At 37.6% G+C, this 136904-nt stretch overlaps 3 protein-coding genes and 1 long non-coding RNA gene across 5 annotated transcripts in view; 3 read left to right on the top strand and 1 right to left on the bottom strand.

Moving 5' to 3' along the window:
- Positions 1–18706: 18706 nt before the first annotated feature.
- On the bottom strand, positions 18707–21908 carry mrps16 (mitochondrial ribosomal protein S16). The gene is made up of 4 exons (XM_082155369.1): positions 21745–21908; positions 21616–21642; positions 19402–19662; positions 18707–19270 (listed from the first exon to the last, which is right to left on the bottom strand). Exons 2-4 carry the CDS (start codon positions 21626–21628, stop codon positions 19155–19157), a joined length of 390 nt encoding a protein of 129 aa, XP_082011495.1. The 5' UTR covers positions 21629–21642; positions 21745–21908; the 3' UTR covers positions 18707–19154.
- Positions 21909–31845: 9937 nt separating this feature from the next.
- Positions 31846–95042, top strand: pax7a (paired box 7a). Of its 2 annotated transcripts, none has more exons than XM_082155896.1 (9): positions 31846–32404; positions 33492–33727; positions 33907–34036; positions 34282–34410; positions 57001–57200; positions 66712–66877; positions 67809–68005; positions 87308–87557; positions 92421–95042. In XM_082155896.1, exons 1-9 carry the CDS (start codon positions 32320–32322, stop codon positions 92534–92536), a joined length of 1509 nt encoding a protein of 502 aa, XP_082012022.1. In that variant the 5' UTR covers positions 31846–32319; the 3' UTR covers positions 92537–95042. The 2 variants fall into 2 exon arrangements, with proteins under 2 accessions (XP_082012022.1, XP_082012021.1); XM_082155895.1 differs by having other exon boundaries at positions 33907–34051.
- Positions 95043–107538: 12496 nt separating this feature from the next.
- Positions 107539–128022, top strand: LOC309488052. Its single transcript, XR_014202000.1, has 3 exons — positions 107539–107561; positions 108453–108564; positions 127063–128022. It is a non-coding gene; the product is annotated as an uncharacterized lncRNA (long non-coding RNA).
- Positions 128023–135234: 7212 nt separating this feature from the next.
- Positions 135235–136904, top strand: part of park7 (parkinson protein 7) — a 6083-nt gene continuing 4413 nt past the window's right edge. Inside the window, exons 1-2 of the mRNA XM_082156010.1 lie at positions 135235–135419; positions 136506–136607. Coding sequence (XP_082012136.1) covers positions 135330–135419; positions 136506–136607 — 192 coding nt within the window. The 5' untranslated portion in view covers positions 135235–135329. The remainder of the gene's footprint in view (positions 135420–136505; positions 136608–136904) is intronic.

Raw genomic sequence — 136904 nt, 5'->3', positions numbered from 1 at the left:
TGTGGATATTGTAGTTTCCATTGTTGAACCACTTTCACTTGTAGATGATTCTAATGTTGTTGTGCTCATAGGGGACATAGCTGTTGTAAATGTTGAATAAGCTGTCGTTGTAGGTTCTGTTTCTGTGCTAGAAGTACCCGGAGTGGTTTGTGTCTGCTTGCTTGTTGTTTGTTCTACACTAGCTGAAGATATTTCTGTAGTAGATGAAGTCAATTCTGATGTACTTTCTGTTGTAGAGGATGGAGAGGTACCTGTTGTGGATATTGTAGTTTCCATTGTTGAACCACTTTCACTTGTAGATGATTCTAATGTGGTTGTGCTCATAGGGGACATAGCTGTTGTAAATGTTGAGTAAGCTGTCGTTGTAGGTTCTGTTTCTGTGCTAGAAGTATCTGGAGTGGTTTGTGTCTGCTTGCTTGTTGTTTGTTCTACACTAGCTGAAGATATTTCTGTAGTAGATGAAGTCAATTCTGATGTACTTTCTGTAGTAGAGGATGCAGAGGTACCTGTTGTGGATATTGTAGTTTCCATTGTTGAACCACTTTCACTTGTAGATGATTCTAATGTTGTTGTGCTCATAGAGGCTGTTGTAAATGTTGAGTAAGCTGTCGTTGTAGGTTTTGTTTCCGTGCTAGAAGTATCTGGAGTGGTTTGTGTCTGCTTGCTTGTTGTTTGTTCTACACTAGCTGAAGATATTTCTGTAGTCGATGAAGTCAATTCTGATGTACTTTCTGTTGTAGAGGATGGAGAGGTACCTGTTGTGGATATTGTAGTTTCCATTGTTGAACCACTTTCACTTGTAGATGTTTCGAATGTGGTTGTGCTCATAGGGGACATAGCTGTTGTAAATGTTGAGTAAGCTGTCGTAGGTTCTGTTTCCGTGCTAGAAGTATCTGGAGTGGTTTGTGTCTGCTTGCTTGTTGTTTGTTCTACACTAGCTGAAGATATTTCTGTAGTAGATGAAGTCAATTCTGATGTACTTTCTGTTGTAGAGGATGGAGAGGTACCTGTTGTGGATATTGTAGTTTCCATTGTTGAACCACTTTCACTTGTAGATGATTCTAATGTGGTTGTGCTCATAGGGGACATAGCTGTTGTAAATGTTGAGTAAGCTGTCGTTGTAGGTTCTGTTTCTGTGCTAGAAGTATCTGGAGTGGTTTGTGTCTGCTTGCTTGTTGTTTGTTCTACACTAGCTGAAGATATTTCTGTAGTAGATGAAGTCAATTCTGATGTACTTTCTGTTGTAGAGGATGGAGAGGTACCTGTTGTGGATATTGTAGTTTCCATTGTTGAACCACTTTCACTTGTTGATGATTCTTCTAATGTGGTTGTGCTCATAGGGGACATAGCTGTTGTAAATGTTGAGTAAGCTGTTGTTGTAGGTTCTGTTTCCGTGCTAGAAGTATCTGGAGTGGTTTGTGTCTGCTTGCTTGTGGTTTGTTCTACACTAGCTGAAGATATTACTGTAGTAGATGAAGTCAATTCTGATGTACTTTCTGTTGTAGAGGATGGAGAGGTACCTGTTGTGGATATTGTAGTTTCCATTGTTGAACCACTTTCACTTGTTGATGATTCTTCTAATGTGGTTGTGCTCATAGGGGACATAGCTGTTGTAAATGTTGAGTAAGCTGTCGTTGTAGGTTCTGTTTCTGTGCTAGAAGTATCTGGAGTGGTTTGTGTCTGCTTGCTTGTTGTTTGTTCTACACTAGCTGAAGATATTTCTGTTGTAAATGAAGTCAATTCTGATGTACTTTCTGTTGTAGAAGATGGAGAGGTACCTGTTGTGGATATTGTAGTTTCCATTGTTGAACCACTTTCACTTGTAGATGATTCTAATGTTGTTGTGCTCATAGGGGACATAGCTGTTGTAAATGTTGAGTAAGCTGTCGTTGTAGGTTCTGTTTCTGTGCTAGAAGTACCCGGAGTGGTTTGTGTCTGCTTGCTTGTTGTTTGTTCTACACTAGCTGAAGATATTTCTGTAGTAGATGAAGTCAATTCTGATGTACTTTCTGTTGTAGAGGATGGAGAGGTACCTGTTGTGGATATTGTAGTTTCCATTGTTGAACCACTTTCACTTGTAGATGATTCTAATGTGGTTGTGCTCATAGGGGACATAGCTGTTGTAAATGTTGAGTAAGCTGTCGTTGTAGGTTCTGTTTCTGTGCTAGAAGTATCTGGAGTGGTTTGTGTCTGCTTGCTTGTTGTTTGTTCTACACTAGCTGAAGATATTTCTGTAGTAGATGAAGTCAATTCTGATGTACTTTCTGTAGTAGAGGATGCAGAGGTACCTGTTGTGGATATTGTAGATTCCATTGTTGAACCACTTTCACTTGTAGATGATTCTAATGTTGTTGTGCTCATAGAGGCTGTTGTAAATGTTGAGTAAGCTGTCGTTGTAGGTTCTGTTTCTGTGCTAGAAGTATCTGGAGTGGTTTGTGTCTGCTTGCTTGTTGTTTGTTCTACACTAGCTGAAGATATTTCTGTAATCGATGAAGTCAATTCTGATGTACTTTCTGTTGTAGAGGATGGAGAGGTACCTGTTGTGGATATTGTAGTTTCCATTGTTGAACCACTTTCACTTGTAGATGTTTCGAATGTGGTTGTGCTCATAGGGGACATAGCTGTTGTAAATGTTGAGTAAGCTGTCGTAGGTTCTGTTTCCGTGCTAGAAGTATCTGGAGTGGTTTGTGTCTGCTTGCTTGTTGTTTGTTCTACACTAGCTGAAGATATTTCTGTAGTAGATGAAGTCAATTGTGATGTACTCTCTGTTGTAGAGGATGGAGAGGTACCTGTTGTGGATATTGTAGTTTCCATTGTTGAACCACTTTCACTTGTAGATGATTCTAATGTGGTTGTGCTCATAGGGGACATAGCTGTTGTAAATGTTGAGTAAGCTGTCGTTGTAGGTTCTGTTTCTGTGCTAGAAGTATCTGGAGTGGTTTGTGTCTGCTTGCTTGTTGTTTGTTCTACACTAGCTGAAGATATTTCTGTAGTAGATGAAGTCAATTCTGATGTACTTTCTGTTGTAGAGGATGGAGAGGTACCTATTGTGGATATTGTAGTTTCCATTGTTGAACCACTTTCACTTGTAGATGATTCTAGTGTGGTTGTGCTCATAGGGGACATAGCTGTTGTAAATGTTGAGTAAGCTGTCGTTGTAGGTTCTGTTTCTGTGCTAGAAGTATCTGGAGTGGTTTGTGTCTGCTTGCTTGTTGTTTGTTCTACACTAGCTGAAGATATTTCTGTAGTAGATGAAGTCAATTCTGATGTACTTTCTGTTGTAGAGGATGGAGAGGTACCTGTTGTGGATATTGTAGTTTCCATTGTTGAACCACTTTCACTTGTAGATGATTCTAGTGTGGTTGTGCTCATAGGGGACATAGCTGTTGTAAATGTTGAGTAAGCTGTCGTTGTAGGTTCTGTTTCTGTGCTAGAAGTATCTGGAGTGGTTTGTGTCTGCTTGCTTGTTGTTTGTTCTACACTAGCTGAAGATATTTCTGTAGTAGATGAAGTCAATTCTGATGTACTTTCGGTTGTAGAGGATAGAGAGTTACCTGTTGTGGATATTGTAGTTTCCATTGTTGAACCACTTTCACTTGTAGATGATTCGAATGTGGTTGTGCTCATAGGGGACATAGCTGTTGTAAATGTTGAGTAAGCTGTCGTTGTAGGTTCTGTTTCTGTGCTAGAAGTATCTGGAGTGGTTTGTGTCTGCTTGCTTGTTGTTTGTTCTACACTAGCTGAAGATATTTCTGTAGTAGATGAAGTCAATTCTGATGTACTTTCTGTTGTAGAGGATGCAGAGGTACCTGTTGTGGATATTGTAGTTTCCATTGTTGAACCACTTTCACTTGTAGATGATTCGAATGTGGTTGTGCTCATAGGGGACATAGCTGTTGTAAATGTTGAGTAAGCTGTCGTTGTAGGTTCTGTTTCCGTGCTAGAAGTATCTGGAGTGGTTTGTGTCTGCTTGCTTGTTGTTTGTTCTACACTAGCTGAAGATATTTCTGTAGTAGATGAAGTCAATTCTGATGTACTTTCTGTTGTAGAGGATGGAGAGGTACCTGTTGTGGATATTGTAGTTTCCATTGTTGAACCACTTTCACTTGTAGATGATTCGAATGTGGTTGTGCTCATAGGGGACATAGCTGTTGTAAATGTTGAGTAAGCTGTCGTTGTAGGTTCTGTTTCTGTGCTAGAAGTATCTGGAGTGGTTTGTGTCTGCTTGCTTGTTGTTTGTTCTACACTAGCTGAAGATATTTCTGTAGTAGATGAAGTCAATTCTGATGTACTTTCGGTTGTAGAGGATAGAGAGTTACCTGTTGTGGATATTGTAGTTTCCATTGTTGAACCACTTTCACTTGTAGATGATTCGAATGTGGTTGTGCTCATAGGGGACATAGCTGTTGTAAATGTTGAGTAAGCTGTCGTTGTAGGTTCTGTTTCTGTGCTAGAAGTATCTGGAGTGGTTTGTGTCTGCTTGCTTGTTGTTTGTTCTACACTAGCTGAAGATATTTCTGTAGTAGATGAAGTCAATTCTGATGTACTTTCTGTTGTAGAGGATGCAGAGGTACCTGTTGTGGATATTGTAGTTTCCATTGTTGAACCACTTTCACTTGTAGATGATTCGAATGTGGTTGTGCTCATAGGGGACATAGCTGTTGTAAATGTTGAGTAAGCTGTCGTTGTAGGTTCTGTTTCCGTGCTAGAAGTATCTGGAGTGGTTTGTGTCTGCTTGCTTGTTGTTTGTTCTACACTAGCTGAAGATATTTCTGTAGTAGATGAAGTCAATTCTGATGTACTTTCTGTTGTAGAGGATGGAGAGGTACCTGTTGTGGATATTGTAGTTTCCATTGTTGAACCACTTTCACTTGTTGATGATTCTTCTAATGTGGTTGTGCTCATAGGGGACATAGCTGTTGTAAATGTTGAGTAAGCTGTCGTTGTAGGTTCTGTTTCTGTGCTAGATGTATCTGGAGTGGTTTGTGTCTGCTTACTTGTTGTTTGTTCTACACTAGCTGAAGATATTTCTGTAGTAGATGAAGTCAATTCTGATGTACTTTCTGTTGTAGAGGATGGAGAGGTACCTGTTGTGGATATTGTAGTTTCCATTGTTGAACCACTTTCACTTGTAGATGATTCTAGTGTGGTTGTGCTCATAGGGGACATAGCTGTTGTAAATGTTGAGTAAGCTGTCGTTGTAGGTTCTGTTTCTGTGCTAGAAGTATCTGGAGTGGTTTGTGTCTGCTTGCTTGTTGTTTGTTCTACACTAGCTGAAGATATTTCTGTAGTAGATGAAGTCAATTCTGATGTACTTTCTGTTGTAGAGGATGGAGAGGTACCTGTTGTGGATATTGTAGTTTCCATTGTTGAACCACTTTCACTTGTTGATGATTCTTCTAATGTGGTTGTGCTCATAGGGGACATAGCTGTTGTAAATGTTGAGTAAGCTGTCGTTGTAGGTTCTGTTTCTGTGCTAGAAGTATCTGGAGTGGTTTGTGTCTGCTTGCTTGTTGTTTGTTCTACACTAGCTGAAGATATTTCTGTAGTAGATGAAGTCAATTCTGATGTACTTTCTGTTGTAGAGGATGGAGAGGTACCTGTTGTGGATATTGTAGTTTCCATTGTTGAACCACTTTCACTTGTAGATGATTCGAATGTGGTTGTGCTCATAGTGGACATAGCTGTTGTAAATGTTGAGTAAGCTGTCGTTGTAGGTTCTGTTTCCGTGCTAGAAGTATCTGGAGTGGTTTGTGTCTGCTTGCTTGTTGTTTGTTCTACACTAGCTGAAGATATTTCTGTAGTAGATGAAGTCAATTCTGATGTACTTTCTGTTGTAGAGGATGGAGAGGTACCTGTTGTGGATATTGTAGTTTCCATTGTTGAACCACTTTCACTTGTAGATGATTCTAGTGTGGTTGTGCTCATAGGGGACATAGCTGTTGTAAATGTTGAGTAAGCTGTCGTTGTAGGTTCTGTTTCTGTGCTAGAAGTATCTGGAGTGGTTTGTGTCTGCTTGCTTGTTGTTTGTTCTACACTAGCTGAAGATATTTCTGTAGTAGATGAAGTCAATTCTGATGTACTTTCTGTTGTAGAGGATGGAGAGGTACCTGTTGTGGATATTGTAGTTTCCATTGTTGAACCACTTTCACTTGTTGATGATTCTTCTAATGTGGTTGTGCTCATAGGGGACATAGCTGTTGTAAATGTTGAGTAAGCTGTCGTTGTAGGTTCTGTTTCCGTGCTAGAAGTATCTGGAGTGGTTTGTGTCTGCTTGCTTGTTGTTTGTTCTACACTAGCTGAAGATATTTCTGTAGTAGATGAAGTCAATTCTGATGTACTTTCTGTTGTAGAGGATGGAGAGGTACCTGTTGTGGATATTGTAGTTTCCATTGTTGAACCACTTTCACTTGTAGATGATTCTAGTGTGGTTGTGCTCATAGGGGACATAGCTGTTTTAAATGTTGAGTAAGCTGTCGTTGTAGGTTCTGTTTCTGTGCTAGAAGTATCTGGAGTGGTTTGTGTCTGCTTGCTTGTTGTTTGTTCTACACTAGCTGAAGATATTTCTGTAGTAGATGAAGTCAATTCTGATGTACTTTCTGTTGTAGAGGATGGAGAGGTACCTGTTGTGGATATTGTAGTTTCCATTGTTGAACCACTTTCACTTGTTGATGATTCTTCTAATGTGGTTGTGCTCATAGGGGACATAGCTGTTGTAAATGTTGAGTAAGCTGTCGTTGTAGGTTCTGTTTCTGTGCTAGAAGTATCTGGAGTGGTTTGTGTCTGCTTGCTTGTTGTTTGTTCTACACTAGCTGAAGATATTTCTGTAGTAGATGAAGTCAATTCTGATGTACTTTTGGTTGTAGAGGATAGAGAGGTACCTGTTGTGGATATTGTAGTTTCCATTGTTGAACCACTTTCACTTGTAGATGATTCGAATGTGGTTGTGCTCATAGGGGACAAAGCTGTTGTAAATGTTGAGTAAGCTGTCGTAGGTTCTGTTTCCGTGCTAGAAGTATCTGGAGTGGTTTGTGTCTGCTTGCTTGTTGTTTGTTCTACACTAGCTGAAGATATTTCTGTAGTAGATGAAGTCAATTCTGATGTACTTTCTGTTGTAGAGGATGGAGAGGTACCTGTTGTGGATATTGTAGTTTCCATTGTTGAACCACTTTCACTTGTTGATGATTCTTCTAATGTGGTTGTGCTCATAGGGGACATCGCTGTTGTAATTGTTGAGTAAGCTGTCGTTGTAGGTTCTGTTTCTGTGCTAGAAGTATCTGGAGTGGTTTGTGTCTGCTTGCTTGTTGTTTGTTCTACACTAGCTGAAGATATTTCTGTAGTAGATGAAGTCAATTCTGATGTACTTTCTGTTGTAGAGGATGGAGAGGTACCTGTTGTGGATATTGTAGTTTCCATTGTTGAACCACTTTCACTTGTAGATGATTCGAATGTGGTTGTGCTCATAGGGGACATAGCTGTTGTAAATGTTGAGTAAGCTGTCGTTGTAGGTTCTGTTTCCGTGCTAGAAGTATCTGGAGTGGTTTGTGTCTGCTTGCTTGTTGTTTGTTCTACACTAGCTGAAGATATTTCTGTAGTAGATGAAGTCAATTCTGATGTACTTTCTGTTGTAGAGGATGGAGAGGTACCTGTTGTGGAAATTGTAGTTTCCATTGTTGAACCACTTTCACTTGTAGATGATTCGAATGTGGTTGTGCTCATAGGGGACATAGCTGTTGTAAATGTTGAGTAAGCTGTCGTTGTAGGTTCTGTTTCCGTGCTAGAAGTATCTGGAGTGGTTTGTGTCTGCTTGCTTGTTGTTTGTTCTACACTAGCTGAAGATATTTCTGTAGTAGATGAAGTCAATTCTGATGTACTTTCTGTTGTAGAGGATGGAGAGGTACCTGTTGTGGATATTGTAGTTTCCATTGTTGAACCACTTTCACTTGTAGATGATTCTTCTAATGTGGTTGTGCTCATAGGGGACATAGCTGTTGTAAATGTTGAGTAAGCTGTCGTTGTAGGTTCTGTTTCTGTGCTAGAAGTATCTGGAGTGGTTTGTGTCTGCTTGCTTGTTGTTTGTTCTACACTAGCTGAAGATATTTCTGTTGTAGATGAAGTCAATTCTGATGTACTTTCTGTTGTAGAGGATGGAGACGTACCTGTTGTGGATATTGTAGTTTCCATTGTTGAACCACTTTCACTTGTAGATGATTCTAGTGTGGTTGTGCTCATAGGGGACATAGCTGTTGTAAATGTTGAGTAAGCTGTCGTTGTAGGTTCTGTTTCTGTGCTAGAAGTATCTGGAGTGGTTTGTGTCTGCTTGCTTGTGGTTTGTTCTACACTAGCTGAAGATATTTCTGTTGTAGATGAAGTCAATTCTGATGTACTTTCTGTTGTAGAGGATGGAGACGTACCTGTTGTGGATATTGTAGTTTCCATTGTTGAACCACTTTCACTTGTAGATGATTCTAGTGTGGTTGTGCTCATAGGGGACATAGCTGTTGTAAATGTTGAGTAAGCTGTCGTTGTAGGTTCTGTTTCTGTGCTAGAAGTATCTGGAGTGGTTTGTGTCTGCTTGCTTGTGGTTTGTTCTACACTAGCTGAAGATATTTCTGTAGTAGATGAAGTCAATTCTGATGTACTTTCTGTTGTAGAGGATGGAGAGGTACCTGTTGTGGATATTGTAGTTTCCATTGTTGAACCACTTTCACTTGTAGATGATTCTTCTAATGTGGTTGTGCTCATAGGGGACATAGCTGTTGTAAATGTTGAGTAAGCTGTCGTTGTAGGTTCTGTTTCTGTGCTAGAAGTATCTGGAGTGGTTTGTGTCTGCTTGCTTGTTGTTTGTTCTACACTAGCTGAAGATATTTCTGTTGTAGATGAAGTCAATTCTGATGTACTTTCTGTTGTAGAGGATGGAGACGTACCTGTTGTGGATATTGTAGTTTCCATTGTTGAACCACTTTCACTTGTAGATGATTCTAGTGTGGTTGTGCTCATAGGGGACATAGCTGTTGTAAATGTTGAGTAAGCTGTCGTTGTAGGTTCTGTTTCTGTGCTAGAAGTATCTGGAGTGGTTTGTGTCTGCTTGCTTGTTGTTTGTTCTACACTAGCTGAAGATATTTCTGTAGTAGATGAAGTCAATTCTGATGTACTTTCTGTTGTAGAAGATGGAGAGGTACCTGTTGTGGATATTGTAGTTTCCATTGTTGAACCACTTTCACTTGTAGATGATTCTAGTGTGGTTGTGCTCATAGGGGACATAGCTGTTGTAAATGTTGAGTAAGCTGTCGTAGGTTCTGTTTCTGTGCTAGAAGTATCTGGAGTGGTTTGTGTCTGCTTGCTTGTGGTTTGTTCTACACTAGCTGAAGATATTTCTGTAGTAGATGAAGTCAATTCTGATGTACTTTCTGTTGTAGAGGATGGAGAGGTACCTGTTGTGGATATTGTAGTTTCCATTGTTGAACCACTTTCACTTGTTGATGATTCTTCTAATGTTGTTGTGCTCATAGGGGACATGGCTGTTGTAAATGTTGAGTAAGCTGTCGTTGTAGGTTCATTTTCTGTGCTAGAAGTATCTGGAGTGGTTTGTGTCTGCTTGCTTGTTGTTTGTTCTACACTAGCTGAAGATATTTCTGTAGTAGATGAAGTCAATTCTGATGTACTTTCTGTTGTAGAGGATGGAGAGGTACCTGTTGTGGATATTGTAGTTTCCATTGTTGAACCACTTTCACTTGTAGATGATTCTAGTGTGGTTGTGCTCATAGGGGACATGGCTGTTGTAAATGTTGAGTAAGCTGTCGTTGTAGGTTCTGTTTCCGTGCTAGAAGTATCTGGAGTGGTTTGTGTCTGCTTGCTTGTTGTTTGTTCTACACTAGCTGAAGATATTTCTGTAGTAGATGAAGTCAATTCTGATGTACTTTCTGTTGTAGAAGATGGTGAAGATGGAGAGGTACCTGTTGGATAAAGAAGTTGTAAATGTTGATTGTGTTGTTTGTGTATGTTTGCCTGTGAAAAGAGTAGTTTGAATTTTCTCTAGTTATTTATTTATTTATTTTTAATTTTTCAAGATAATTATTTGGCACATGAACGGATTCTGATTCTGAAATTTTTTTTCTAGATGTTGTTTAAGATTAGGATGTTTCTTTTTTCATTGAATGTATTAAACTTTAAACGACTTTTAGTTGTGGTTGTATCAAGGCCGTGTTCATGAAAAGTTTATAGATTCTTTCATTTGCTATTTGTATTATTAATACTAAAGTGGGAATCAGACAAAAAGTGCATTTCAACGTCAATATTTAAACAGGGCCTTTAATGTTTAAATTCAATATTTAAATATTATTTTCATAAAATTGACTAACATTACTATATTACTATATGTATACTAAATTTGCATTATAGAGCTTTGTCAATAAGTATATTCATTACATACCACTGTTAGAATAGCATGGAAGCTAATATGAACATAAGCATTTGTGTACTGGTTTAAATGCATCCAACTTGATTTACTTATAAATTTAACAAATTACTGGTAATATGTAATATATAATAATATTTAAATATTCAGATCAGGGGTGACCAAACCTCCTCCTGGAGGGCCACTTTCCTTGTTTAGCTCCAACCCCAATTAAACACATCTGAACTAGCTAATCAAGATCTTCAGACTCACTAGAAACTTCCAGGCCAATGTGTTGGAGTGAAACTGGCCCTTCAAGAGCAGGATTGGACACCCATTTTAAAAAGTTGAAAATTGCTTAACTTATTTTGATGAGTTAAAGTGAAGTAAAAACATGTTGTCATGACTTATTTTTTACATTGTTAATTGAGACATTGGAGAATTTGTTGTGAGCTACTACTCTCATACTACGGAGCCACAAAATATTTTTTTCAAATCTTTTGCTTCCCTCACAAAACTTTTGCTTTCCCCCGAGAAACTTTGCGTTCCCAATTCCCATGCAAAACTTTTGCGTTCCCTCGCAAATATATGTTGTGAGCTCGGAAAGACACTTCCTGTTTAATGTCACGCTGGCAGTGCTTCAGAGCGCCGTACGTTAATTTAGCTTGTCATAGTGTTTGAACTTGGACTCAAATATAAAGCAATGCGGTCAGTGCTTAACTCAAGGTGGAGTGTTCACAGATTCGAATTTCTCGGATCAATTACTCGTGAGCTAAACGTTGTTAAAACACAAATTATACTTATTTACAATCACAGTAACGTAGAGCTACAACCAAATTTCCCTCAAAACGAGCTTTATAATATAGCGTTAGCCTCATAGCATAATTGCCTAAGTCATTTTGTGTTTTTTCTTGTTTTCCAAAGACATTGAAATATGACTTAGGCAATTATGCTATGAGGCTAACGATAGGCTAAATGGATCTCTATGATCAGGCGGCTGAGAGACAGAAGGGACCGTCTGCAAAGTGCAATATAACCCAAAAAATGTGACTACAAAAATAGTCATTAACTTCAATTTTACAAACTGTAGTGCCACCCAATTCAGTTTACACATTAATGGTGTCGCACTGGCCATACTACACTGCTTTTGCACATTTTATATCATGAAAAATATTCAATAACGTCACTGTAACACACCAAATTTAGTTCACACATCACTGCTCTAATGTTGGTTATACAACACTTAGTTTGGGAAGTAATTGCACATAAAAAATAAGTAGGCCTATTCTTTACACAAATTATATTGATACCGTACGCAGCTGACATAATAGTTACAACCATAGCTTTTGCATTATATTTGCTTACTGAATTTGATGGCATTACACTGTATAACAGTGTGAAGTTATTGAATATTTTTTTCTAAAAAGGGTGAAGTTATTGATTTTGTTTCATAATAAATAATCATAAAAATTATGCATTTTTATCAAACTAAGTATTGTAGTATAACCAGCAGGAGAGCAGTGATGTGTGAACTGAATTTGGTGACAGTACAGTGTGTCACAGTGAAGCTGAATATGTTTAATAAAATGGATTTGCACTTTGCAGACAGTCCCTTATTCAGACTTGTCTCTCAATCGGCTGGTTAGAGACACATTTATATTAGTCAGCTGCAAATATGGCTTGACCCCAGAAAAATTCTAACAAAAGGTTTCTCAGTGGTTTACAGTAGTATCAGATGTACTTAAAAACATACTAAAAGTTGACCAAAGTTTGACTCCAAGAAAGGCCCCATTTTCAAAATGGCGGCCGTCAGGTCCTTAAAATGACCATTTCTCCTTTGTATTCCTCCTAGACCAGGAATACTGGTGCCTGATACATGTTTGGGCCATGTCATATTCTAATTAGCATATGTGCATGATGGATAAGTGATTACAAGTACAATTATATATTAAAGCAATTGGTTACAAGCATATTTATGTGAAAAATAAGTACAATTTCCCTTAAGTAATTGCATATTTCTCCTTTCTCATATCGTTTTGCCTAGTGTTGCTGGTTTCTGTGGTTCATAACCATTCTTTTGAATCGCCAGGATAGTTTTCAGTGTCAGCATCTTGAACTTCTCTTTGTAAAGGGAAAAATTCAGGCGACGCAGGTCCAAAATGGGGCGCAGACCCCATCCTACTTTGGGACGAGGAAGTAGCGGCTGAAGAAACCGTGGTTCAAGTCTGAAGGTTTACTTGAATTTTACTTAACCTGAGGTTTAGTGTAATGCCACCTTTATACTCAAAAACATCTATAGAGGATGCATTACATATGTATTACCTTATTCAAATTGAAATAAGTGACCATTTTAGAGGGTTCACACACAGGCCTCTGTTCGGGCTAATTCAGAGTTGTTTATGATCAAAGTTATACAACTCCAATTTAAGTTACTTTTGGGTGCAATAACTTTTACATTGAATGTCAAGTCTGTGTTTTAGCAAAAAAAAGGGTATGTGTCCAAAAACACATGACATACATGACATATAGGCTAAATCGTTTACATCTCTGGTTCAGCCCAAACAAAGATAAAACCTTACAGTAATCTCACAAAATCATGTATTCCATAAGTATGTAATCATGTCAGTGCAATTTAGACAAGTCCAATGGATTCATAGACCCAGAAAACATGGAGTTAGGCACCAAGATTACTTGGCTAGGTCAAATAATGAAGGAGTTAGGACATTTTAAGGGCTTCTGCCCATCTTGGACGCCATCTTGAAAATTACACCTTTCTAGAGGTCAAACTTTGGTAAACTATTAGTGTGTTATTAAGGACACCTAATACTACAAAAAACAGCTGAGAAACCTTTTTTTAGAATTTTTTTAGGGTTATGTGTTTTTTTTTCCATATATGCAGCCGCCAGTTGCTTCCGCCACTGAATAAAAAATAAAACTTAAAAATAATAAAATAAAGAAACAAAAATAAAAAAACTGACTTTTTTTCTCACAATTGCGAGTTTACATCTCGAAATTCTGAATTGTGTGATATAAACTCGCAATTGCAAGTTATAAAGTCAGAACTGTGAGATATAAACTCGCAATTGCAAGTCATAAAGTCAGAATTGCAAGATATAAAGTCTGAATTGCAAGATATAAACTCACAATTCTGACTTTTATATGTCACGATTCAGACTTAATAACTCGTCTTTTTTTTCAGAATTGGATTTAATAACTCGCAATTGCGAGTTTATATCTCAATACTGTGAAAAGAAGTCAGAATTGTGAGATATAAATTCGTAATGGCAAGAAAAAAATTCAGAATTGCAAGAAAAAAAGTCAGAATTGCGAGAAAAAAAATCCGAATTGCAAAACTTTTCCCCCCACAATTGTGAGGAAAAAAGTCCGAAATGTGAGATAAAAAGTCACAATTATCTTTTAAATTGTTTTATCCCATGGTGGAAACAAGCTTCCATAGTTTTTTTCTAGCTTCTTCCCCCCCCCCCCCCCCACCCCCCCCCACCCCACTAAAATTACAACATTTTGGTTTTAATTAATCAATTTAGTTAAATAAATAAAAACAATTATGAGAGGCTTTTGAAACTTACCTGATGTTGCTCCAAGGCTGAAATATACCAGCAGGATTGAGGCAGCAAAGAAAGTTTTTTTCCAGAAAGTCATGTTGAGATAGTTTCTGTGAGATGGTTGTTTGTTTAAAATCAATAAATATGAATCAAATATCTCTGCTTTGAGGTTTGCTGTATCCAGCAAAATTCATGTGAAAATTGTCAGCCAAATGCACTTGCCATCAGTCTCAGTTAAACGTTCAACATCAGCCTGATGAAGATGATGTGTGCGTGTTCCCTGCAAGCAATAAATGTCATCAGGTATGGGCACTTTTGTGTAAAAAAAAAAGGTAAGTTCACGCCTTGTGTAAACCGCACTGATTGGGAGCGCGTGTGCTTTTGAAATGCTCGAACAGCCATATGACCTTCACCTGCTAAACCCTTTCCAAGAAATTCTCAGTAGGAGAAAAACGAAACTTTCTCCTTTACATTTGTGTATCTTTTTAAATATTGTATTTTGTTCTCAATTTTACTTGTTTCCTTTTATATACACTTAAAGACAAGAGAAACTGTTAAAACACATGGTAATATTAATAATAATAATACGTTTTATTTATATAGTGCCTTTGCATTGCTCAAGTACGCTTTATAAAGTAGATGCAATAAGAAAGAGATAACAGACATATAGATAATAATGACAGAGAAGAATATTACAAATAGAAGATTAAAGGAGAGATAATAAAAGAGATGATAGATAATAGAGATAAAGTAAAAGGGCATTACATAGACAGGGTATAGCACACAGCAGCATATAATCAGAAATACAGAACACAAATTAAGAATAAGAAAATAAATGGGTTTTGAGTAAGAATTTGAATTCAGAAATATTATTAATGCAAAGAGCGACTGGGGAAAGGAATTTCATAAGATGGTAAGATGAAGTGTAGTTCATTGTCTATTCCAGTTCACACATTGCATTTACATTTAAAACAACCTTAGTTATTTAACATTTTGTCGGTCATTATACATCCTTTAAGGTGAATAATAAATAATAAAGTGAATATAATCACTCTAAACAGAGCCAAATATTACCTGAAAATTTGGCATTCAAAGATCCAAATGAATTGTTTCCCAAAACTAATCAGACAGGAGATATAGTGGACTGGAAGCTGTCTTTTGAGTTGATGCTTTGTTTTACATTCAACAATTTTTGTTATCGCCTTATAGGCAACCGAGGGTTAAATGACCGTTTCACATTATCATGTTACACTCTTCAGAAGCTAATCAGTTTAACAGTTAACTTGAGAAGTTGATATGAGGTTGCTAGGCTGTGCATAGGCTTACGTCAGTCCTTCAGTGATTTTTCCACCCGTTTTATCATCTGCCAAAAAAAACAAAAAAAAAGTCATAAATTTGCAACACCTCTCCTCAACCAGCCACGTGATTCGAAATATCATTTATGTCTATCGCACAAAAAATGCAGGATCATTTATGCGTGAAATGTAATACTTGATTTTGTAATGTTAGTAACATTGGTTTCTTCCTCCTTGGGACATTCTATAAATAGCAACATTCACTTTGTGATTATCAATTTTCTCATGGCAACCACAGGAAAACAACGAATGACTACAGTATGTGAAGGTCCTTGACCTATGCTCATGTCTTCCACACCTATTTGCTATCTAAAAACGTTTTTGAATATCATTAGTCATATATATTGCATAAAACCAAAGGCCATTTCCACGGAAATGACAAACAGATACCATGGAGGAAACACCTTTAAATCTGCACTGCAATAGAGTGCTATAATTGATGGTTTAGAGACATTACATTGTCTATCCATCACACACGGGAGGTGAGCTCGAACAATGGATTAAAGCGTTCTGGATTCTCAGTCAATTTGAACTGTAATCATTTTCAAGAAATACAAAAACATTTCTGACACACACACACACACACACACGCACGCACGCACGCACACACCCTGCTTTAACCAGTCTCAGCTGGATTGCTAGTCTTAGCTGGTTTAAGATGTTCTCCTAGCCTGGCCAAACTGGTGTTTAGCTGAGCAGTCACAACTGGTTCCCAGTCTGACCTGCCAACAGACCAGTCTGAGTCTGATTTTGGGGAATGCAACCAAGATTGTTTCAAAGCAAGCTTTACAGTGATAAACAGAAAAACAATGATGCAAACAGGATTCAATTCTGCTGTAAAGCAGCTCTGAGAAAGACAATGGTAAACCGTCATTATTCAGTTTGGTTCAATAACTGCGTAAAGTTCATCAATTATGGAATAAGTTCAAATTCATCTATAAAGCAGCTCTGAATAAAACAGTGATGTCATATATTAGGATTATACCATATCCAAATATTAGGATTAGACCTTAATTCAATTAGGACATTTTAAGTACCTTTTTTGTAAATGTGCCTTAGAAAAAAATAACATTACAGGTGTGTAAGAGAAAACAATGGCACTGACATGTTTTAAGATATATCTGTGCAAGTTACTTTCAGTTGAAACAGCTCAAACATAGGACTAGACTCAAGCCTTGTCTGTGAAACCGTGGGACAAAAGCGACAGTGGCAAGAACGGTTTGGTCTGTGTGGAAGAGCTAGACTGGCCTGAGCAAAGCCCTGAACCACACGGATGGCTGGAACAGTGAAACTGACTGATGTTCTTGTGTAAGTTTCAGTACTGTGCTTATTTTTGTTTCTGAAATTGTAGATTTCAATTTATAAGAGTTTGTAGAAAGTGTATTGTTTCCCACAAAGCATCCCTTTTTTTTGTCAGGCTTTCTTTTTTTTTCTTCTTCTTTTTTTTTAACTCCAGTTTATGATTATACATACAAATATTTTGATACATTTTTTGCTTTTAATTTTACTTTTCATTTGAAGTCAAGCCTTGCTTTAAATCTTCCAGACATTAAAAAAAATAAATTTAAATAATCTTTTTTGAATAAATAATAATTCGTCACATTTATATGAATGTATTTTTGAAGTAGTGCGATTCATTTAATTTGTAGTTTGCATCGTGTGGCTGATGAATTGAGAACTGTTATGACTTTCAATTGTGGTATTTACGAGATATTTATTTTTAAGACTGCAGCAATAAGTAACAAAACTGTGTATAAATATTGAGTAAGACAAGCTGACATCAATGGCTGTAAAAATGGGCACATTGACATAGGTAAACCTGATTCACGTTTCCTCGTTCCATGTGGACACGTTGTGTGGTCTCTTTCAGGGTGTGGACTCACCTTTATGTTTCTTGCTTTTTAAAGAGTATTTTGTATTGACTGACAGGGATTCTTATCACTTTGCCCGCTTGGCCAACAACACCAGTGTCATTTTACAATGATTTATACACTATTATAGTATTTGTTACGACCCGTGAGGTCTGTGTGCTGTGCTGCTTGTTGTGTGTGTTTTCTCACACGTGGGTTTCATCACTATGGTGGGAACCGTGGAGATGGTGTAAAGTGTGGTATATTTTCTGCCGAATATCTGGTGTTTAATGTACTTCACATAAATACAACATTTATTATGTCTGGAAATAAATGCATGAACTTGATACATGTTTTGGGTCATCCTTGGTTTTCCACCCAGGGTATTTTTATTTAATTTTTCCTTGTTTGTTAATCCCACACCCCTCGACTAGCCGGGGACGTAACAGTATTTATGAATTGTTTATATACTATTATAGTATTTATGAATAAAATAGCTTTTATTTTTATATATTTCATTTTAGTTTGATTTAGTGATGTGCTTTTGTCATTTCATTTTTAAATTAATTTAGTTTTTTATATATATTTCTATTTAGCTGTTTTTATCCCAGTTGTAGTTAATTTTACTACTTTAACTTATCTTATTTTTTAATAAAAGTTTTTTTTGTTTTTGATTTTCATCTAATATTTATATTTTATTTTACTTCCAACTTTATTTCAATAAAGAAATCTTTTTTTGTTTTGGGTAACAACAACTTGAGTGTCCAAGAGTGAAGTTTGAGAAATCTTTTTCTTGATAGATTTCATATTTTAACCTTCTGTCTAATGCTCTATATAGGCAACACTAAATAAAAAAATTAAAATAACAATTGTGCATTTCTAAAGAGAACAATCTAATTCATTTGTGTAACGTATTATGTATGTATTCTGGCTTGCCAGCAGAGTAGAGCTGTGGCTTCAATAGACTCTTAGATAATACTATTACATTCAGATTCTTTAAAAATAAAACACTAGTCTATCTCAGCTGCTTTACTCATGCTGGCAAGCCAGAATACACAGCCATTCATAAAATCTTTTGATTTTTTTAATTTACCACACCATTGATAAACTGAATTACACAATACACGCGTTTTACAACCATCATAAAAGATAAGAAAATAGTAATCAGACAGTATTGCATCTTATCTTTCCAACAGAAATCAGATTCATTTACACTGAAACCCAAATTACTCACAGGTCTCAACAGAATGTTCTTCTAAACCATTTACATATTTAAAGTCACTGGAATGCAAAAATATAGCCAAGCAAAATCAAAAATGTTCACTAACATAATATACGACAAAAGAATGAGCAGACTACTTCAGATGACTAACACGAACAGTGTGTAAGAGCCGGGCGTGTGTGTCCGTTAACAAGCACCGTCCAGCATCCCTCAGCTCATTTAAGTAATAAACTTACACAATGCATTTGCTGGGCTTATAGCTTACATTTATTACTCTTGTGTTTAATAAGCTGACCTCAGAAAGAATTTGTTCCCTCTGACAAATTATAAAAATGATTTAATAGCAGTACATGGGTGTATACAGTTACATACATCAGCACACGGCTGTCTATAAAGGAGTTACACAATTGTGGCGTTTATAGGTTCAGATCAGTTGACCTGAAATGAAACAAAGAACAGTGTTCGTTTCAACTTTCAGTTTAGTTTCCCCGGGCCAGATCATTTATTAATTTCTTTTGTTAGCTGATCATCGGTTCTCAGTGACGAGAGTAAGTGTTTACAACTGTTTAATGATTGCAGAATTCACTTTCAATCTCTTATCTTCCCAAACTTTTATATTTTATTGGGTTACACGGAAATTTGAATCATGCGTGGAGTTTAAACCTGTGCTGAAGCTTGTTGCCCAAATCTTTAAAATATTAACAAAAAGCACCACTACTGTACATCACTGCTGTGGTGCAAAGCAATCATTAACACTTTATTCTGGTTTTACAGCTCCACTTGGTCTTGACTGTCTGTTTTAACTTCTTCTGTCGAAGCGGCTTTCTGTCTCCGCTCTGCTTCCGTTATTGTCATTGGATGCAGTGGGAAAAATCCAGCCAATCCTACTCGGAGGAAAAAGAGGATGAGTGTCGCAGAATGTGTGGTCAGGTATGCGTTTATCAGGTGACTTGACTTTTGCTGTAATCACTAAGCATTGTTTTTAAATGAAATAATAAGTAAGAATTCTCCTTACCTAGAAGTTTGGCCACTGGTGTTGTCGTATGGGCGCCGCATCCAATCCAGTACTTGATCCTTTCGTAATTGAAGGCGACAAGTTTTTCATTATGAGTGTTCGGGAGAGGGTCATATGAGCCCAGCTGCTCGATATATTTACCGTCTCTCGCCCGTTTATTATAAGCGGCCACAATGCGGTAGAAAGGTCTGTTGGTGACGCCTCCTAATGCCAGCCTGATGACCACATGCCCACCGTGATATTTCTTGAGCAGGAACGATGCTAAGACAAAAGACAATGCATAAACACTCTAGTGAAATACATACTTAGTATACTACAAATTCATTAACATATCTAACATATTGCTTGAGACTAACTGGTATAAATATAATTAAACTTTATTTGGAATACTACTTTATTGCACAATGCACATTTGTTAATATTAAGCCTACTTAAAATGTTTTATTAGTAGTAATGTACACTATTAGTATAAGAGTAGTATGATCACTGTATAATATCAGTCTTTAAATGCACGATATTTAAAGTGTGCCTAAACTATACTTGTAATAGTTACACTTTGGCACAATCAAATATACTTAAGTATATCTTTAGTTGGACCTCAGTACTATTTTTGCATTAAAGGGATAGTTACATGGGGATAGATGTAAAAAAAATTGGAACAACTAATTTTGTACTTAAAGGAATAGTTCACCCAAAAATTAAAATTATCCCATAATTGACTCACCCTCAAGCCATCCCAGGTGTATATGTCTTTCTTCTGTCAGCCGAACACAATCAGAGTTATATTAAAAAAATATCCTGGCTCTTCCAAGCTTTATAATGGGAGTGAATGGTATTTAAATTCCAAAAAGCGCATCCATCCATCATAAAAGTAATCCATACGGCTCCAGGGGTTAATAAAAGGCCTTCTGAAGAGAAGCCATGCGTTTTTTGTAAGAAAAATGTCAAAAATTTATAACTTTATAAACTGTAATCACTGGCTTCCGATAACGGCCAAACGCGAGTCTAGTTCCAGCGGAAGAGTGACCTCTGACCCGACGCATGACGAGTGACCTCTGACCCGACGCATGACGAGTGACCTCTGATCCGATGCATTACGTTTTGACGAACGCAGAAGTGCAGAGGATAGAGCAAAAAAAGAAATCGTCATGAATTAGAAAACTAAAACGAGAATTTTATAAGAGAAATGTTGGAGAAGCTTGAGTTTGTTGCCCAGCTCTGTTTGTTTGAAGCGGTGAGAGGCGTCTATTCTCACCTAAGCTTACGCTACTCCAACATCTTACATCATACGTCATGCGTCGGGTCAGAGGTCAACTCTTCCGCCAGAAGACTCAACTAGACTCGCATACGGCTGTTACCGGAAGCCAGTTACTATAGTTCATGAAGTTGTAATAAATATGGATATTTTTCTTACAAAAGTACTTTAGCTTCAGAAGGCCTTTATTAACCCCTGCAGCCGTATGGATTTCTTTTATGATCGATGGATGCGTTTTTTTGGGGCTTCAAATTTATTTGACCATTCACTCCCATTACAAAGCTTGGAAGAGCCAGGATATTTTTTTAATATAACTCAGATTGTGTTTGGCTGAAAGAAGAAAGTCATATACACCTAGGATGGCTTGAGGGTCAGTAAATCATGGGATAATTTTAATTTTTGCTACAATATCCCTTTAAGTACTAAATGAGTTGTTCCAATTTAGCAGACTTTAAGTATATCAATTCAGTACGATTGCAGGGTATTTATATTAAGTACATAAATATGAAAATGTATTTGTGGAATACTTACACCAAAATTAATTTGAAATACATTTATTTTATGCTATTTTTTTTTTTTTACTAGGGCAGCAGCGGCAGTGTTTTGTATCAGAAACATGAGGCTTTAATTCTGAAGTAAAGCAGTAAGACTCCTGGTCCTGGATGCTACACTTTAGGTGCCTTTTTTTATTTGACAACTTCAGATGTTAAGTCGAATCTTGTGTTATGCTGCCTTCACTCACATGTTATCGGAATTATCGTAAATACTAGTTTCCTAGTTAATAAATAGGACACGAACGCCCTCTCAAGTCAAAATTTGAGTGCGATAAGATCACGACTTCAGAAGTGGGAAGTAGGATATTTCCGACCGCTCGTGAAGGCAGCATTAGATTAGGGAAACATCCCAAATGTGAGTCTCCATGACCAAAAATAGAGAGCCATAGCATTAACAGTACTTACACAAATGGACCATGATTGACAGATTTCCTGTTGACAACAAAAGATAGTAAGTATAGAACATGTAAAATACCATTTGACCAACTAAAATAATTGAGAGCATGCGTAAAAAGAACCGGCTTTCCCACATACCTTATAAATCCGGTAACTGCATGTAGAAACGTCTGTAATATTATGAAATAAAAGCTTAACGTGTTTGTGGTAGCGCTTGAACACATACAATATAAAGACAGTCAACAACATGACATTCGCAAGGGCGCCGACATGTTTTTCTTGTGTACCGGAAGTGTTTCTCGATCCGACTATGGCAAAGGCTTTGCTTATGAATATTAAGTACGTTACGTGACGTCAGTACGTTCTAGTAATATAATACAACCGCAGCGTAACGTCATTAATATTCATGTTTCTACGCTGCGTCGGTGTAATGTGATAAGTATAGACACTAGGTGGCGGTATTGTTCTACGAAGACCGGTTTTGCTTTTTAAAAACACGAATTTGTAAATAGTTTATTTATTCAGACCTATGATTCAGACGCACAGTACCGGTCAAAGGTTTGGAAACATTACTATTTTTAATGTTTTAAAATAAATATTTTATGCTCATAAGTTTATTTGATCAAAATACAGGGAAAAAAATATTATTATAAATATTAAATTGAATATTATTATAAATGGGCTATAATTTTCTATTTTAATACAGGCTACTCTGTGATAAAAGCTGAATTTTCAGCATCATTACTCCAGTCTTCAGTGTCACATGATCCTCCGGAAATCATTCGAATATGATGATTTATTATCAATGTTGGAAACATTAAGTGCTGCTTTTTTGTTTTATTTATTTGGAACCTGTGATACTTTTTTTCAGGATTAATTGATGAATAAAAACAGCATTTATTCAAAATAGAAATATTTTCTAACATAAATCTTTTTCAATCTTTTTTCAAATCTTTTTACAAAATCAGTTTAACACATCCTTGCTCAATAAAAATATTAATTTCTTTCAAAAAAGAAAGAAAAAATTGACTGACCCCAAACTTTTGAACGGTAGTGCATATTGTTACAAAAGATTTCTATTTTGAATAAATGCTGTTCTTTTTAACTTTTTATTCATCAATGAATCCTGAAAAAAGTATCACAGGTTATAAAAAAAATATTAGGCAGCACAACTGTTTCCAACATTGATAATAATTCATCATATTAGAAAGATTTCTGAAGGATCATGTGACACTGAAGACTGGAATAATGATGCAAAAAATTCAGCTTTGATCACAGAAATAAATTATATTTTAAAGTATATTAAAACAGAAAACCATTATATTAAATTGTAATAATATTTCACAATGCTATCTGTATTTTTGACCAAAAAATGCATTCTGAATGAGCATAAGAGACTTCTTTCAAAAACATTAAAATTTTGACCGTTACTGTATATTATTTTCACCCTTTCCTGGCTGTCAGAGAACTAAAGTAGCATCACACCAGCATGGAAAAGCCCAGCTCTAAGTTGGTGTTCTGCCACATCACTGTTTTATAAAGTTCATCGTCATTAAACTTGCCCTGGAAAGTTGAAGTATTTAGATGAATAAATAGTGAATGGACAGATACAGATGCAGGGCAAACCAAATGCATCTTTTATGGTGGATCAGCAGAGAAAGTTGAGCTGAAAACTCCCATTCTTTTCACGTGTGGCTGATGCTCTTGTGAAGATCTCATGCTCCTGTGGACCATAAGACAAGCTTTTAAGGCCGTAATCATCCGTGACTGTCCTTTCGAGCTTGTTCGGGTGACCAGATAACGCACCAGAGAAAAGAGAATTCCTCACTTAAGGACAAGGTCTGTTTAAAACAACAAGCAGGAAACAAGATTTTGATTTTCCCTCTACTACTATGTTTATATGATAAGTGTATAAGTGGTTGAGCCAGTGTCAAATCATTTAGAAGTTTTGTAATTAGGGGTAAATGATTTAAGTTGATAATCTTCGCTATGAGACCACAGCAGAGATGGAAACATGCATGCATCATAAATCGACTGATAATGGATAAATAAATGCCTTTTAGACCTTCAGTTTTAGTTTTCAAGCCAACTTTAATCCACTGTTCCTGTACTAAATATCAATTTAATATTTACGTAAGTGAAAAATAAACCCCAGAATGAATAGAAAAGAACCAAATCCACCTAATTTATTATGCCCATCATCACGAATACAATCCAAACTGAAGATGATTGACTTATTATATGCCACCATTTCATCGTAATGGTTTTAATCTGCTTTTTTAACATTATGTTGTGGAGGAGACAGAAGCTGGTTATGGACTATATTTTGTTAACTATAAGATTTTGACTCAAGCGTCTAAATGCACAAATGTTTTTGTTGTTTGATTCAAACACCATCATGTTTGTGCTAATATGTTAGTTATTAACCACATTGACATACATTAAAGCAATGTACTGTAACAGTATATACATATAGAGTATAATGAAGATAGATATTAAACAAATTACTGAACTGACAAGGTCTGGTTGGGGCAAGTTGTCGTGTGTTTTCTTGCAATTTTATACAATTTATTACTTACAATCATCCAAAACAATGGATTTTAATTTTATTTTAATGCAACCTTTCTTATTTTTGCTGTTTCATGAATTGCTGTGTTTCATAATTGTGTTCCTACACAAGATCCTATTGTGACAAGATACCAGCTACAGGGGGCAAGTTGTCACAAATGGACCAACATGTTCAGTAGCTTGATACTTATTTTGAAGGCCTTCTTTGGACATTTGCTTTGATTGAAACCTGGAGTAAGGATATCCAGATAGGGAACTGTTGTGGCGCTCCTCATTAATATAACTGATATTATACCTGCATTCACCGTCTGTTTTCCAGATTTGACTGTTTTACGTGTGAGCATGTGATCTGTTATCTTTTAGGGTGAAGAGAGTTTGGCTTCACGAGTCATGGATCAAATGATCTGTTTTATCTGTCATGGGCTTGTGGACGGATTCACTGAAACTAATTCGGACTGCATGCAAAATGGATCCTGCCACTTTCATCATGGGTAAACAGAGAGTTTCCTTCATTCTGGTGAAAAGAGGGATGACTTAACTGATTAAGACATCTCGGTATGTTTATCACATGTTATTAAGGTTTGGAAGAGTCTCATGACTCTTTTATTTAAGAGCAAAACATAAGCTTATACAACTTTTAATTAATGTTTGATTTACACTTCTATATCAGAGAAACACAGAAACTGTTATACCGCATTTTTCACACTAGCAATGTCAAAACTCTTGATTGGGTAAGTAAATATGAAATATGCATTAATGGCATGTAAAACAAACATCGGCATTGATATTACATTTATGCATAATGCAAGTTTATTTAGCAAACCACTGTCAAACCATTTAAATTTATTGCAATTATAAGTAAAATATTAGGTTCTATTCTATTATTCATACAAATGGCAACAATCCAAGAGTTGTAGCATTGCAACTTCAAACCATTTCTCTTTGTTTCTTGATGTAATCTTACTAAAAACTTTAGTAAATGGCCTTCATCAACTAATTTGCATGTAAATGTGGCTTCTGTAAATGAAAAAAATGAGAGAACGTTTCCAGAGATGCCACGATCAGATCAGTTTGAGTGGCCTTATATACGTAGATTTGTCCTGGAGGATGATGGAAACAAATCATTCCCATTGAAGGGCTTTATGGATGTAAAAGCCTTCTTTTTTTTTGAGTTGGGCAGATTAGATGAGATCTCGTCTCCTCTTCATGGCGTGCCTTTAGCCGAGAGGGCGGTCAGGCCAGACAGTGGCAGCGCAGGATAGTCACACTTCATTAAAGATAAGAGCTCTCACCCCTACGTTTAAGAAAGATACTTAACTCGCTGTGACCTCCCTGCTGGGTCGCGACCTGATCACACTCTGGAGTGTCCAGACCCTGTTTGAGCGCGCAAGTTCAAGAGGTCAGACCTCAGTTTGCAGGACGCAAGAGGATATGTGTCTGTTCGTCTGAAGTTTCCCTGAGATCACAAAGACAGTTTTGTAGAAAACCAAGGTCGTATTCTTCAAAAACATACATAAATCTGGCGAATGGAGTGCAATACATCTGAGACATTCTTCACATTTGAATGACAAATAAACTACCATGATAAAAAAAAGTTGAAAAGAGCATCTACGTTCTTGAAAATAAAGGTTCTTTGTCTGCGTTTATGAACCTTCCATGGAACCTTTTCCATTCCACAAAAGGTTCTTTAGATTGTTCAATTATATTCACACTAATAAAAAAAGGTTCTTTTAAGAACGATTGACTGAAAGGTTCTTTGGGGAACAAACATTGGTTCTTCTATGGCATCGCTGCGAAAACCACCTTTAGGAACCTTTATTTTTTAAGGCTGTATATGAACATGGGTGTGGATGTTTTTATGCATATGGGTTTTTCTTTGTAATGTCAAAAATGTGCTTATTTAGTAGTAGCCTAGAAATACAGCAGGATGTTTTTATTTTATAAAAAAATGTAACTGAATTAAATCTATTAATTTATAACATTTCTTATTTAGAAATCCTAAAACTTGATTTCGATTTTTTTATTTGAATTTTGAATCTTAGATTTTTATATATGTGACACAACAGTGTTCTTATCCGATTTTGTTTTGTTTGTTGTTGTTGTTCAAAAAAAAAAGAAACTGAACAGAATGGGCTCATTTTTAAGAAAATTGCAATTTTATCCCACCTCAAGGATGTCAAAAGGGGTAATCAGGAACACAGCAGGATCTTAATTTGGGTCAATAGATCTTGATATGAGTTTAATGTCCATGGTGTTCTGGGCAGAGCAATGACTCCTTTACAGAGGATTTGCCTGCATGCTGAAATATGTTTTTGTAACCATAAAGACTAACTTTAGATAGATTTAGATTGCTGTATTTAAAGAAAATGTGTCCTTTCTGTGTGGAGTTTGCATGTTCTCCCTGTGTCTGCATGGGTTTTCTCCCGGTGCTCCGGTTTCCCACATAAAAACCAAAAAACATGCAGTATAGGTGAATTGGAGACGCTTAATTGTCCGTAGGTGTGAATACGTGTGTGTGAGTCCCAAGCTATGTAATGGGAAGGGTCAGGGAAAGACCTGGCGACCTACCCCGGAAAAATCATCGCCAAGAAAATTCATGGACAATCTCTCACGTATGGCAAGAGATGGCTTATAGAATCACCAAGAGTCGGATGCGACTGAAATGCTTAATGAATGAATGAAACTGAACCAAATGTTTCATGCTTTTCATATTGTTAGTTTCTCTCTGGCACTGAAAGATGTGTTTGACAGAATTCATAATTGGCACTTCATTTGCAAGATAAAATGTAATTAAAATATTCATGAGCATGTTGTAATTGAAACATGCACTTGGGTTGATCTCAGGTCATTTTAGTCAGTGTAAATATTATTTAAAAAATAACCTGATGAATGATATTACAAAAAAAAAAAAAAAAAGAAGAAAAGAAGCTACCAGACAAAGCTAAATTGTTCTTCTGTTGGGCACTTCTGGTAATGGAAGTTGCTTTTGATAGAGTTTAATGTTGCCATGGGCCAATAGGTCAATATCTGCGCTTCATGTCTTAGCACATTTTGAGGATTATTAGTGCAGGGCATTGGCTTCTTGACTTTTTAAAGCCGTATTGGATTCTGTGGGTGAATTTCTACAATCACTTATAGCAAAATGATGCTACTTTTTCATTGCTCACTCTAATCATGGTCTAAAGAAGCGCCCTGACATTCCATTCATATTTAGACATATTAAAGCAAGATTCGTTTGAAATATCTTTGTATTTAAATGACAAAGACAGGTGACACGTCTGCGTTTAGGTGATAAGGCATTTTGGCAATGCAGAGGACTATCTTTTCAACTGCTGTTTACCAATAAGTGTCTAAGACGTCTGCAGCTCGCCTTGATCGGCCCCCACATTCCTGCGTTCCTTAAGGAGTCCCCTCAAACACGAGGGGTTCTTCTCCTCCACTCCAATCCATCTCCGCAATCCAGCAGGCCTCCTACTGCGCTCCTCTAAAGCCTGTCAGAGGGGGGAGTCTCCAGATGCATGTGCTTCCAGGCATGAGTGTATACTAGTGCCTTCCATATAAAGGAATTGCAACATCTACTTTTCAAAACTGCACTTGGGAAAAGTGAAACTTCAAAACGATGTGAACATGAGATGCAATGCTTAATGCATGTTGCAACACAAAAGGTTTCACAATTTTTGGTTTTGATTTCACCTTTCACCAAGAAGTGAACAAACTTATGGTGGATGAAAACATGCATGGGTAAAAAAAAAAAGTTACACTGAAGGAGAGACTTATCAAGAGACCATGGCTGCATCCGAAATACTTCCCTACTATATAGTTGGCAAAAAATCAGTATGTGACAAGAGTATGTCCGAATTCACAGTGCTCATAAAAGAGTTGGCAAAAAGTACCTTCTACTTCTGGAAAGATTCTGAGTGTGCATACGATGGACACTTTAGTATCCCATGAGGCCACGGGAGAGGATTTGTGAAAGGCAGTGAAGTGACACTGGTAGGTCACATGACAGTGACAACACGGTGAGTGTCCAGATTAAACTCATACTATATAGGACATACTTTTTTTTGTAGCCATGAAGTAATAATAGTACATACTCAAGAGAGAGTGTGATTTCGGAGCCCATATCAGCCATAAATTAGCATGGTTTTGCATGGCCAACCACGTTTTTACAGAAAATTTAAATTGTATTTTGAAAAATCTACTTTTTTATTTATAATTTTTTTTTAGGTTATGCATTATCAACTAAAGCAGTTTAGTGTTTAAAGTGCAGTTTAACACACCCTTTTGGTCCACTCTCTCTCTACTTTGATTTGCTTTTTAGTAAAAGTGGATTTTTTTTTCTTCTCAGCATTGGTAGCGATCAGTAAATTTACAGTAGCCTATATGTTTTTGAAAACATTGGAGTGGGGTGGGTAGCACAAGTTGAGATTGAGTTTAGTTTGTTGATATAGTTATCGCTGTAAGATTTGAATATTTCCACGTGCATGTCACGTGTCATTTCTCAGAGCGAGAGAAACTGTGAAGTTAAACGAGCAGCGACCCTGTTCACACACGCAACTCAACACACTTCCACTCTCTCCGTCTGATAAAATAATTCTGCTTGGTAAGCAATAACACATTGTGATAATTCTCAGCAGATGTGAACATGCCTTAGCAAGTTAACAAGAGTCCGTGGGGAGTGTGGACAGCGTGAAGGAGAGAGGAAGAGGCCTACCAGGCTGTGGTTTGTGTACCGGGTTCCCCAGCGTTTCTCAATCCTGCCAGCAAAGCCTGGAGCTCGTCCAGTGTCTATACACACACTACAGATCCAGCAGGTTACCCAATTTTAACAAAGACCAAATATTCCTGGGATTGAGAAAATGACTACAAAACAGTTTACACTGTTAAGTAAAGTAATAGAGCCATAATAATGAGTCTCTTCTGGTTTATTTTCAGGACTTGAAGATGCAAGTGGAAGAAGAAATTAAATGTCAGATTTATTTTGCCTTTAAAGGGACAGTTCACCCAAAAATGAAAATGTTCAACCCTCAATTTGTTTGATTCACAAACGAAGATATTATAAAGAATGTTGGTAATCACACAGTAGACTGCAGCCATTGACTTCCATAGTATTTTTTATATTTTTTTTGTATATGGAAGTCAATAGTGTCCATCAACTGTCTGATTACCAACAATCTTCAAAATATCTTATTTTGAGGGTGAGTAGGCTACATGATGACAGAATTGTCCCTTTAAGAAAGGGGTTTTACGTTCAAGGAACGTCTAATGCACCAGTAACCAGGTGCACATGCTTCATGTGTTGTTCTTATAAAATGTTTCCATTGCAAGAAGAATGTAAAACCCGATTTGCAACATCTTATGTGGCATAGTTAACCTATATCGCCTGCTAGTGGACACACATTCATTTACACATGGAGTGAATTCCGCTTCAATATTGTCAAGGGCTGTAAGAATATTGTGCAGGTGTTTTTGCTTTATTTCAGGTTTTGAATAATTAAATAATGAATACACAATTAATCCATATGTTCTTTAGGCTTTATTTAGGTAGTTCTAGTGGCAATACTCTCCATGCGATTGCAATGAGATGTGTTGGAAATTATTAAATTTTTCACACATTGTTTTTCTTTAAATTAACATTGTTCTTCTTTGGACTTATTTGCAATGACTCAATCTACTTAAATTGATATTAATTTTTTTATACTGATTTTGAAACCAGTTCGTACACTCATTAGATAACGCTGGTTTTTAAATGTTCAGATGGAGAAAAACCTTTTTTGTACACTTTTAAACGAACAATTTTAGACGATATTGCAGGATGGTAGTTAGACAAATATGTTTAAATAAAAACAGACATTTAAAGCTGAAATATATGCTCTATAAATAATCGACTCAAAGGTAACCTATAAATTATCCACGCTCAAGTCAACCGGATATTAACTTTAAAGTTTCATGTTTTCATAACATTATCCATGACATCACTTTTGAGTGTCTCTGGAAAGAAATCTGAGCATTTTTTTTTTTTATTACTTATTCTAACTTGTTTGCCGAACGATCTTAAGATCTACATAGACTAGAGTGTAAAGTTGCAGAAATAAAAGAGATGATTTTTAACAAATTTGAGTGCACACACAAAAAACTCAATAATCAATTTATGAACACCTTTAATTATATGCACTTTGGAAAGTCAACAGTGTAACGAAATGATGAATGGGGGGAGAAAGGTTAGTGTGCAGTTGTGTAATGGTGAAAATATTTAGTTTTCCTTTTTTCTGACTAAATCCTAAAGTTCTGTTTTGATAGTTACCTATTATCACCGGTGCGTCTCTGACCCGCGCGCTGCTCACCAGAGCCGGACACTGAGGGTTAGAGCTTCGCTGCCGGGCACCAGGTCCTTCCCTACCGGAACATCTGCATGTGAAATCGCCATTTCACCCCGCCACACTCCCTAATTGTTGTAAAAATTATTTGTGAAATTGCTTTCCACCAGGAGTGTTCGCCACGGCAATTTCCACACAATCTCAGCGCGCGGCGGCCCCACGGAGCCGGACACGCGCACAGCCATTCAACCTAAAGATTCTGGAGGATTTTATCATATGTGCTGTTATACGACTCCCAGGTCTCACAGAAAAACAGGTGAAGTGACTCACTCTTAAAATGAAGTTTCAGCTAGAGTCACGAGAGTTTTTCGATCATAATGAACATTTTCTAGTTGTTCAGAAAAAGCATCTGTACGGAAGAACCTTTGAAATATTGGCCTTTTGGTAACACTTTGTTTGACAGTGTCCTTGTTACACAAGTTACATTTAGTTTCTGTAGTAATTACTTTAAACTGTGCATATTTCACGCAACTAACCCTAAACCAAACCCTATTCCCAACCCTATAGTATACATGTAGTTAATATTACTCAGTACTTAAATGTATTATTACACTACAGACACCTTAAATAAAGTGTAACCAACTTTTTCAATCTCTAAAGAACCATATAGTCAACTCAACAACTCTATCCAGGTAAAAGGTATTCTTCTTTTTTATTTTTCTAATATAGAATATGTATTATTATTAACTATTCAGTAGGCTATTCTATCTATATTGAATATGTCAAATGTTTCTACATCTTCATCAGTTCTTGTGCATCATCATGACCCTCTCTGCCCTCAGGTAAGTGTGCTGAAGTTTTCAAAACACAATTGTTCCTTCTGTTCTTTATTCACACAAAACAATAGAATTAGAATCAGATTCTTCATGATACAACACTGCAAACTGATGGATACCTGCCGTGTTTCTCTTTTCCCCCTGTCTACTCAAAATCACTTTCTCTTAATAATGCTGATAAACATAATTCCACGCTATTAATCTATTAATAAAAATAGTAAGTTATGATATATTCACAAAAGTCAAGCTAAAATACACGATTACAATCGTTTTCCTGTACAAGAGTAGTTTTTTGTATATAATAATATTATATTGTATTATATTATATTATATTATATTATATTATATATAGTGTGTGTGTGTGTGTGTGTGTGTGTGTGTGTGTGTGTGTGTGTGTGTCTGTCTCTAGTACAGAGAGAGTCGAACGCATTAAACTGACGTTTCAGTTCAAATGAGAGATGAATGAAAACTCATTGTAACATTTCCTGTGTTGATTTAGAGAGGGAGTGGGAGGGCAGTGTGCTTGTGTGTTTTCTGCTAAGTTCCTCCCGATTGGACGGCAGATCTCGGGCATTACCCTTCCTCTCCATGCTGTAAAAGAGTGCCGAAGAGCCTATGGCAGCGCGCGCTTCCTCCTCCCACTATGTGCGCCAAAGTTGGCCACTTAAACTCCTCTCAGGCAGCAAACAGCAGCTGTAATCAAAACTAGCAGATCCTCTCACTGATATTTACTCACAGTTGCTTCAGAGCACATTGCATGCTTTACTCTGCTCTTGTTTTTGGGTATTCACAGTAAGAACAAATCTGACTTTTTCTTCTGCACCCTGGGCATTGTCCACTGGTGCGTGTGTGTGTGTGTGTGTGTTTGGATTTCTTTTTAAATTATTTGGATCCGTTACAGTTTCCACGGCGCAAACAACACTGGAGCTTTCTGTGTGATTGATTTCTTTCATTTATTAGTGAGAGTTTCAATAGTTTTGGGAGTAGCTGGAATGGCTACTTTACCAGGAACAGTTCCTCGAATGATGCGGCCAGCTCCAGGCCAGAACTACCCCAGAACCGGATTCCCATTAGAAGGTACGAAAACTACTACTACTACTTATTATTATTATTAATAAACTATTTTTTTTTTAAATCACATATTTGTAATTTTAAAATACGGAGTTTTTTTAGAATAATAAAAATATAGATATTAAGGTATGTCAAGCACTCTTTTACGCGATAGTGATACAATTAAATAAACGAAATAAGAAACAGAAACAAGAGGGTTTTTTTGTTTTTATTTTTGTAATTTTTTTTTAATCAGTGATTTAATAATTGACAACAAAGAGATTTTTCTCGCAGCATTATGAGTAAAATGCTCCAGTCTGGACGTATGATTTCCATACGCAGCTCGCGCATTAAATGGGAACGTCTTTCCTAGATCGAGTGAATTCGTGCTTAAGAGCAGTTTGACGAAAGCCTTCTAACCCACGAATCCTGCAATCTGTGGGATTTGCAGAAGTATCTCGCAGCAGTGAAGGGAAATAAAACTGGCTCAAAGCATCACACTAATATTTGTGTTGCATGACTGGGAATAATCGAGGTTTAAAGTGGCACATCTTTAGTGCCTCTTGAATGGCAATTAGTGTCCTCAAGTGTTACATCCTCTCCTAACATCAGATAGGCTGATAGAATAGAAGGATTCTTTCAGGAAAGAAAATGTGTGAGAATGAGATTTTTTTGGATTGATTCTGCAGGCTTTGATTAATCGTTATTCGCATCTTCCAACAAACACAAGGCGATACGCATACGATTACGTGATAAATTATATTAGCTGATATGATATGATTAATCAGAATGACAGCATGTAGATGTTTTTGTGATAAATTCGGTGCAAAGCCTGGATGACTCACATAATTTGTAAGTTTATTTTGAAAACTCTGAGATAAATTGATCCTCAAGTAGCCTACTATTGTGTTTTGACAACATTATGTGTAATTTTACGTTGCACAAAACTAATGCGTAATTGTAAGATGTTCAACAAAATGTAGTTTTAGGTAATTCATATAACAAATTGAATTGCACAGTTAACATGGTAAAGTGTAACTTTCTTTATCTTACAGAGTATGCTATTGTTTCCTTCTTTCAATCGCCCTTTTTGGGCCTGAATGTTTTCCCGCAGTCTCAACGCCTCTGGGTCAAGGTCGAGTGAACCAGCTCGGTGGAGTTTTCATCAACGGAAGGCCACTGCCGAATCATATCCGACACAAAATAGTGGAAATGGCCCATCACGGCATCCGACCCTGCGTGATCTCCAGACAACTGCGTGTCTCACACGGCTGCGTGTCCAAAATCCTCTGTCGGTACCAGGAGACCGGCTCCATTCGTCCGGGAGCAATAGGTGGAAGCAAACCCAGGGTGAGTGAACGATTTCACCAAAACAAATGCTTCCCTCAAACATTTCGCAATGGAGTTTATTAAAAAAGTTCTTAAATCTAAATGGAATCGAAGAATTTATAGTAAACAGAATGCGCATTTCTTTCTTCTCCCTGTGTTTTCTCCGCCTCCACACATTTTTTTTTTGTTCTATACTAAAGCAAGTTGCAACACCCGACGTTGAAAAGAGAATCGAGGAATACAAACGCGAGAATCCAGGAATGTTCAGCTGGGAAATCCGGGATAAGTTGCTGAAGGACGGGGTGTGTGACAGAGGCACGGTTCCTTCAGGTGAGGCCTCTTCCGGTAAGCACCATTTCTTTCTTACGGACATTTAGAGGCACTTTACGCACTTCACTGCATTTGTTTAAATAATGGAACATTCTGTATATTCGGTTCTGATTAAATTTGTAATTTTGGATTTCGGATTTTAGTGTGCTTTGATACATAAATGAAAGAAGAAAAAAAAATTATCACATTATTAGTGTTATGATTGTTACACTGGGCGTTACAGTGATTATTATCTCTCTTTATAGTTAGCTCCATTAGTCGGGTTTTGAGAGCTCGTTTTGGCAAGAAAGATGACGATGACGACTGTGATAAAAAAGATGAAGACGGAGAAAAGAAAACCAAACACAGCATCGATGGGATTCTCGGGGACAAAGGTCAGAGGCCTTTAAATTTATCATTGTGTGTGAACAGATGCGAGGAAACGTGGTGCGTAAAAGTTGTGTATTAAAACTCGAACTCTGCTTTTTGAGGTGTGGATCAGTTGTACTGACAGATCATGATGGACTGGTGCTATAATTGGTGCTGCTGTTGCAATTGATATTTCATTAAGTAGTTATTTGAAAGGGACAGATGCTGCAGTCCTTCATTCTCGCCAGGGGGAATCTGTGCGCCCCCTTGGAAAAAAAAAAAGAGGCACAAATAGCTCTCATTATTCATGCTGCTAGCTGTTCAGTACTTACTCAATTATTTATGTGAGCCCTGACGTCAGGTATTTAGCCTGGTAAATTAATTTGTGTGGCACATTCCATTTCCCTTGCGTTTTAACGACCCCCTAAACGACAACTGACAGTTTGACCCATTTGAGAATCGATGTCAGTTTAAGCAACTACATTACGCGGGACATGTGGACCCGGTGGAGCCGTGGAGGGACTTGTTTTGGCAACATTTTGCATTTATACGAATTATATTATATTATATTATATTATATTATATTATATTATATTATATTATATTATATTATATCATGAACTTCATATTGTGAATTGAAAATATTTATTTGAAAACATTTTAATTTAATAGCACAACTATAGCAAACTGAAAATATATTATAGACTTCATATTTTGTGACATATTAATATATTATTATATTTATATTTAATTTTTAGGCCATATATTTAATATATGTAGCTATAAATAAACATACTATTTTAATTCGAAATAATAATATTATAATTCTAAAAGGTCATATTTGTACTATTACAATAGTGCACTAATGTATTTAATATTATATTTATAACAGGTCACAATACGCTTTTGCCTTTTTTTTCCCCCTAAACGTGGTTATGAACAATCTCGTTTTAAGCCTTTGTAACCTTTAGACTGAAATACAAAAAGAGAAAAAGCACTGGAGCCGGGCAGCAAAAAGAGTAACTGGACCGGTGACCCCCCATTCAAAGATCCCAGAAAAGAGGGGAAAACTTTGTACAAAGGGCATAAGAAAAGAAAGGCAGATAAATTATTCAGTGCTCCCTGCTGCTAGATAGTTTTGTAATATGAAGGAGCGTTTAGAATTGTAAGCTCAACATTTCATGGTGCAAAACGACGGCTTTTGTGCGGGTTTAGTTGCGCGTAACTGCGCAGTTGGTTTAAGACAAAGTAAAGCTTCGTTTGCACATATCTGACGGCTTGAGTTTCTTTAATTGCTATAGAATGATCAATTAATCAATTTGTTAAATAAAATAAAAAATATGGGATTATTTCTGTTTTCTCATGAACTAAATTATGCCAAAGTTATACTTCATTCATAAATATATTTATATGCGTTTATACACAGGGCGAAACTGGTATTCGTTTTGAAACAAATGCATGAACACCAACTCCGATGTTTCTTTTGCTGTCCACTGGTTGTAGTTGTTAATTTGTTGGGAATGCTGTGAGTGCGTCATCTCTGGGTTAATGATTCCATAAATCTGTCATTTCCAGTGTCTCATCTTCGGCACAAACACTGAATTCACTGTTAAATTCTTTGAAGGGATTCTTTAAGTTTACCATCCGGATAACATTTAATAATGTTAAGACTTATTAGAGCTGCGGTGTGTGTTGAATGGGCGTCTGTGTCGCTGAGGAGTGTAAGAGCTCGCAGGCACCGGTGAGAAACACACTGATCCTCCAGCAGCTCTTCGCGCACAAACCCTAATGTAGAAGAGCTTTTAAGCCCTGATTAAACTGAGCCCCTTTATTTCTTTTCACTTTCATCTCTAAACGGCTCACAGTGACTCGCCCAGGGCGTAAATTCATGAGATTTTGTGTTTATTTTATTTGATCTGGTATTTATTTATTTACATGGATTCTTGCATTTAACTTTTTTAAATGCAAAATACATTATTTATTTACTTGTTAATGTTTTTGTTGACATTTGTGGCATACATAATAGATGCAAACATTAATTTATTTGTTTGTTTATTTATTTATTTATGTTTCATGTTTACATTGATAGGTTCTTGTAAACATTTTTGGGTGTACAAAATACATTATTTATTCATTCATTTATAAGGTGTTAAATTGATTACACAGACTAAATAGAAAAAGTCAGACCTCAAATTTTTCATTTTTGCTGACATTTTTGGCATACAAAATGCATGCAAACATTATTACATTGATGGAATCTCGTAAACATGTTGGTGTATACAATATACATTATTTATTTATTTCATGCGTTTATAGGGTCTTACATTAATTATGCATTGGACAATCTAGTTAATCAAAAAAGTCAGAACTCACATTTTTTTACTTTATTTGACTTTTTGGTGCATATAAAATACATTCAACTTTTTATTTACTTATATAGTGGCTTGTGTTTATTAGGCGTTAGTCTGATTACGCAGTAGGCTAGTTAGTTAAAAAAAATATTGTTGGATTTTTTATTAAATTTTTGCCATATGACAAACTTTAAAAAAACATATTTTGTCTAATATATATATTTATTTATTTTTGGTCTAAATTGCCTCCACCCTGAGCAGATCTCCAAGTGCCTAACCTTAATAGCCTTAACCATGACTTCCACATTTGGTTTAGTGGCCATTACAATAATAATAATCTTGTGCACCTGCCATCCTCGTTACGGAAATAAAAAAATATGATGAGCGACAGCAGAGTTAGCACAAACCTGCCAAACTTAATTAGTCTTTAATGGGTTACAGCCCCGCGTCTGACAGCTCACCTGGTGCTCTTTTTGTCTGGAGGAGCATCAGTTAAACGCGAGCGCGCGTCCATTTGTGAGAGTGGCACTGGACACTTCAGCAAATCTGTGGATTACCTGAGGTTTTCAGACTAATCAAACAGACTTCAGTCAGGGGTTTAGGAGTGTTGTTATGGGATAATGGTGATCAAAAACCTGTAGGCGAGATGGCTGTGAGCGTTGCGCAGTCTGATGCCGGGGACTCACTCAGTCTGATGCCTATTGTAGGCTACACATGTGCACGAACTCAGCAATATTTAGAAGAAAACAGAAAATTTTATTTTTAAAATGCAACATTTTCCTATGATAAAGCACGACGAGAATATTCTGGAAAAGAGCGGTTTCACATAGTTTCGGTTTATGCGCCCTAGACGCGCACCAGCAGGGCATTTTCTTTCTTGCTTCACATTTATATGAAAATAAAGCAGATACTTTCGAGCCTAAAGCCGCGCTGAAAGAGAAGCATAGGGAGACATTTTAAACAAATCCATCTGGAATAGAATATGTTACAGGGACACAGAGAGAGAGAGGAAGATTAAGTGAAAGTAAGCGGAAGTTATTTAGCTATTAATATTTTTTCTCCTCAGGCGTCGAGAGTGACTCCATCTGCACTTTCTTGCAGCTATTTTGGCTGGGCTGAAATTGTAGGAGACCCAAATGTTGGGCAGAGATAACATAACCATCAGAGTGTGGACCATCACTGCATTAAACACGGATTAACCTCTTCTCTCCCGTCACCCTGTCTCAACACAGCTCGAGAATTTGACTGGCGAGGGATTTTCTTTAGTGTATAGACTCCAGGGTTTTATAGGCATATATATATATATATATATATATATATATATATATATATATATGAAGAGTTCAGATGCAAAAGCCTCTAAATGCCATTTGAAATTTTCTTATAGAATGATCATTTTTATCAAGCTCGTATATTTAAATTCAATAATTTCACTTAAATGGCAATGAAGATTACCTATTAATTAGCATTTAAGTGAAATTACTGAACTTAAATATACAAGCTTGATAAAAATGATCATTCTATAAGAAAATTTCAAATGGCATTTAGAGGGTTTTGCATCTGAACTCTTCATATATATATATATATATATATATATATATATATATATATATATATATATATATATATATATATATATATATATGATATATCACGAGTGTGTGTGTGTGTGTGTGTGTGTGTGTGTGTGTGTGTGTGTGTGTGTGTGTGTGTGTGTGTGTGTGTGTGTGTGTGTGTGTGTGTGTGTGTGTGTGTGTGTGTGTGTGTGTGTACGCGCGCGTGTGTGTTATACTCTGGTATTAACACTTTTTGTTGACAGGCGTATTAATAAGAACAGATATAAGCTCATAATAATATTACACTGCAGCTGATTTCGCCATTACAGTGCTGCTCATTACTTAAAATTCAGATAAAGGCAGTTCTAATTGCGATAAATGTACCGAACCAGATGCAATTGACTATGATTTGGATTCAAGCATTTGTGATGGTGACATAAAAAAATAAAAAATTAAAAAACAGATCAACATACTATAAGTTTTTTTACCCAGGGCATTAGATGTTTGAATTTTATAATTAATTAGTTATTAATTTGACATTGGCTACTACTACTTCTAATATAACTAATAATAATTACAACAATCATTTATATCCTTTTAAAAAATAACATGATTATCGTATATAGCCTATTGTTTCTCTTATTTTTAACACATTTTATTTTAATGTGTCCTTGTCACACGTTACATTTATTTATAAATTAGCATAATTACATGCACCTAACCCTAAACCAAACCCTAATCCTACCCTAACCCTATAGTAAGTATGTAGTTAATTATTTTTACTCATTACTTACATGTATAATTACACTGTAACAGCGACACATTAAAATAATGTGTAACCGTTTCTTAATATATTATCTGGTAACGCTTTGTTTTACAGTGTCATTGTTACACGTTACATGTACTTACTATAGTAATAACAGAAAATGATGCATAATTGCATGCAACTAACCCTCAACCAAACCCTAATTTTACCCTAACCCGGAAGTACACGTAGTTACTTAATATTACTCAGTACTTAAATACATAATTACTCTGTAACAATGACACCTTAAAATAAAGTGTAACCTATTATCTTTAGTATAATTGTTTCTATTTGTGTGAAATCCTTGTCTTGAGGCTTTGGATTGATTGCAGTATTTGGGAAGGTAACAGTTTACAAACCCCTTTAACAATTCAGAGCACTGACCTTATCACGTCATGGCACGACTATAAATTTAACGAGATGCGAGGAAATGAACAATATACAGTCCTTAATAATTCTTGCTAGTGATCCAGCTACTGTTGAATGAAAAAAATGCAAACATGGCTGGTATTTTAATGTGTCTTTTATTGACTCCGCTGTAATTGGTCTCTATGCAGGGATTATAGACCAGTTAACAATGTCGTTTTAGATTGCGGGTGACCTGTGAACTCCAGACAGGGCGAGAGTTTTGATGTGTTGTAGAGATGTTTAAAAATAACCAAACGTGGGTAAAGATGATGTGAATGAGGGCTCAGGCAGTTCAAGGGAAATTGAGAAGCTTATGATCTTTGATCCGTGGATGTCTTTTGCTTATCAGAAACACTTGAGACTACTGCAGTACAAAGCGACTTCACATTACTGCTTGACAAGTCTGCCTGACTGTTCATTAAATGCGGTTTGCCATCTGGGACAGTGCAAATCTCTGCGCAGATGTTATGGAGAATATCATTCTCTTATATCTGAGAGAAGTCTTGTAATGGTGCGGGTTTCACTCCTCCGTTGTTAACGGGGCGATTCTGGAGCGCGCAGAAGACTTTACGCGCATAAACGCTATTATCTGCTCGTGCTAATAACCAGAGAGGATTTCATTTTTCAACTTTTTAAGTGCTTTGAACTCCAAATGTAATAGGTCTACATGAATCGCACATAATACTGTATATCTGGTTGGATCTTTGTGCGTAATTCCCTCTTCGTTCGAGCAATTCTAATGGATATTGTATTTGGTGCGTTCTTATCTGGTTAATGTTTGTAATGGGGGCTTAAATACACAATTGATTCTGACATGTAAATTGTCATTTCCGTTTTAGCCATTTGATTTGCGAGGGCGGGTCACACTTGACACACACAAGCTGCGATACAGATGAGAGCATGCCTCATTAAAGTGTGTGTGTGTGTGTGTGTGTGTGAGGAGGGGGCCTGAAGATGAATCCAAAACTTATAGTGCGCAATCGTGTTAATTTTGCTGTCGTTTTGAACAAATGAATCATTAAGATTCGTGCGTTGCTAAAATATTTCACAGAGATATTTTATTTCGTTGCAGTTGTATTGTTGTAAATATGGAAATTATATGGATTGTGCTTAAGAACACACAATAGTTTTGTGTTCCAGAATCAGAGCGAAACATTCTTATGCGCAGTGTAAAAATTCTTATTTATGTGATAAAAATAAGGTCTTTATGCCAAATGGTGTGTCAGAAGACATGCCTGCTGAGGATGTAATTGAATGCCCACATCGATGAAAGGCATGTTAGTTTTAGGATTATCATTAAAAAAAATTATTATATTTTTGTTTATGCATTCGAGAATATAAAATAGTGCAATAATAGTTTAATAGTCTGGATCATTAATATATGGCAGAAATGTATTTGGGATCTGTTCCGTTGTATTTTACGCATTTGTCTTAGCAATCATTTACGCACTCTTTTCCAGCGCGCGCGTGTGGATTTAACTAATGGAGCGTTTCAGTCCCGTTGGTCGGTGTTTTAGAGATCCGTTCAAGTGGATTTTACGAACAATGGAGGATCCCGGGATGCGGTAAATGGCAGTGACCGGTGACCTCTCTCACACTCGGGCAGGTCATCGCGCTTCAGTACGCGCAGCGGATAGAGCTCAGGATCACCGCTGAGAAAGTCATTCAGCAACAAGTGATGCGCTGAACTCATAGAGTTCTACATCCGAAAGTCAAATCGCACTGATTGATGAACATAGTTAGGCCTATTTGCAGAACGATTATTGAATAATCGTTCGGTTTAAATGAAGCCGTTGCAACATATATATCCAAATAAGAAATATTAATAAAACGAAAACAAAGTAAGGAAACCAAAAAAACGAAATCATAGTTTTACCATTATGTAGATTTTTTTTTTCATGTTCATTATTCATATATTGTAGGTTACTTTATTGTAATGTGTCCCTATTACAGAGTAATTATTCATTTTAAGTAATAATTATTTATGTAATTATAGAGTTAGGGTACAATTAGGGCTTGGTTTAGGGTTGGTTGCATGTAATTATGCATAATTTATTGGTATTATATAGTAAATACATGTAACACGTGTAACAAGGGCACATTACCATATTGTGAAATACATTGCTTTATAACAACAACAATAATAATAATTATTATTATTATTATTAATATTTGATAACCTGCAGTCGGCACACTGTTAAACTTGACCAGGCTTTCAGAGACCGAAACAAACGCGTTGAACTTGTTAAATCTAATTTAACGCTTCCTTCGCAAACAGACACGAACGATTATGTATTTGAGTATTTAATTTTCTCTCCTGTATTATTATTATTATCAGGCTGTTATTATTCCTATATATGTGAATGTATTTATTGTATACTATACCTTATTAATATTTTTATTATGAATGATTATTATTATTATTAATAAATATAATGATTTATTTTACTAGTGAAGCACGAAAGGCGGAGTAGACAGCAGTTTTCCGCCATATTTTTTTATGGTTGTTCATTTAGCAAGTTTGTGAGTTTTTTGGAGTGGTTCCGGACCCCACAGGCGAAAAGGCGAGACGCAACTTGGACTCTGGCGATCCGTTTTAATTGGGGATGAAATTCATTAGAGAAGACACCCATTTAAGACCTTTAAGTTTTCCACACATTTTAAAGGTATGAGAATGGATTAATGGCTTATAGCCAATGCTGAAATTTATTGCCTCTTTGAAATTTGTCCTGCCTGTCTAACGGGTGTCACAGGAAGCACTTTGAAAAATGAACAAATAAAACAGATTCCTCAAGCTTAGAATGAAATGAAGCAAGTAATGGTTTATGCATCCTTTTTAATATTTTTTTAATAGCCTAATGAAATTTGAAATGATCTCTGTTCAAATATCGCAGGTTGATTTGAAATGATCTCTCTTTTTCAAGTCTGCTATTTGTGCATTGTGAACATATTTACTCTCTGTTTGCATTCTCACACTTTGTGTGCATTTGAATGTGTGTTTTTCTCTTTTGGAATAAGATATGAAGTGATGCTCGGATCATCCTCTCACTTTTGAATGGAGGGAAAAAAAATCAATTGTCTCCTTCCCCTTTATGGAAAGCATTTTGTTCTTTTAATTGAATGCTGCCTTCTTCTTTTTGTGTGTGTTGGGCCTAAGACTCCTCTGAAGTCTAACAGTCTTCTCTCTCCATTGTCAGAGAAACTGCTCCTAAAAAGGAAAGAAAGAAAGAAAAGAGCAGAAGAAAAAAAGATCTCTGTTATTTTCTGTCTTGAGATTCAGTGCACAGGCTATTCAGGCCAGTTGATGAACTCCTTCAAAAAGTTTATTAAGGGTATGAAAACAATGTGGACTAAAGCTTTTGGGTTCGCAGGCAGACAGTTTATAAACTAGCGGCCATTGTGCCTCGAAGGCAGATGCATGAATACTTTTGAATGGGGGCTTCAAACTGACACGATGGGGCTGGACAGCAGCCTGTTTGGTGAAGAGGGCTTGTGGAAGAGACGAGCTCAGTGTGTTGTCTGCATTAATGTACATCTGTAGGGACTGGGGGTGAATCCCCACTCCAACACACTGAGATGGAAGCCACCAAGAGCTGTTTTTCCTTCCAGGCCTTGTCCAGGGAATGTTTTGCTGTGCTGCTACCTTTTATTTCAGTGTGAGTGAAGTCATCTGTCTTAAATGTCATAGATGTTTTCTGATGGTTACATTTGTTATACTGATCAGTTTTGGTTCATGTTCATAAAAAAAAAAAAAAAAAAAAAGTTTAAGTAAGCAGAACTTGCAGATTTTTATTTTGTACTTGTAACTTGAAATATTTGAGTAAGCTAATTCAAACATTTAACTTAAAATGATCATGTAATCTCAACTTAAATATTTTTAGTACTTAAAAAGCTAATTCAATAAATGCTACCTTGCTAATTTGTAACACAATGCTTTGATATCATTAGCATAGCAGAGCACTTGCTAAATTAGTACAGCAATATTAAACATTTAACTTTATCCACTCGTCACCGTTGATGGTAACCCTACAAAGAACCAGCATAACAGAAACTCTTCTAAACTAGCATAACAAAACATTAAACACTACTAAATCTCCCATTTAACATTAATCTTGCACCAAAAACATTATATAACACTTCATTTTTGCATTTACTCTCCCTTTGAGTGTCACGGCAAAGCATGCTGGGAAATAGAAAACCCAGCCCAGTTTCAACTAAATTTAAGTTCATAAAACTCAAAACAAGGAAACAATTCAGATGACTAAAAATGTGTCAGTTTTGTGAACTCAAAAGAAAAAGAAAGTTCTAAATACTCATAAAAATATTTTGTTTAATTTGAGTTGGCGCCACTCAAACCAATTAATTATTTTGAGCGTTACAGTCTTATGATGCATAAATGTTTACGTCATGATGACAAAGAAAGCTATTCATGAGGTGGGCTCCAAAAGTCCGAGACTACTAGTGAAAATGCGCACTATTTGTACAAGTTATACTTATTTTCTGTGGCAGCATTCACAGCATTAGAAAACCTGATGATCTTGTTCTCCAGTATTGAGATTTTCCTATAAGAGCATCTTATGCTTTATTAGAAGCAAGAAAATCTATACACAGAGTCACATGTTACTCATTTGCGCACTTGATTAAAGACATATAAATAGCGCACAATGTTAAATGTTCTCGACTTCATTTCTTCCTGTATCCGCCTGTAGAGTTAAGTGTGTGGTTGGCACTGGTGATCTTCCTGAAGAGATCCCAGTGTAGAGATGATCTGCATCAGACTGCAGTGAAGCACAAACAGCCCTCGCTCTGGCAGGTGTCAACATTAGCAACACAATCACCGCAGCGAGGCGGCTAACTTTAACTGTGTGAAAAGAGGAGCGTGAAGAGGTTACGGAGGGGAGGAGGGAGATTATGCTTTGAGACAGCTATTAGTGGGGATGAGGCTTTTCTAAACAAACAGCGGAGAGAAAGAAACCCAAGAAAAGATCAATAATGTGTTAGTTTTCTAGGCTAAGCCATGATGGATCTCAAGTACCCATTTTTTCTTTTTTATTATTATTATTATATATTTTTTTCATTCTCATTAGAGATGTAGTTCTTGATATTATTGTTATTGACAATCCAATTTGGGCGCAAATCATATTTGATATATTCAGCTGATTATTTGAACGCACATTTATAACACTTGAATAAAACATTTTTTTTCAGAGTTTGCACTTTCATAGCTCAGAAACATTCTCAGTTAACTTTGTTTCTCTATAATATACACAAAGAAGTACATTTTTGACATACAGTAAGAGAGCTATAAAATAAATGTGAATAGAAGCTCATGTAATTTATTCCTGAGAAAAAATGTGATGAGAAATGAGTTCATACTAATTCTCTAGTGAAAAAACGATACCAAAATGTATTTAAAATACATTTATTTCAGGCAAAGTATACCAAACCATTAACATATTTGCTGACATATTGCTTGAGACTTAATACATTTTATAATTAAACGTACTTCTTTATTGCAATATGCACATTTCTTAATATTAAGCCTAAAATGTGTTTTAATTAGTATAAGGATAGTATGATCTCTGTATAATATCAGTCTTTAAATGCACAATATTTAAAGTTTACTTGCAATAGTTTCACTTTAGCACAATCAAATATACTTAAGTATATCTTTAGTTGAACTTCAGCACTATTTCAGGATAACTGAAGTGCATTAAGTACAAAATTACTTTAATTCCAATTTAGCAGACTTAAAGTATACCAATCTAGTATATCAACAGTAGAATTGAAGGGTATTTATAATATAATATGTATAAATATGTAAATGTATTTGTAGTATACTTGAGGTAAAATAAATTAATTTCAAATACATTTTAGTATGTTTATTTTTCACTAGGGTTTCTATTAGCTTTCCATGTAATCTAATTGCTGTCTAAGAAAAACAACCGACATATTAAAGAGATCTCATATTTTTCCTATTCCTATTGTGTATTCACCCTATTGCAATGGCAATTTTTGTAGAGCACAGGACTTTTTGAAAACTTTAAGATTGGACAAATTCTGTAATCATAGGGGCGATCGGTCTCGGTCGGTGTCAAGAAAGTGTTGTTTCATTTTACAAAGGTTTTACTCAAAGGCGGGAGGAGATATTGGTTAAGGAATGAGTTGACATCAGGGTTGCATTCTCATGTAAGTGCTTGTGTTGACAAGAAAAACTATGTTTCCAAAAGTCATTTATCTGTCTTCCTATCTATCTATCTGTGCTAGTCTGGTGGATCTTGACCGTGCCATTGGAAAGGACAAGAGTGCTCAGCGCTCTATAGTAGTTCCCATGGGGCTTTGACTCGATGTTTTTCCTAGAGAGAAGGCAATTTTGCTTTAATTGGTTGTTTTAGACTCCTTTCTTGTCACACACTCAGGATAGCTCTCTGAAAACAAATAGAAAGGAAAAGTGTCTCTTGTTTTCTCCAGGGTTTTATGTGAAGCACATTGTGAGGATTGTGATTGAATTGTCTGGCTCAAAAAAAAATGCTTCTTGTTGGATGTAATGACACTGAACGCAGAGCTTTATATACATCACAGATAATACGGATGATACAATGCATGATGGGTATTGTTTTCACATGATTAGGAAAAGAGACATTTTCTCATTGTTTTGTAATTATGCATCTGAAAGCATAATGAGTAATTTTCAAAACTTGGTCATTTATTGGCATAATGTGTAATTTTCAAAACTTGATCATTTATTGGCATGGCCTGGTGTGATTTGAAAGCATGACTTCATGCACATTCTAGACCTTATAATTGAACTCTCATTGCATCAAGTTTCAATGCACTAAAAGTCTTGAAATTTGCTGTAGGCCTATTATTAAAACAATGAAGCATCTACTCATACCAAACAGCGTAAATAAGTCTGTAAAAAATGATAAATGCATCAGTGTCCTGTATTTTTTAGAAAACTAGACCAAGAACATCTAAGATCTTTTCACCCATCCTCCATCTGTCAACATCAGATCGTTCTTACCCTTATAAACAAAGCAGCAGATTTTAAATAGTTGGCTTTGTTTTGATTGGATCTGGTGTCTCTTAAGATCTGTGTGGTCTATTATATTTGTGGTATATTTATATTCAACCACTGCTTATGAAAACATTCGGCACGTTGTGGTTTCTTGACTGATATATCAGAGGGGATTCGCTTGAAATGCATGCCATGTTCAGTGACAGACATAACATTGGTTATTCTGTGTTAAAGAGTTTCTGTTTTCTTCACTACCCATGTTAGAAGAAAACACAGGATCATAATAGAGCTAAATGCCTAAAAAATGTCTACCCCCCCCCCCCCCCCCCCCCCCCCCCCTGTTTTTCTCCCCGTCTGCCATAGATGTCAAAGTTTTTGACAGTTGGCACGGACACCGGCGGATTATTGTCATCCCCCGTTACAGCAAGGCGTGTTAGAAAGTACAGCAAGCATTCTCTCTAATTTTATTACAATGGAGAAAATGCCCCACATAATGTGCAACACTAATTAAGTTTCGAGCCGTGTGCCCAGTCGCAGAGCTGATGAATTAGAGCCATTCACACCATGCTCGACTGCTTTAAAATCACCATTAGCTCATGCTACTTACGGCCATAACATCGCCCATTTTATGCTTTTGACCTGCTTCGCAAATGGATTCTTCATTATTTTCATGTAACGTGTGGCCGCTCGTTTTTTAAGGCTGTGCAGAAAGACAATAAACACGTTCCTAGAGTGTTGCAAATCAGAAATGTGTTTCTTCTTTCCACCAAGTTAAAAAATACTCCAGCGTGGACCGGTGAGCGTAGACACAGCGAGACGGTGAAGAGCGAGCAATCCCTGTAACTTCAAAGGAAAAAAGCCAAGCCTTCCATTTTTAACTAATGGGTTTATTTAAGGCGTCCCCTGTCGTACCCTTCCTAGGGGAATGTACACTCTCATTTTGAAATGCCCTTACGGTCCAAAGACACAATATAGAGTGCTGATCTCTGACTTTACCATCAGCTTCTGTGACTGTTCGCGGATGTAAACTCAGAAAACAGGAAATATTAAAGACCTCCTTATGTCCTGAAGAATGTATTGGGAATTTCATGTAGGCTATAGTATGCATTGAATCAAAAGCGGAAAAAGGAAAAAGCTAGGGATTGATTTTTGAAAGCAGATTCCCACCCAAAGTTTTTAATCATTAAATTACATTTCTTTACTATCTCAATAGTATTAGACAGGAGTGAGAGAAATGTGAGACCTTTGCTGTAGTCTGCTGCTTCTCAGATATTTTGTATGAGAAAAAGTCTGAAATCAATCTTGATATGAACATTTCTCCTTCATTTTGTAGGTAAAAACACTGTTTTGTTTCATGCATTGCTCAAATTTGAGATTTTGGGCTTCAACAACATGTCTTATTTCAGGCGACTGTAAAGAAAACATCTGAAATAAACACTTATAGTTCACCCAAAAATGAAGACTGGGGTCCATCAACTGTCTGGTTACCCATATTCCTCTTCTTTTGTTCATACAGGTTTGAGTAATTGATGACAGAATTCTCATTTTTGGGTGAACTATCCCTTTAAGTGTTTATTTGATTACACATACATTATCTAGTAGATTTCAATCTTTAAAAGCTGTCAGAAATCTTGGCTTCACTTTACATGCACCAAACCTTAGTTTTATTCTGATCTATAATGCTGAAGGTTTGTACAGAGGAGTTTGTTCACATAACATTCCCCTGATTTAAATAACATTTTATTTCTGGAAAATATGGTTAAAATTGATTTTATATTTTTTATTCGGGAGATTTTTAAGAGAAATTTTAGCATACATAGATAAAACGTAACATTTCCAGTACATCTCTTGAGCTTTGAAAGAGCAACCTATGGGTCATCCATGCAAGTTTCGTACCTTCCAGGAATAGCATCTTTTGATAAGGATAGATTAACAATTGGTATGGAAATTATATTTTTTTTACCCATAATATCTTTTGGGAGAACAATTTTTTGGCGTTATTCTCCTCCAGAGTGAACTCACACTGAGTTTTGACTGTACTATATAACCACTTTATGATGAAAGAATTATATGCCTTGACTCAGAAGCCGTCCTTCAGGCACATATCTCAATCCCTGAGTGCATTCTGTCTCCTACCTAAACTCCATCCTTTTACATTCTGGATAAAATAAACAGGCGCTTCTCAGAGCTCAGAGTTAGTATTTGATTTCCTGCATTGCTTTTTCCCTTCACAGCCCTCTGAAGGGGCTTCTGCACTACTGGCACGGACCCCTTGGGTTCCCTTTTTTGCTTTGTGGTCCTTCTTAATTTCATTACTTTAGCTGTGACCTTAATTAGCAGGGACCTAACCCCAGGAAACAAAATCCCATTTTGGCAAAAAAGGAAGAATGTAGAGAAAACTAAGCCTCGCTCCCTCGGAACAGAGGTATAGGGTGACCCTCAAGAAATCGGCTCGGGGAAGCATCCTCCATTTCTCATTTCTCTCGCTCCCTGTGGTGACAGGAATTCAAAAGGACTCTGTTCGAAATATTCCTGCTCGGACTGTGCGTGTGCACTGTCAAAATTGAATTTTCGAGAAATTCTATGCAACTTCAGATTTTTAGGTTCTCTCAACTATTGTCTTTAAAAAATTGTTCTAAGTAACACTTCTTTGTTTTATCCATTTGAATTTGTCCGTTCACTAAATACAAAGTGCCTCATTCAGCCAATAAATCCATCAAGACAACTACAGATTTCCTGGTCACCAAATTTTAATTTAATATTTTAATAACAGTTTTGAAAAGTCAGCAAACAGCAAAACAATAATCTTATATTATTAATAATTTATATATGTTTATTCATGCTGAAATGCATGCTTGGAACTCGCAAACTTCTTAACATTTGAGCAATTTTGTTCAGTTTCAACTTTTGTTTGCTCAGACAACTGTGTTTGACTAGTTGGGACAACATTTAGGGGAATTCGGTGTTTATATGTAGTAATTCACATTTCTTAGTATTTGTGACTCGAAAGGGCCCATAAACTGAAAAATATGTAGTTGCTTTCCTTAGATTGTGTATATAATGAAAAATGGCTTCTTGAATGGCACAGGTGAAGTGAATCAAAATGTAATTAGGACGTCAACCGCTAAAATGATATGGAAACTTAAGACGATGTTTGCGAGAATAGTTGTTTTAAAGTGGCACTGAAAATATTTTTAGGACAGAGATTTAAATTTTAGGAAAGTTTCTAAAACAAAGAAAAGTTGTTTTAAAGAAGACATTTTGCATTACACTGAAAAAAATTACGGTGTAGGATGAACTTTGAAACTTCAGAAATTGCTAGTAAATTTCACAAATAGTTACAAACGAACTGCAGTTGAATTAAACGTGAAATTTTTAGCTAGAAAGAGCTAGTATTTTAAATACTCTACTAATCGTTGCTTTATTTACAACTTAAAAAAAAAAAAAAAACACTAATAAAATTTGTAAAACAGATGATGTGAATCCTCACTGAAATTTTTATCCTGATAATATGATTTTGCAGTGAAAAAACTAAATGCAAAAGAGAATAGGTTTCTTTATCGGTCTTTTGGACTCCACTGTATATTTGTATCGATGTTGTACAAAATCCTGCCGTTCAAGTCCTTCACGCTCATATTTCGGCACGCCTGTCCCCTGGCACTGGGGCATAGGGAGTCAATATGTCAGCATTTATCGATACCCCACTGAGCTACGCGGGGTTGTCAGGGCCCTATTCAGGCTCTAATGGCCCCCTGAGGTGCAGCGTCTATGCAGGCTGAAAGCGCGAAGGGGCCCGGGGCCCAGCCTGTTGTTGGACGTTAGGCGTGTGTTCCTATGGCCGCCCTGCGCCTTCACCCACATGACAAGAGCTATAAAAGACCAACGCCTTAGCTGCTTCTTCTGCGCCTCTCTTAAACCTCTTTTTTCAACCTCTCTGAAAGAAAAAAAGCTCTAATTGTTTGTTGTGGGAGCCAAAGATTATAGACCCTCCCCTCCTTTTGCTCCTTTTCCCTTTCGTCTATTTTCTTTGGGCTCGTCTTTCTCTCCGCCGCTCTCGTCATTTCTAAAGGATGTGATTTTTATCCCGAATGTTGTGAAAAGGGAAGCAAAAGAGGAACGTTCCTGTGAGACTGCTTTTGACAATGGCAATGAGACACAAGAGACTGTTCAACTAAAGCTCGCATTGGAATCGTTGACTTTCATAGGCTACCTTGTATAAATATTAACTTTTAACTCCGATAGCAGAAGTTTGAAGCAACTTTCGACTGCCTGATAAAGGATAAATTCTCTTTAGCTTTAGGAACAGGCCTGCATATGCAACTGGAAATTGGATTGTTAACAAGAGTTATGTTTGGGCCGGAGGCTTATATTTATTTGACCTAATAATGCATTAGAGCAACTCAGTATGTTTACATGTTTTTGAGTGGTCAAATACTTTCATTTTCTTTCATCTAAGTCTGTCAGTCTAACTTGCACTTTACAGTACATTACATTTTAAAATACTTGTGTAAAAAATAATGCATGTAAACACCTTGATGGCATTGGCATTGTTTCTTTCCAGTGTTGTCTGTAGGAAAGCAAACTCACATATATGTCTTTAGTATCTGAATTGTTGAAAAGATGAGATCGATTGGAGAGCAAATGCAGACATCTCCTGCTTCTCCAGCAGTTCTCCTGAAGAAAGAGCTCTTGTAGTTGTCGTTTCAGAAGAAATCTCAACAATGCTGTTCAAAAGCCTGCAATCATTAAGGCCTGAGATCTCAATATGAGCATTTCTCAGGCCAAATGATCTGAGCTGCTATCCACTATTACTCGATGTATCTCAACAATTCTCTCATATGCATGGATTTTTTAAAGTCGTGCATTTTGGGAGAAACTTGAAGTGAAGTGATTGCTAAGAATGAGCAACCTTCCTTAAGGGATTCTCTTTTCATTGTGAGCATGCAATATGTCATCATAGTGTATATATATGTATATGTATTTGTTAATCCAAGTCTTTTCATGGCCTTTTAAAACAATTTTTTTTTGCTGTTTGAACATTTCGTCAGATTGCCTTAACCCTGTGGGGGCAGGACCGGAAAAGAACGTTCAAGCTCCGTCTTCAACAATGCAAATTTTTCTGTCAGTTATTTGATCTCGCTGCTTCTCCACCTCCCTCTCCCACCGTAGGCACACCAGTATCAAAGGTTCAATCCCTAAACAGACCTGAGGAAACACGCAGAGTTTTATATTCAGGCCGCGAGCCAGAGAGATTGCAAAGAGAGGCAGATGGATGTCAGAGATATCAAATCAGATCGCACGGCGAAAACTCGGCTCATTACGGGCTGTTCGGCATTATGATTCCCCTCTCCTCCTCCTGGAGTGACAAAAAGTATAATTGCTCCAGTGACTCTCACAAAGGCATGTACAAAATAAACATGTAAACAAAAATTAAGCAGGGACGCTGTTATTTTTGTCCTGTGGGAATGTGGGGGGTTTAGGAAGATGCCGAAGGAAGAAAAGGGGGAAGATGTGTTGTCAGTTACACTCAACTGGTGTCATTTGCAGCTCCGAGGCTGGTCCTATTGAATGCCTGTAAAATAGCAAGCGTAAGACTTGATTGTAATTATGCTGGAACTAATATGCTTTTCAAAATGAGCCATTATGAGCTAATGCCGCACTGCAAAAAGCCCTGTCTGTTTTTGTCACTCTGTCTTGGGTAGTTTGCAAGGTACAGCTGATATTGAGGACATTGGTTACGGTATTAAAAAAAAAAGGCTGCATAGAATTTTGCCGTAATGTTGAGCTAATACTGATTCAAAGGCAATCTTAGCAGATGAGGTTGGAGACGCCTCTACCTCCTTCTCACTGTGTCATGGAGGCTTTTTATTATCCGCCATCCCTGACTAATTCCTGGGATTCTGATGATGTCAAAAGCTGCACTTTGAATTCTGGCTCAATCGTGCTTTTCAATTGTCTTTTTTTTTTTTTTTTTTCTATAAGGATCTTTGACATCCTTTTAGGATCTTAGGTTTGGTAATGATATATTGCACTCTATTTTCAGATGAGCTGCGCAAATCACTTTTGATGCTGTTGGGTGATATAATTAAAACGACATAGATAGATCATGAGGACAAAGAGACTGTTTTTAGCTGGGATTTAGTTATCCATGAATGTGTTTTGCTTACAAAAAGGTACTGTGGCATATAACATGGTACAGTGGTGTATCAGACCATGCTACTAAATGAGTAAAGTAATACTTTTTTTTTAATAGGCCAAATAATTTTGTTTGTATTTTGATTTAGCCATTCGGTCAGGCCTCTTTGTGGAGTTGATCAAATGTGTTGTATTAAAAGGATAGTTCACCATTTACTCACCCTAATGTTGTTCCAAACCTGAATGAGTGTCTCTATTCTGTTGATTGAACACAAAAGAAGATATTTTGAAGAATGTTGGTAACCAGACAGTTGACGGTAGCCATTAACTTCCATAGTATTTTCTTCCCTACTATGGAAGTCAATGGCTAATGTCATTTTTTTGGTGAACTATCCCTTTAACTCACTGATGACTTTTTTAAAAGCCCTTAGAGAAGAGAAGGAATGTCTTGTGGCTATTTAAGATTCTTTATTGGCATCAATGGTTCCATGATGGACCTTTAACGTTCATGGAAGCTTTCCATTGGACAAAAGGTTCTTTATAGTGGAAAATGATTCTTTTAGATGATCAAAATGGTTATTTTAAGAACTGTTCATTGAAAGATTCTTTGAGAACCCAAACTGTTTCTTCTATGTGACATTGCTGCAAAAACCTCCATTTAGCACTTTTTTTAAAGTGTATGCAAGCTACATAAAATGGCAAATATAAGCACCAAAAAAAAAAAAATCAATACACAAGATGATTTCATACAGTAGTCTTTTATTCAACAGTTAAATATATAGGACTTTTGTGATATGGTCACATTACTGTTAAAGGGATAGTTCACACAAAATGTGAAAAAACTCTCTGCACACAAAAGACTTCAACATTGTTTAAAACCAAATGTTCTTTAAAATATTGTTTGCTTTCCTCAGAGGAAAGAAATGCATACTGGTTTGGAACATGAGGGTGAGCAAATGATGACAGTATTTTAAGTTTTGGGTGAACTATCCCTTTAAGCCAAAGTAAACGGTTGAGCTAAACGTGTATGTTGGCTTAACATGTTGCAGATAATGGGCCCTAAATGGATAAGATTTGGCTTTAGTAATTCATGCATCCAAGAAGCAGAGATGCTTCTCGTAACGGTTTATCTTCTTCTAGCCCTCTGCTCCAAAAGGGTTTGGTTTTTAAATGAAATACAATCTAAAATTCGTCAGAGCAATCTGTACGCACCTGATTTTGTTGCAAATTAAATACTCGGCACAAAGTCAACATTTCGTTAAAGATCACGTTGGGCCCTGGAGGAAAAACATTCAGGCTGTAGCACAGAATGAATGGAACATAATTAGGCTTTAATTGGCTGATAAATGAGCAGAGGACTTTATCAATATCCCCAGAACCCTCAAATAGAATTACAGCTCGGTTATTGTGTGGAGGATTAGTCAGGATGTACCTTATTGTTTTAAAACAGGGAAGAGTTCTTGTGAATTGACCTCACATCTTCTTGGGCTTAAAGTGCAAATTAACTGCTGCTTTTTTTGGTCCCCTGATTACGGTGGTTATTGTGCATTTTAAACAAGGAATGAAAGCCATATATATTATGAAGTACTGGTGATAATTTAGTTTATAATAATAGAGTTCAAGCTTTCATATACATTCAGCCATCTCATTTTGCACTTGAACAGTCATCCTCCACGCTTACATTAGCAGCTAGCAGAGACCATATGCTTGTAGTACATTACATGACTGCCATAACCTATCTGAACCCATTTGGGGCTTCTGTTCCCTTGATAAAAGCTAGCATCCCAATCAGTGGATCACTTCGGGACAGAGATGAAGCCTGTATCGTGCCCCTCTCACTGCTCTATCTCTGCCAGCATCTGTTTCATTACCATAATCCTTTGCTGTTGTCAGGGGGCCTGTTGACCTTCAGTCTTGGGCTCGCAAGACGGCTGAGCTAGAGCTTGTGAGACGGCAACAACAACCTGAGTTTTGTTTCTGAGTTTTGCCCCTTGATTACATGTGTTGTTGAAAAAAATATTTCAGTACAAAAGACGTGCGGTGGGATTTGATACGGTTACAGTATGTTTGTAAGTTAAAGCAAAAAGTCTTTGATGTGTCCAACGTGTGGACAGAAAGAAAACAAAGAGGCGTGAGGACAGGGTACGCTGACAGAATCTTGCCTCATGAATCATGTGGCGAAACTGTGCAATGGAACAAAAATCACAGCGGCACGTCTCTCCCTCCCCCTCAGGATGCCGAGGTGACTTTGGAAAGTGATCCGTAGACCACTGCGCCAGTCTCAAGTGTTGTCATGGTGTGTTAGCAACAAATCGCTCTGGCGCATCCTCATGAAAACCAACAAAGGGATATCCAGGATATGTACATATTCAACTTTGTATATTCAAGATTTTTTTTTTTCGTGTGCTGGAGTGCCAGGCAGTGTTGTAAAAAAATCAATCTTTATTAAATGGGGGAAGATGGAGGAATTGATTTAATGAATGCGGACTCATGTCCTGCGGTCGCATGTAATCCATTGAGAATCATTGAGCCAGAGCTTGGGGAGACAAAAAGACATTCTGTGAAGACTGCTCGAGTGGTCTGTAATGATAGTCTCCATATAATCCGCTAATTCCTTGTTTAATTAAACTCCAGAGCCGGTCTGGAGAATGGCAGCAGTTTGGTTCGTCTTGAAGCGGTTGCATTGCGGAAGGTTTTTTCCCTTCTGTTGTTGATGTCGTTGCACCATATACTTGCACATGCACCAAGAAGAATGCATTAGTAAATACACAAAACCCTAGATTGTTTTGTCTTTTATATTTATTATTTCCATGTGCATTCACGTTTACCAGAAAGAATGCATTTCTTGATACACAGGTATGCACTAACATACTTGTACGTGCAGAGTTTTGTTGATAATTATAAATTTTGCTTCTTCTATTGTGCAAGTATTTAGTTCACCTAAACTGACATGCACCAAGAAGAATGCATGCATGGATACGCAAGCATGCACCTAATCACTTGTACGCCTGCAGTTTGGTTCTTTTTATTGTTATGGTTGCATTGCGTTAGGTGGTTGTTTTTCCTCTATTGTCCGTTTCAAGTGCACCCAATACTTGCACATGCACCGAGAAGAATGCATTCGCCGATACGCACGGACACACTCGCACGCCCATGCACATACTAATATACACACACTTTCGCACTCCCACAGGCCTTTTTGTAACCTCTTTTCCTGGCAGCCTATCAGCCATAGAAGAGGCCTGGCAGATGGGGGTTTGGGAGAGATGATCAGGCTCTGGTCTGGCAGAAGGAAACAGAGATGCAGGAAAACTCGTGTGAAGTGGTCCAGGGTGCAGGAACCTGCTGATCAGCAGTGGGCAGAGAGCGCGCACGATGGCTCAAAGGAGATTTGTCTCCGTCGTGGCAGCTGTGGCGTTGCGGGGGAAGGAGCTCGAAGCCCTTCTTTTCTGTCTTTCCCCCATGGATGATGCAAGACCAAAGGGCCTGGAGCAAGACTCAAGCTACGCTGCTTGTTAGCACTCATGCGTTTTAAGAAAGCAAATGTAGAAGTGTGATTTTTGTGACAGGACCTTTCACAAGCTTTCTGCTGCCGTGAATAGATATACAGAGGTGGCTCACAAATAAAGTATGATGCAATTTTAGAATCAATTATCATGGTAATGTATTTCAGTAATATATCTTAACACACTCCATATCTCTCCTTACAAACGCTCCTCTTGGCTCGGTCGTAGTAGTGTTCGTCTTTGTGCCGGGGAAATTCTCCTCTGGCTAAAATGCAAACTGCCAACTGCGATCTGCACTTGTCTTTGACTGCATGCCTGAAAAAAAAAGTAATGTAAAATATGTTGTAATATATTTTGAACACTAGCTTGAAACACAAAGGGAGGGATTCAATGGCCCAGAAGTCTCATACATTCTTATTTCAAACACTTGCTCTTAGGAGTTAGCCCCAGGCCGCTGAAGAGAGAATAAGGCGGACGTGCTAGAGCAAGGTGTCTGGTGTAGATTACCCTAACCCTCACAGTTACGTCCCCCAGGCCTCTCCAGGGCTCAGTGGCAGGATTATGTGTCTGAAGACTTCTCCCATATGAATAAGACCCAATAAAACGGTATCTAGCTCTCCATTGACATGTCGAGATAACGGAAGCATTAATATCGTCGTGATAGCCGGTCGTTTTTCCGTTGACAAATGTGCCGGTATACTACCGCTTAAAGATGACAGCTGAGGTTTTTAATTGCTGTATGCATCACATTTTTTTATATAACGTGGTATTTTTTTTTTAAAGCTCGTGCTGATATTTGAAGCCACTCAAAGACTTATTTCCAAACTCTGCACACAGGTAATCGTACGGACGAGGGTTCAGATATAGAGTCGGAGCCAGACCTGCCCCTGAAGCGGAAACAAAGACGCAGCCGTACCACCTTCACGGCGGAGCAGCTGGAGGAGCTCGAGAAGGCCTTCGAGAGGACACACTACCCCGACATCTACACCAGAGAGGAGCTCGCACAGAGGACCAAACTGACCGAGGCTCGTGTACAGGTGAGATACGCCCACTTGCACAGATAGTTGTATTTCCCCTGGACAGTTTTGCAATTGACCTTGAAAGTATTACGTTTGAGTACCATCACATTTGTTGGAGTCGTTTCTTCTCTTGTCATCCACATGGCTCTGTCTATTGGCGGTGTTTGTTATATTTATTTATTCTGCAGAGACTAATTGTTTGACCTCGGGGAGTACATCACTCTTGGTCAGATGTCAGTTGGAGCCCTATTACTTTCACTCCGAGTCTTTGGGACGCTTCTTGACAGTTTGTGAACCCTATAGTTTTATGTAACACCGCAAAGCAAATACAGTAGAATTATAGCAGCAGCTGCACTCCGAACTAGTGGGAGACAAAAAGAGGGATGGGGGGAAAAAGAGAGGGGAAGAAAGAGGAACAGACAAAATGCATTCCTGATGGATTTCTCATCTCTTCCCTTGGCCGGCGATCGCTTCCCAGCACTTGAAAGCTGGCCGCTACTTGTAAATCCCTCTACATATCAGAAAGGATCCCTCTGGTTTACTCTGGGGACTCTGTTCCCTGACAACAACATTAATCAATCAAGCGCTTGTAAAAGACTCTGCAAGGTGGGGGTCGGGGGTCTAGGTTTCTCCCAACTCACCCCGACTCACGTCGTCCTCCGTAGATCTCGACAATCTATCCTTAGGATCCTCACCAGAACCTACACATAGGCAGGGTAACTGATTCAACATATGTCTTTGTCTGTCTCTTAGCATTCAAGAAAGAAGACATATGTGTCTAAATGGTTGCTTCCACACTCTTGGGAGAATGTTGAGAGATTTATGCTATGCCTGTTTTCTTGCAATATTTCACACATGATGTGTTTAGGGGACCGATTTGCATTGATTGTAGGTTTATGTCTGCTAAGCTCTGGTGTATGTAAAAGCGTTCATTATTACTTAAACAGCATTGCAAAAGATAGTGGCGTCTTGGGGATTTCTAAAGGGTGAAATGGGAAAGTCCCGAGTTAAAATACTAGACTTCTTGGTCTTATGTTCGTTATCATCACTGCTAACATGGATGGTAGATCCATATTAGCAGTGATGATAATGAGCGTATGACCAAGAGTGTGAAAAAACACCTCTAATTGGTCAATGAAAAGCCACATGGTTGTCAAAGACAGGCGTCTTCTGTTCCAGCATGTTATGGCAAAGAATGAGCCATATTTGTAGGTCAATTGTGCATTTCTTGGCGCGCAAGAATCCCCGGGGGTGCTTGGTGTATTTATGGTCACTGATGTACATGACAAGAGATAGAACCAGAAGAAAACCTTGAACAAGGCAGAATAACGAAAAGGACATATCTCCCCCTCCCACATAATAGGGTTAAAGGGATATCATGTGAAAAGCTGAGGTATTCGAGTCATGGATATAATTTGTTAATGCAATTTTTCTCATAATCTAATTCTGGAACACTTTGAAAATCTCCAAAGGTCAACTCAAACTGAATCTTCCAAAAAGGTCACCCTAAGAAAGTGACTCTGGTTAAGCACAGTAAATAACAGCCATAGGTCTTCAATGTTGTTCGGCGCTTGGTCCAGTGTTTAGGGGGGGTTGTGCCATTTCTCTGTGGAGTCTATTGTAAATGTTCTTGCCCTCCCCAAATCTGCCCCTCTCCAAATGGGGATTTCATGTGGTTTTGCCACTGACGTTTAACTGTTAAAAGAGTCAGTCTGGTGGAGTACTCGTGTAGATTTACTCATAAAAGTGCAGTTCATCACAGCTCACACTTTGACCTTCCATTGGACTGACAATAAAGGGCGCTTGATGCGTTTAACCCACCCAAAACACTAATTCAGTGAGGTGTGCGAGTTTGGCACGAGACCCAACAAGACATTCCACCACTCGTGCATGCCAAGTTATGCCAGCTGCATTGGCAGAGACTTTTTCAAGTGTTCTAATAAAATATGACATGCTGTTTCATGGCAAGAATGCAGTCTTCTTCATGCAGTTGAAGTTCTCACTGCTTCGGGTATGACGGCAGGTTTCTGTATAGAGATTCCTTCCAGGCCAGAGTGAGATCAGACCTTTGGCCCGGCTGGTGACCTGCTCCGCCACAGCTGTGCAGACCCATCTGGCAGATGTCAGTGTAGTGGAGAAGAGGGCATTGGGGTGAGACAGGGGCCAAAAGAGGGGCCTCTCCACCCCTGGATCATCAACTCCAGAGCGTGTTAGAAAACCCTCCTTCTGCAGTCTTGAGGCAACGATATGCATGGAAAGTAAAATGAAGAGCATGGTTGTGCACCATTCAGAATTAAACTAAGAATGCCTTTAAAATTCCAAGATTTGAATTGAGGTAGCAAACAGGATACAGAATTCCAATTTAAATTTTAATGTATGGAAGTAGGTTTAACTAGTACTAGGGTGGTAGTGGCGCAATGGATAAGACACATGCCTTTGGTGTGAGAGACCCGGGTTCGAATCCACTGTGAGACACCAATGTGTCCCTGAGCAAGACACTTAACCCCTAGTTGCTCCAGAGGCGTGCGACCTCTGACATATATATAGCAATTGTAAGTCGCTTTGTATAAAAGCGTCAGCTAAATGAATAAATGTAAATGTAAATGTAGTACTAGATTTTTTAACTAGACTTTAAACATTGAAAGTTTTGAAAATGGTTCAAATGCCTTGAAGTTTGAATGTTAGATCTATAGATCTAAATTGTATTTAGTTTATATATTTCTTAATATTTAACCAAATTAATTTGACCAGTGTGTCCTGTTTTGAATTTCTTTGAATTGCAATTGAATAAATTTCTCTTCCTGTCATTCCAATATCCCGTGGGATGTGCCCAATTCAATTCAATTGCACACTCATGAATTTAAAGGAAGCCAATTTCTACAATTCTGAATTTTGCTCAACTCTGTTAAAGAGTATATAGAATATAAATTGTTTGTTTTTTTGATCCTCAATTTTTTTTTGATCCTCAGTTTAGTTTTAGCTAACATTTTTGTTGTATTGGTGAATGTTGTGAAGTTATTCCTAAATTGTTCTAAAAAGCTACCAACAGATAATCATGCATCTATCATGTATCACATAATGTCATTCTATTTATCTAATTATGATAAATAACTGCACCAATTGGGATTTTCCTGTTATTTGAAGATCTCCGTTCTGTCCATCTTCATTGAGAGAAGCTTAGCACATCCAGCAACCCCAACCTTCCTCAGATCCTCTGTGGTTTTATCTGACAAATCAGGTAATCCAGACCATATCTCTCCCGGTTTGGTTTCAGTTTGGTTTTATGGAAGCGGGTTGTTAAAGGGTTGTGACAGGGTTATGTAGCCTAGCAGAATCTTTCTCCCTGTGGCTTCACAGTCCTGCTGCTTTACTTCCATGAGGTGAATGAGCACCACATTAATGCCATGTGACATCTGAGGAAGCCAAGCCACTGCTCAGACCATTAGCAGAAGGAGACGATTTTACAGGCCATTCTCAGTGTAAGCTCGGTGAAACAAAGAGAGAATTTTCAACCAGCTATGGAGAGGCAGAAAGGCTGGTGATTGTTATAAATCATCTACAATTAAGTGAATTCTGTTCTAATTCAGTCTGAAGTTAGCAAGTTAGCAGTCATAAGAGAGCCACGCTGCTAGCTCCTGCTTTCTGACATAGATCCCTCTTTCACAAGCAGTGCGCATTTTCCATGCAGCCATTATAGTTAGTAGAATCTAATAAGGTCTAAGCATTTCCTTTTATGAAGCGTAGAAATCAATTTGGCAGGAAGTTGATTCTCTACCTGGGAGTTTAATGCTAGCGTTTTAATGCTAACTGCTAGGAGGCTATGAAGGGGAGGCTGTGTAGTTTGAGGTGTTGGCCAGGATATAGCTAAATATATTTAGCATTTAAAGTGTATAGAATGTATTAATAAAAAATAAAGAGATGGGGAAGATAGGAAAAATTTATTATTAGTGCACTTTGTAAAGGCATTATGTTTTGATGTTGTCTCTTTATGGTTCCTCTATAGTTTTTATAATACATACTGCATGCAAACTTGTGGCAATATTCCATATATTATTCCAGCAATTCCTTGCACCCTAAGACCAGGAAAATGTGAGCAAGAAAATCCCATCCAGCCCAACAGGCAACTCTGTTCCTGAGAGTCTTAGCTTGTGCACCATAAAAGAATAAATAGGATTTATGAAGACTGTAAAGAGTAAAATTGTTGCAATGCATCAGTGAGAATGTTCTAACAGTTTCGCATTATTAGAATTTAAATTACTTTCTTTTAGCCGCTTTGTGTTCGTTGATTCTTATCTAAGTAATCCCAGTCTCCTTTTTGCAATTCGCGTTCCCAGTAATGTTAATTAGCATAGCGCCAGACAGAGAGAAAGAGAGCGAGAGAATTCAAGCAGGCCACAGAAGAAAGAGAAAAATGATTGTTTGATGTAGTCAACACATTGCTTGTTAGACTGAATCGCATTTGTTGGTATAAAAACAGATGTCGCCCATGTTTAATGTTTATTCCTTTGAAACACGAGGTGAACGGCCTGAAACCTTTTAAAAGCTTCCCTTAACAAAATTTTCCTAAAGAAGAAACAGATTTCAGAGGAGACTGTTGTCGTGTCCAAGTCTATCCTGGATTTACGGGCGACTGTGACAGTGACTTATGGAGTGCACAGGTGTTTGTGTGTGTGTTTTGGTGTACACAGTGGTCAAACAAGGGAAACATCCTATAAAAGACAGGAATAAGAAACATTGTGCGTGTGCACAGGTTTATCCCGTTTATCCGTGACAGGTGTGTGCAGTAAACACAAATCTCCACAGACACCCGCATTGGACACAGGGACAGCGTTGAGCCCAGACGCTGTGTCTGTCTTTGGGTTTATAGACCGTAATGATCAAAACAAATGTACACACGACCAGCCAGACACACATCACTTCGGCACACCTCAAATCTCGAAGTGTGTGAGAAGCTGAGTGATTGATTAAAGGAGTAGTGCACTCAAAAATTTAAATTCTGTCATCATTTACCTTGCCCACATTTAATTTCAAACCTCTATTACTTACTTTCTTCTGCACAACCGAAAGAAGATTTTGCTGGCATTGACTTTCATTGATATTGGAGTTTAAAAGACAATTAATATTCAGTAATATTATCAGATGAGAACAACACTGGATTGCTCTGGATAATGACACTAACTTTGCAACATTGACATTCAGTTATTGAACTGAATTGAATCAACATTGAACTGACTTGAGCTGAATGCTGACGCCATTGCCTTCTGTAGAGCTGCTTAACGGCTGAAATTGAATTTGTTTAATAATTTTGGGTAAATTCTACTGAATATACTGAATTTGTTTCATAATCGATGAACTTTGCAACACTGACACTATTGTCGAACTGAACTTAAACAACACTGAACTAAACTGAGCTGAACAATGTGAATTTAACTAAATTAACACTATTATTTCTCTGTTTATTAATGTGAAGCTGCTTTGAAATGATCTATATTGTATAAAGTGCTATATAAATATGAGACATTATTTCAAAATATCTTCTTTTGTGTTCACAGAATGAAAGTCATTAGTCAAATAAGTGTGAATAAAAGACCTAATTAGAATTTTTGGGTGAACTATCCTTTTAAATGAATGCTTGTGCAAATGTATTCATATGCATAACCCAGCTAGCATAAACCAAACCTGTTCATTTATTTATCGTTATTTCAAACTGTTTATCCTGTATCAGTCGCGTTGTTTCAGCATTCTCCCTCTCGCCCGTCATCTCACGCTAAGAACCGCTGTCAGCGGACGCCGCTGAAACTCTTCCTCATGTGGTTTTGGTGTGGGTTGGATGAGAACCGTCTCAGTGGAGGAATTAGGCTGGATTGCAGACAGCGAGAAGGGGAATCTGGGACTGTTCAAGGTGACTTTGTGATGGGTTCCAAATCCAGCTCAGAGGGTACGACTGGAGCGACCCAGAAAACATAATCTCGGGTCAGGCACTATACGGTGACGCATCTCTCCCTGCTGTAAAACAGAACTGTATTTATTTAGGCATATTGGGCTCAACGTTTAACTTGATAAGAGTTAACTTGTGTACCTCTGTGACGCCAGGTTGTTTTCAAAAGCAAATTCACTTAGACAGAAATGCTTCACAGGCTGCTGGTGTGATTAAGGCAGACGGGAGTCTTTGCAGAGCACATGGTAAAGCCACAAGATCTGCTGGCTGTCGTAAACGCTCTGACACAGGGATGCAGGCGGATCACTTACAACGATGGATCCGAAATCTCTTTATGAATTGTCAAAGCATTATGCATCTCACAGATTGTGTGGTCTTGCATGTGCAGAGATTAGTTTATGTGCGAGGATGAATATAGAGCCGAGAAGCCGAGAAGAAACCACTATTTGAGGCGATAAAAGTTTGCTTTGACATATTCCGGCAGAAAACAAAACCTCTTTGACTTTGATGAGATTAAATGACCTTTTGCTTAAAGTCAACATGATTGAATTGACTTTCTCAGCAGATGTTCCTGGGTTTTTACAGAGAAGCTTTTGGATTTCTCTTTTTATCACTCCATAAATCAGAAAATATTGTCAACAGCCAGAAGAAAAATGTTTATAGGAATAAAATGTTATATAAATCAGTCTGTAAAATAGATGAGATTTCTGACTCATTTTGAGAGAACAGCCTTGAAAGACATGTCATTTAATTGAAATCTACCGACGCAAATAGATAGAAAATGTACATTTGGATGTTTTCATTCCACTAGTCTAAAAGAGGACATGTTAAAGTCCCCCTGTTTTGAAAATCAAGCTTTTAATTTAGTTTATGTCTTTGTCTATCTTTTAATATGCTTTAAGACAAACCACGTGCAAATTCTCCTTAGTATTTTCTCCTTAAAACTGCAGTGAACCAAAGACCGTCTCAAAAACACAGTTTGAAATCGCTGGTGTTTCTGACGTCACAAACTACCTTGTAACCAATCAGATCAACGTGTGATCGTCAACCAGTGGATCTCTGAGCTGAGTGAGTGAGTGGAGGCGGGGCTCATTTGCATATTCATAGAACCGCGTATACTAAATGAGGCAAGGGTGTCGAGTTACATTCAAGATATTTAAAGGCATGAAGACTTTTTTTTTCAAGGAAAAAATATGAAATTTGGTAGTTTTAAGGGATAAAATGATTGACTACAGGGTGACTTTAAGGAAGTAAAATAGCACAAAATCTCAAAACGGAGCAGTGCATGAAAAAAACAATGCTATGAACGATTAAATGTTCCTCGCTCATGTCACAGAAGAGAGTGTCTGCACTTTGCGGCAGAAGAAAGAAGGAAGAGGCCATCAAAGGATGAAGGGTTTGAGCGTGGGGTTCAGAGGTCATGGGTCAGGAGGCACAGAAGAACGGGACACTTTTGCATTTGTGGGGGAAGGCCACAGCGTTCTTCCATTCTTCGTAAACCGTTCCTCCGATTCCCACTAGGAGATCCGTTCGAATCCCAGCACATTTCCCGAGTTTCTTCAAGACGCGAGACCATCTTTTATCTGTCTGGAACACCAGGTTTAGGCTCAAGACAGACAGAGGGGGTGAAGCGTCTCCTCCTAAACCCTCCGAAAAGAGGATGACGGTCGGGTGGGGGTTTCACGTAAAAAAAGAAAGATTCGAATCCGACGCATGACAGATGGGTAAGAGTCATCTTTAGTGGCATCAAACGTTGGCGAGCCATTGAAGTCATCTGAATGAGATGCTAGCTGTTAGTGGCCTGACAGTTTTGCACATGGACAATGTAAGCAACGCTTTGTAAGAAAGGGCCAGTGTGTTTTGTAGAGTGTGTCTACGGTGTCGTTGCATCAGAATAGAGTGTGTCCTTGTGTGCGTACCATGAAAGTGGAGCTCTTAAAGGCACGTTTAAAAAGGGACGCCCACTCTTTGTGGACACTTTTCAGCCTGGTGTATTGAGAGGCCTTTGTCCCCACCTTTCATCTGGACGCACAATGGACCGGCCCGTTTTAAACACAACGGTAGATGAACTGCCCTGACAGTGTATTAAACGCGGATGAATTGCCAGTGCATGGCATAGATCAATGTCCTCCAACCTTTCACATACGCAGGGCTGCGGTCTTGTCCCTGTGAAATAGAGCGGGCTGCTTTCAGAGACGCTAATTATATTCATGTTTTGATGGAGGAGAAGCTGTTTAAAATGTGCAAATCGTCCTCGTTTCAAGACAACTGTCTGAAGTCAGTCTGGTTGAATTGGAAGGTTAGTTTGGTCTGACTTAAAGTGTGTAATTTTGTCAATGTTAAAATAATTTATTGTTTAATGTGAACAACTATGAGTAAACCGTTTGAAGACTTACTTCCTGACTAATGTAAACACTCTGACTCTCTGGGGCTTTATAAACATTTGTTTGGATCTTTTGGATCGACTTGGATTGGTAAATAACACCCTAGCAATGCATGGGCAAGCACCACTCAAATTTTCTTCAGAATTTTTTGATAAAATCTAATTTTTTGGGCCATTTAAGTGCGTCTGGTGATTAAAATAGATCCTCCGTTTGGGTTCAAATTGCCTGCAAATTATAAAATATAGATTTCATATTTGACAAACTACAATAACGTCACATCAATCAAGTAAAATATATTAATATAGCACTTTTCACAATACACATTGTTTCAAAGCTTTGCAGAAAATCCTTATGTTAATGTTTATAAAATCTGATTCATAGTCACATTTAGCAAAGCTGGACGATAATATAGTTCACATTTTGCAACGATACAAGCAATCAAGCAGTTGAGATATGCAATATTGTATATATCATGAATATACTGTATATATGCAGATAAAGTTAGACATACATGCATATCCATAAAGAGCTGGATGATAATATAGTTACTAGATATTTACATTAAGAATATTCAATTTAGATTTTTGGCGAATCTCATGGAGACCATTGGGATGTAAATTTGACGGCATTTCTAACCGAAACACACTGATGTGCAAAACTTTGCGTTCACATTCATGACACTAAATGAGAAAAACTTGTAGTTTTGTTCATAGAGTGCTTTTTAGGGAAGGTCAAAACCATGATTGTTCATTTACTTCTGCATTAATTAAAGCGAAACAGTTCATCCACACTATAGCTTGATTATGAATGTGAAATGTGTGTGTACTCGTCCATGTGTGTGTCAGACAACACTGCTGCAGGAAAAGTCTTTAAAGTTGTCCGACAGGTAGATAAACATACTCAAGATGTCTGTGGAGGAGATGTGTGGGCTACCTCTGACCCGTATATGACCTCTGGAGCTCAAAGCGGCCTGTTTATACAGATCACAGCTTTAGCCACTTAACTAGAACAACAGGGACCTCGCCATGAGCTAAGAGACGGTTTCCCATGAGGACGCGCTCTCTGCCACACACATGCACATGAACCTGTCTGGAACACTACAGGTTATGTGGATGAAATCTTGTTTAAAAACGATTAGTATTCGTCTTTGCACAACTGTCTGTCTTGTTTATTTTTTCTAAATTGTACTTCCATCTTCTTTTATTAGGTCTGGTTTAGCAACCGAAGAGCAAGGTGGCGCAAACAAGCAGGAGCAAATCAGCTGGCAGCTTTTAACCATTTGTTGCCCGGAGGGTTTCCGCCCACCGGCATGCCAACCTTATCGACCTATCAGCTTCCAGAGTCAACGTATCCAGGCACCACTCTCTCGCAAGGTAATGCACAGTAGTCCATAACCCCCTGTAGATACACACTACTGTTTAAAAGTTTGTGGTCAGTAAGAGTTTTATTTATAGGCTATTTTTTGCAAGGATGCATTAAATTGATCAAAAGTGACAGCAAAGAAACTGTTACAAAAGATGCTGAAAATTCAGCTTTGATCACAGGAATAAGTTACATATTGATATAATATATTATAATATAATATTTTTGATCAAATAAACGCAGGCTTGGTGAGTATAAGAGGCTTCTTCCAAAATCATTTTGAAAGGTGGTGTATAACCCTGCAAATACAACGTGCTTTCACAAATTTTGTCACTATGGTTTCATATTATACTAAATGTTTACCCTATTAATTGCAATACAATGGAGTACATCCAAATTAATATGTTTTTTACCATAGAGGTCCAAAAATATTCTACTACCATTTTGGTACTTATTAATGTTAGATGATAATACAAATAGCGGTAGCACTTTATTTTACAGTCGCATGTACATACTATGTACTTATTATAGTAATGACAATGACCCTAAAAAAAACCTAACCCTAACCCAACTGGGTAATAACTAGGTAATAACTCTGAACCTACCCCTAAACCTAACCTTGAAGGTCCTTGAACACTCGCATCCGCAATTTTCGCACGTTAAAAAATACATACGACCTCACGTTATGTCAATCACGCCTCCGAAACTTTCGTCCGTCATAAAAAAATTCAGATCAGGTTCGATTTTCTATCGAATCACGAATACGAAAAAACCCATGCGAAAATTTCGGACTCTTCGGACCTTAACCCATGTAGTTACCTTATGCTACCCTGTGTTTTCGTATAGGTACACAGTAAGTACATATACTGTAAAATAGCTGTTCCTGTCTCATGGTGTGTGTGTGTGTGTGTGTGTGTGTGTGTGTGTGTGTGTGTGTCTCAGATGGAAGCAGTACTTTACACCGGCCACAGCCTCTGCCTCCGTCCTCCATGCATCAGGGTGGGCTTTCGGCGGACACCAGCTCTGCCTACGGGCTCTCCTCCAACCGGCACTCCTTCTCCAGCTATTCAGACACGTTCATGAGCCCGTCAGCTTCAAGCAACCACATGAATCCCGTGAGCAACGGCCTTTCGCCACAGGTTAGTGCAGAGGCCTCTTTCCAGTGTGAGAGCGATGAATGAACGCCAGCATGCTTCACAGATCAAGAGCGCTGCAGAATTAAGCTAGCATCAGCTTCTTGTGTGGAAACAGATCATTTTTTTGCTCTGATATGGAGAAACCAAAGCACAAACCCTGTGAAGTTTGCTTAGTTTCTTTTTCAGGGCACTTAAACTTAATTAAGTTTAAAGTCAGCTTTTAAATAGAGAGCACCTGAGTCATGCATACACTTTATTATAATCATTCCCAAATCTTTGCCATTTTTTATATCAGTCTTCAAAGTCAGCATGAAATGGCTTACATTTTACTTTCGTTAATGTGAAGTACAGGAAGATTGGACTTGATGGGAATCATCAAGTGTGCTAAAACAATAGCAATTTCACTATTGGACAACATTCATCCTTGTGCGGCTTATGTGACAAAAAGAAAGTAAATATGGTCAAGTTGTTATTCCTCTAAAGCATTGGAGAATATGTGTTTTTGTGCATGAGAGCAATTTGACACGAATTGCTTTGTTTTGCGGATCTCTTGTTGTGTCGTGTCTGGTATTGTTGTTGCTGTGGTTCTGTTTCTGCAAAGATTTCCCACTTATCCTCTTTGGTCCCCATTAATGAGTATTTTAGGCTGACTTTCTCCAGAAATTACCCCAGTCTTAAATACCCCAGCATTAAAAAATAATGTGTATTGATGCAAATCGCATGTAAGGAGTGAATTATACACAATTATCCATCAATACTGGGCAGTCTTGCCGACCCTCACCAACAAGATGTGGCTAACAAGCATAAAATAAGATTGAAATGGTGTGTAAAGAGTTGAAAATGAATTTCAATGCTGCATTTGTCCACAATTACCCTTTCGTTCACACATGTTTTATTGGGGGTTTCCTTTTCTCTTCGCTGCTCTCTCAAAGCAGATTGAGAAACATTCTCTGTATTACCCTCTTTTTTCCAGAGAAGAAAGAATTAAGGATTTGGTGACAAAAAAGAGCTTTTCCCCTCGTAACTACAACGTCGGAAGGATAACATGGGCGTCTTACAGTGAGAGAGATTGTTAATCGTGGCACAGGGGCTTTGAGCACTAATGCCTTCGCTCCAAACCTCCGTAAATACCAGCAGACATGGAGGTCTTTTTTCTATTAATGGGAGCATTTAACACAGGCGATGGAGACGCTTGCCTCTCGCTTCCTTCTCAGCTGCTCTTAAACACTTTCTCTTACTAAATGGTACATGTGTCGATCAGGTCTGCAGGATTTAAATGGAGGAAATAATAGATTTAAGTTTTCTACAATGGCCATGTTTTCAATTTTTCTAACACTCAAAAGTTTGAATGCTTGTTTTGATCGCTTGATATAGTTTGATAATGCTTTACAATAAGTTTTCAATTGTTAACCTTAGTTAACTACATTAGTTAACATGAACTAACAATGAACAATGCTTTACAGAATTTACTAATCTTAGCTAATGTTAATCTAAACATTTACTAATAATCTTTTAAGATCAAAAGTGGCATCTGTTAATGTACTGTGAACTAACAAGAACAAGAACATTTTTTATAACCTAACATTAATGAATGCTGTAAAAAATATATTGCTAATTAGTTAATGGATTAATTAATGTTAACCAATTAGACCTTATTGCAAAGTGTTACTGATAGTTTTATAGATTCATGTAAATTGGACCTATATATTAATTTTTGTTTTATTTAAAAAATGTATGAATTTCAATAGATAGGAAAGGGGACACAGCCAATTAGCTTTCTTAGTTTTAATAACTATTATTTTATATAATAATAATAACATTTTGTAAATATATATATATATATAAAAAAATTAACAGCAATAATCTTGTTTTAAATATAATTTCAATTATGTTACTTTACTTTATATTACTTTAAGCGTTTGAGTGTATATTATAATATTTTTAAGGATGCCATAATTTTTACATGTCGATGGTTCCTGATACTTATCAAAACAAATAGCTTTTTAATTATTTTTAATTTAATAATTCACTTTAAATTTCTTAATTTTTCTGATCTGGGACCCCTCTCTCTCTCTCTCTCTCTCTCTATGCATCTCTTGTCCATATGGGAGAGTCATCAAGCTCTCATTGTAAGGAGATAAATGCCGTTTCTGACAGGAGAGACAGAGTTCAGGCACAACTCAAACTGTCTTCACGAGCGTAGCTTTCACATGGAAAATCCTCATCTCTGTTTCACAAGGTGCAAGAGCATCTGCTGAGGTCATATCAGGCATCACTTAACCTGACCCTAACCTTCATTCATTCTCAGTTCACAGTTCCAATAATATGTAATATAATATATAGGTAACACTGTAAGGTTCCATTAGAAATGCATTCACTGTAAAAAGTGATTAGTTGATTCAACTTTAAAAAAGTGAGGAAACCCGTTGCCTTAAAATTAAGTAAATAAACTTTATGCATAAGTCATGTGGAATTGTCAAGTTCACATAACTTAATTTTTTTAATTACATGAAGATTATTTAATTAATAATTTTAAGGCAATGGGTTCATGTTAGTTCATGATCCCGTTAGTTCAATTAATATGTGGAAGAATTGTTTATTCTCAATATTATTAATAATATTTAATTGAAGTATTTATTGAACATTGGTGTCTTTTATTCTCTTGCCACCATGTTTTTAACGCACTAAGGCACTTGAGGTCGTATGTCAGTAGTTGTTTAGTAAAATAAAGCTGGTTGTTCAATAAAAAGAAAGTGGATCTGTTACTGCCGGTAACCTTTTCTCTTTCCAGAACATCAGATGTCATTGCCTCCTGTGACAATGTCAAAAAAGCGTATTTTTAAAATAAAATGCGTTTATTTTTTCGATGAAAGATAACTCTCTGATATTGGAAGTTTGCAGACAACACCTGTCTGCCGGAGATAGGCGCATGTGCTCAGACCAAAGACCTATTTCTCCTAACGTCTGCTTTTGATGGGCTACTGGTTGCTGGTACAGATTGACCAAAATGTGGCGATTGGCTGTAAATGGGTTGTGGTGGCCGAGTGGCGGGCGGTAATGGACCCCTGCTGATCTCAGCACAGGTCTTGTTGTAACCCATCCAGACAGCGCACATTTTCCCATTACAGGCCGGTAGAAAAGCCATCCACCAGCGGTTGTTGTTGTCGTAGTCCTTGATTAGAAGTTTAGGCTCTGGGAGTGATGCAGTGTCAGATGGGGTCTATTAGGCATTAGTTGGCTGGCCCACAGGTATGCTTTTGGGTTGAGGTGAGCCATATCGCCCCATTTCATTTTGTCGCACAGCAGGCGATGGATAAGAACATGTGCTCTGGGAGATGTCAGGGAAAACACGCTTTTTTCCCTCTTCCTTTGGGTAGAAGACATGCAAAAGTATGTGAAGATGCTGGAAAACAAGTTTCCAATAGACTAAAAAAAAAAAAAATCTCAAGCTGTGTTTATTTTACAAACATGTTATATTTTTTCCCAGTGACCCTTCAAATATCCATACTGATATGGCTAATATGCCTCAGTGTCCCGTAACCAAGCAGAAAATCTCGAATTGATGTTATCTAGAGAAAATAAGGCAGAAGTTTCCTGTTTCTAAACAGAGAACAGTAGCGCCGGAGAGACCACGCTGAACATCGTGATGTCAGGTGCTCATGCTGGCTATTATGCCTCTCTAAATGGGATTTTAAGAGTGGTCCTGGGAAATGTGTTGGTTGGCAGAGACTGAGGTGGATTCCACTGCTCTGCCGGACAGGGACACCTGCTGGGAGAGAGAGGGAAACAGCATCTGCAGACTTAGCTGGGAAGTCATTATTTCCCTATGAATTTCAACATTTATTTTATTGGGGGTAAGAGGGATGCTTACAAAATAAAAATAAAATATTTAACATAGGCTTTCTTTGAGTTTTTGACAATTTGACACAAAATTACAGAATGACCATATTCATATACAAAGGTACATGTATATACATGTAATAAAAAATGTCATGGAAATATCATAATACCAGTCCAAAAACATGGGATTACTTAGTTTTTAGTACAGTTTTTATCAGTAGTACATAGTGTTGAAAGATTGAAAAGGTTGTTGCAGAGAGAATTTTTTATATCATAACGATCATATCGTAAGTATAATACTTTTTGTGTGTGTATCAACAGTAGGAAGCAGAAGTGGCCGTGTGTGTGTGTACCTGGTATTCGCAATGTTATGCGGACCAAATGTCCCCACAAGGATAGTAATACCAGTTAATTTTGACCTCATGGGGACTTAATTTCTTTTATAAAGGAAAACAGCTTATAAATCTTACTAAATGTAGTGTTTTGAAAATGTAAAAATGCAATAAGTTTTCTGTGATGGCTAGGTTTAGGGGTTAGTGTAGGGGGAGAGAATATATCCAGTATAAAAATCATTACCTATGTGATGTTCCCATTAAACATGGAAACCAATTTATTGGTTTAAACCAATGGGTTGGTTTGTCCATATTTGACCCAAACATGGGTTGATTCAACCCAGCATTTTACTAATCTAAAAAACTTCAATTACACTATATGAAATATAATAGATTTGGCCTCTGCTAAAACAATAAATATAAGTCGTTCAGCATGTTGTGGTCTCTAAGTAATTGACATAGAAGATACGATCGTGTATCGTATCTTCTATGTCTTCTACATACGTGTGTGTGTGTGCATGATTCATGTGTACCCTATGTTATAGGGACAAAATCCTCCAAAATTCTTGTCCTTGTGTGGACATTTTTTTTTTGGTCCCCATGAGGAAACCAACTTATAAATCATACAGAATGAGGTTTTTTGAAAATCTAAAATGCAGAAAGTTTTCTGTGATGGATGGGTTTAGGGGTAGGTGTGTGCGTGTGTGTGTGTAAATGAGAGCCGTGGGAGTGTGTTTGTGCTGTGGAATGAGGTTCTGCTCACGGACGGACGGATGGGTGAGAGAGTGAGTGAGGGAGTGAGTGAGTGAGGGAGTGAGTGCGTACGGCAGCGCACGAGCGGGGTTGAGTCTCGGCACCGGAGGGATCAGAGAGAGAAACTGCGCTCACCCGAGCCTCTCTTTGATCCCTGTCCCCGGGCCTGCTCGCCCGCACCGCACCGCACAGCATCGCGCTAACACCAGCCCTCGCCAACCGCTGCTCGCGACTGTCAGACAGAGATAAGCGCGCAGAAGCTTCAACCCTCTCCCTCTTCCATTAGTCCTTCTTGGAAAAAAGGGGATGAATTACGTTTAAGAACCCTGTGCTGGCGTTGACTAAAAAGGAAAGAAACCTACCTCAGAAATTTAAAGTGCTCGCTTCTCTTGCCGGCTCCCTCGCCTCGCAGTTTTGACAAGACATTAGGCACGTGAATATCAATGAGCCGCTGAGACGCATGTAGTCCCACACATTATTAAAAACTTGTGCATTAAGCCTTAGACTGGGCACCGTGTCAGCTGGCACGCTCTCCCGACGAACGAATCAAAGCGGATGAGCGCGCGGCATTCATCCGCACCCCGCGCGCGCTCGCTGCGAGAGGGGGAATTGATACTTAATAATTAGAAGCCCAGATACTGTTTATATTTGGCAGTAATGGAAAAGACCTATAAGAGGCTTTCCAAAAAAAAAAAAAAAAAAACAAGACCTGCTTGGCAGCTGCCAAGAACATCAGACAGCCAAAATCATCGCCACAGGCAAAAAAACAAAAGCTGTAGTTTTGGTGTAAGGCTTACGGCTCTGAAGAAGACATTACGTGTAAGTGTTGTCTTAGGTCTGATGACAATGGAAAGTGATTGTGCCAATGTCAAACCATGATGGCTAATATCTTTTCTAACATATCCTGGCTTGGACACTGGTTTGAGGGCCCTTGAACCTTTCTTTTGTAATTACAAACGTTGTTAATGTTTAATTATACTGTAAAGGTTCTTCAGGTTGGTCTGATGGTTTCTGGGTTCTTTAAAGCATCAGTACATTAGAAGGATCTTTGTGGAAGCTAAAAAAGTTCTGAGTAAAACTCTTTTTAGGTTCCAAACGGAACTTTTAGCGTTCTTTAGGGTCACTTGTTCTGTTTCTCAAACTTAGCACTGATTTTTGCAGATCATACATTTTAAGTAATACACTTTGGCACATAATATGTTACTATTCAAAAGTTTGGGGTCAGGTTATTTATTTATTTCAAGAAATTAATACTTTGATTCAGCAGGGATTCATTGAATTGATTAAAAGTGACAGTAAAGACATTTATAATGTTACAAAAGTTTTATATTTCAAATAGGCCTAAATGTTTTCTCTTTTGAACTTTCTATTCGTCAGTGAATCCTGCAAGTAAGGTAGGCCTATCACAGTTTCCACAAAAATATTAAGCAGCAAAACATTTTTCATCATTGATAATAATCAGAAATGTTTCTTGAGCATAAAATCATATTAGAATGATTTCTGAAGGATCATGTGACACTGAAGACTGGAGTAATGATGCTGAAAATTCAGCTTTGATCACAGAAATAAATTAAAATATATTCACATAGAAAACTGCTCTTTTAAATTGTAAAAATGTTTCACATCGTTACTGTTTTTACTGTATTTTTTATCAAATAAATGCAGCTTTTGTGAGCATAAGAGATTTCTAAAAAAAAAAAAAAGTTTTTGAATATAAAGGATGCTCAAATCAGTCAGACTTAAAAAAAATGCTTGGTGGTTGATAAAAAAGAAAGAAAGATAAATCCATTAGATTTACATTGAAGGAGGCACCTGAATGTTATGGAGACTTGAGGGTTGACTTTTGAGTTTTGACCAGAAAGAAAGCACTATTATAAACTGGGAGCCGCTCACAAAACTCTAGCATTGTGACGGTGGGTTTACACAAAACCACTCACATTTACTACAGTATATATAAAATGCAAAAAAGAGTAGGTGTCTAATTGAAGAGTCTAGTTCAGAAGAATATAACGGTCAGGTGTTTTCATTCTCATGAGTTCAGGTCACGCCTGTCTGTGTTCTTTAACCTCCATCTTTGGCTTTCTAGCAGTCACCCGTTGAGTCCAATACTGCCATACTCTCTCATCTCAAAGAAAAAGAGTTCTGCTCTTTATTTATTTATTTTGCTGCACTTTTTCCTCCCCGTTTGCTTCCTTCAAGGCTGCTCAAGACAACTCTGTGTTGGTCTCTCTTTTTCCCTCCCTCTCCTTCCCCTGGAGAGGAAGACGCTTTTCCCGCCGTTCAGATGAAAGGCTGCGGCGGACAATAAAAATGCTATTTAAATGCAAGGCTGTTTGTATGCGGGTGAGAGATATTTTCCCCTGCCGAAAGTGAGCTGCCGCATCCTGATAAATAGCAAATATAAGGGAATGCGATTTACATTTATCTTGCAGAGGCAGCCAATATAAATTTCAGCAAATCCTAGGAGATAGGGATTTAAAGGAGGGAACGACTGAGACCAATTCATATGCCGTGTGTCCCACGCAACTGGAAATGCCCATAATATGGAGAATGGAGAGCATATAGCCACACACACACACACACACACACACACACACACACACACACACACACACACACACACACACACACAGACACAAATGCACCGATCGTATCTTCTATGTCAATTACTTAGAGACCACAACATGCTGAACGACTTATATTTATTGTTTTAGCAGAGGCCAAATCTATTATATTTCATATAGTGTAATTTAAGTTTTTTAGATTTGTTACACTCTAACAAATGCTGGGTTGTTTCAACCCATGTTTGGGTCAAATATGGACAAACCAACCCATTGGTTTAAATAAAAAAATACAATTGTTTTAACCCAACGGTTGGGTTTGTCCATATTTGACCCAACCATGCAACCCAGCATTTTTTAGTGTAGTATGTTTTTTTTAATATAGTGACCCAACGAAGTATTTGAACACTCTTTCAATGTCTGAATGTCATTGCATTAGATAAAAAGATCTGAAATGCTAAAACAGCTGGTGTAGTGTTTAATATGAAGACTGTGTTTGTTTGTGGTTCGTGGATTATGTTGATAGCTAATGTGCTGAACTACATCTGTGTGAACTCGAGGAGAACTGACTTCATACATCCACTAAAAATCACCAAAACACCAGCTGATTAAAAGACATAATGAAGAAAAATAATGTTAGTGAAGAGAAATGATCTTTGATATTCGATGACATTCAGACATTTCTAAGGGTGGCTCAAGTGTCCAAAAACGTTTGTAGCTACAAGTAAAACACTATTTACGATGCTTAGGCGTATCAAGTTCAGAGGCACGCTCGGTATCTTTTTGGTTGCTGCCGCTACGATTTATTGTCACTGTTGTAAAAGTGGATTTTAACACCTATTAGCAGGTGAAGGCGTTTTTTGCCAGGTAACCTTTGCCCGGTGAGGTTTTGCAGGGTCACCGTGGGGTTAAACAGACATATAGATAAGCCTCCCTCGGTATCCCTTGGCTTTTTGGATGTCGTCTTAGTGAAATGTGCGTCGTGTTAGTTCCACATGCCACTCTGACAGGTGCACCGGTGTGATTAATACTCCAATGAGCAGTGTACCGAACTCACACCCGCCATGCCAACCACACACACCCAAACACCGGCACCCTCTCGGGTTGCCTTCGCACTGACCCTCGCTGAGTCGGGACACTGGCAGCATCACGGGACAGCTGTCGTCTCCATGCTCTGGTCTCACTCATTCAATGAAAGTTGTTTTTCACCCATTTTATCATCTGCCAGATGAAAGGTGTGCGTGTGATCGTGACAAAGTGATTTGGGAAAATGATTTGAACTGTGATGATTTAGCACAAACACTTACGCACCGAAGTTTAACCATGTAAAACCTGACATGTGAAATAACAGTGAAATAAGATTTTTGTTTTTAATGGAAAAGTTTATTGAGGTATTAGACAAAGTAATAAAAAAAAGTTGTATGTTGCCCATCAGGCTTTTATGACTCTTATAGTAGGATATAGTGAGAATATTGAGCTCATAGTTGAGGAGGAAGACAGAAAATATTTGTTTTGATGCAGATACTGACATTTTTATGGTCAAAAAGTAAGATGACATTTCTATAGTTTGTAAATCAGGGAGATCTTAATAACAGTATAACAGACTACTTACATAAAATGCATATAAATATGTTGTCACTCTATATATATCCCAATAATATGTCTTATTATAATAATTTTTATGATCAAAGCTCTAGTTTTTATTGTGGGTGGCAATATATATATATATATTAAATTATGTATTGATATTCAAGTAAACCTAAGTTGCTTCAGTCCAGTAGGTGTTCATCTTGAAATATTACTAACAATATGAAAGTTATTCTTTCATTTGACAAAAATCAGTGCAGATTTCAGAGCAAAAAGACTCGAGAACCACGAGCCGAAGGGATGGGGAGGGAATGCTCTTTTACAATTACACTAAAACGCCTTTTACTTGCTAAAAATGTATAAACTATCAATCAGACGACAGAAGACATGCCGTAGATTGTGTGCAACAGGTTTTAAAGCAAAGTTTTGATCATGTTGATAAATTAGAGGCTTTAGAAATTCACATATCACATATGATATACAGTAGGCTTTATAGGGTTAATATTTAGTATTTAGGGCTTGTTCAGATCACTAACTCTAAGTATAAGCAATAATAAAAGTGATGCTTGTCTTAGCAAACCCCAAGTTCAGTTGAGTTTGTCTATTTTTCCTCTCATGTTGGCTCAGTTTCTGTAAAACGAGCCTGTAAGCGGTTGGAGTCTCAGCTGGCTATCTCACACGAGCAGTTCTTTCCTCTTAGACTCCAGCTGAGCACTATTTCGCTATTTATTTACATGTAATTATTGCTGTGAGGTGCAGATATTAACACTGTCAAGAACAATTTGACCTGACATTTTTCACTGTGCTGATCCCCTGCTGATTTTAGCAAACAAACCTCCTGCCTCTCTCTCTCTCTCTCTCTCTCTCTCTCTCTCTGAGAGAGCTTTGGTGTGCGTTTCTGTGTGTGTGTGTGTGTGTGTGTGTGTGTGTGTGTGTGTGTGTGTGTGTGTGTGTGTGTGTGTGTGTGTGTGTGTGTGTGTGTGTGTGTGTGTGTGTGTGTGTGTGTGTGTGTGTGTGTGGTTTGGCTTGTTCCTGGTGGCTGAATCCATCCCATACTCACTCAAGCACATCAGTGGAGAAGAATAGACTATTGTGACTCCACACGTTGCAGTGCATCCACACAGAAGGCATATTAACCTTCAGTTAGCTGATAGACTGCGGCCATGATCTGTGGGGATATTTCAAATACGGTATAAGGTCAGTATAAAAAAGTATAAGGTCAGGTCAGTATGAAAAAAGACTGACTTAATGCTTTTTTAAATTATAGATGCACTCAAATAGGACTTTTGGGTGATACAATGTGCAAAAATAATAATTATTATTATTATTGGCGATACATGTATATTTTTTACATTATAAATATAAAAGCTTCTTATTCTGACAATCTATCAGTTATTGAATTGATCTGCTTATCTCTTGCTTATCTTAATGAAAACAATGCTGAATTATTATTTTTTATTATTTTATTTATTATTTTTTATTATTATTATTTATTTAATTATTATTTATTATTATTTTTAGTTTATAGCCTATTTTCAGTTACTGAATGATCAGTTATTGGTCCATTTTTTTAATTATTATTTTATTTATATGTACAGCGGCAGATTATAGATGCACCATTGAAGAAATACATAAATACTGGGCAATACAATATGCAAAAATGTAATATGATTTTGCCAAATATTACACAAGTTTATTTTATTAGTTATTGATCAGTTTTCGAATGTATCTGACCAGAGATAGATGCACCCATGTAGAAATATAGAAATTTGGTGCAAAATTGATAACAGATTATGTTACGATAACCAATAATGAAAAGAAAATGTGTGTAAATGGACACTAAGGATCCAATCTAGAATTTTACTGATGCACACTAAGTATCCAAATATTATAATGTACAGTAGAAAACAAATATTCATGCTTATGTTTATAAATAAAAACAAATTGAAATAAGTCCTGTTTTTGAATGCTTCCAATGTCGGCTTAATCAAGTGCTAATTTTAAAGCGCTAATCCTGGCCGATATGATGTGATGGCCAGTATATCATGCATGCCTACATTAGAAGCCTCTCTGAGCAGTGTTTGTCTGCGCCTGTCAGTGTGTTTGCTGACGTGAGGTGTGACTGACCAGAGGAGAGAGGTAGAGAGCATATGCACACTATTTAGTACAGTAAACATCCTCTGAGGACTGACAGCTTGTTTCAGCAGCCGATAATGGCTTTCATCTGTGTCCTGTATGTCAGAGCCCAGATTCTGTCAGTGTCAATCAGAGTGTAATTGAGCAGGATTATCACACGCTCCCTTCTCCTCCAGAGGACCTCCCGCCCTGGTTCAAACTAGCTCCTACCTAGACAGCATTTGAAGGAATCATGAGTATAAAGACTTACAAAAGAAAAAGTCAGCAATCCCAGAATGCACTGTGGAAACAATCATCCAAGGGGGAATCTGTAAAATCATCATCATTCATTAACGCTTTCAGTCGCATCCGATCCGACTCTTGGTGATTCACTGGGCGATTTTTACGAGGTGGCTAATTCGTACCAATTCATACGACGAATTCGTAACATTTTTGCTAAATCGTACATATTTTACGAGTTGCCAAATTCGTATGAATTCGTACGAATGACCTACCCCTGACCCCGCCCCTAAACCTAGCCATCACGTGGGTTTAGACAAACCGTACGAGTGAGGTCGTACGAATTAGCCACCTTTTAATCACTCGTGAGATATAGCGTTGGGCCATCCATGAATTTCTTGGCGATGTGTTTTCCGGGGTAGGGCGCCAGGTCTTTCCCCAACACTCCCCATTACATGGCTTGGGACTCACACTCACACATTCACACTTATGGATAATTTAGCATCTCCAATTCAAATCCAATTCAAACCTATACTGCATTTTTGGGGGTTTTTGTTTGGGAAACCGGAGCACCGGGAGAAAACCTATGCAGACACAGGGAGAACATGCAAACTCCACACAGAAGACTCAGCCGGGACTCGAACCGGACACCTTTCTGCGAGAAGAAAGTGCCACACTGAACCTTAGAAAAATGCTAATGTTAAACTCTATTAAAAGTCAATTGTAGAGTGTTCCAAATCAGTCACTTATTATGTTCCAGTTTGGTTACGCTACTGACTCTTTAGGCTGCACTACGTACAGAGCTACTGTTTCTGCAATGAAAAAGCTAGAAGTGTATTGTAACAGGAACGTTCTAGTTGTGTCATATCGCATGTCTGTATTCTACTCCTTCATTTTCTCACCTCTCTCTATCATTCTCATTTCACTTTCACCCCCACTCCCCAATTTCTGTCCCCTCTTTCTCTTCCTCGTATCTCTCTCCTTCCCTTCTCTATTCAGAAGCCTCTTTTCAGTTTTGATTAATGTGCTTTGGCCAATTACGCCTGTGAACAGCGAGCGGCCCCGTCATCTGTTCTGTGTCAGCAGTCAGGCTGGCTCAGGGCTCCCAGGCTGCTTAATTGGCCCTCGCTCCCCTTCCACCGTGACCAAAAGCCTCTAATTGAATTTATGCAACCACTGTTATTTTTAAATAGTCATTTTGTCTCAGATGAGCACCACTATGGGAAGTGTAGGAGGGCGGTTAAACCATAGTCTTGTTAAAAAGCCAATCCGTGTGGATTATATATATATATATATATATATATTGTATATATATATATTGTATATATGTCCCCCCAAATGATTTATATTACTTTAATTGGCCATGATTAATGGTCAACCTGGAATGTGTTTTTAAATATCTATAAAAGCAGGGTGGCCAATAAAAATATTTTGTATTAAAAAGCATTATAATATTTCATATAAACAATTTTTTTTGTTCATTTTTAGCATTTGTTTTTTTTAAACAATGTTAATATCTTATAACTCAATAAAAGTTGTATTTATTAATTTATGTTACTCAATATCTATTTACAATAATAAAGTATAAAAAAAATTACAAATAAATATTACTCAGTACTTATTTAAACTTAATAAAAAATTTTTTTTAAATATAATTTTTTTTAGATGTCATTTGATACGGCTCTTGATGAATTTCGCAACAGACGTGAGTAAGAATTAACATTTCTGTTAAATGACCAAGTCGCGAGTATTGGCTGATGACGAAAATATAAAAAATTGCCAAATATTGGACAATGAATTGCTCTAACTGACCAATATGTTGGTCTAAATCAATTGCAGTATTAAACTAAATATTGACATTGGCGTGCCTGAAACATTTTTCATAATTTTTTCAAATTGATGGCTGAATTATTTCCCAAGATTCTGTATTTTACATTACTCTGCAGTAATCCTGAATGGGTGTCAGTCGAAGGGGTTGATAAATTGCAGAAAGCGTTATTTGCCATAATCTTGGCCCCAGGACTGTCCTTTGAAACACAGACAAACAATCGACAGCAGGAGTGTGAAAAACCGCTCACGATTTCCAGTGCAGGCGACTATCAGTCGCACAGATCTGTGAAGGGAAGAGATGATATTCTGTCAGTCTCAGATAACTTACACACACTGAGTGGGCTTATTCCCCTCCGTCTGCCCTCCTGACCTGTACTAAACTTGAAGGTACCACTGGAGGGCATTAGGGTTGGGGGAAGTTAGTGGTGAGAGGAACTCTCTAATCCACTCTGGGCTAGATTAAGAGTAGTGTGTGTGTGTGTGTGTGTTGGCCGAGAGCCTGGCGAGGGTGCAGAGGCCTGTGCTATCTGCTCTGTTGGCAGGCTGGCCCTAAGGCAAACTCAGTCCTACTGGAGTCTTTGTACTCTTAAAAAAAAAAACCCTGTCTCTCCAAACCCCCTCCTCAAATCCTCTCTATCTGTCTGCCATCCCTGCGTTTCTCTCTTCGGATCTGCTGCTTCATTTATCTTTAGTATATTTAGTATGTTTAATTTTGAAATGTTGTACATCTGTTTTTTAGCTCGGTGATCAGATTTAGTCTGAATAGATGCCATGTTTAATTTGACATGTACAACAAGCTCTTGAAAGAGCATGAGGCATATTTGTAATAACACAACAGAGGTCAGAAAGAGACACTAAAAGATATTTGTTATATTTTTTTTAGTTATTGTTGGATGTTGCGGAAGTGCAAATGTATGTTGGGTTATATCAAACTTTAGGGTTCTTGACTCAGTTTTAAAGAACACTTCATGCCAAAAAGGTTCTAGTAAGGACAAATTAACAGCTATAACGTTAATATAGAGGAAGTAAGAGTCCCGTTTTCCCAATACAAATTCGTTTCCTGTGCTATTTCTTTTCTTCTGGTGAACATGTAAAATTGAGTGCATGTGCAGTTGTAGCACGAGCTTAATGTTTGGCTTTTGGGAAAATTGCCTCTTGAAACATTGTCATCTGCACCAGACAGATTCCTTTCAGTTGTCGAGCTGTTTCTCCAGAGCTTGACTAAACACGAAAGGACTCGTCGTACATTTAAGCAGACAAAAAAAAAAAGTATAATTTGACTGTTAAGGAAATTAGAGTGGTATGAAAGAATCCCTTTTAGTGTGTTGCACATGCACTATTTGTTTATCTGAAAGGATGCACATTGTATCAATTTACAATTCTGGGTTTGCGCCGCCTCAGGCTGGAGGGGTCTCAGAAGTTGGAGAATTAATTAGTTTTTTATTATTATTTATGGAGTAATCTATTTGGAGAGAGGAAGGCATTGCCTGTGGGCTGTGTCCTTTAAACACTGGAGCCCTGACTTCCATTATCTGCCGCGCACACGACGCACAACAAACCAGAAAAGCACTGTCGGAAGATATAGTCCAATAGAGAAACAAAGGAAAGAAATGTATAGTCTACTTGGGAGGAGTGGGGGATTCAAGTATGTGAAATGAGGGTTTATTTAGTTGGTGAACTACAGGCTGCGTTTGCCGGAGGTGCTTGTTTTGCCATGGAGTCTGATATGTCACACACTCCCATATCAGATTAATAGTCTGAATGATATTGATTTTTGTTTATTTAGCTGCGTTAATGTTCTGGGTTGGGTAGATTTGTAATACAATCTCAGCTGAGCTTAATCTTTCCCCTGCAGCGAAGTTCAGCGGTTACGCCTCTTCTGGTCAAGGTGCGTCAAGGTCACAGTTTCCCAATGTGTATAACAGTTTAAAATGCAGTTGAACACAGAACAACACAAAGGAAATGTTTCTGGTCAGTTTAATTAATGATGCATCCAATGTCTCTTAATTTGCACTTGTGCCATGTATGAGTCTTATAGAGGTCAAGGTTTGGCTGGTTAGCATAGTCCCGTTGGTATATGCCATAACTAAAAAGGATGACTGAATAATTAGCCTTGTTTCAAATCCTACTGAGCTGCCTACCTAGACAGCATTTGATGTCCTTATAGTTGAGAAGACTAGTCCAAAAGTTTATTTGTTCAGCTTTCTAAGATATTGATCAGTTTAAAGTAGCCTATTGCTATTAGCTTAGCGATATGCTAATGTTAGGATTCTCCTTTGGAATCAAGTATAGAGACATTTTTTTTCTAGTATTATTAGCATGCCTGTTGCACAATGTTTCTGTGTATTGTTTGAAATCATCAAAATTGTGAAATTGAGGACTGATCCATAGCAACAGTTTGCTTCATAACATAGTTCACAAATTCACCAGGGAAAACAGATTAAATATCTAAACTGAAACCAACAGTACATTTATTGAGAAAACATACTTTTGTTGTTGATGTGAAATGCACCCCCGTTTAGGATGCTTTCTACAATGTGATGTGAATGCAGCACTATACCAGTGTTTTATCTTAAGTAAATGAGGAGTGTAACATTACAAAATGTGATCAAAATAACAGCTCTATCTTTCCAGCAAAAGTCCAGAGATTTCCCTTCATTCGCTCTCTAAAGGAGGTCAGTGCGGCTCTGTTGAGGAAGCGCTGCTGGAATTTGGTGCTTTATAATTAGAAGCGCTGATAGAGGAGTCAGTCCTGATTGTCTGCCGCTTTAATTTAATGTGCATATAAAGAAGGAAGCAGTGTAATCAAGCTTCAATTAACCGTTGACTAAATCTGTCCCACCCCTGCAGCTGCCGTCACGGCCCCCTCGTGTGGCCACCAACAAGGGCTACTTGTGCTTTCCATTCACTAATCTGCTATAATCAGGAAACGTATGAATCTTCCAGCCATATGGCCACATCTCATGTGTCTCTTATAAAGACACGGCAATGAATCTCCCACTTATGTGGATGCATGTCACATGTGCGTGGAAGGGGTTTCCATACTGATAGAATTAGCTTGAGGAAACCACTAACCAGAGTTATGCGTCCGATGTGCCTCAAGTCTTCCATATTTCCTGCGAGACATTTTGGGAATATTTATCATAATGTGATTAATGTTTCCGGTCCGCTCGTGGGTGCCGCGTCGTCACCGAGCACAAGCGGTTTTTTGCAGGTTGATTTTTTTTTTTTGGGCTAGCTGATGTGAACTGCGTTTAAACTCACACATGTATGGGTTTGTGTGTGTCACGTCTGTGTGTGTTTAACCAGCTCTGTGATGGTCTAATTGGTTTAGCAGCCAAAGGGAGTCAAAGGGCAGCGTAGCGTATCGAGACGCAACGTGAACCTGATGCTGGGAAGGATGCTTTCTGTCGCCTGAGAGGGAAGACCATGTGTGAGGCTTCCTGGAAAACACTTCTCCAGCCCCAAACACTATTTCAGCTTTCTCTCTTATGCTTTTTTTATTTTTTTTACGTGATATGTTTTTTTGCATGATCTTTTGACCAGACCCTTTTTCTATGTTGTAGAGCAACATAGCTAGAATATAGTTGACTAAATTGACCGCTTTGCAATGAAATACTAGTTTACGGCACACTATATTCCTGCATACTGTATGCATCATCATTTTTTTTTTTTTTTTTTTGCTATTTTTACATTTAAATTTAAATATTTTTGTATTTTATTTTGGGCTTTTATTTTGTATGCATCATCATATTTTTTTAAATATTTTGCTATTTTTACATTTAAATGTTAAACATTTTTAATTTTTTTTTTGGCCTATTAAAGGTGTATTAATATATATTTATTAAATGGATATATGTGATAAAAACCTAGAATAAAAAATTTTTTTTATTTATTATGTGATAATTGCTCATAAAATCACTCCTTATGTACCTATGGCTTCATGGATGATTGACACAAAATGTGGTTTGTGTTTCATGCATGCCGTCCATTGTGTGAAATTGTATACTTTATAATAGTTGTTGTCACTTAATTTTACTAATATGCATGTTTAGTTAATGCCGTAATGATTGAAGAAATAATGAAACGTGAAAATCATGGTTGTTATCGATTCCGGTTCATTCCCTGACACAATGAATGGAGCGTCAAGTCAGGTGCGTTGCATTGTGGAATACAATATGTACAGTATATTCTGATGGTATACACATTTTGATGAATTTAGTCGGTCAAACTTAGTCATTGATTGAGTTTGCCAATGAATAATACACATGTTTGGGTCAAATATGGACAAAACCAACCGTTGGGTTTGAAATTGAATAACAAAATGTAAACCAACTGTTGGGTTTGTATATATTTGACCCAAACATGGGTTGAAACAACCCAGCATTTGTAATAGCCATTGTTTCTCAATTCACAAACAGACAAACAAGCAGCTTGAGCTCACATCAGTGTTAGTTTAAGAGCCGGGCCTGTGTGTTCGGGATGGGAGATCACGTACTTGGCTCTGTTCAGACCACTGCTCATTATTATTCATGAGCGTGGGGGTGTTTCTGGAGCCTGGGGGCGGGATTATCTTCTCCCTCAGTGCTTGTTGTGCTGGAGGCCTCGGTACAGGGGTCTGATGGGTCTGGCCTCGCTCCCCGTCTCTTTCTTTTGCTGGATCACTCTCTCTGGCCGTTTCGAATCACTCTGGGACGCTGTGCTTCACTCTCTGTCCCTTCCCTCCGTTTGCATTCAGAGAATGACCTCATATTCTTGAGCACTACTATATATTCTGCTGTCTAATGGTTGCAGAAAAGCCAACTGTGGTTTATTGGTAATTTTACACGAGGGGGAGTGGTTTCATAGTTCCTATAACTACTGGCAGAGGTACCCACTCTTTGACGGCTTTTGGGGGGACTAAATTAGCTCGTAGGGTCTAACCCAGCACAACAGGAACTACCAGTGATGTGAGTGTACATTGATTGGCTGAAACACCGGCACATGCCATTTTCAACTCTCTGGTGCTTTTCAGTAATTTTTGACCCAAAAGTTTTACATTTTATTTATTTTTTATTTATTACTTCATTGGAATGGTACGAAACTTGGTAAAGGTTTTGGCACTTGCTATGTGAACACACACACACACACACAAAAATATTGGAAATGAATGGGAGACGAATTTCATCTTGTGAAAACTTTTGGTACCGCGGCCTAACAAAATCTAACTGAAAGCTCATTTTTTGAGATATCAACCTCAAACTTGTTTAGATTTATGGCTTTGATTTTCTTGCAGTTTTAGAGTAAAACGTATTTTTGAAAATATATTTTTCATATAAAAAATTTAAATAGTATTTTTGTGCATTTTTCATAACAATAAACGTAAAATTCTGTAACTTTTTTAGGTTCACTTTTTTAAACTTTTTTCACTTCAGCAATAACCTGCCAAGTGTCGTCTTTGAAAAGAGATCAAACTTAAGTCTGTGCTCTGAAGCGTTCAAAATGTGCGACAGTTTAAGTTTTTATTTAAAATTTTATTGAAATTTTACTTTCAGGTATATGCTCAAAAAGTTAATAAATGGATTATAAATACAGCATACATATAATGTAGTACCATAAAATATAAAAATACAAAATATTAAATAAAAAACATTATCAAACTAAAATATAGTACATTCATTTAATTGAAATAAAACAAATCTGTCATTTTTGACCGGCACACGAAGAGCACCAGAGAAGCCATGTAAACACACAGTTTACTCACTCCACAAACTAACTCCATGAACATGGTAAACAGCAATAGAAGTCCAGACACTTCTCAACCTTTACGCTACGGAGTTGTTGATGTTGTTGCCTTAGGAGAACATTTAGTTTTTCTTACTGTGAAGAATTTTAAGAATCTATGAAACCTTTTTCCACTAATTGTTGTGTAGAAATGTGTATGCATAAATATTCTTCATAGAACCATGAGAATAATGAACCTTTATTTTGAAGAGTGTTGGGCAGAATTAAATGCAAACCTGCGGATCCGTCTCTAAACACCCGCCTCTGTCTCTGTGTCTCTCTAGGTGATGAGTATTTTGAGTAACCCCAGTGCCGTCCCGTCCCAGTCTCAGCACGATTTCTCCATCTCTCCTCTCCACGGTGGTCTGGAGGCGTCTAACTCGATCTCAGCGAGCTGTAGCCAGCGTTCAGACACCATCAAGGGTGTGGACAGTCTGGCCTCGTCCCAGTCCTACTGTCCCCCCACATACAGCGCCACCAGCTACAGCGTGGACCCCGTCACTGCTGGATACCAGTACAGCCAGTACGGCCAGAGTACGTACTGTCCCGCCACACTCTGTATATATGACTCAATGTCTAATGTTGTAAATGCCGGTAAGATTTTAAAATGTTTTTGAAAGTCTCCTCTGCTCACAAAGCCTGGGTTTATTTGATCAAAAATACAGTAAAAACAGTAATGTTGTGAAATATTATTACAATTTAAAATAACCGTCTTATGGAAGCGTGTTTCCGCCACTGAATAAAACATTTTAAAGTGACTTTTTATCTCGCAATTCTAGAAATTGCAAGTGAGATAAAAAGTTGCAAATAAATTTAAAAAAAAATTATAAATGTAAAAAAAATTTTTTTAATTCCATGGCATAAACAAGCTTCCATAGTCTTCTATTATGAATATATTGTAAAATGTATTGTATTCTGTGATTCAAAGCTGAATTTTCAGCATCATTACTCCAGTCTTCAGTGTCACATGATCCTTCAGAAATCATTCTAAAATGATGATTTGCTTCTCAAGAAACATTTCTGATTATTATCAATGTTGAAATCAGTTGTGCTGCTTATTATTTTATTTTTTTTGCCCGTGATATTTTTTTTTTTCAGGATTCTTGGATGAATAGAAAGTTCAAAAGAACAGCATACAAATATTTAAAATATGAATATTTTATAACATTATAATTGTGTTTACCTTCACCTTAATGAATAAATGTTTTAAATTCTGTCAAAAATATCTTACTGACCCCCAACTTTTAAACTTTTAAGACCATTAAGTGTTTAGGTTTTTTGTTTTAGACTGTTGTGATAAAGTAATGAAAACTGTTAATCGTCTACTTTATAGTTTAGTCTATAGCTTGTGTTTGGTGCAAAAGCCATGTAGCACATTTGAGATTCAGCTTAATAAAGTCAAGCTACTTGTTTTCTGTAAACTGCCTCTGTATTTATTCTTTATTCTTTTATTCCACACGGTATTGGTCATTAAGCCATTTATAATGTTAAGCATCAAATCATCATATTAGAATGATTTCTGAAGGATCATGTGACACTGAAGACTGGAGTAATGATGCTGAAAATTCAGCTTTGATATATTACATTTGACAATATATTCAAATAGAGTTCAAATAAGTTATTTGTAATAGTAATAATATTTCACAGTATTGCTGTTTTTACTGTATTTTGGAGCACAACACATGCTGATCTTTTCACTAGGGAAGCCATTATTGTTTTATCACACTGATGCCCATCCAGAGGTGGGTAGAGTATCCAAAAACTGTACTCAAGTAAAAGTACAAGTACTTATAGAAATATTTACTCAAAGTAAAAGTAAAAGTAATAATCTTAATAGTTACTTGAGTAAGAGTAAAAAAGTATCCAATGAAAAAACTACTCAAGTAGCGAGTAACTAGTCACTTCGGATCATATAGGCCTATATATATATATGTGAAGACTTGATGCAAAAGCCTCTGAGTGCCATCTGAAATTTTCTTCTAAAACAATCATTTTTATCAAGCTCGTATATTTAAATTCAGTAATTTCACTTTAATGACAATTAATAGGTAGGCTACTTTTCATTGCCATTTAAGTGTGAACATAAACATACAAGCTTGATAAAAATGCTCTTTTAGAAGAAAATTTCAGATGGTACTTAGAGGCTTTTGCCTCTTAAGTCGTCATATAAAATTATAATATTTAGATTTTGTTTATTTAAATGACTATTATTATCAGCTATCTTTGCAACAAAAACAGAAGAGAGACGTAAGCAATATTTCTGCCATCTGTATAGCTCGAAAAGCATTGCCTGTCCTCTGGTTTGTATAATAGTAACTTATACAACTACATTTGGATTATTAGACAATGTCGAAATAAAGTGAATCTGCAGAGTGTTCAAAGGCATGTATTGACAGAGAAGAGTTAAGAACTCTTCACATGTGCTCGCGCTCATGACTGCTACTGAACCTGAACACACACAAAAAAAAAAAAAAAAAAAAAAAAAAGTACATCGACGAATCTTCTTCTGACTGTTCTCCAAAATATAATCAAATGTATATTTCTGCAAGCATGTTTTAACTGGTTAACTATCTACGGCAGGCAAAGGCATTCGTTTTCAAGTCGAGTTCGCACGCCACTGCGCAATACACACACACACACACACACACACCACCGCGGGATGGCGGGTGTTCATAAACTGTGAACAATGGTAGCTTTATTTAATGTAAATTAATGTATATGTCCAAAAAATGGGTAATGTCATACTTTCTAGTATCGTGGCGTAATAATCTGTTTGGTTGTAAAATGTATTACCTGAGTGAAATGAAATCGAATATATCGTCCTGACTCCTGTGGAATCATTCATTCACAGACAGCTTACGAAGATGTTCAACTAATAAAGATCTTCATCGCTGGCAAAAATATGATGCATTTGAAGATTTGCTCTCACTTGACTGTACTGTAGGTCCACTGCCACTTCATCTAACGCTCTTGATGTCCTTAAATCTTCCTGTTACGACTCCGAGTCCAGTGTGAATTGAAATCGCTTCAGATGATTCAGCGCGTGCAGGGAACTGAACAGAATCAGGAACTGAATCATTCAAACTGATTCGCGAACCGACTTAGACAGATCTGAACTTGTTTGATGAAGTCTTTGAACAGAATCGACTCAAAAGAGTGATTCATTTGTGAATTGAGCATCGCTCAAGTCCAGAAAAAAAGATACAGCGCGCTTGGAATAAACTACGCATTTAACAACACATATTGCATTAAAATAAAGTAACGAGAGGAACGTCGCCCAATGTAACGAAGTAAAAGTACAGTTTTTTCATTAGAAATGTACTCGAGTTAAAGTAAAAAGTACCCACATTCAAATCTACTCTTAAAAGTACAATTTTTCTAAAAAAGTACTCAAGTAAATGTAACGAAGTAAATGTACTTTACTACCCACCTCTGTGCCCATCTGAGTTCATCTGAGCAGTGCCCGACACTGACCATCTCAGGACACTCTGACCCCTGTGCCCATCACACACATGCTCCTGATAAAGACCCCGGCATCGGCCCCGGGCTCCTCTGTTAGTCACAGCACTCTTCCCTCGACTGGGAAACGGGCCCTTCAAAGCCCACTTCACACCCCTAGGGTCCTAATGTCCTTTTAGTCACCTCACACACACACACACACACACACACACACACACACACACACACACACACACACACACACACACACACACACACACACACACACACACACACACGAGCTTCAGGACAGGAAAGAATTGATTGATTGAATTAACATAATCAGAGGCTGATGTTGTCACAGAAGTCACTGGCTTCTATCCACCCCATTAGATGTGTGTGTTGTGTGTTTCGTTAAGAATGTCCAACATAAACTTGAGCAATTGTGTTCAAACTTTTGATTGGTAGTGTGGAGGTTATCTAAATCTAGCAAAACTCTCTTTAAGGGTGTCTTCAAGGGTAAAAATGGTTAAAAAAGCATGCAGTTTTCTCTTAAGGTGTAGTTTGGGTTAGTCTGTCTGGAGTCATTATAATGAGGGACGAACAGCAGAGGTCTATGGGTTGCCTTCAGATAAATGTGTGGGTGTGTGAAGTAGTGTCAGGTCCATCAGAAGGTGCAGAAGGCTTGATTGAAGAGATCTGACGAGCGAATGTCAGGTTAATTATGAGTGAGATTGAGAGGACTGATCTGTTTAATGAGTCAGATGAGAGAGCTGCTGAAAATGAGGCGAGTATGAAGCATGAAATCTCAAACGCTTAGTGTAATAAAGACTGGCACACACACACACACACACACACACACACACACACACACACACACACACACACACACACACACACACACACAGAGAGAGAGAGAGAGAGAGAGCTGAATGAATGACACCAGGCCTTCTCGGTCTCTTTGGCCCTTGAATGGCTATATGCTTAATTTAGTGTGTGCATTATCTTTCATAACTCTTTACTCTGGTCAGAGGTTTAAAAAAGTGACCGATGACAGAATTAAACGTGTAATGTTGTTCTACACATGTGGTGGATTGTGTCAGTGATGTGATGTTTGATTCACAAATGAGTCATTCATATGATGAGTCGGTTCTATTCGAACGATTCGGTTGAACCAGTGTTGTTATTAACTAAAACTATTAAAAATGGCTTTCAATAATAGAAATAAAGCTGAAACAAAATAAAATAAAATACAAATATTAAATGAAAAACTTAAAAAACTTGTACTTTGAAAACTTATACTCATCAACTGAAATAAGCTGAAGTAATACAATTACTAAAACTAAAACAAATCAAATCAAAATAAATATAAATCTGAAAAACTAAGGCACAACAAAATGACAAAAATTGTAACTATTAAAACGCTGGATTCACAAAGCATAAACTCTATAAAACGCTGGGTTGTTTTAACCAATTTTAGGTCAAATATGGACAAACTCAAACATTGGGTTAAAAAATGTAATTAAAAAATGTAACCCAATGGCTGAGTTTGTCCATATTTGACCCAAATATGTGTTGAAACAACCCAGCATTTTTAGAGTGTAAGGTAAAAATCTGTGCTTGGTATTAAAACATGTTAAATAACATCATTTGGCACTGTTTGTTTTTCATTTTGTGGGCATAACTGGGTCTTTTACGGTAAAAACAACCAATATATAACAAAACATGAAAAGCACTGTGATTTTGTATGTGTTTGTGTGATTTTGTATCTGTCCATTTGATAAAACAACTGCATGTTTTTAACAATGGACAGATTTTGAACCGGTTCGTTGAAACAAACCATTTGAATGAAGGCCTTCCGAATGCTAGTGGTGTTTTATTAATGCATAAATTGGTGTGAGATTGCTTTTATGTGGAACTTCCTGCTCATGCCAGTGTGTGTGTGTGTGTGTCCTACAGCCGCTGTGGACTATCTGGCCAAGAATGTGAGTCTGTCGACTCAGAGAAGGATGAAGCTGGGTGATCATTCGGCAGTGCTGGGACTCCTCCAGGTGGAGACAGGACAGGCTTACTGAGTCAAACACACCTTCACACACCTTCACACACCTCCTGAGACCAGCTGGAGCTCTTCACCGCGTCAGCCGGCACAAGCGTGCGAGAGGTTTTTCTCTGATCTCCAAGACAAGACTCTTGCCATTCCATCTGACGTGACCTTCTCGTGATTCTGGGCTCGTCATGGACCTCTAACTCGGACGAGAGGACCAGTTCGACGGACAGCAAGAACGCATTCCCAGCCATTTTCCAAAACGTACTTTCACCTTGCTGTGCATAGTTGTGTATGAATCAGTGTCATTACAACGGATAATCTCGCTTGTTTTCTATCGGTATTGTTATTACGATTGCCCTTACAGTTGTTGTAATTATGATTATCGTAACTATTGTTTTCGTTTCGTTGTTTCAAGATCCACACGTAGCATTTTTTAATAATTTGAACACAATGGGATTTTTTTTTACGTGAAATGCTAGCAGTGGGCTAGTGTGTGTGTTGAAAGTGTGACTGCTGGTTTTCCGCTTTCCAGGTTCCCCTCACCCCGAGAGCCGTAATGTTCCCGAGCGGTTTGACCTTCTCCGCCTTCATTTTTCACTTGACATTCCATGCAAACCTGGCCACTCTGTGGGAAGTCTGGCTTTAGGCATTCTGCCGGGAATTAGCAGTGCTTTTAGAGGACCAGGCGTTTTTCTCTCGCTCAAATGCCCGTTTTGTCCATAGTGATCATCTGGGAAGGGGAGGGGGAGGGGGGGAGAAAACAGCATTGTTTGGAAAACAATTGTGAATTTTATTCTTGAATTTTCTAGAGAGAAGCAACACTTTGTCCTTGAACTATAGAAGACAAAAAAAATCAAGTCAAGAGATACTATTTCAAACATGCATATTATGATTTTGAGTTAAGCAATGCAAACAATTTATTAACTATGTAGAATGCTTTAAATGCACAAGTGGTTTTTAGACCAAGTACACTACCGTTCAAAAGTTTGGGTGTTTTTGAAAGAAGTCTCTTATGCTCACCAAAAATGCACTTATGTGATCCGTAAAAACAATAAATGTTATTACGATTTCAAATAAGTGTTTTCTATGTGAATATATTGTAAAATGTAATTTATTCCTGTGATCAAAGCTGAATTTTCAGCATCATTACTCCAGTCTTCAGTGTCACATGATCCTCCAGAAATCATTCTAATATGATGATTTGCTGATTTCCTATTATATCAATGTTGAATGCAGTTTTTGCTGCTTCATATTTTTGTGGAAACCATGATACATTTCAGGATTCTTTGATGAATAGAAAACTAAACTAAGACTATAAAGGTCTACTGTCACTTTTAAACAAATTTATTGCATCTTTGCTGAATAAAATGATTAATGTCTTACAAAAACAACCCAAAACAGTCTAACTGGCCCCAAAGTTTTGAATGGTAGTGTATAATTTTGACAACATTCCTTAACCTCTTTCTTGGTTACTCTTTTTCTCTCCAGTTTTCCTTTTCTCTCTCTTTTTTTTTTATTATATATATTACAAACTGACACAAAAACACACCCAGGGCTCCTGTAATTAAGATCTCTTGCATTCACAAGTTTGTACAAATAAAAGTCGTGAACGTTCGACATTCGTGTAGCACTCGCAGGTGACATTTTGACACATAAATGGAATTGTACAGTAGATGAAGCAGATCGTTTATTGTTTGTTTATAAAAGAATATGTTTTATACTAAAACAGAAAAGGTGTTGTGTGGTAGATGAAGCAGGGGATATCTGTAAGTCTTATATTGTAATTTTGTGTTTATATTTACTGCTTTGGTTTCTTTGCTTTCAATAGTTATTATGTATCATTTTTCTTAGGATTCAAAGTGTATGTGAGAAGCTCTCGATAAAAGACATTCACACTTAAAACTGAATGGAATGTGAATCGTATTGCTTATGATTCTGTGCTTCGGATTTTCTCTGCTTGAGGAAGAGCACATTTGTGGATCCATAGTGAAGATGAAATATTGACATTCGGACCGTTTGGAAGCTGAAACTTTGCAATGGAAGTGACTGATGGTCTCATTTTAATGGACTGTGGGAAACACAGCAGTGTTTGGTGCTAACTGACTGCTTCTGACTCAATGAATCCTCAAGCGAACCAGAACTCTTAATGAGACCCGAACCCCGTCCCCTTCACTTTCAGCTGTCGATATCTTCATCAAACGAGCAATGAAACTCAAATCACTTCTAGTATAGAGCATCCACGGCTAACACCTTTGTTAATCAACATTTGGATATTAAAAATATGATCCATCATGCCCCTCTGGGACGTCAAACTGGGGACCTGCTTTCGTTAGCATTTGTGTTTATGCTTTCCTCCCATTTCCTTTCAGCATGTGTGTACGTTACCATGGTATAATTTATTCTGCTGTATGAAGTAGTAGCTTTAGTGGGAACCTTGTATTTGGTATTTACTACCTTCAGCCTGTTGGTGTCTTTACTGTAACACTGGCGTAAATGTTATCAATTAAAGATCTAAAACTGAAATAAGGATCAAACGTTCCGTTTCCAGAGTTTGTCTTCAGTATATTGAGTTTGTAAGTATAAGGTTTTAGATTATATTTTTATGCATATTTCCATGTTGTTCTGTGGTTTAAAGAATGCAAAGAAATTTTGTTGTTGGAACTGAAGACGTCTGCAATGTTAAAGGGATACTCCACTTTAAAATGAAAATTCTGTCATCATAATCTCACCCTCATGTTGTTTCAAACCTGTATGAATTTCTTTCTTCTGCTGAACAGAAAGGAAGATATTTAGAAGAATTCTGGTACCATTGACTTCCATAGTAGGAAAAAATATATACTATGGAAGTCAATGGTACCAGAAACTGTCTGGTTACTGACATTCTTCTAAATATCTTCCTTTTTTGTTCAGCAGAAGAAATTAATTCATACAGGTTTGAAACAATATGAGGGTGAGTATATGATGACAGAATTTTCATTTTAAAGTGGAGTGTCATACATTTTGTAGTTATATGGTTCTCCGTTTCGTCCAGGTGGAGAGTATATGAATAATAATGATCAACTTTGATACAGAAACTGGAAGTAATTCATAGTATTTTTCAGTCACATGACTCAATTTCCATCTGTTTCAAGCAATGTATATTTAGAAGAATATTCCTCTAAAAAAATAAAATGCAAGTTTTGGGCATTTGGTCCATATACATCACCAGCTGCCATATTTCAATCACCTAAAACTCATTTATTAAAAAATGTAAAAGACATGTATAGGCAAAAACATGTTTTATTCATATTTATTATTTAATAAATGTTTAGGTTGCAGGCTACTTTGTAACCAAACTTTCTATAAAGATGATTCTCAACTATGCTATGAAAGATATAACAAAATTATTTGATATACTATTTTACTTAAAGGGTTAGTTCACCCAAAAATGAAAATTCTGTCAGTAATTACTCACCCTCATGTTGTTCCAACCGCGTAAGACCTTCGTTCATCTTCGGAACACAAATTAAGATATTTTTGATGAAATCTGAGAGCTGATCACTTCTCCGTAGGCTGCTAGGTGGCCCAAACTTGCTGGCCCAGAAAAGTTATTAAAGAGATCGTTAATATAGTCCAAGTGACTACAGTGGCTCAATCTTAAGTATATCAAGCGACGAGAATACTTTTTGTGCGCAAAAACAAACAAAAATAACGACTTTATTCCACTATTCATTTCCTTCTCTCTGGGCCTCGTAGTGTTTAAGCGTAGCGCGTCTGTGTTATACGTCATCACGCATCACACACATGACCAGCGTCGGCCAATAGTGAGCCTACGTGGTGACGTGTAACACAGACGCGCTGCGCAAAAACACTACGAGGCCCAGAGAGAAGGAAATGAATAGTGGAATAAAGTCGTTATTTTTGTTTGTTTTTGCGCACAAAAAGTATTCTCGTCGCTTGATATACTTAAGATTGAGCCACTGTAGTCACTTGGACTATATTAACGATCTCTTTAATAACTTTTCTGGGCCAGCAAGTTTGGGCCACCTAGCAGCCTATGGAGAAGTGATCAGCTCTCAGATTTCATCAAAAAATATCTTAATTTGTGTTCCGAAGATGAACGAAGGTCTTACGCGGTTGGAACAACATGAGGGTGAGTAATTACTGACAGAATTTTCATTTTTGGGTGAACTAACCCTTTAATTCAATATGTGTGTAAACATGGTCATTAATGGGCAGTCCCATTCTATACTAAGTCTCTGTTTAAGTATGTTAAGAGTATGTTTAAGACACCTTAAAAAGATGTGTTCATGCTGCCTTAAAATTTTATGTTTAGTCAACTTAATTATCCAAGTTGTCACTTGGTACAACTTCTCATTTCAATTTGACTAAACTTAAACTTTTTAGGCAGCATGAACCCTTAATTTTTTTTTTTTACAGTTGCATATTAATGTGTTCTTGGGGCAACGTGTACTGAAAATAGAATTGTACTTAATAATGGGAGTAATAACTTGGCAACATTTTTATAAGAAAATCTCATATTTCATAGAAATATTAATATATATTTTCTTTCCAGATTCACATATCTCCCCAAAATGCCTGATAAACATTCTGTGTAAGTCCTAGGACTTCCAGCATGTTGAAATCGATGCCCTGTTTCATAATGGAAAGTCAAATTCTTATTTTAAACCCCATAACGTTTTATATTCTGGGTTCGTCTGCTTGTCTGCATATCCATCATCAATATGGTGTATATTTAACTTGATCTTTTAACATCACTCTTTCACTTAATGGTTTTGCTCTCCATGTGGGCATTCCCAGGGTGTGACGTCACGTTGAATTGATGAGGTTTGCACCCTCTGTTCTTTCTAAAAACTATAAGATTACTCCATTCCTTCCAGAAAATATCAGAGTATCAGGTTCCCCTAGATCTGTTCTTTAAATCATCTATGGTCTGTCAGAGCTTGTTAGTTTTCCTTCGGTGGATGCCACCTGTACTGTACATATTATTACTTAGAATTGGTAAAAAAAAAAAAAAAAAAAAATGCATGTGCATCAAGCATCAAGTATGTGCATGTGCATTAAAGCACGTGCATGTGCATCAAGAACATCCCTTAAAATTGATTTAAAATCTTTTTTTCTCAAAACGTTCTTTGTGCACATGAATAGACTCTGGAACCCAAGTTACAGTATATGCACAGCTGTAGGAAGTCATTCATTCATTGTCCAGTTATGACGTCTGTCAGTCTGTCTGTAGTCTGGTTTGGCCTGGACTCGTGGCAGGTTCTGCAGAATGAATGTTGGAGACGCTGTCACAACTGCTGGTATGCTGATGGCATGGATGCCGATTCCAAACCGCATGATACCAAAACCAGCTGCACCGATTTTACACACACTGTAGGTGATTTCAATTTATCATGTTGATGATCGCTCAATGCATCCATTGTTGCTTTCTGATAAACTTAAAAAATAATGCCGTTTTGAATCTTTATTTATAGAGTTTCACATGACAGAACTTAGTTAAGGTTAGACACCATTCATTTTTGACAGGAATGAAAACGAGACTGTGAGGGATAGACTTACAGTTGATTCTACTGTTGTTTAACAACATATCGATTGTTCAGCTTACGGAAAGAAAAAAAAAATCAGTAGATAAAAACTCCATAAAACAGTTTTGAAAGTTGTGAGTTGTGAAAATGATGTGATCTGGGATCTTTAGTGCTTGCCATTGTAAAGACTGTAAGTCACAGCCTCATTTTCATTCCTGTCAAAAAATGACAGGGCCTATAGCTCATTTCCAAAACAGGGCAGTATCATATCTTAAATATTTGGAAATATCTGCCATAATTGCACCCATAAGTGACAGATTGATAAAGCTCAACAAAACACTCTCCTTTCGTGATCTTCATGAGACTCAAGTGCTCATATTGATTCCAACAATGTTTGCCATTTGCATGTTGGCAAATAAAATGCATAAGATACATTGAACATTCAAATATTTTATACAATAATTCATTTTTATTTTTAGTATTTAATAAAATGCAAGTATGCATTCCTCTCAAACCATTAAGCTGAAGCCCGAACTCGGCCCTTTCCAAGTAAAGGCTGGAATACGCAACACAACTAGTTCAAACCAGTCTGAGGATTTTACACATGTAGTTTATGATGGGTACAGATTAAAATTTTTTAGCTTCAGACTATGATTCCATCCAGTCAGAGGATATGAAATACGTTTGATATTTTGAGCTGATTTTAGAATACATATTGTTTTATTTATATTGCAAATAAAACAAAAATAAAAATACTATTTCAGCTTTTCTACTTCAAAAATGTAATGTTTAATTCAGTGTGTTTCTTTGTGAAAAATTTTGAAATTTTTTGAATGAAAGTACCTTCTAGAACATCATACCTCAGTGATTCATTTGACATTTTATGCATTTGGCAGACGCTTTTATCCAAAGCATCATACATTGCATCCAAGGTATACATTTGATCAGTTCATGCATTCCCTTGGAATCAAACCCATGACCTTGGCGTTGCTAGTGCCATACAGTGATTCATTTCAATGGCTTTGCAGAGCATAAATCTATAGGTTGAGCTGGAGTTTTAACCTCTTGACAGCCACATATGATTATGTTACGGTCTTTCAATGAGCTCTTTATCCCAAACGCTTTGTGTTTTCATCGTCAACTTCCCTTGGATGCATGTGTGAGATGTTTCAAGTCTCTTCTGGATTAAGCTAAAGCATGTGTTCTGGCTGTCCCGTCAGCTCTAACACCGATCCTCAGGCCTCTCCGTCACTGCTCTTTCTTCAATTCTCTTCCTCCACGAGGCACCGCCCAGGCGACCGTGTGTCCTCGTCTTTGTTACCCTCTCCTCTCTCCCCTTTTGATCCTGTAATTGATTGACTACAGGAGGAGGATTCAACGAGACCCACAAGAGCCAATTCCCCTCGCTTCTCTGGAGAGGTTCTGATAAAGTGCCGGCCCGTATATGTGGTCCCTACACCAGACGTATGGCCATTGAAGGTGGCTATGAGCCACGGTGGCTTAGCCGCGAGCTTTCTCCAGGGGCCCGGGTTTGTGTCCTGCCGGTAATGGGCTTGTTTAGATCAGAGGGATGGAAATGAAACTCTTGAGCCGCGGAGAGGAGCATGCCGGTGGACTCCTATCTCCCAGGACGCAGGCCCCACAGCGAGAGGCATCTGCATAGACTGAGCTGGCCGCTCGGTGAGAGGACGGCTGATAGATTTGGATCTCATTTAAGAGAGCGAGGGCTCAGGAAAGCTAGCGGTGAGGAAGCAGGACTGGACAGGCATGGAGAATGAGGAAGGTTGATGGACCTGGCCCAGCGAGAGTCAACAAACTGAGTGAAGGACAGTTTAATGAAGCCATTATTGCCCCACTTTCAGAGTTCTGGAGAGAAAAAGAGCCGAACAACAGCAAAAACATTTCAGAGGATGCTCATGAAGCACATAGACTTTCATTCAAGTTACTTTCTCTCCGATTAGTATAAAAACATTAAGTCTTGGAATTTGATTTGAGTTCATAGTAAAATCTCTGACTTTCCAAAATTTCATGATGACTTGAGTTCTCAGTTACGTTTCATTTAAGTATGAACTTTGTCTTCGTTTCCCCCAGTTGAGTTGGATTTTGATGTGTTTGTTGGAGTTTTCGAGGTGACCGCTGTGGAGAAGAGTGGAGTTTGTGCTTAGGTTGAGGACGGATAGAAATTTGCATGATGTAATATTTGATGAGCAATATTTGTGGAAGTTTGCGTCTGTTGTTGTTTGATTTGTTTAGTGAGAGTGACATGTTTGAGATGCTTTAACAGGTTTATTGGAGCTTGTTCAATTGAGTTTTGTTTCTGCAACAGAGTATTTTTAGCTCGTTTAAATGGAAAATTGCGTTTGCTTTATTTAAAGATGCATGTCACAAACAGGTAAAGTCGAATTGGCTAAACACGTTGCCTACATTTTTTGAGTAAATCAGGGAAGTGTATTGTTTTTACAGTGTTATCTTTCAGGTTTGTGTTGTCAAATATGAGCACAATTAAGGCCGCATTTACATTACATGGTTCAAGTGACCAAATTCCAATTTTTTTCCTCCTATGCTGCACAGATCGGATACGACCCACGAACGTCTAAGCAGGAAAAAAGAATATGGATTCCGATGTTCTCAGATCAGTTTCAGGCCTCATTCATATGTGAAAATAAATCTGATATGAATCAGATCAGATAATCTGCCATGTAAGTGAACAGATCGGATATTCCCGTCAATGCGAGTTGTACGTCATTGAAAAGGCGACGGGCGAATGATTTGACCAGGCTAAATTTCTCCGCCTTAAGATACTAATGTTTTGCTGACCTTTAAAGAAAGTGCATAAAGGAAAAGCTTGTATTATAATTTCGTTTGATTCCATTGCAAATAGCACCATTTTTACTTCCTTTTTGGAAGCTTTTCAGGGTCAGTACATCTACCTTAGTTTGTTTCGCCAGTGTAAATGCAGATATGGGTCACTTTTAAAAGAAGATGTAAGCTGGTCGACAAAATAATCGGATATACTTAACAAATCAGAATTGGGCATCAAGACCTGCAGTGTAAATGTGGCCTTTGAGACCTTTCTGAAACTCTCCATATGCTCTCCATTCAATTTCATTCCCATTTAGGCGAAACAATTAGGATACTAAAGAGATCTCATATGTGATTTTCTTTTTTTAACCTAGGCCTAAGGATGCAAACAAAACAACAAATCGGCATGATTTCATTTGAACACATCTTGGCCGAGTGCCTTTTTTATATCTACATGTAAGAAAATGAGGTTTTAAAGAGCCACAGAGGACCTGATCCAGTCAGATTACACTGGAGGTGTTCTTCTCCGAGGCTTATGTGTCTTAAGAGAGCTGCGCTGTTTCCGACTGTCATGGCTGTCACAGTGAAAGCACTTACGGAGACCCTTAATTCTCTAAATCCCGTAATTATTCCACGATACATAATGTACCTGCGCCGCGGCCTGTCTGACGTCCTACTTTGACTCCAGCTTTGCGCAGACAGAGGCCTCTGTAAGCTGGGATTTCAGTCTCATCTTTGGCAGCGGGAGATCTCCGAAAGAACATCTTCCAATATTGCCTTTTTATGTAAGGCCTTAAATTTGCAAAAGCAAGTCGAATTAAGATATTTCAAGTCGATTCGTTTTGAATGTGTCATTGTCATCTCGGGCCGGATTGGGATAAGTCTTCGGGAGACCAGCCGCTGTCTTACTTTGTCCCCTCGTTGAAGTCGAGTGCATCTTCAACTTCTAAAGCAGAGCTTGAAGAAGTTCTCCACTTCTCGCGAGCACGTCTCACCTCGAGTTCAGAGAGGAACGTAGCGCATCTTCACGTCGGAATTGTTTATTTTTCCCATTCTGTTCTTCACACGGATGGCATCACACGAGCACGCGCGCTCACACACCTCTCTCCTCTGTAGATAAGCGGTTAGCGTGAGAATAAAGGGCCACTGAAGTTGGGAATCTGAGAGATGGTTCGCCGAGATAACGCCGCTGTGAAGCCAGGTTCGATTTACATATAAAAATCTGCGTGAGCTTGGCTCGCAGACTAATTAATATTAATAACTAAAATGCAAATGAGCTCAGACAGAGGAGGCCCTTACGGAAGAACAAACCGGGGTTTTGTTGGGGATTCACACATAAGCCTCTTCTGAACGTAAGAGGGCTGCTAACAGCCGTAACGCCTGGGCATAGAGCGCAATACACAGAGACAATTTTTCTAGATAATAGCCTATCACGCAGGATACAATTTAAATTAAAAAATGCAATTTTCACCTTGAAATGAACAAATGATTACAATTTCTATACAAATTAAGGCATCCAGGCTGTGGCTCAGTGCAGCGCCGGGGCCATGAAACTTGACATAATTGCCATGAAATACATTTTCAAATATTTGTATTTTGTCCATCGCTTTAAAACATGCCACTCTTGGCTTCTGTGGGTATGTGATCTTACCTTCTGGCGGAGAAAAAAAAAAAACACATAAAAAAGGAGAGAAAATCATCAGAGATAAAAAGCTCTTCAACGGGGAAGATAAAATGTGTAGGCAAACACACACACACACACACTGAATCGGTGCTCTGCAACCCCTGTGGCTATCTCTAAAAGCCAAATTATGGTTTCTTATCAAGGCAATCATATCTAGCAGTTATCTGCCACTATGATAGACACCCTCTCCTCCCGATATCTCATTCTCTCTGTCTGAGCACTTATTTATTTGTGATTAGGGACAGCCTTTGGAAAATAAATAATTGTGGAGGAGAGCCAGACTTTTCCCTGGATTTTGAACTTTAGAGGTTCTTTCAGATGACGGCAGATAAGTTTCTGTACGCTCCGGGCAGATCTGTAACAGGGCCAACATCGCAAGATCTCTTTCTTGCTGCCTCGTTTTCTTTCTCTCTTTTTCTTTTATTTGTTAGTGTGTGCTTCATGTTTGTTCGTTATCTAACATCTTCAGTTCATTTTTTTCCCCTTTCAGAATTTTAAACATGTTTTATGAAATTCAGTCGAGAACCGTACAGGAAGGCACACATCATCATCATCATCATCATCCTGGTTTATATAGTTAATCAAATACATTTTATCTTAATTTATTAACCCTCATGTAATTTCAAACCCATATGAGTTTATTTTTTTAGTGGGAAAAAACTAGATGTTAGAAAGAATGTTTATATTGCTCTTTTCCATATACAAGCAAAAAAAAACACAACAACAACAACAACAAAAAAAAAAACATGATAAAAGTCATCATAAAACAGACATTGTGCAGGCTACTATATTACAATCCATGCGTTAGCTGACTTAAATGTAAGTTCACTCAAAAATAAAGGTTCCAAAAGGGGCTTTTCACAGCGATGCCATAGAAGAACCACTTTTTGAATCCCCAAAGAACTTTCAAGTGGACAGTTCTTAAAAGAAGCGTTTTTCTTAGTGAAAATATAATTTTAATAATCTAAAGAACCCTTTTCCACTGAGTCCCTGAATGTTAAAGGTTCTTCATGGAACCATCAATAACAATAAAGAATTCAATTCAAAAGAGTCAATGCAGAAGCTCTCAGATAGTTTTGCTTGTGTAGGCTAAAATAAATAAATAAAACAAACAAGCAAACAAACAAACAAACAAACAAATAAATAAATAAATAAATAAATAAATAAATAAATAAAATAAAATAAAATAAAATAAAATAAAATAAAATATTATTTGTGAATGTCCATCAATGGAAAAAATATGCTTTTCCCAGATGATGTAGTTACAAGAATCTACCAGCTAGGGTTAACCAGCCAAACCCTGACCCTTAAAGGGATACTTCACCGCTGGAAAGATGAATGTGTATTTAAAATAGGTAATTTATGTAGAAGAAATGTGAAATTATTTTTGAATTTGGAGCTTTCTAGACTGAGAAAAGCCAGAAAATGTATTTTTGGCTTATGTGGATGAAAGACAACAACTCCCAGAATGCACTTGCTTCGCTGCCCTAGGAGGCTACTCCCAAGCCACGCCTACCGGTAAGAGAGCGCAGTTCAACAACAAGGCTAGGCTACTAGTGAGACTCTTACAAGTTTTCCCAGGATTTCGAGATCGCCCAAAATGTCCGGGATTTGGCTTTTGCGTTCTACAGTCGCCATTCATTATGTTTACTGTGGCGAGCAGGACGAGGCTGAGGGGCGCGGGAGAACGGCGCGAGGCCGGTGGCGTGATTACTGAGACGCACCGGTCTCGCATCTCTCACGGAGGAGTGGGAATTTTCTTAGCAATGTTAAAACGCACATCGACCGATCACTTGTTTAGCGTTCATGTAAACACTACATTCAGATTCACCAATCGGAATGAATTCAGTTAGATTGAAACAAAAGGTGTGCATGTAAACAATGAATGGCGACTGCAGAAACCAAAAGCCGAATCCCGGACATTTTGGACGATCTCGACGGCCGGACATTCTACGGCTTTCTCCTGCTACTCAGCTTTCTCCACAGAACAAGAGCCTGATAGCTTAGCTTCCAAAGAAAGACGGCTGATACTGTGTACATTCTGTGAGTGAGATCCCACCCTCTATGGGCGGGCTGAAAACATGCGGGACAGCTCCTCCTACTGGCTGTAGTCTTTAGCCTCTGGCCCAAAAATCTTCCGATGACGCAAAATGACGATTATTGAGTCATCGGAGGATTTTTTCCAGACAAAAAATACATAAATCTCTCGTCTCAGGGGGATATGAGGGTAGAAAGTCAAAAATCGATACTACAGGTTTTCTACTAATACAAAGCTTAATGCTAAATCCTGAAGTATCCCTTTAAGTTCCCATGACTTGTAACTAATCCAGATAAAACGTTGTCAAAATAGTTCCGGTTCACATGGTTACGCGGAATCGATAAATAATTCTGTATTATACATTTTTAAGGCCAGACAAGTAATTTGTTGAGGTCAATATGTTAAGAAAGACTACACGCCTGCGCACATATATATTCAAACGTGCATACCTATAGACTAAACAGGTAATACGCATGTGCACGCCGTCAGCGTTTTCACAGGTTTGCGTTTTTAAAGCTTGCGCAGAGATTAAAAAAAAATAAAAAAATGTCAAGGCTTGCACCTTGGAACCTATTTCAAGGTTTTCGTTCTCGAGCCACTAAACACTGTTGTCGTACGAATGAGCGGGCCGGAGCGCGTTAAGGGTTTTCTGTTAGAACAATGTCGTGTTAGCGGCCCCTAAGTTAATAACTAATGATCTTTGCAATGGAAGTGAATCAATCAGAACTAACTTTATCTGGACAATATCTTTATTCTAGAGCTGCTGTAAAGCCAAAACAATCTCTGTTACTTTAATTTCCTATGATCACTGTAAAGCTGCTTTGAAACAGTCCATATTGTTAAAAGCGCTGTATAAATGAAGGTGACTAATCACGTTGCAACAAGTTTAAATATGCAGCAATACAAATTAATTTTATTAGCTGTGACATAAAACATTCTGCTCAATATTTCCATTTGTGTTCCTCTATAGGTTGAAACAATATGAGTGTGAGAATGATTATATTATTCTTTAGTGCTTTTGTATTTATTGAGTGTATTTTTTATATTTAAAAGAAAGAAAGAAAGAAAGAAAGAAAGAAAGAAAACAAGCAGTAGGAAACCACTGAAGTAGATTGCTTCTCCAGTCACCCCTGTGATGAGTCTCCAGAAGCTGTGTCTGTCTCCCCCTCTTCCTTATCACATGCTTGGACAAAATGGACTAAAGCTCTGACAGTGATGTGGACAGCGGGCCCATTAAACCGTGCTCCGCTCCCTCCCTCCTCTTTTCTCCTTGTGAAGGAGATCCTGTCGTCCAGAGGTGCACATCAGATTTCAATAGCTGACCTCTTAATGCCGGGGGTCAGCGCCGCACCGGCAACAATTTCACACTGAAGATGAAAGGGAAATGAACAGGCGGGACGCTGGGGTGACGGAGAAGTGCAGTCCGAGCCGCTCCAGTGCACTCGTAGCTCAGGGTGTTGACCTGCTAACATCAGGACAGGACAGAGACACGGAGAGGCCTTTAGAGCCACAGCAGGGTAACACACCTCAGGATGGACACTACTGAGACTGTGTTGTGGAGGAACTACTACTAGTGTGAAGTGCATTTTCAAGTCAAGGTCATGTGTGCCTTAATATATTGGCTAAAATCTCTTCTTCAATTATAGTTTTTTTTTACTACAAAATAGGGGTGAATTGACATATTTTATTATTTTGGTTTGTAAATCGAATGGATGTTGTCATTTCATCATGTCACCAAGTGCTGCACTTATTTCTCACATGAAAAAAATTAAAGGCATTTTATTACCCTCTAGAGGTTAAAAACCAAACTGCATGCATTTTGAGGAAGAACATTGTTTTGGTTGTGCTTGAATTTTGAATGAATATTATTATCCTTCTGCTCATAAAACATTCACTACTAGGCATAAGATATATCCAGTTTAGATGGAAAGGATCTCAAGTTGACTAGCTGAAGACATTACTGTCGCTTTACCCATTAATAGACACAGTAATAAAATAAACTCCAGCACATAAAATTAAATGATCTTCACAATAGATAATGCTTAATGAACTCTGTTAGAGAGACACATATGACAGTTTATCTGTTCGATAAAACACTTACTCTCCTGTTGAGTAATAAAACACCATCATCTCAGCGTCACTTTTACAACATTTCAGATCCCTCAGTTCTCCATCTCCTAAAGCCAAGCCGATGTTGATTCATGTTTTATTACGAGCTCTGTCTCGCTCTCTTTTCTCCAGCAGACTCTCCTCTGTTCTCTCTCTCTCTCTCACACACACACACACACACACACACACACACACACACTCGATCTGATGTTGATTCTTGTTTTATTACGAGCTCTTTCTCGTTCTCTTTTCTCCAGCGGACTCTCCTCTGTTCCCCGTTTGTTTTAAACAGGTGATTCTCTGGAGGTTGGAGATTCAGCGGCTCCATGTCAACCTTTCTCGTTCTCTAACCTCTGACCTCTCACACTAGACACACACACACACACCAGACACGCGTCAAAGCAGTCAGAGTAACTTTTCTTTATTTATAGATATGACGAGACACACACATGGCGAGTGACGCATGTACACAATTTCCCGCCAAAACCATCCCGACTCAGGTCATCAGGTCTACAATATAAACACTTATAATAGGCTTACCATAGTGAATCAGGGTAAGACAAAAACAAGTTTTGGAAGAAAAATGTATAGTGTATCAACTCATTATTTAAATGTTGTTAATATTAAATGAAAAGGTTACATAGCGTACCTTTAAAAAATACTGTATTTCAAGTTTTTCTTCAAATTTTCCTTTACTCTAATCAAAATGTATATTGAATTGCTAATAATTGTATTTAATATAATATAAAATTCCTGACATAAGGTATATTTTCAATATAAATTGTCTTTTAGTCTTTAGTAGTATCGCTTTAACATAAGACAGTTCCTTAATGACATCATCATCCAGGAAGTGACATCATTTTGGAGGGGAAACATCGACAACAAAACATCAGTAAGTATCAGCATGGATATGATGTATTCTGCGCTGTTTTGTGGCATTAGTTTGTATGCTTGACAAAATGACAAAGCAAACAAAGCACTCGCGTCGCTTCATTAAATCGAGGTTAAACCACTGGAGTCGCATGGATTACTTTAATGATGTCATTACTGCCTCTCTGGGGCTTGTCAATGGAGGGACAGACGGATCTCAGATTTCATCAAAAATATCTTCATTTGTGTTCCGAAGATGGACAAAAGTCTTACGGGTTTGAAACGACATGAGGGAGAGTAATTAATAACAGAATTAACATTTTCAGGTGAACTAACCCTTCAAATTGAACAAGTGAGTCATCACTCAATAGTGTTCGTTCATAGCATTTAATTTTTCTGTTTATTTTGAAATACATATTTAGTTAAATATTACTGTTTATCACTGTGCTTTCAATTCAGTTAGGCCTCTATAAAAAGGCAAGGTTTGTTTTTTTGTTTTTGTTTTTTTTGGACTGAAAAACTGAAACTATTTAAAGAGATTGAATGTTTCTGTATGAACTTTTTCCCTATTTTTATTTTATTTTAAGATTATATGTTTTTTTTTTTTGTTGTTCTGACCAAAACAAATGCTTATTAAAAGGCCCTTCAATATGGATGTATCCTTTCTTGTTATAAATTTTGTCAGTTATACATATAAATAAATATTTAATTTCAATTGTCATTGTGAAATGTCTTTAGAGAGAGAGAGAGAGAGTGCGTGTGCGTGTGCATGTGTGTGTGTGTGTGTGTGTGTGTGTGTGTGTGTGTGTGTGTGTGTGTGTGTGTGTGTGTGTGTGTGTGTGTGTGTGTGTGTGTGTGTAGTTGCTGGCAGACAGACTCTCATGTAACGGCTGTGATATGCCTGATTCTCCAGAGATGCTGAGGCAGGGGATCTATTCACACGTTTAAACCCTCACGGAGGGGGTCATCAGTCCTCTGAGTGCTGTCAGGGGGCATTTAGCCAGTGATCTGCCCACAACAATGAGGTCAGTTGATTGCTTGTGGCCGGGTTGTTTTGGGGTGTTTTTACTGGATCTGAAGCTTGTGAAATTGCTTCAGTGGTTGTTAACAGTGTTGGGGAGCTACTTTACAATTATAGCTTACCAAGGAACTCTCAAGTCCACGTCAAAACAAAAATCAGAAACCAAAATGACCCTACACTCTTAAAGATAAAGGTTTTGTGAATATTTTGTGCAATGTTAAATGTTCTTAATGGAACCATCGATGCCAACAAAGAATCGGTATTTTTAAGAGTGATGTTGGCATCTATGGTTCCATGAAGAACCTTTAACATCCATGGAAACATTGCATTACACAAAAGATTATATATAGTACAAAAAGGTTCTTTAGATTATAAAAATATTCTTCACAAAAAAAAAAGGTTATTTTAATAATTGTTGATTGAAAGGTTATTTTTGATACCCAAAATGGTTCTTCTATTGCTTTGCTATACGAAAACGTCCTTTAGTAACCTTTATATATATATAAGAGTTTCAATTTAGACAAATCTCTGCAATCACTCAGAAATTGCTAGTACATTTCACAATTAATTACATAGAAACGCAAGTAACAGACTGAAGAAAAGTAGAAAGACTGAATTAGTATATTCTTGAAAAACATGCTCTAATAATCTTTTTTATTTACAACCTTACTTTACAGTGTAATTACTAAAGTGCCCCTATTATGCTATTTTATAGGTTCTATGTAGTTTTGGATGAGGTTTATATGCATTCAAGGTCAAAAAACACTTTAATTTTCTCATAATATACATTGCACATCATCTCATTTCTCATTCGAAGAGTAGTTCGAAGATTCAGTCTCTCTAAACCCCTTGTTTCTGCAAGCCTACTCTTCTCTGATTGGTCAAACGGCCCAGTCTGTTGTGATTGGACTACTCTTCTCTGATTGGTCAGATGGCCCAGTTTGTTGTGATTGATCTACTCTGCTCTGATTGGTCAGATGGCCCAGTCTGTTGTGATTGATCTACTCTGCTCTGATTGGTCAGATGGCCCAGTCTGTTGTGATTGGTCTACTCTGCTCTGATTGGTCAGATGGCCCAGTCTGTTGTGATTGGTCTACTCTTCTCTGATTGGTCAGATGGCCCAGTTTGTTGTGATTGATCTACTCTGCTCTGATTGGTCAGATGGCCCAGTCTGTTGTGATTGGTCTACTCTGCTCTGATTGGTCAGATGGCCCAGTCTGTTGTGATTGGTCTACTCTTCTCTGATTGGTCAGATGGCCCAGTTTGTTGTGATTGATCTACTCTGCTCGGATTGGTCAGATGGCCCAGTCTGTTGTGATTGGTCTACTCTTCTCTGATTGGTCAGATGGCCCAGTTTGTTGTGATTGATCTACTCTGCTCTGATTGGTCAGATGGCCCAGTCTGTTGTGATTGGTCTACTCTGCTCTGATTGGTCAGATGGCCCAGTCTGTTGTGATTGGTCTACTCTTCTCTGATTGGTCAGATGGCCCAGTTTGTTGTGATTGATCTACTCTGCTCTGATTGGTCAGATGGCCCAGTCTGTTGTGATTGGTCTACTCTGCTCTGATTGGTCAGATGGTCCAGTCTGTTGTGATTGGTCTACTCTTCTCTGATTGGTCAGATGGCCCAGTCTGTTGTGATTGGTCTACTCTGCTCTGATTGGTCAGATGGCCCAGTCTATTGTGATTGACCTACCTCTTACAGACCGCTTCAGAAATGAATTTATTATTACCATATCTGAACTTCAGCTCCAGATCTTCCTCAGCACTACACAGTTTTACGAACAGTAACAATGGCGTCGGATTTTCTGTATCGATTCCAGCGTGAGTCCTCATCCTTTTGAACAGCGTCTTCTCGACATGAGGACAACAAAAAAAAAATCTTCGAGTCTCAGCTACAACTATAGACAGTTGACATCATTCGCAGGCAGCCAATGAAGACCATTATGCAAATGTTACATTGTTTTAGGTATGTAACAGGAAATGAGACTCCGAATCTATTCTTTCTTTTAGAAGACAATAACTTTATTTATCGTGTACTTTGATCTTTGAAACTCTGCAAACCTTTTACATTCACAATCAGCTATATTACACACTGCATGAAAGGTAATATTCGAAAAAGCATAATTGGGGAACTTTAAAGTTTGGTGTGTAACTCATCTTAGAGTGTTTGTGCTACACGTATGAAGGCCGAGAAGTGTGTGATGGCATGTAGTGTATATTATTTGTGTGTTTTAGCAGCTCTTCAGCTGTTCCCAACTGGCTCACTATAAACAGTCACTGTCCATGCTGTCTCTCTCTCTCTCTCTCTCTCTCTCTCTCTCTCTCTCTCTCTCTCTCTCTCTCTGGGGGGTAGCGGCAGAGAGACTCCTTATGCATTCATGAGGAGAGTGGAGGATAAATAAAAAGGTTCATTACCACGCTAAAGTGTTACTAATGATATGTACCTGCCACCCAGCACCTCCGAAAATCTAATGTGACACACTAGAATGGAAAATCTATTCCGCCGCGGTGGGCCACCAGTGGTGCCACAGTGCGCCGTATGGAAATTTCCCACAGCCTGCCCCTCCATTTGTGTCTGTCTCTAACTAATATTTACAATTTCGCCGCTATAATGTCCTACCAGGCCCTTTATGCCGCTGTCACGACCTCCGTATTAGCCGAAAATTGGTCTTTTCAAACTTAGCAGGGGAGCGTCTCTCGCCGCTGTAGATGCAGTGCTTGGGTGCACAGCATGGGGGCATCATGGGAAGGTTCCTCGACCCCCTGCTCTAGTCTGTTTCTGATATAGACCATATAGATTCCTTCTCTACCTCTTTTGATTGGAAAAACTCCATCTGCATTTAGAAAAAATCTGCATTTAGAAAAGCAAATCCTATAAAGCAATAAGACACAGCTGTGCCTTTAGCCTATATGATAAATAACCATGTTGAATGAACTTTTGAATGAAACCATGCTAAACTATCAACAGAATATGAAGCAGCACAACTGTTTTCAACATTGATAATAATCAGAAATGTTTCTTAAGCAATAAATCAGCATATTAGAATGATTTCTGAAGGATCATGTGACACTGAAGACTGGAGTAAGGATGCTGAAAATTCAGCTTTGATCACAGGAATAAATTACATTTTAAAATGTATTCCAAAAGAAAACAGGTATTTTAAATTGTAATAATATTTCACAATATTACTGATTTTTTGGTAATTTTGATCAGAGAAATGCAGCCTTGAAGGAGTATAAGTTGATATTTCACAAACATTAAAAAAAATCTTACTGACCGCAAACTTATGGATGATAGTGGATCCATAACCAGCCCATCTTGGAATTTAAAGAAATAGTTCATCCAAACATGCAAATTCTGTTAATGTATTTAGTCATAATAATGTCCAGATCTGGCCAAATTATAATTTGCCAATATTGATGTAAGACCTGGTGCAATGCATCTTGGCAATGGCAACAGTAATTGAAATGTATGTAGGCTTAAATTATATTTATAAACCGACTTCAATTTCAAACTGTTTCCTTGTGCAAAGCTATTAGGTTGCACTTTATTTTACAGTACCTGTACTTACATGTACTTACCTAAGAAAGTACTGGTTAATATAAGGTAATGGGTTAAGGTTAGGTTTAGGTGTAGGTTAGTCCCTAGTTAATATCCAGTTATTGCAATTAAAATTAACTTAAAATATATTCAATTTGTTAATAAATCCAAACTTTTTTGACCACGGGATGTTTTTCTTTGACTGATCACAGGTGTGTGTGTGTGTGTGTGTGTGTGTGTGTGTGTGTGTGTGTGTGTGTGTGTGTGTGTGTTTCCTGTTTAGAAACACTTTCTAACTTGCTCCAATCAGAGTTTAGAACTGGAACTCTTCACTTTATAATTCTAAAAAAAGCAACATTTAAAATGACAATTCAAAAGGGCAAATTTCCCATTTAGATGCTTAACAGTCCTTTATCAGAGCTGCATTAAATGCATCAGCTGTTCAATATTCAAGACTCTCGGCTCCACTCAGGCTGAGCGCTTTACAAAGGCACAAACTAACTGAGGCATTGACTTCTCAGTTTGTCGTAATTAACTTATGTAAATAGGCATCGTTATCCAGTGTTTCTAAACAGCAGTCGGGATGTATGCTCGTGTAATTATCTCATTAATACAGTAGACACGGATGGTGAAGCAACAGCCTGTTAAAAGCCTGTGTGCGGTTGCCATGGAAACCAGGCTTAAGTGGCTTATTGGTCGCTCAAGTGAGCTTGGAGCATCACATGAAGGTAAATCACTATGTGTGTGTTTGTGAGCACATAAGTGTGTGTGTGACAGCAAAAGGCCCTCGAACTGCAAAAATCATCACGTTAATTATTATTTAAATTTGCCCCATGTTCAATTAGAGATGGCAAAAGTGTGTTTGTTAGCAGGATCCGCAAGAATGGCATTGTAAATAGATAGTGTGTACACAATATTTACCACACCAAACGTTTACTGCTCCATTATTACATCATATTTAAATATTGATGTAAATATTTATATTGTGAATATATTCTCGGGCTGGAATGACAGTCCTTAATATATTCAAATTCATTACCATATATTTAAGGTATTATTAAGGACTGCAATTTCATTCTGGATAGTACTGATATTTGATCTTAGTCACTTTTTTATGATATATTGAGATACATCATACATTGGGACAATTCATGCATTAGAAATATACTGACACACTCCATATTGTTAATGGTTGTAATTTCTTCTTTTGGCTAATATTGATCTGGGATGTTAGGAAATTAGATACGGTCAGGTAAAATTATTCCAAAATGACACCAATGATGTTTAGAATCATAATTGAGCAGTGCTGAATGAAAACAGGCATAATTAATGTAAATGAGCTGAATAATGAACTTGCCCTTTGGACTGGGAGGAGTTCATATTTAAACCAAGATCACTTTTCCTCATTTATTGATTTTTGTTGGGTAACGAAATATATTACTTGCATTTACATCAGGGTCAGTGATTTGTCAAGTATCCCAAGGGAACTCTTCAGATCATTCACAATCTTTTCCTTAGAATAACACTGTGTTATCTTAGTGTTATTTATACTATAGTTTATAATCAAGATTTTTTATTAGCTTTTATTTATTTATATATATTTTTTCAGTTTAAATTTCAGTTTATTTTTTAGTAATTTCATTATGAGCTTTTGTCATTTTATTTATTTATTTATTTATTATTTTAAAAATATTATCACTTTCATGTCCATTCAATAATTTTAGTGCTTGAACTTAAACTTATTTCACTTGGTTACCAATGCAAGATATCTGATTTTTGTTTAGTCTAAAATTTATATTAGTTTTAGAATAATGTTTTATTTCCTCTTTATTTTAATTAACAAGTTTTAGGTAACGATAATAACCCTGGTCAGTCAAAATGGAAAAGAAACATGGAAAAGTTACCAAAGGCAATAATTCTATTCTATAATAATAATTTTCATTTAGTTTGTCATAAAATATTTAATAATATTATTTCATCTTTATTTAGTTAACACAACTATTTTAATATAAAAGGTTAGTTAACGATTATAAACCTGGTTAGTCAAGATATTAAGAAACAGATGAAACTCATACAGGTCTGAAACACAAAGGTGAGTAAATGATGACAGAATTTTCATGTTTTAAGTGCACTATCCCTTTAAATGCATGAGGTCATCACCAGATAAACACCAAATGAGATTAAAATATATATTGTGTTTACCTTAATGCGTGTGTGTGTGTGTGTGTGTGTGTGTGTGTGTGTGTGTGTGTGTAGTGTAGTGTAGTGTACTTGTACAACTATCTTTGTGAGGACCAGTTTGAGTTTTAGACCATTGGAGTGAGGACAAAGAGAGTAAAGTGAGGACATTTTGGCCGGTCCTGACTTTCTGAGAGCCTTTAAAGGCCTGTTTGAGGGTCTAGACTTGGTTTTAGGGATAAGGTTATAATTAGGTTAAGGGTCGGTTTAGGGTCAGGGTTCGGGTTAGGCACTTAGTTGTGATGGGTAAGGTTAGGGTAAGCGGCTTGTCCTCATAAAGATAGATGTACAAGAATGAGTGTGTTTGTGTGTGTGTGTGAGCGTGAGCGTGCGTGTGTGAGTGTGTGTGTGTGGTCAAGCAGATGCAGCTGTTCATGTGTGTCAGTAATTAGGTAATTAGTGGGGTTCTGAGTGGGGTCTGAACCCTTCAGTGGATCTGCCTGTCAGCCTGTATTGAACTCCCTCAAACACCTCTCTGTTGCCCCCCTCAGACGGGCTGGTTAAGAGCTCCCTAATTTAATCACGGGCCTCATCAGTCCCCAGGAATGAATCAAACGTCTGTAAGCCCAACATGTCCACCGCTGTTTGACTGATTAATTCATATGACGCCAAACGGAATGTTCTGGCTTGTTTGTCATATTATTGCTGCCCAGAGCTCTGGCTCCCTGTGTTAATTGAACAGTTTGTGGGCCTCCGGTTGGTTCCAGCCGACACCCTGCGAGCGCATGACTTCAAAAGCCTCTTTTCATGATGCTGGCAGCGTGAGTTTCTAATTATGACTATAATAAAAGGTAACTGTGCTCTGGCTGGAAGCCGCTGCCAACAAGCCAAATCTGGCTATGGATGTCTCTGTCTCTTTCTCTCTTTCTCCAGCTTATGGCATCAGTGCCCCTCCTTGGCCAAGCGACACACAATAGGAAGATAATTAGGAGAAAGGGAAATCCGCCTTGTGCTGGTTTAGTGTATTTTTATAATTGCAAGATCATACAACTCATGACTTCCACAATAGCTGGCACAAGAGGGCTCCCAAAGGCCCCGTAAAACCTATTAGCCAGTGTATTACAGTGTCTGCATGATACAAACACAGCGGAAGAGATGTCCTGTGATCCCGAACTGTGGAAATGTCCTTTAGGGAAGGGCTGGAGTACACACGACATTGGCACAACAAACGTCACAATAACCTCAAACTTGGCTTGATATTCCTCAATGCTGACTCTTAAAAATAAAGATTGTTTATAAATGGTTCCATGAAGAACCTTTAACGTCCATGGAACCTTCCATTCCACAAAAGGTTCTTTATAGTAGATAAGGGTTCTTTAGATGATTAAAGTCTTGTTCACACTAAGAAAAACACATGTAAACTTCCACTGTAAACACATGTATGATGCGAAAACAAAACCATCGAGCGAAATACCGGAGTGAACTTGGCTGTGAACGACTTTTGCAGATTATGTGAAGTAAATCTACGCATCCACGGTACAATCAGCGTCTACGTCACGGCTCTCAGCCCGCACTCTGTTCGTTGATTGGTCGGCTGTTTTGAGGCCGGAGGAAAACTGGGAGATAGGTCGCTATCTCAGACTGAGTACTGAAGCGAACTGAAATTGAGCGGAAGTACGAAGTCTGACGTAGTCAGGCTACTCTCAAACCGGACGCGTAACGAAACTTTGTTAGCACTTAGCTTAGCCCAGTTCATTCAATATGGGCCAAGCAGAGAAGCTACCAAACACCTCCACGTTTTCCCTATTTAAATACAGTTACTCGCGTAGTGTAACTCGACCTAGGACGGTGACACAAAACAAAACGTTGCGCTTTTCTAAGCGTGTAAAATGGATAACTATATTGTATGGCGGAATACCATAGCAAGTGCTTGTAAGCACTTCGACTTGGCGCAGTAATATCTTCACTCGTGAAAAATCCTCTCACCGGCCCCCGCTCCCTCTAGTGAAGATATTACTGCGCCAAGTCGAAGTGCTTACAAGCACTTGCTATGGTATTCCGCCATACAATATAGTTATCCATTTTACACGCTTAGAAAAGCGCAACGTTTTGTTTTGTGTCACAGTCCTAGGTCGAGTTACACTACGCGAGTAACTGTATTTAAATAGGGAAAACGTGGAGGTGTTTGGTAGCTTCTCTGCTTGGCCCATATTGAATGAACTGGGCTAAGCTAAGTGCTAACAAAGTTTCGCCGCAAGACAGAGGGATTTAGTGCACGCACTGAGACGAGAGAGGTATGTATCAACTCATCTTAGTTAAGGGAATAACATAGTTTAATATGAAAAATCGGTGGAGTATCCCTTTAAAGAACAGAGAGTCTGAAGGGGAGTATGCTAATCTTGTACAGGAGCTAAAACTTTATCATGGCCGGTTCCGCACTTACTTTCGGAAGTCTGTGGGACAATTTGCCCCTTCAAACAGTGGCACCGCATCTGACGAGACAAACCACAAACTTCAGGGAACCGAACTTTCAAATCGTTGTCCTTGTAGTTTTTGTTCGTTTTGTCAAACAAAACGGGATTCGTCGACACACAAGCAATCAGAAGATCCGTCATTGTTGCTGTGACGTCACCTTTGTTTCCTTGTATGTGATTGGCTGAAGCCTTTTCTGTCGCCGCAAAAGTACAAATAAAAAATTAATAAAAATAAAAATATTTTTTTCTCCGCAGCACATTCGCGTTCGGTGTGGAAGCCCTCATTACAAAAACAGCTGATCAAAAAATAAAACCATCGCACGGATTATTTGTGTAAAATTATTTATTTTTTTCAGCAAAGGATGCATTCAATTAATGCGAAAGTGACAGGATTCTTCTATTCATCAAAGAATCTTGAAAAAAACAATGTATCATGGTTTCCATAAAATATATTAAACAGCACAAACATTTTCAACATTAATAATAAGAAATTTTTCTTGAGCAGCAAATCATCATATTAGAATGATTTCTGAAGGATCATGGGACACTGAAGACTGGAGTAATGATGCTGAAAATTCAGCTTTGATCACAGGAATAAATTACATTTTAAAATATATTCCAAAAGAAAACTGGTATTTTAAATTGTAATAATATTTCACAATATTACAGATTTTTTGGTAATTTTGGTCATAGAAATGCAGCCTTAATGAGTATAAGTTGGCATTTCACAAAAATTTTAAAAATCTTACTGACCCCCAAACTTTTGAATGATAGTGGATCCATAACCAGCCCAAACATGAAAATTCTGTTAATTTATTTAGTCATAATAATGTCCAGATCTGGCCAAATTATCCATAATTTGCCAATATTGATGTAAGACCTGGTGCAATGCATCTTGGCAATGGCAACAGTAATTGAAGGCCTACCTAAATTATATTTGTAAACCGACTTAAATTTCAAACTGTTTCCTTGTGCAAAGCTATTAGGTTGCACTTTATTTTACAGTACGTGCACTTACATGTACTTACCTAAGAAAGTACTGGTTAATATAAGGTAATGGGTTAAGGTTAGGATTAGGTGTAGGTTAGTAGTTAATACCCAGTTATTGCAATTATAAGAAGTACATTCGACTGTAAAATAAAGTGCTGCCAGTTATTATGTGACAACTGAAGATTATGATGATTTATCGTGCTTTGTTGTTCTAAAGAGCAACAAAAACACAGAAGTGTCGGTTTTAAACAACATGAGGACAGCATTTTCATTAGTGGGTGTACTCTAAGTTGGTCATGTGAAGAGGAGGCTTGGCATGTGCTTGTTAAAAGTGTTTTCTTGTCTTTATCCTCGCTAGGCAAAGGTCATCTGGACACTTTGTTCTCAAACTAAACTGATAGGAAGTCGAGCACTCGCAATCGGGTCAGAGCGACAATCCCTTCTCCTCCACAAATAAAGCCAGAGAGCTTAAACCTGTTACTGTCAGCTTTTCACCTGGATCACAATCTCTCCGGCACTCCGCATGCAAACCAATCGCCTTTATGTTCTTTTTTCCCACCGTCCCTCAGCTTACCGAGAGCTCCCTGTTAAAGTGGATGGCAAATGTAACCTATAGAGTTACGGACGGCTAAGCCAGGCTGGCGATCCGCACAATAGCAGCAGGTAATAACAGCACCAGTGCTAACCCCTGTCCTCTGCCTTTCCCCGGGCTTCATTTCCGAACAGCGGCTGCCATTTCACAGCTGTTAAGTGCTGCCTCTCTCTTTGTTGTGATTAGGGCTAAATTAATAGATGCCTCCCGGTAATCATCTTCCATTAGGCCTGTCACATCCCCGCTGTCAGGACGCCGGCTGCAGTGGACAGGGAATGTTCACCCTGTCACCGAGAAGCACATTAGCCGCGTCTTTAGCGCTGGGAAGGGAAGAAGTGCCAGTTAGTGTTGCGGCGCGATGGCGGTCGGTTATCGTGGGAAATGCATTTAGAGTGGTCTTTACTGGCAGGCTTTAATTGACCCGATCGTGTTTAAAATGCGCTGTGAAATGTACAGGGGGTCGAGTAATCGATTTGCCCTCTTAAAGCAGAATCCAGCAACGGGACGTTTAACGGATCGAGCACCAGATGAGTGGAGGACGATCACAGAGATAACAAACACCTGAGACACCTTAGGTGACTGACTGCCACAGCACACTAAAATAAACACACACACACACACACACGCACACTCACCTTTCACTAGAAAGAGTTCAGCGACCTTTCATTAAAAAGAGACACTACAGGTGAATAGGGTAAAATCTTACCCTATAGATATCACCATACTTCACAGTTAATTAATCATATCTAATTGTTTTGTATTACAAGTTTTCTGAAATGTTATATTTAAATATGCAAATTATCCACTATCTAATTAAATATGCACTCATTCGCATTCATTTCCAGGACATAAATCCAAACATTGGACAAAACATTTATTTCATTTTGTTGACATATTAAAGGGATAGTTCACTTTGAAGTTACATTTTGGTATGTTTTAGCTTACCTCAAGGGCAAAAATATCAAAACTGAAACTACTGCGGAAAAAAAGACACCTACATCTTGGATGCCCTTGAGGTAAGCTAAAGCATACCAAAAATTAATTTCAAAGTGAACTATCCCTTTAAAGGGTTAGTTCACCCAAAAAATTTAATTCTGTTATAATTACTCATGTTGTTCCAAACCCGTAAGACTTTCACTCATCTTCAGAACACAAATGAAGATCTTTTTGATGAAATCTGAGAACTTTCTGTCCTTGCATGCAACTGACACTGTGATGCTTCCTATAAAGAGATCGTAAAACTAATCCATATGAATTGAGCGGTTCACTCCAAATTAAAAAAAAAAAGAGATTCAATCGCTTTATATGATGAACAAATAGAATTTAGGCTTTTATTGACATATAAATATTGATCAGCGAACATAGGTAATGCATTAGCTGACATTAACTATTGGGACCTTACTGTAAAGTGCTACAAAAAAAAAAAAAAAAAAGTTAAATGAGGGGATTTGATCTTTTAGAGTAATATTTTGATCATCAGCTAGCTAATCATCAGCAACACTTTCAAGGTAATATTCACATTAAAACACTTAATACTGAAGATCCGATCTAAGCAAAAGACATGTTCTGGAGCGTTTGACCTGCACTTCCACCTGCCGAAAGCCCAGAAGTGAGAACATGAATGAGTGGTAAGTGTTTTCATGCAGATGTCTGTTCCTGGAGTTTAAACCTGTGATGCTGAAGTGTGTGCTGGCCGGCATAATCTAATTTGGGTGGACGGAGCGGCCAAAAAATGACACAGTTGTTCACAGTCTGCAGAATACACATGAAACGAGCCATTTCTAGGGAGACCTCGCTGATAATTGTGAAGAAAATCCGTTTCTTTCCCAATTCAGAGACCACCATTAACAATTTGAAATGTCTCTGGCATTCTGGGAATATCATTATTGACTATATCTTGATATTTACACTTAGAATTTTGAGATGAAACAAATCATTTCTGCATGTTTATTCGTTTACTTTCTACACTGTTTGGATTCACTACCTTTTTCTTTTCTTTTCAGAATAACACAGCACACCTCTGAGAAGCATGTAATGAACTGCATTAAATCCATGCGTCAATATTTATGGAAATACAGACGACGTTATTCAAAATAAAAAAAATATGGGGCTGACACAGTGCGTCTGTTTGCATTATGGGTAATTACAGAAGGATTGGATGTTCTGCTGAGGCCGAGCTTTAGCAGGTATGCCGATATAAGGGATTGACTTTGCCGTTCCTCATTACGGCCACATATGGGAAACCCAGCTGGGATCTGAATTGGTGAGAGGGAGAGAGAGAATCGATTTCATTTGCAGGATTATTGAAGCCACTGAGATGCGGCGTGTATGAAACATAAAGTCTCATTTTCGAGTCCTCCGCAGAGGCAGGAGAATGAAAACGTATGGCTGTTAGGGAGTTATTTTCATGCCGTGGAACAATAAGGAAATTGTGAAGTTTACCAACTTCGGCTGAAGTGGCCGACTTGTCTGTCTTGGATGGTAATTGTGTTCTATCAAGAGGCAACTAGTTTATCTGAGCTGCATAACATGCCTGAGATGAGAATGTGTTATAGCTGGGTCTCAAATTAAAGCACTTCAATTCAAAAGATAAATATTTGTTTTGAAAGGAAAGGAGTGACTTCTGACCATGATCCCCTTACTGAAACTTTATCCTATTACGAAACAAAGTCTCACTTTATATCAGAAACACCAAGAGGTCAAGGTTTGGCTGGTGAACATGGTTCAGTTATGAAATTAATACTTTAACTCAACAAGGATGCATTCAATTGATCAAAAGAGACAGTAAAGACATTTTTCATTTTCATTTTCACCTAAAGAATCCTGAAAAACAGCAGCACAACTGTTTTCAACATTGATAATAATCTTGAGGAGCAAATCATCATATTAGAATGATTTCTGAAGGATCATGTGACACTGAAGACTGGAGTAATAAGTTAATAATTAAAAAATAAAAATATTAAAAATATATATATTTGGTGAGCAGACTTTCAAAAACATGTTGAGCATTAGAGTAGGCCTATATATAATACATTTTTGGTGCCAAAAAAAATATATTGTTTTAGATTTTGTTTTCAATGCCCTATTTGTTTTGGAGTATGAAATGAACTTTTGATGTCACACCAGGAACTGATTATATAAATCTGAAATGTATTTTTGTTTGGAATCTGTAAAATTACATTGACATGAGAAGCGAAGAGAACAAGCATTTTCCCATGATGTTTTAAATCTAACAGCTGGATCTTTCAGTTTCCCTACTTTCTTCATCCGTGGCATGTTGTGTTTTCCCACAACCCTTGTGCATGTCCGCCGTTCCTGCCATAAAAGCCTGATCCAAAGCTATACGAGAGAGGGAAGTTTTGCTGCAGGTTTATGTCACCACGCAGACCCAGCTGGGGCAGGAAATGATGTCATAGAGGGGCAGCTGAGAGCATTAGTGAGTGTGATGAGAATGGCACGGTGATGTAAGAAGTGGGCGGCCACACAGATCTTTCTGGAACGCCGCCCGTTCCCAATGAGCTCCCATGGCCCGAATCATAGGCATGTTATTGCGCATTCTTGTGTGTGTGTGTGTGTGTGTGTGTGTGTGTAGTAATAATTATTAGTGCTAAATCAAGAATCACTGTTATTATTTCTCATAGTTAGCAAGTTTGTGCTACAGAAATGAATGATGCTTTTTACATGTATAAGTATATATATACTGTATGTATAATATGTATAGTAAGTAATTAATAATTTTATGCAGCAAGGATTCATTAAATTGATCAAAGTATTTGGAATTTATAATGTTTTCTAATTTCTAATTCAAATAAATGCTGTTCTTTTGAACATTCTGTTCATCAAAAAATCTGAATATAGAATGTATCACAGTTTCCTTGATGAAGCACGAGAAATATGAAGCACAACTGATTCAACATTGATAATGACCAGAAATGTTTCATTCTATTAGAATGATTTCTGAAGGATCATGTGACACTGAAGACTGGAGTAATGATGCTGAAAATTCAGCTTTGATCACAGGAATAAATTACATTTTAAAATATATCAACATAGAAAACAATTATTTAAATAGTAGTACTATTTCGCAATATTGCAGTTTTTTACTGTATTTTTGATCAAATAAATGCAGATTTGATGAGCAGAAGATAATAAAAACATTAAACAATCTTACCAACCCTAGACTTTTAGATCATCTTTACATGATAAAAGTGAATATAATAGAGAGTAGAGGCCACCCAGAACACCCTTGCACAGGCAAACACCTCCACATTTAATTCAGAAAATGAAGATCTATTGGTTCAGCAATCATAAAAATGTCTAAACGCACTTATTAATAAAGGAAATGACTGAATTCCGAGATATTGGACTTCTATTGTGGGATAAAGGCGTGAGAGACAGAGAGCTCTGGCTGTGGGATTGAAAGAGGCCAGTGTTTTGATATGGGCTGGTCGAGGGTCTGTTCTGCGGGGGAACGGGGGCCTCTGTCTGGGAGAATCACTACGGCACCGTTATGGAGCTTAAGTCTCGATCCACTCTAATAAAAAAGACTCAAACCAAACAGGCCCTAAATTGGCGTGGTCCTGGGAGCTACCTGCAGGCCTTCAGCGGTGCTTATTTAATAAGAGACGCTCCGAGGGCGGGACGTCCTGCGTGTGGAAAGCCACTGGTGAGGGGCGTTCTGTCCCGGATTGATTTAAGGAATGATCCATCACGTTAGATCAAAGATATATACGGATAGTGTATGGTGGTCAAAAAGTATGGTGGACTTAAAACTATCTGATTTTCTTTGCATTAGATACAAATGTCTTTATGTGTTTATGGAATATTGCAGTGTTTATTACAAATGATTTTTCATGTGATCGTAATCTTTAATCAAAATAACTTCCCCTGCCTCTTGCAGTGACATCTCTTCTCTTCTCTGATGATGTGGGCGGGGCAACCTGTCACTCACATCAGATCCACCAATAGCAAACCACAACCATCCAATCAATTCCCGAATTGACAAAATCAAGTCCCGCCCTTCATTTCTCCTCATTTGAGAAGCTGTTTAACTCAGATATACTCACAATAGGGAAGAAAGACAATCGCAACTTCTTGTTCATGCCGACTTGAAGCAATACAATAAAGGTTTGAAATGATAAAATAATAAAAAGACAAATATAGAACACTTTGTTTGATATTTTGTTATCTAATAATGCAATAACATTCATGATTTTAGGAGCAGATCAAATTGTTTAAGGATTATTTTTATGTTTATTAATATTTTGAATTAGCTTTCTTTTTTTTATATAAAGTTTTTTGTTTAATTAATTTTTTTATTTCAGTTTTAGTTTTAGCTCCATTTAAAGGTGCGTTTACTTGACAAAAATATAGGCTTTTGTTTATATATATTTATTTATAAATATTTTGTTTTTGGAAAGTTACTTGGACAGATGACAATGTTGTCAAAATGATCCCTGTTCACATGGATCCACGAAAATGACTAAAAACGCTGTATTCTGCTGCCAGGCCAGTAGATGGCGATGTCATTTTGTAAAGAAACACTACATGCCTATAGACTTAAAAAAAAAAAAAAATATTATACATTGTATAATACAGCATACACATATTTTACACGCCTATAGACTGAACATGTAACACGCATACACATGACGTAATTTTTTTCACAAATTCATGTTTTTGTAGTTTACACGGATACGATAATGGTATCGTTTTTAAAAGCTTGCACTTCGAATCCTGTTTTTAAAAGTTTGCGTTTTCAGGCCCCCAAAGCGCCATTGATGTATGGCCAAAAACGCATAAAAAGTTTTCTGTTTTTAGTTGAAAATGGTGACGTGTAACGGCCTCTTAAAATTATTTCTAATTTTGTTTAGTTTGTTTTTCATCTAATAGCTACCTATATTTTATTTTATTTCAACTTTATTTGAATTAACAATTTTTTAAAAATAGTTTTATGTGTAGACCTTATGTAGCCCCGCCCCTTTTCAGCGCTGCACTCCGTGTATCTTACTGTTTGTATTTCCACAGCATGAAAGTAAGATCTTACGGATTTATGAATGAACCACTTGTTTTAAAATCTTCTCAATCTACTGACATTTGTTATGACATCCGCTTCAAACATGACAATGCTCATGATAACTTTCATTAACTCTATAGAAAATCTACTAAGTTAATTAGGCCTACTTACTTTGATGCCATAGAAATATACAATACCGCAAAAATGAAAGTTCAAACACAAAAATTCGTGTTTCTCTGGCGCATAATAATGTCTACACTATAGTCCAAACACATTTTAGAGCCACTATATTCGGAAGTAGCTCAGTTTTGTCTATGTTTACCAGGTTTAATCTCCTCTGTTCATTCACCTCTCTGTGAACAGATAGACAGACGCACGGAAAGAAAGAGAGAGAGAGGCAACTTAAAAGACTTGTGTTTTCCCACTATGTAGAACAGAATGAAAAGTAACATTTGTTTTGCCGCCTGTTGGATAATGCGCACAATCAAGGCCAGAGAGGAGGCTAAATGCATTATCCATCAGCGAGTGGCACCACGCACTTGGCCCGGATCCTGCCGCTGTTGTCACTTTAGGTTATATGAAGAGGAAAGTGCTTTAGCCAAAGACTGTAGCGCTTTTCTCTCTCCTTTGCATATGAAGTGGAGGCAGGCTATGAGAAGCCAAGCTTAAACTGCTACCCTACTGAGAGAGAGAGAGAGAGAGAGAGAGATGCTCTGAGCTCTTCTAGAACTCTGCTTTCACACACCAGGGTGTCAATAGACTTACAACACGCAGATCATTGCGCAATACGTGTGACAGGCGTGTCTAACGGAGAAGTTTCATTATAAACAGAGGACGTTTGAGGCGCTGCTTGTCAAGAAATCTCGCAATAATTGATTTAATAGAATTTATTTATATTTTAGAATTATATTATTTTATTAGGCCTAATATTTATTTATTCTAATTCAAATGGACTGTATTTTTATATTAGCCTACAGTATCACATTGTTAGCTCAGCGTCATGTTAACATCAAATCATATTTTTAATTGTTGTCCTGAAGTGATAGCCAAGCTTATTGTTAGCACAAATGCAATCTTAAAATGTTACTCATTAAATTCTCTCTTAGATTAATGTGATAACTTGACATTTCGTAATAGTGCCACCTGCAGGTCAATCAACGAATCTCACCCTAATTAGTTTGTCTAATAATGAGTCATTATTAATGCTACTTATGCTTGAAATTGGGATTTTGATTTGAGACTCTTTAAATTAATATATTTTAAAATTGCCTGATTTCCAAAAAAATCACTGTGCAATCCTTTAAAATAGTATTTTAAACTAATATTTGTTGTTTTACATTCCTTTAGTAAACCTATAGTTCTTTGACATCAAGAGCTGTTAAACTTCATAAATGTCAAATCAATACAGAGATCCATGCAAGTTTGTACTGAAAAAAAAGCAAGTTCAACCCTCCGAAAAATGTGAGTTTTATTCCATTTCTGAGCCAGTGAGTCCCACACAAACAATCTCTGACATGGATGTACCATTGATTTCACATTCCCCCGTCCAAACTTAAAGAGACGACGGGATTGTGTGTGAATCCTCAAACCTGTGTGCAACCCAGACTCTGTCAAGCTGACACCAGCTCCTCTCTCTGTAAACTGCCGAGATTATTCACTCAACAGGATCTTTCCCCTTTCATCCGCTGAACCGCAGGCCAATCCGTGTGCTGACAGCCCTGCGATAGTATACAGATGGAAATAAGGAGGAAGAGTGGCTCTGTTTGTTAAACATGCCGCTGGTAGATGGTTGGTATTCCTCGCTCTTTGACATAATTCACCTGACCAGCAAGTCAACCGTAGAAAAATCATATGACATGTAAGAAAGCATTTAGAAAGCACAGCACGTCAACTAACTCTAAGAATGTTTAAAGTGGACGATCAAAATACCAGAACTTCAGATCTTTAAAGATTTGATTTTACAGTCCATGTACATACATGTACTATGTACTTATTATTAATAAGGTAATAACCCTGAACCTACTCATAAACCTAACCTTAATACATGTAGTCTTATATTAACCTGTACACTCTTATAAGTGCTACCATTCAAAAGCAGGGGTTATGAAGATTTTTTTAAAGAAATTAATAATTTTATTCATCAAGGATGGTTAAAAAAATAGATGACAGTAAAGACAAATATTTCAAATAAATGCTGTTCTTTTGGACTTTTGAACCAAAACATCCAGAAAAAGATATCCTCCACAAATATATGAAGCAGCACAACTGTTTTCTACATTAATAATAATCAGAAATGTTTCTTGAGAAGCAAATCAGCATATTAGACTGATTTCTGAAGGATCATGTGACTCTGAAGACTGGAGTTATGATGCTGAAAATTCAGCTTTGATCACAGGAATAAATTACATTTTTACAATATATTCATGTTTTTTTTTAATTGTAATAATATTTCACAATTTTGCTGTTTTAACTGTAGTTTTGATCAAATAAAGTCAGCCTTGGTGAGCAGAAAAGACATTCCTGTGGGGTTAAAATCAAAACAAATTGTGATTTATTGGAAATAGATTGGGTTGCACTTTATTTTACAGTACTTGCACTTATTTTTTATGTAAAGGAAGGTAAAGAAAGAGTTTTGATATCTGTCCACTCTTTACCATATAGTTCCCTGCTTTCTCCCTTATCAGACCCTTTTCTTTCTTTTTTTTCCAGAATAAATGATGTCCTCCTCTTTAAAGGAGGGTGGAGAAGAGGGCTGGTCTGGCCTGATTCATGTCATACACACAGGCTATTATGCACGGAGAATTGATTTCTGAAGCGTCAGGGCCGGTGTTGGATCTTGATGGCGCCGCTGAAATGTCACCTTACTGATGTTACAGTGCGGGAGATATTAAAGAGAGCGAGATTCAAAGACTTCCATTTGTTTCTGATCCACTCCCACTGTGTGCTTGAGGAGGACACTGATCATCTGAGTTTATTTTTCATAGTTCTGATGGTTCAGTTCTCTTATCTGCTCGAGACAGTGAGCCGGCTTCTGTCGCCGCATTGAACATTTCCAATCGAGGACTTGTATCGTCCGTGTCTTTAAAGTGGAAATCCAAATATAGGGTCGTTTTTTCTTTCTTCTTTTCTACTTTTTGAAGACATAATTAAGATATCAGCTATATTGTGTGTGCATATGTATGTGATCGAGGGAATATTTAATACCCCAGGGCTAAAGTTAAGTTTTAGCCCTGAAGCGTTAATTATAGACCTACATACATTACAACCCAGTTAAATGCATTTGGATTAGAATTAGAGGATAATAGATGAGGATTTTAGAAACATACAGTTTAATTAAATGTTTATTGTGGTGACATTATGATGCAATATGAAAATCTGTGCATTTTTTATATAGTGCATTGAATTTAAATGCAAAAAAATGTACCTAACAAAAAAGTACTTTGGTGTACCATGGTACAGTAATGGTGTCACATGGTGATTACCATATTTATACCAGGGCTTCTACATTACATTACAAGAAAACCATGGTGATCAAAAAAAAAAATGTCATTGAATATTAAAAAATATGCTGTTTTTATTGAAGAACATACAGTTCTGTAATACAGAGCATAACTTCTGATCACAAAATTAAACATGGTTTATTAATAAAATATGTAAATAACTAGCAATGTTATGAATTCGGTACAGTATATCAATAAAAAAGTTTGAAAATAAGCTGCTTTCTCGTAATTACAGCAGAAATACTGTAAATATCTTATGAAGAGTGGCCTTTGAGTCAAAAAGGATATGAACCACTGATCTAAATAAAGTTTTTTTAACCTATCAATTTATTTTTGACTGTACATATAGGCCTTAAACCACAGCAACGGTTATATTTTAAGATAAACAAGTGGAGGAAACTAGGTCTCTCCGCCATATAATCAGCTGTGAATGAACATGTAAATATAGCCCAGTATTAACAGAATGATTTCTGTCCATCCTCTCGTATCTCACCCCATCAGATCAGCGTGACTGAAAGAAACCGGCTACAGATTTTAGTCTGAAAGAAATGCCACGTTGAGGGCGGCCGCTGATACACACCATATGTGTTTAGGTTGGGAGTTTTACAGCAAATTATATCAGTCTTAGCACAACATAAAGCAAGAGGAGCCAGCATGTTACATGGCTGGAGACAAGCTACCGTGTGATGGGCGTCTGTGTGTGGGAGGGTGATGTCATGATCTGTCACACACTTGGTTTCAGGACACAGCTGCTCGCCTCACCTGCCACATCCCGCACACAGCTGTCTCCAACCCGTCCCAAGCACATCGACGGCTGCATCTTTATTTTTGACCTCATGCCATTTTTATTGTTTAGAGAGTGGATTGTTGGCAGGAAATGATCAGGATATTCTGGATCGGAAAACAACGCACATCAGACTCGAACCTGCATCACCCACACGAGCACCACAGCACAACATGACAGAACTCAAACCATGTAGGATGAGGCTTTTAACAGCCCTTCAGGCTGAAGTGTCTTTTTGCTTTGACTCTCAATCATCATTGTATTGCATTGCATTGTATGTTTCCCCCCCCCCACACACTAAAACTTAAGACCCCAAAGAAACTTTGACATCTGAAAAATTTGCTAATTGTATTTATTAGAAAAATTCATAAACATGCACATCTAGTGTTACAGAGTTTTCATAATGCATGTACACATTTTTACCCAATCGGTGATGTCTGGGGGCATTTTGACCTCACACAAAAACTGCTGAAATTTACACATAACAGGAGGGTTAAATATAATCTTACTAAGATATAATATTGGGATAATATCACAATATCACAATATAAAAATCACAGCTGTGCTGACACAACAGTGCCCCTTGTGGTGTGATACTCTTGTGGTATTTTTGATTATTATTTTTTAATGATCATGCTTGCACATAAGTTGGATTATATTGCACATTTGGCCAAAATTACAGTAGGTAACATGGAAGAAAATGGAAGCACTTTGGAAAAAAAATCCGCTTTTACCACTTTTAAGAATATAGTGTTAAAATGGACAAAAAAAAAATGTATACAAAAATTAAAACATTTTCGAAGCTGACAACCTGGCTAGAACACATGTTGAGGGGTTAAATATTAATACTGGATATGTTGTATGCTTGTACCAAAAAGTGTCCGACAAAGTTTTAATATCAGTTTTGGCCTCCCGACTATAAATGGGTCTGGTTTTAATAAACCAGGATTAGGCCTTAGTTCAATTAGGACATTTAAGTAGCTTTTATAATTGTACCTTAGAAAACATTACTGGTGTGCATCTTGCGACAAAACAATGGCAGTGACATATTTAAAGATATGCCATATGTTACTTTCAGTTAAACATGCATTTTAGTCTGCATGAGACTAGGCTTAAACCTTGCCTGTGAAACCGAGGGATAGCACCTGATATTTATATGCATTTTATGTCTGTTATACTGCTATACACATTTCATTGAGTTACAGTACATTAAAAGCGATCAGAATTTCATCTTACTTTTTGGCCTTATAAATATCAGCATAAGCACCATATTGCATATTTTTGCTCAGTTTGAGCCTCTGAATAAAGCTAAGCTGTTTTTTTCCTCCTCGAGTATGAGTTTCATATTCTCCTCCTGTATCATATGAGCCACAAAAGTTAAATATGATATTCTCAGCACTGTCTTAGAAGTGTGATCAATAGCAATGCACGTTTTAGCTTATTGATGTGAATGGAAAAGCTCAGATAATGAAGTGTGAAGAATTTGCTGTTAGTATTGAGATCTCATGTCATACTGAGTTTATCTGAGCTCTTTTCGAGACTCCAGAGGTGTTTTTACTCAGGAGGCCAAACTGAAGCCAAATTCCCCATTTTAACTTTCACTAGAGAAACGATTAAGACATTAAAAAGATCTCATTTGCATTTCCCTATAGCTGTACATTTTTTAATAAAACTTAAAAAAAAAAAAAAAAAATGTATGAAGTGACAAATCACAGAAACATTCCTGGCGACTTATAGATATGTACTCTTGTGCAATTAGTGGCATGTTCTCCCCGTAGCTGTGGATTATCCCACTCACTATTGCCCCTAAAAATCAATAGAAAATCATTAAATAGGTGCTCAAGCAAAAGCCCTGGCATATTCTACACCTCCAGCTGTCTGAACCGGAGGGCCACGTTTGTGAAGATAAGCCGAGGATGGGCTCAGCTGGTGGGCACCAGCGTCAGCCGCTCTACACTCTAATAATCCCCGTATTTGTTACACCCACCTCGGAGCGCTGGCCCCCATAGGGCCCTGCTTCAGGTCTGCATGTCATCAGCGTGCTGTGTTTGAAGATAGGCCCTGTGTGTTATTATGAGCTAATGAAAGCAAAAGGAGAGTGGAACCTTCAAATCCCACCGGGAGTATTACAGTCTACAGGCCGCGCACGTATCTCCGTGCACCCATGGCCTGGGAGCAGCACATGCATTTGAAATCATGTCGTGTGTGTGGGTGTGTGTGTTAGAAAGACATATTAACATATATGCATGGGACGGACAGACAACTAAGATACCAGGTGTTAATGCAATGCACTTTATCTGAGCTGACTTTGACTGCTTTGAAGAAAAATGGACTCAAAGCTCTTAACGGTAAATGGCAATGAATGTCACAAATTATTGTGAGTTACTACCAGTGCATCTTTTAGACTGACAACATCTGGATTGTTCATTATGATTACTGCACATTAAATCATTCACCTGGTAGATATGACTGAAAAGTTAGCAGTGTTTGCAAGTCAATCATCACTAATAAAAAAAATCAATGACATACACTCAAGAAGTAATGATGTAACATTTGTGCATAAAAAAGTGACATGCATGTTACCAAATCACTTTTTATTGTCTGGTGTCTGTGCAGACCTCAACATCCTTAAATGAAAAGCCTATAGGATTAAAATGGTTTAATATTAAAGTTTTTTAACTTTGAAGCATTTGTGTTATGCATGATTCCTCAAATCAAACACCAGAAAACCATTTGTGCAGAAATGCCCTGGTAACCACCCAGTACACACAATCATTATGGTTGCACTGAGTAAATGTAGGCTATATATTTTTTTAAATATGTGCTTACGGTTGGGATGAGAAAATATGTTAAGAAAATGTAAATATGTACTCATGTACTGTATACCTGGGCCATTGGGATGTGCATGGATGTTCAGGAAAATGAGTGAGCTGTTTTGATCTGTAAATATGTACTTATGATATGCAATTGAAAAGTTATATGCACTTTAGCAGCCTGAGATACAGTACAGCACTTGTCAAGCTATAACATTGTGTGTATTCCTCCGCCGTCTGATGCAGATGTCACACAGGTCTGTCTCCTATATAGAAGCACGGTCTTCATGTGCATGCTCACCCCTCTGGAATAAATAAATAAATAAATAAAAAGGCAAAAAAGAAAGTGTTTATTTTCATGTTTACACCGTTTCATATTCACAGGGCTGGTAACAGGATTACTCAGTGACAAACAAGAATTTGTGGGATTCCCTGACTTCTTGCATCTGTTGGTTGCCTTCTTTAAAGGAGGAAAAAATCCTCAGTATTAAAGAATCCCCAGTGGGAACATTCCAGAAGCCCCTGAGGTTTGAGCGGGAACCTCTGCGCAGCGTTAGATAAAGCTTCAGTCTGCAGAGGGTCTGGCAGATAATAAAGCATGTTCCTTTAATTGCACGAAGGGCCCTTACGCTCCTGCGTCAGTCAGACGATCTGATCGCAGATGAGTAGGATCGTATCAGACTGCTATATCAGAAGGAAATAAGAAGAGCTGTGTTTGCTGCCAAACCCAGATGAAAGGCCCAGCACACTTGTTCTCATCCCTTGTTCTACATTTGTTTCAGCAGTAAATGTGTTTTGCATTACTCCTCTTAAGCTGTGTGTTTGTGGGACATGACTCTGGGAGGTTTTCGAGAGTGCCAGCGACGCACCATTTTGAGCTTCCTCGACTTCTTCCTGAAGTCCACACACACGGCTAACTGGAAACAGACTGAATGTGGAAGTTTGAATCTGCTCACATTTCCTTTCCGCTCCATGACTGAACCTCGATTGAAAAGTTGCGTCTTTGCAGCCTGATGACATGCTTGTTGAGTTGTAAATCAGAGAAGAGAAAAGCAGAGTTGTTTAAACAGATTATGCGTTAAACTAAAAGTCAACATTAAACCGGCTCTATTTACTTTCTAAATGTGTGTTCTTGGACTTTACTGCACGATTCATATGCATGTGATGCCGGAGAAAAGTCTGAAGAGACTTTCCTTTTCTGCTGACATCACCATGGCCTCTATGTTTGGGTTTCTGTCCTGTGCAATTTTATATTTGATTCTCTCTTTTTTCACTTGCTGACCAACACAGAACCTTTTTTAGCATTAGTGCCACCATAATAAAGAGCAAAGTATGCAGATTAGGTGTTTAATTGATATTTTAGATGACTGTATTTCATCCTTCCCCTGCTGCCACAGAGACTGATGGGAAATGTAGTTTTGGTGCAAAAGCCTGTCATGTTGTAAATAAAATCACTCTGACATGAATTTCAATTTCAAAACTTTCTCTCCAGTCCATATTTTGAAAACAAGAATTGGCTAATTATTACCGAAACACATTTTTGAATAGTTATTGAAACATAAACACATGGTTCAAAAGTTTGGGGTCAGTTCGATTTTTTTTTATGTATTTGAAAGAAATCTCGCCAAGGCTGCATTTATTTGATCAAAAACACAGTAAAAACAGTAATATTGTGAAATATTATAACAATTTAAAATAACAACTTTCTATTTTAATATATTTTGAAATGTAATTTATTTTTAAATTACAAAGCTAGCATTACTCCAGTCGTCAGTGTCACATGATCCTTCAGAAATGTTTCTAATATGCTGATTTGCTGCTCATTTTCATCATTATCAGTGTTGAAAACAGACTTTTGTAGAAACTGTAATAACTGATTTTTTCAAGAATATTTTTAAGGTTAAAAAGAACAGCATTTATTTGAAACAGAAATCTTTTGTAACATTATAAATGTCTTTACTGTCACTTTTGATCAATTTAATGCGTCCTTGCTGAATAAAAGCATAAACAACTCAGACCGCGCCGCTGGATGAGGAGCCAGTCGTAACAGATGTCATTTACATATAGAAGTCTTAACTGTAAAATCAGAGAGATTGAAAGTAGTCATGGACACTAAATTAAGACTGTTTTGGTGCAATAACCCTTATTTTCAGGGAGAACAATTAAACTCCAAACCCAGCGTAAGCACGCATAACTCTGCTAGGCCTGTTTTACAAGGCGACAGCAGAAGCTGTGTTGAGTCCAAACTCAAGGATGTTCTCTTTTGTCTTGAGAATGTGTCAGTGCATCTTAACCAGCGCGAGCGGCTGCCAGCAGAGAGTATGTTGAGGATTGTGCACAGATGGTTCAGCGGGCGACTCCACATCGCCAGTGTTTCAAAGCCTAATCCCTCAGGATACCAGGGTCACCTGTTTTACAAACAACTTTAATTGCCATTTTGTATTTACAGCACAGGCACACTATACACTTCTTGGGTAAAGAGTTGGGGAAATAATTAAATAAAGAGGGAAAATAAGCTAGTGCTACTATGTAGGGTGAGCTCAGTTGATCCCAGTTGCATATGCTGGTAATCACCTCTCCCTGCTGGATTTGCACACAGGCACGCAACAAACAGGCCTCAGCCAGGACCCTGCGCAGTGTGTGTCCTTCTGACTGATGCATTATATATCACGGTCCAAATATGGAATCTCCAGATGCTTTTTCTGTAACAGCTTGAGACTTGTAGGCTACTTCTTTTTAGGGTGCAGGATTTAGATAATTTTGCACTGGGCGTTGGAGCAGTCCAACCTTCATCTACATTTTATTAAAATCAACACATTCATGATACAATTATTTTGAAAATATTGGAAATTTGCATCTGGTGTCAACATTTTTGTTGCTCATAGGTGATTATGACACTGAATGCGGTTACAAATACAATGGTCTATAGCGTCCTCTAGTGGCCAAAGAGCTACATTTCTCCAGAAATACCTGCACTGGCTTTTAACAGTGATGTTTTACCATTTTAAAAGCAAATAACATTTACTTAAGTTATTTTAAGTTTAAATAAATAAACAAACATTAAAGGGATGGTTTACGGCACCCAAAGACTTCATGGTATTTTTCCCCATACTATGGAAGTCAATGGGTGCCGCAAACTGTCTGGTTTACAACATTATTCAAAGTATCTTTTTTTTGTGTTCAGCAGAAGAAAGAAATTCTTGAGGGAGAGTAAGTAATGACAAATGTTCATTTTTGGTTGAACCCTTTAACCCAAGTGAAACTCTTCAAATGTAACATTACTGTGGATATATTCCCCTGTTGTTTAAAAGTTAAGAATATCCACCTCTAATTTTTTTTCTCAGGAGATCCAAACAGATATAAAATACACAAGGAACACTTTTATTCAGGTAATATTGATCTGTCGTTATTATTCTAGTTTTCCTTCCATAACTGAAAATAAATCAGATAATGAACACTATGCATTTTAGGGTATATTTAGGCTAATGGGCCTACATTTTCATCCATCTATATGGTGACTTTTTTTTTAATAAAATTGATTTTCACCCCTCAGATAATGATACAGTCTGTAGTATTTTGTAATAATTACTTTTTTATTGTAAAATAAAAATAAACAAAGCTTTTTTTTCTTTGTGATTTAATACGCATGATTATATTATGACAATAATATTTTGTCTGTACATGATTAAACGTAAGAATATAATAAATGAATGCACTAACTGTATATTCAAGAAGAATATAAGAGGACTTTTATTTTGCCTAGTAGTTCCCCACAAGTAACTAGACCCGGAAACACATTTTATAATAAATGTGTGATACGTGAGTGGGGTTATATTGAATTGCAGACAGACACAGACACAGGCCCTCGGACTCACAGCAATGGCCGGTAAAAGAGCTCTAGTGATTCTGGCGAAGGGAGCGGAGGAGATGGAGACGGTGATCCCGGTGGATGTCATGCGCAGAGCGGGGGTCTGTACCACACACACACACATGTTATATTGAGTGCCACTGAATGCATGTCTGTGGGCATCTAGTTATATATTATGCATGCTCTTCATTTTTGCGGTGTTCTTTAAGTGAATGCAGTGATCAGGTGTTTCTTTTGCATGGATGTTGCTCATGTGCAACTGTATATGGTCACACACACACACACACACACACACACACACACACACACACACACACACACACACACACACACACACACACTGCTGCCGCCAGACTCTGAGCTGCCACTGTGTAAATGCCAAAGTTTGCAGAGAGTCAACTGGACTGTGACATTATTACATAATCAGATTTTATAAGTACTTTTTTGGTAGAAGGTGAAACTTTATTCAAGGATGCATTATATTGATCAAGAGTGACAGTAAAGACATTTGTTATGTTAGAAAAGATTTCTGTTTTCAAAATAATAATAATAATGCTGTTATTTTGAACTTTTTCAAGAATCCTGGAAAAAACTTATCATAGTTTGCACAAATATATTAAGCAGCACAACTGTTTTTAACATTAATAATAATCATAAATGTTTCTTGAGCAGCAAATCAGCATATTAGAGTGATTTGTGAAGGATCATGTGACACTGAAGACTGGAGTAATGATGCTGAAAATTCAGCTTTGATCACAGGAATAAATTACATTTTAAACATTATTTAATATTATCTATCTATCTATCTATCTATCTATCTATCTATCTATCTATCTATCTATCTATCTATGTATATATATGTATATATGTGTGTGTGTGTGTGTGTGTGTGTGTGTGTGTGTGTGTGTGGGTGGGGGGGGGGGGGGGGTAATTTTAATAATGATATATCCTGTAAAAGTAAGTCCTGTAAACTTGCATGTTATATTATAACAAAAAAAAGCAAAAGTTTCACATTAGTTTCAAATGTAAAAATATACTGATAAAAAAAAAGCAGAAACATAAAATCTCTTATTTATACATCATTCAATCTTAAGCAAATTTCACAATTAGGTTTGGCTTTATATGTATGATTTTGTCAAATGCCAACTATTACACAGATATGCCCCTCATCTCTCTCTCTCTCTCAGATTGCTGTTACTGTGGCCGGTCTGGCGGGTAAAGAGCCAGTGCAATGCAGCCGTGAGGTCATGATCTGTCCCGACTCCAGTCTGGAGGACGCCCGCAAACAGGTTCGGCTTTAGCTCGGTCCCCATAACTTCAAAGTTGTCTAGAGATCATCATAAGTAGCTGCTGTTCTTCTGAATTCAATATCAGACTAAATCTCACTTCTTCTGTGAACTGATTTGTGCTGAATGAAGATGAAGGTGAATGGAGTGCTGTCTCCATCTACTGGATAAATAATGCATTGCCAGGAAACCCATACCATTGGTTACCATTCTAATTTAATTTAAATTGTTATAACTCGATTTAAACTAGACTTTCTTTAAACATTTTCAGTTTACCCTTGACATGTACAAATGCACATC

This window comes from Leuciscus leuciscus (genome assembly GCF_965113295.1).
Source record: "Leuciscus leuciscus genome assembly, chromosome: 23".
NCBI classification, from domain to species: domain Eukaryota; kingdom Metazoa; phylum Chordata; class Actinopteri; order Cypriniformes; family Leuciscidae; genus Leuciscus; species Leuciscus leuciscus.
Note: the sequence above shows the minus strand (reverse complement) of the source record. Positions and strands in the feature narration are given on the sequence as shown.

What these genes read in the sequence shown, in the direction of transcription:
- pax7a (XM_082155895.1), top strand. Translation starts at nt 32,320, where the DNA reads ATGGCTACTTTACCAGGAACAGTTCCTCGAATGATGCGGCCAGCTCCA. An exon ending in TGACCGAGGCTCGTGTACAG is followed by an intron (nt 57,201 to 66,711) that starts GTGAGATACGCC and finishes TTCTTTTATTAG; the next exon opens with GTCTGGTTTAGCAACCGAAG. An exon ending in AGGCACCACTCTCTCGCAAG is followed by an intron (nt 66,878 to 67,808) that starts GTAATGCACAGT and finishes TGTGTGTCTCAG; the next exon opens with ATGGAAGCAGTACTTTACAC.
- mrps16 (XM_082155369.1), bottom strand. An exon ending in ACCAGTGGCCAAACTTCTAG is followed by an intron (nt 19,271 to 19,401) that starts GTAAGGAGAATT and finishes TCCTCCGAGTAG; the next exon opens with GATTGGCTGGATTTTTCCCA.